The sequence below is a fragment of the Anopheles moucheti genome, chromosome 2 (genome assembly GCF_943734755.1).
Source record: "Anopheles moucheti chromosome 2, idAnoMoucSN_F20_07, whole genome shotgun sequence".
Classification (NCBI taxonomy): Eukaryota; Metazoa; Arthropoda; class Insecta; order Diptera; family Culicidae; genus Anopheles; species Anopheles moucheti.
Window position 1 is genome coordinate 97,710,643 of NC_069140.1, and position 144,179 is coordinate 97,854,821.

The 144,179-nt window shown below is 45.3% G+C and overlaps 4 protein-coding genes across 5 annotated transcripts; 2 read left to right on the plus strand and 2 right to left on the minus strand.

The window, feature by feature from the left end:
* The first annotated feature begins 18,214 nt into the window (after positions 1-18,214).
* On the plus strand, positions 18,215-22,126 carry LOC128310432 (structural maintenance of chromosomes protein 5). The gene is made up of 5 exons (XM_053047073.1): positions 18,215-18,364; positions 18,432-18,573; positions 18,647-19,203; positions 19,290-21,264; positions 21,344-22,126. The coding sequence occupies exons 1-5, from the start codon at positions 18,312-18,314 to the stop codon at positions 21,734-21,736; spliced, it is 3,120 nt and encodes a 1,039-aa protein (XP_052903033.1). The 5' UTR covers positions 18,215-18,311; the 3' UTR covers positions 21,737-22,126.
* A 4,667-nt stretch (positions 22,127-26,793) lies between these two features.
* Positions 26,794-62,493, plus strand: LOC128297683 (protein cortex-like). Of its 2 annotated transcripts, none has more exons than XM_053033369.1 (6): positions 26,794-26,924; positions 59,214-59,345; positions 59,426-60,275; positions 60,332-60,499; positions 61,504-61,623; positions 61,696-62,493. In XM_053033369.1, the coding sequence occupies exons 1-6, from the start codon at positions 26,871-26,873 to the stop codon at positions 61,923-61,925; spliced, it is 1,554 nt and encodes a 517-aa protein (XP_052889329.1). In that variant the 5' UTR covers positions 26,794-26,870; the 3' UTR covers positions 61,926-62,493. The 2 variants fall into 2 exon arrangements, with proteins under 2 accessions (XP_052889329.1, XP_052889330.1); XM_053033370.1 differs by having other exon boundaries at positions 60,350-60,499.
* A 45,796-nt stretch (positions 62,494-108,289) lies between these two features.
* On the minus strand, positions 108,290-110,091 carry LOC128298649 (protein cortex-like). The gene is given in 4 exon segments (XM_053034418.1): positions 108,290-108,519; positions 108,592-108,711; positions 109,727-109,946; positions 109,948-110,091. Coding segments are annotated over 4 exon segments (714 nt in total).
* Positions 110,092-121,512: 11,421 nt separating this feature from the next.
* Positions 121,513-126,884, minus strand: LOC128297513 (collagen alpha-1(I) chain-like). The gene is made up of 6 exons (XM_053033168.1): positions 126,576-126,884; positions 125,521-126,404; positions 125,353-125,451; positions 124,164-125,288; positions 123,560-124,099; positions 121,513-123,495 (listed from the first exon to the last, which is right to left on the minus strand). The coding sequence occupies exons 1-6, from the start codon at positions 126,865-126,867 to the stop codon at positions 121,768-121,770; spliced, it is 4,668 nt and encodes a 1,555-aa protein (XP_052889128.1). The 5' UTR covers positions 126,868-126,884; the 3' UTR covers positions 121,513-121,767.
* Positions 126,885-144,179: the final 17,295 nt, after the last annotated feature.

The window sequence follows — 144,179 nt, forward strand, 5'->3', positions numbered from 1 at the left end:
ATAGGGCCTAGCCCGCATATGCGCATGATTTAGAGAAGCTCGCGCTCGCAGATCGCGCTCGTGCGCACCCCGCCCTTTTGCCGGGGTTGTTGCAGGAACTCGGGAGTATCATTACACAAAATTACACCGGCTCGCCGGGTATGCAGCGAATCGTTGGCACGACGATTCGTCTTCTTGTGGCGTCTTACCCTTGGATTCGCACCGCGGCCAGGACGTGGCAAGAAAAAAAAAGAAAATTAAGCGAACGAAATCACGGGCCCTACCCGGGCGGGGGCTAGAAGCTAGTGGTCGACACACGGTTCTGGGCATGTGCCGCGGCTGAAACGTTAGCATTCCTTCGCGATCTTTTTTTCGGCGTGCTGCATCTGGAGGTAGTTCTCACTCCCTCTTTTGCGTAGCGAGTGCATCCCGAGCAGCATGAGCACGGTAACATTATTTATTACAATTCCCATCTTCTCTCCGTGTATCGTCCAGCGGAGAAGGTAGTCCGATGGGACGTGCCACGGGTGAAGCGTCCCGTATGCAACGCCGTCCGTACATTTGCACATTATGCGCGTGCTCAAATCGTGAGGTTACAGGGTCAAGTATTCGCGACCTGCCCACCCATCGGGCGCTTGACTCGCGTACGGATTGAATCCATGTCGATCAGGTCGCCGTCGCTTTCGATTTGTTATGTTTTGGTGTGTTTTACTCTTTTTTTGTTTCTGGGACCAATTTGTCGGTCGGTTGAGACGGACACCTCGGCGGTATCTTATCGCCTGAGGACATTCTGCAAAAATTCTCCAGCGGGTAGAATCTCTTGCTAGGTTGCGCTGGCGTATTGGAGTTGGTGAGGAAGATGATGGTGATGATGACGATGTGGATAGCGATGATGATGAATAAGATGCTAAACTATGCTCGCGCTTTTGTTGTGTTGTTAAAAACTCGTAAATGAAATCATGCGATATGTTAGTGAATTGCAAATTTGAACTCCAAAGTGGAGTAAATTCGTTTATCTCGGTGTATAAGAAGAGTTTTCTTTTTTGTAAAACGTTATTTAACATATAAATACTGAAATGATCACAATCAATATAAAAAATAGGATTATCATCGTTATTACACGATGTTAACACGTTACACTACGTACGTTAACACTTATTACTAAACTACTAAAACACATCAAATTCATAACGCCTAAATGAATGCAATGCGCATGACTTTTAGCTATTGGGCAACAATTTTTAACCTTTTCAAGCGTTTGTTTTTGTGGTCAGAACGAACTTTGAAGATTTTCGTTTTTTATTTTAAGTTGACACTTATTCAGTCGAAAGTTAAAATAAAGTATTCCTTGTCGTACTTTTGAACACTGTAACAGGATATCAAATTGCTAAAAAAAATTCTGCTTAATACAGGACGTGGTCTGATTTTCATCCTTGCCATAGTTGATTATTACCATGAAACATTCATAAACAGCTTAAACAAAATTTATGTTTTTTGGGGTCTTTAATCCATCCTACACCTTCTAAAATACAAAATAGCTACCGTCACCAAGATCTTTACGGGTCGGTTTTTAAAACGACAATTATTTTCCAAGGTGTTAAGCCTTCCGGCGGGCGTCTGCCAGCTTCCTGCCTTGAAGAGGTCAGGGTAAAAGGCTGCCATCGCTTCAAGCAAGATGCAACACAAACCCTCCCCGTCGCCCCCCCCCCCCCCCCACAACGGTTTCCTCTCATCCCAACCACCCAATAGAATGCTAGGCGCCTCGATAAGCTGTCACTCAAACAGCTCAAACAACCAGGCCAGCCAGCCCAAGCCAAGAGGAGACCATTTAAACCGTTTCACCTTGGGCCGGTAAGCGAGTCAACACGGCGTTGGTAGTGCTAGCGGAACTTCCTTCATTCTCCATCTCGTTTCCTGCCAATCCGCTCCGGAGTGATTGGCTCGTGCCACGTGAAGTGATCCGGTCCGTGCGGATTGTCATTCCTACTGCAGAGGACACCTCGTGGAGGACGTTTAAATTACCACTAATTTAGTATCGTATTATCGGTTCCAGCATCGTTCTTGGATCGCACTTTGCCGGTAGAACTGGGAGGTTCGTTCTAGCCTATCGATCGATTTCTCGGACTTCGAATTCCAGCCGCGTGAAGCCAGTAATAGAGCGGAGCGGAGCGGGAAAATACATCAATATTCTACGAAGGATTGAACGGCGCTATTGGCATTCAGACCACGGCAGGCATTATTAACTGTAAGTGTGCTGTTCTATTTTTCCTCCACTGGAAGGAAATATTTTCCTTTCCTTTGTTCTGAACTTACTAGGAACGTGAACACGCTGTAAGTGCTCGGGATTTTTCTCTCTCTAGCGCGTCGCCGAAATGCCGAAGCTTGCTTCTTCCAGGGGGGAAAAAATTGAACCACCGTTGCCCGGAGCAACGCACCCTATAGGATTTCTGCACTGAATATTTAATTTGATTTCTGTGTACAGACGATGAAAACATTTCCCTTGCGCATATTTCCTTGCACATTGGCCCCCCGTACGTTGGTGTGCCCGACTCCACCGGGTCCGGGTGCCATGTTGCTGCAGTATCTTCTGCCTCACCCGCACGCGCGCGCACCGTCTTTTATTGGTGGCGTACATAAGCGGCCATTTTTGCCTTACGGGCTTGCTTGCGAGCATCGGCAGCGGGAGCAACATCGGCAGCATATTTCGCCCACCATATCGCATTGTCCAACATCATCATTCCGTTTCGGGGTACCCACAGCCTTGGAGAGATTGGTTGCGCTGTGTGGACGGGCCCGGGTTCTGTTTACGGCCCAGGATTCGGTACACTTTCCCTTCGTGCAGGCGGTTTTTTTTTTCTCCTCCACACACCGTACGTTATTTGTTTTCGTCTCCATGTCCTTCCGCGGTTTTCATCTCCAGTTACTCACTTTCGGCGGAAAGGTACGCATACCAGTGTACTATCTCAGGGGGAAAGAGGGAAATGGAGAACAGGGAAGTGTAGCACACCAACACATGGTCACACATACACCAACGCGTATATGCATGCCTACGGGCAAAGTTACACGCATACGAGCGTCACACCGAAACGGAAAAACTGAGGATGCGTTCCGGATTCAGAATTCCCGGCATCGATAAATCCAGGCAGAAGCAAAAAAGAAACGTTACGAACGCATCCAACAGAACCGAGATGGATCGTAAACTCGGAGACCTTTGCAGGACCAGCAAAAATGTCGGTATACTCCACTGTTTGCATTATCGTCGATCGCACATAAAAACGCCACGACGAACAAAACGAAATCAAAAAACCGTCCACTCCAATGATGTTTACGATAGATTGAGGTGGAAATGGCTAGATTTTTTTTTCGTTGTTTGGAATTTATGGAATAGCTGGAAAAAATGGAATTGCTTTACGCATAACGTTGTGATGTTGTGTCGCACAGTGGTCACAGGCAAAAAGCAATATTGGAATAAGCTATTTAAAACAGGTAGAATGTAATATTTGCTGTTCTATATGAACACAGTTTTACATTAAATATAGTTCACTTATTTAAGGTAGTATTTAGTATTATGGCAACTTTACTCACTTTTCATTTGGGCTTTTGTTATTTGTTTTTGTATGTTGCATCAACTTATTTGTTTTCGTTTTTGTTACCTAAAGTTTTTGTTTCTATGAGTCTAGCTTTTATGTTTATGTTTTATACTTAGACTATCTTCACATATCCTCTTTTTATTTATTACTTATTTTAATTCTATGTACTATTTTAAATGATTTATATGTGTTAAATAACAATTATGCATTTTATTTAAATAACTTTAAGTTTAGTATTCTTTCATTTTGTATCAATTAAAAATCAATTCCTCTGAGTTAATATTTGAAGTTTTATATTCTTTTCTTTTATTGTTATTTGTTTTATTTTTAAATAGATTTTCTACTATTGTGCTTTTGATCCTCTTTTAATTTTTTACTTATATGTTTTATATGTTTAACAATATGCAAAGCATTTAATATTCTAATATAACCCTAGAATTATATCTCGCCTCCTGTACAATGACTTACTAGACTTATGGTGGCCACTTTTCCAGATCCAGATAAGATTTGATCAACAACCTTCGATGTACCAGAGCGGATATTGCCACACAAGACTGTATAGTTTAATAATGTTACGTATCTCATCCATACAGTGAACAGGGCATTGTTCTGACCCGGTTGGTCAAAAACGGAAATCTGTTATTCAGATACATCCAACTCTCTCGCCAGTTTCCAAGTTCCAAAATTTCGTTCAAATGGTACCCATGTGGCTATGGCTATGGCTATGTGTATGGTGCATCCTCCATACACCGCGTCGGTTTCGATTTACCGTGGAATCGCTTTGGGGCATCGACTGGTACAATTTCATCAGGCTGCCCGGTTGCCATCCATATCCACGGTGACGAATTTTTGTGCTCCCGAAAGTTGCATCCATCCGTGATTTGTGCGAAATATCCGCGACTGCATGAAGCGACCGTTTTACGTCGCCGACAGGAGGGTCTGTTTTGGGTGATGTCAACTTTTTTGTTGCCGCTGTGAAGCGAATTTTGTCTGGAAGAGATTGTGTGTACGCGTTGCGAGCGGGTTTTGACTGTTGGAATAGTATTTTGGTTCAATCAGTTTCGGGCGCTTTTGTGTTGTTTGGAGACGGATATCGATGGAATGATGATCGGGTTGAGTTCGTTTTTGTTTGGTGAAGAGATTTTTACAATATTGGCTCTCCGTTTTATCACACATTTGATACGTTTTTATCATACAACGGAATGTGGAAGTTTTCACGCTTGAACGTTTAATTTCATTACTAAAATTTAACATTTTCTCGACTGTGTTATATTGTATAAATGGTGAATTAGAAATTAGATAACTGATCTTTATATTCGTATTTTTCATTTCAAAAACTTCAATCGATAACTTTCCATTTTTATTTCATGTTTCAATCACACTTGACAAACACTGAAATGTTTCACTTGAGTGAACTCGTTTGGTGCGAGAATACATGCCCGATTGGCAATTTTCACCATTTCCGCGTCCACTTAACGATCCTTGAAACACACACCACAGACAAAAGCTTCTTAGAATTCACACAAAGTTAGCCAACGACGGTAACCTAGTTCTCCGCACGGCGTAGCCCGTTGACGATGAACCGATCGGATTCATCGGTTTTCCGGACATTTCCCAAAGCCTCCAACGGGCACAGCGATGGCCCGAATACACGGCGATGGGTAGAAAGGTAAAGTAGAGATATATGTTAGAAAACAGCCTGGAGGCGGGTACTTTGTATTTTATGTTGCCCTTCACTCCGGGCTCCGGCGCTCGGCCGTCTTACACACATGTAGCAGCAGCAGCATCCGTCACCAATGTCCGCATATGTTTCCTTCTCTGTTCTGCTTTCGGTATTGCACAAAACCGTTGCGCATTATTTTGCGACCGCCTCTCTGTGGAACCCGTTTTTCCCATTTCCCCGTGCTTGCTAAGCCATCGGAGCACTTGGGTAATTCTGATCCACTTCCACTTTCCACTGCTTCCACGCGCCACTCCAGCCTTGCTTCTTCATGTACCTTATACTTTTTTTTATTTATTTATCAGATCCTTTGTTAGCAGGGCTTCAGGATCACTACGACGAGATTCGCACACGTCGCTGTTGTGTCGTCGTCATCTGGTGGACTCCATCTTGGTGGCAAAGTGTGTCTTTTTTTTCATTCGCATCTTCTTACCAGCAACCAACTGTTTTGCCGTTTTATGTTGGTTGCAAGGATGTAAGCCTGTGCCATATAGAGCACACGTACACGTTCCTTGTTTGGACCCATCTTGTGTGGGTTTCTCCTTTTTTCTGTGTGCCCGTTCGGTGTCCTTTGTTTCCGAATCGGTTTTTGCCGAACGCAACATTTTGTGCCGTAACGACCATGACACCTAGAAATATCGAATTTTGTCGTCAAGCGTAGCCGTTTTTCGTCCATTTCGCCGGTTTCGCGTCCAGGATGCGACGGGAGGAAACCATTGGAAGTGGGCAGGAAGGAAAACAGGCAAACAAGCATACGCTTTCATGTCGTTCTAACGAACATTTTCATAAATAGGTATCCGTTTTCGATGTAGTTGCTACTACGCGAAACACGGATACTCCAATAAGTTGTGTAGCTTTCATGGGATAAATGGAGTCTTGTAATGGAGAAAAGTAATGAATGAATTTTTTAAAATAATTATGATACAAGTTTAACCCATTCGAATGCATGGAAAATGGATAAATTTCCCAAGACTATTTTTGGTATTTTTAAATAATGAGGCAACAAAATTCACTAACATTTTTCATATTTTATTAATATTCCTGAAACAATAATTTTTATTTAAATTCCATTATGACGGCAATGCCGTATTTTCAAAACAATAATGTTTCGAGAAAAAAAATATTATTTTTAGCTTGTGATGGGAAAATCTTATGCTACTAAACTAATTACTGGGAGAGAAAGGATTGTGAATCTTTAAATAATTCAAAGGATGAAAGATCGATCTCTGAGAATTCATTATATTTGAGATTTATGAGAATTCTTGAGATTTCAGGAATCCTTTTTATGAGATTTTGTTTGAATTCTTGAGGTTTTGAAGATTCATGAGTCTAATTTTTAATTACTTTATTCTTCTATGGTACTGCAAACTCTAATGGATTTGAGCTTTGGCTTGGTTTTATTTGTGGCTTTTTTTATTTTTATTTAAATACTAAACCTTTTTGCGCTGAAGGAATTCCTCAAGGTACTCGGTATAAGTGGAAGGACAATGAAGAAGCTGCTATTATAATTATCTCAAAGTTCTACGATTATTACACTACTTCTACAGGGTTTGAGTCAAGATTGCATTTCGTAGAAGTATCACATAAAAACGTCTTCTGAGTAGACTTCTTAATTTTAACGAGCAACGGAAAGGTTCAGATCTTTCTTCGGAACTATAGGAAAAGAAAGTAAGTTCATGGCTTACTGGGGGAAGTTTTTGTAACTAGCTATTCGAATGCATTCGATCCAGGCAAATCATTTTCCACAAGCGAAAAAAGAGCAGCAGGACAGAAGGAAAATATGTTTTTTTATTTTCAAAAAAACACACACACTACCGTCAGTCATAAACTGAATTTCTTCCGGTACGTGTTTTTTTCAAGTTGTAATTTTTATGACAGCTGTCATTTTTTTGTAGCTGTTAGTTACATGTTCCTTCTATCACTATGTGCCAGGGTACTGCGTAATCACTATGGTAACAGGAGGATCGAGATTTTCTTCAGGCTTTCCCATTCGAGGGGGCGTATGGGAACATAAATATGATGAATAATGCGTTATGACGATGCTGGCCAGTTTTGCTGCGTGTGCGGTCGGCTCGGTTCTGCTATCCCCAAGCAGTTTTCTATGTTTCCGTATGTGTGTATGTATCACAACACAATGGAGTGTGCGTACGCCGGTCCAAAAATGGGCAACCAAGCCGGGAAAGTAGCGTTGTGATTTACGCGTTCTCTAATTTGCAGCATTTGGTTTTTTAGTACCCATACGGCACTGCTGCCGCCCTATCGTAGTCCCGGGGGAGGTGTTCGATTCGGTCATCGATTTACCGGCTGTCGGAGAGCACGGAAACCGTACCAACGCGGCACTGTGTTTGTGCCGTGTAAAAAGGGAGCCCGGAGGCCATTGCCAGCCTTCCATTTTGCTGCCGTTCTATGCAGGCAGGGCAGGGTGTAAATATTCTGCCCAAAATCAAACCCGGTTGGCGTTGGAGTTGGCGCAAGAGGGAGCTTTGGTTGTACACTTTAATGCTTCACAATAACAATGATAATGTGGTTGATGATGGTACTGTAAATCTGCACCGAAGCTCTCTGCGCCCCGCCCCGGGCACAGACAATATGGATGCGTTTTGTGCGAGTTGGTGAACGATCTGGGGGGTTTTGTGATGGAACCGGTCCAACAAAATGTGCTGTAATCCTCGAACAATGCAGTCACCCGGGTGAATAATTTTCGGGGGGACTTTTATCCGAGTGTGGTGGCGCCAACTCAGTTGCAACTCGTGCCATATAACCTAAATTCGTTTTCCCGCTTAGATACAGGCGTACACATCACCAACATTTGCTGTCCTCTTTCCCAGGATGTCGGGTTGGACCGATGCACCGCACACGTAACCGATGACCCACCACGCTGCAGATGCTCGATTACATTGTGCAGCAGCAACTGGGAAGCAACGATTTATGCTTACGCTTCCGCTGCTGCCGTGGGTTTTTGGTTGTTTGGGTCACTTTTCCCCCCATGTTCCTAGTAGTGGGGAATTGCTATATGCATATTGCAAGCCTTATTGTGCCGTGAGTGTACAAGTGAACACACCAGTGTCACAAATCATGGAGCCTCACTTTGAATAGTTTTTTTTTTTCGATGGGCCAATAAGCATCGAATGCAACATGGCAACATCGTGAGCTAGAGGCTCGAATTGCCTTGGGGAAATATTTTGATGTATGAGAAGTTTTTCCAGCAGTACGAGGCATTTTCCGGGCATGACGATACGGTAAATTGTACCAATATTTATGATGATTTTTTATTTATACACTCCAATATTTTCCCACCTCAAATATCCTAGAACTTAATGCCAATTTAACATTATGATTATATATGTTTCGTTATTGGGTGCACTGTTCCACGTTCTCAGATCTTTGTTGGACAAGATACGAGTGAGAAGATTCTGAAAGACCATCACTAAATAACCCGGAAGATCTACAGATCTACAGTCTGCTCTCAGAGTAATGCTAGGTCGAACAGCTCATATAATTTTAGGGGATGATCAGGTTTATTGAAGTTCAAGTAATAGTGTTAGACACTAGACTATGTTAGACAAATAATATTAGAAGACTGGTGTCTAAGTAAGTAGTTATAATAAAGCCAGCTATCTTTTATATAGTAGACATCACAAAATAAAGATAATTTAGTCGAAAAGACAAATTATTTGGAAAAAATAACTATCCAGTAAGAGAATGATTGTTCACCAACAGATCTCCAAGCATTACACCCATTGGATAACTCGAATGTAGAGCATCAAGAATGGTCATTTAGTCCAAAAAAGTGCTCCCAACTAATGACCAGTATTAAGTCTGAGTCCTTTCAGGTCCTTGTTTTATCTTTCAGTTGAAAATTGTGTGTTATTCAAAATATTTTAGGGACTAAAGCCGTTTATGTTACAAGGCACTCTATGCAACTTGCTCTCAAAAACAGAAGAAAAACCCAGTTCTGGACTTTTCCCAACGTATAACGAACGTCTTATTACATTATGTCATTCAATTAGCAAATTATATCCATTTGGCGATTGAATCGCTTGAAGTGTGCGCGCATCCACCGGATGATGCAGGCAGCGGTGGCCCCCCAAAAGCCGCTGGCTTGGCAACGCGAAAGACACATGATTTTAATTTGATTGAATATCTCCAACCCAGTTCTGCAGTCCCGTCTAATGCACCAACAGAAACTCAGGCACAGTATGGGAGGATTAATGTAAGAAGGCAAAAAAAAAGGTAAATCTATTGCGCTCGGGGACATTACCCCGCTGCCACGGATGAGCTGCAGTGTTTGTGCAGTAGCTCTACGTTCGGGGTCGCATTCGAGCGGTCTAAACCGAGCGAAAAAGGATAGTTCGGAATGGGGGCACACGAAGCACGAAAACGCACACAAACTGAAGCCCTCAACGATGATGCACTGATGCGGATTTGATTCAGTATTAATTCCTCGCTGGACGGGGTAGCAGGCAGAACGGCACCGGGAGTGTAATGCTGCCGTGGAAGACAAACAAAGGGTTCTAATCTTTTCGGGACCTCTCAGACCCCTTGTTTTTTGTTTGCCGGCCCAGCTGTGGTAGGCAAAAAAAAAAAATGGAAACATACCCATATGGGCTAATATAATGGTGAAGTGGTGTTCAAAGGATTAGTGCCACTTTGTGGAAGGGATGTACTCTTCACTTGCCCGGTCGGTCGGTCGGTGGTGCGACATTAATCGCTGGCTATTAATTAGAATATGTTGCCCAACATTGCACCAGACGCTATCGTCCCACAAGACGGGCCGAAGAGTGTTGAACCACATTTATTTTCAACAAGGACTTTTGTTTTCCTTTCTTCTTGCACACCATCTGTGATCTGTCCTCCGCTTGGGTGGTAAGGCGTACCGTGTCTATCCCCCTATATTGCTGCGGTTCGTCGCTTTTCGATTGTCGCTTTAAAGAATTTTTACAATCAGAACAAAACGAGAAAGAACGAAAGTAAATAAACAATCAATTCCGATAGGAAACAAGAGCGATAGGGACTGGATTGCTTATGCTGATTTTTGATCAATTTAAAACAGATAAATGTATTGATTTTTGAGTGGCAATAGATGTCTATTTCCAACCACCCCCACCCCCCAAAACGTAAGGGAGGAAAAAGAAAATCACCCGATCAAAGATTCAATTTACATTTCAAATGTGAATTTTTCTTTCATTTTCTCACCAGCCCCTTCGGTGGGCTGGACGTTCGCAGCCTGCTTTTCCGTTTGGATGTGTTTCCTTTTTTTTTTTTTTGACGAACGCACGCGCCCTTTGGAAGGTGGTTTGAAATTGCGTGATTTTTGGGTTTGTTTTTTCCCTTTTTCGTTGCGAAATTTCCTGTACGATCGTGATTTATGATAATGATAAGAGCCTGCGGAAATGTTGTGCGGGTTTGCTGCTGCTGCTACATTCTAAGACAATCTGCAAATTTCTCATATTAAAAAGTCATAAAGTGCAACTCGCCAGTCGATCTGCCCCACCGGCGTACAGTGTGTGCCATAAAAATAACACAGCGTTAGAATAGACTGCACATTTGGTCAACTTTTTTCGAATATTCCCTTTTGTATTGGAATGGAATTTTTGCTTTACATTTCCCGTTACATCTTTTACTTGTCTTTAATCTTCTCGCTTATCTCGCTTTCACTCACTGTCTTTTTTTTTTTTTAGATGATTCTTTCAGATATGTATTTTTTGTTTTTATTACCTCTTTAAAGTTTCACTTGATTTACCTTTCCGGCAGGAGTTAGTGCTTGGGTGTTAGAGTGGAAGTTTGTCTTTTCGCCATTCCCTTGAGAACTTTGTCTTGCGTCTGGTAATGTGATTTTAATGATGATTAAAGCACATTAGAATGTCGTTCAAAGTTAGGATCGTGTGCGGGTGGCTGCTCGTCGGTCAAACAGTCTTACATTGCTGACAGAGGCCCCGCAAGGAATTCTCGTGCGTTCGACCACTCCACAAAGATCTCTCGCCTTAAAATCAAAAAACGAAAACCTCATCCTCTGGGCACCAACAATTGTCACCGGCACAAGGTACACCCGAACGAGCAAAATCGGTACGGCAAACAAATGAGCACATCCGCCTGCAGAGCGCGTGTAGCGTGAATAGGTGCAGAATAGGAAAAACAAATCTCTCCCAAAACGTTTTCCCCCAATTCGCTTCTCGGGAACGCTAACAAGGGTCAGTCGGTGCGAGGTGGTATGTGACATCTGCAAATAGCATGAGCCTTTGAGGATCGATTAGCGTACGCCACAAGGCTCGTTCGTGGGTTCAGAGATTTTCAAACAAGTTGTCAAATTCACCCCTACAGGTTATCACCGGGACATTTAATCCTTCATCAAAGGGCACACACGCCAAGGAAGGGGAAAAGAGCCAAAACCAAACGAAAAAACGACCTGTACGGTCGGCAAGCGTTTCCGATGACTCTGGACCAACTGTATCGCTGAATGTCTGCTCTTGATTTGTGTGGATGCTGTTGCGCCGTGTGTCATTTGATTTTCCGGTATGACATTTCGGATTCTGGACTTCCATGAAATGGTAAGTAGCGAAGATCTTACATTTCATGATTATAATGTAGAAAATTGAATACTACTTACAATTAAATGGCATTGTTTGAAACAGTTAAAGAGATATTTAAACAAAATCCTATGAAGTTTCTTGTTTTTTAATGGTTCTTTAGATGTTTGCTTCTAATTTTTTATGTAGTTATTTGATGCATTTGTTTTTATATTTTACAAATATTGTGTGGAAGACAAGTTTTATTACTATCCATTATTGTACTTACATTTTCATATTCTAAGTAGTGTTTTCATTGTATTTGTTACGTTTCAGCTATTTATCGTTAGTGTTTTACATTTTTAAGTTTGTTATTGCTTTTCTCGTTAATATTTTATCTTTGTTATGCAAGTTTTATGATCTTTGTTTATATTTAAATACATTAAACAACAGCATCAGTAAGGTTACTGATTTTAACTACTTCCGGTACAAAGGGTGGATTAGATCGCTCCATCGTGTACCTACTTAAAAAACGAATCACCGAGAGCATCATTACAACTGAATGCGTCGTGGAAATTAATTGAATCCCAAATTGAGGGTGTAATAGCGTATTAAATAGTTTGGTTTTACAGTTTAAAGTGTGTCACCCTCTTGTGATTCTGGCAATAGAGAAAAAGTCCCTTTTTAGTTTCACAGCAACAGAGGGTGGTGAGTTGGAGTAGGGAAACAGGGAAATCATTTTCGACGCAATCGGGCCGTGTTTTTTTTATTTGTCCTGCAGAAACCTCTCCACGAGAGTGACACAGAGGGGTGAGCCTGTTTCCCTGTTGTTTATTTACCGTGGTGGGCTGTTATTTTCACCAGCCTGGCACGTTCGTTTCACGGTGTGACGCATTTTGTAGTGCGTCTTGTCGTTAAGTACTTGTCCGCTTGTTCGGGAGAAAATAACAAAACCACCTATGCGGCACGGAACGCCCGGTGCATCGGTTGCTGTGGAAGTAAATGTGGAAAAGTAATTTTTCACTAATTTAAGGCAAGGAATTGAAATCGCTCGAGTACAAACACGCTGCTGTGGAAGCAAGGAGGAGAGTACCTCGTCCTGCACGAGGACGACTTTTACGCGAACAAAGATATCAACGCTCCTAATTTCAATTACAGCAATTGAGTTATAATAACAATAATGAGGCAATCGTTCCTCATGAGCTAACAATTTATCTTTCTTGCTTGGGTCGCTAACCAAATCGCTCCACGATCCAGAAATGACAGCAAAATAGTGGCTTTCGCTTGCAACTGCTCAAATTAGATCACCAATGATCCTCACCATTAGGTCCGGAGTTCTTGGCGCGGATTAAGACTGCTTCCCATCTACCCGGTGCTGACGCATTTCGTCTCCTAATGACAATGGTATTAAATCCAAATTATCACCGAAGGAAAATAATCATTTTCTCCCTTCGGGTTGTGAACCTCGCGCGCATCGTTGTTGGTTTATATGTTCGGGGGTTTTATTTTGGCTCCAGTTTGGTTTGGTTTTGCTTAAAGAAATGGAAACATCCACCAAATGGTTCCAATCCACTCCGTACGGGCGAGTGGCGAAGTCGGTAATTTTAATCGTATCCTGTAGATGCTGGAAGAGGCGCGGATTGGTTAAAGTAGCTCTAAAGGATTTGTGTCGACGGACGGAACGAGGCTACCTTGTACCTTTCGGGAGATAATCTTCTCAAGAGCCATCGGGTGCGAGTGTTTCGAACGAAGATTTGTACGAAAAACTACATTTAATTATATGGACGCTAAGATAGTTGGGCTGTTGTTGTTACGGGAACGACATAATTGAGGTGCCAGTTACCTGCAGAGGTGGCCAGAGTATGGCCAAACGATTGTTTAGACGTGATGGACTTGAGAGAGAGTTAAATGTGACAAAAAATAATACATTTATCATTAATCTGGCCAAGAAAGCAACACATTTCTGAGTTGAATTCATTAAATTTGTGACTTAATAAGTCTTTATTCTACGTAGATGAATATTCGAGGACCTACCTTTGCACATATGAGGGAGGATACACGTTCGATCTAGATGAGATTTGAACTCAGCGTGAGCGTGTTGCCGTTGACCGGTACATTAACGACTACACTATTTCATCGACCAAGGGGTTCAATGTCTAAGCTCAATATAAACTGCAAAGCGAGATCTCATTACTCATGAAAAAACTTAAGACTGCATTAGTGCTTCTTACTTTACAATTATAATTACACATTTATACACGCAAATGGTAATTGGCAACTCGAACTCTCGCGCTTCAAATTAACAATCGCAGCAGGTTCTTGCTGCGTAAGCCAAAGACAAAATTGTTTGCATTTAATCGGGTGTGTATAACCGAACCTCGCCATCGCCGGATTCATCACCACCAAATTAGAGTGCGCCGCGTGTACAGGCGTGAGTAGAATAACGGAAACGACGGTGGCAAAGCAAACCGTTTCGTCACCGCAGCAGCAGGATACGGTAGGCACCCGGGGAGGCGTACGTGACCGACTCCGTTCCGTGCGCTAACCAGCAGGAGTGCCATGCGAGAATGGAACCGAACCGCACCAAAAACCCACCACCAACTGGCCACTTTTTTGGTTGCCTTAGGCACACCGACGCTGGTCCCCACTGTGTCTCCCAGGACGCCCCTTTTGCTTGACAACTCAGTTCATCATCATCATCGGCGTCGTGATTGGGTGTCACTTTCAACGTGACGGCTTGGTCAATGCCGCCCGATTACGCCTTCACGTTCTTCTAGTGAGGTTTTTCAGTATGGAGAAAGAAGAATGGCACAGGCACAGAAATAAAAAAAACCCACAACATTATTTATTAGGCCATGTGTGATAGGTAGTGATTATCGATGGAAGTAAATCATAGTGCTCACAAATGTGGCCAGCGGTTGGGTCGAAATCAGCATACTCCTACATTTACCCGGGTAGCCACGTACCGTGTAATTTGTGGACAGTTTTTTACTATTATTATTATGTTTCGGTGTAAGTTACCACGTGGGAGGTAGCATTTATTCCCTTCCACACTACACGCTTGTTACGGACCCAGATAGCATTCTTTTTCCTGGGAAAAATCACCACGGAACGGTCATTACAATATTAAAATAACACTTCTCGCTACCGAGTGCGCTTTTATTTGGTAAGCATTTTACACGCAACTGAACGCAACACATGTCGCAGGAAAAAACACCACATCACGTCAGCACCGCTTCTCTGTGTGTGCCGCTTTTCCTTTCGCCAAACGACAAAGTTGACCCCACCCGGAGGCAGAAGAAGTTTGTTATTCGGATCTGAGGCTGAGTTACGAAAGGGAGAACAAAATACGACTCCCCCACCGCTTGCAGTCTGGGTTGCATTTTTTATTTCGTGCTTGAATTTTCTTCTGCGGAAAACTATTTTCCACACAGACGCATGCACACAGATGAATATATTATTCCTTGCCTCTCTTTGTGGTTTGATATTACACTGCATATGATCGGCCTCCGTAAGTGTTTGGGTAATCTACACACACACACACACACACACACACACACACACACACACACACACACACACACACACACACACACACACAGTTTTTCACGGGCGGCCACTTGGCATTGGTGTGCCTTCGGGGCATCGGGGTGTAATAGAGACTCAATTAGGAATGGTAATCAGGGAATGTGGAAATTATTGTGAATTGGTGTCCATGTGTGTGTGTTTTTTTTTTGTTAAAAGCCGGATCTTTCGCAGAGTGGTTAACTTTAGCTACATTTTCAAATGGCACGGAAATTGTTCGTGGTAATATGTTTACTAGGAAAAATGAGATAGAAAATTACATGGGATAAACAAAAAAAAATCTAAAATGTGCAGAGAATAGCAAAAAAGCACGTAAAAGATATTAGAAATAGAAAAATTAAAAGGAAAATTAGATTGTAGTAAGAAAAGTAATAAGGCAATCGTCAAACAGTAAAATTGAGTTGAAAAAAAATGATCCTATCTACCTATCTTATTTTTAATCCATAGTTGGGATTTGTATGACTTTTTTACTTTACTTTTCTACTCTGTTTAATGTCCTTTATGTTTTACTCGTGTTTCATATTTGATTTTTCATTTCCTTGTATGCTTTTGGCAATTTAATGAACTTAACTTTTATTTATCTGTTTCCTTCTTACCCTTGTATTTTGTAATTATTTTTTTTGTATTAGTTTAAAACATTGTTGTCTTAGACGTTTCCTGTTCTCTTAAATAGTTTAGTTTTGATTTGTTAGTATTTATTATTGGTCGATACATGAAAAAATTAAACATTTGTTTGCTCTGTTAGTATTAAATTTGGAAGTAAATTAGCTGAAGATAGGCAATTGATTTGGCAAAATTTGTTCATTGTCATCATTGTGTCCTCTCTCTACTTATCACCTCTTGATTGATTAAATGTCACCTTATTATGAGTAATGGAAATCGGTACCAACCATCTGCTTCACTGGCTGGCCAATGCAGGAAAGCGCGAGGTGGAGAAAAATTATAATACTTACGCCAACTTAAACGGCCACATCGGCAAAGCGCGTGCGGCTTCTCATTAGTAGTAATTTATTCAAGCGTATCACATTGCCACCACTACATACGGCTGTACTGCGGATTGCCCAGATCAACCGCGCTAGCTGGAACAAGTGTCGGTCGTTTTGCGGCCATGTAAAGGGATGGTAAACACCGTTTTCTTAGCCGACACTTTCCCATGGGAATGTGGGAATGGTGAACGTTGGCCGCATCCGATGCCGTTGCTAAACTTGCATACATAATCCCATCAGCGGTTCTCGCGCTTATCTCGGCGTGCCTCTGTTTGCTTGCCTTCTGCGCAGCGGTCTATTTGCATGTGTCCCTGCTCAAGATGTAATGATATCATAATCAAATTATGGGGATTATCATTAGTTGCGCTCGGTTGCATTGCTTTATCGGGTGCTCGCGCTTGGTGGTTTTGGGCCCATAGCATCATGGGCTTATGCATGCAAATTATTGCCCGCACACACGTATCATATCTCTTACCAGCCGGTGGCCCCGGAATAACTACCGGAGGATAACTAATTGGATCATCGGCTTCCACACTTGGCACTGGCAAGCGAACACTATCGAACCCCGCCGTTTGTGCTTCCAAAATTATTTCGCCTCACTGACCAGCAACAATCGGGCTGCGCTTCGAAGAAAGTGAGCAAGTACTTAGTGAAGAATGGGAGAAAAAAGCAGTAATGAAGGAAATTTCACGCTCCTTATGGAAGGATCTTTTCGAAGGCAATCGTCTCGGGAGCGAGCGCAAGGATGGGATTAAGCCAGCCTGAGATCCGTTCTAATCCTTTCCACAAACAGCTTTAATCGGAACGTTTTCAGCGCTCGAAATTTATCCTTCGAATGGTCTGCGTTCTCCCACTGGATGCTGGGGGGTTGGTACAGAGCACGAGACGGTGGGTGTGAGTAGCGAAAGTGAAGGATAATCCAATTTCGATCGTACACAAACATATCCTTTTTTCCATCTCCCATGCACAAGGAACGCTATGCTGGCTCAGACTTTTCGGGCGATACTAACCGACGTCGGCTGCATAAGCCGTACCTAATCTAATAACGTCTCCAACAAACGATGAGAATGACGATTCCAATTGCTCGGATGAGTGGCATATATGGCACACGGAAAAAAATCCCCCATGCCAGGATAGGAGTTTTCCATGTTTTGAAAGACATTTAAATTTTGATGTTTAACTTCACATGTTTTTCAACAAACAAATTACTACAGAATGGGTGCATAAAAGGTTTTATGTATATTTTACAACTTTAATTGGAATCCCTATATTCATTAGGAGCTATTTAAAAGTTAAAACATTATTTAAAAAAAAAATCTCAACTCAAACTCAAAGTCAGGAGTTTTCCTCATGTTTGTTATATATTATCTTTTTATAGTTCATTTTATTTCTTAAGATACATTTTCAATGTTTGTTCCGGAAAATCTTATTTCAAACGATGTATATTTGTAAACGAATTGGATTCGTGCTTTATCGAAAATAACCGTCGATTTGAAAATCATGTTCGAAAAACCAAAACACCCCGAATATTCGGGCGCACGGATCATCGAACGTCGTTTCTGCGACCCAACCAGCAGAGGTAGAGTTGGGAAAAGATTATTTATTTTATTTCCGTTCAGTTTTATTTACGTACAATAAAGGTACAATTTTTAAGATTTAGTGTTTCACGTTCTGCAACAAATTATACGTGTTGGATGCAGTATAATTCGACTTGATTTTGCAGTGAGAAAACAGCTCACTCGCTCTTTCTCACTTGACAAGTTTAGCCAATAGCATGTTTTGTTCGTTGGGGAAAAATAGCGCGGGCAAGAATTGTCAGTGTTGTTTTGTTTAGCGTTTGGCGTTCATACCGGTATGGAAATCCCGCGTAATCGCTTGTCCAGCTACGAAATACGTGAATTTGGCTGCATTTGTTCATAGTGTCCATTCAAACAAACTATACAACATGGCCCAATCGATCGTAGGAAAGATAGCGTCCGTGTCGTTGAAGGATTTTGTGTGAGTACCATCGTACAGTTGAAACCGGACTGTGATTAATTATCTCCCTTCTTATTTCTGTTTTTAGCACATATGACTCGGTTGTACTGTATCCGGACGAATATTTGAACATAATTCTTGGACCAAACGGAACAGGCAAATCGGCAATAGTGGCCGGTATCGTGCTCGGCATGGGTGGCAACTGTAAGCTGCTCTCCAGATGCGACAATGTAACCTCAATAGACCATCAATACAATCCAGCTTACATCGACTATTAATGTATGTTTTACCATCCTCTTGCAGATCGATAGCTACATTAAGAATGGGAAAGAAAGTGCCACGATTCGCATCGCGATTTACCGCGATAAACATCGTGCCATACGGTGGTTCAGCCGTTCGTTCGATCATGAGCGCGTTAATAAGTACGAGATCGACGGTGAAACGGTTTCGCACCAGGCGTACCTGCAGCAGATCCGGCTGTACAACATCCAGGTGGACAATTTGTGTCAGTTTTTGCCTCAGGACCGCGTGCAGGATTTTACGAAGATGAATCCTCGCGAACTGCTGCTAAACACGCAGTCTTCGGTTTGTGCGCCAGAGGTACAGACATGGTTCGATGAGCTGAAAGCTATGCGTGAATCGCAGCAAGAATGCAACAGCAAGGGTGCGGAAGGATTGGCCCGGGTGCGAGAGCTGGAAGCACGACTGGTGGATTTGGAGCAACAGTTGGAAACGCTACGCGCACGTGAAGAGTTTCAACAACAAATACACGTGTGCCAGGCTAGGAAGGCTTGGCTGGAGTATGAAGAGCTGTTTTTAATCTACACGTCCATGCTAAATGATCTGAAGATAGCCAAAAAGTAAGTTTATGAGGGCGTCTTCCAAGCGAATGACCACATCCCAGATATTAAAATAATTCTATTTCATCCCACATTGCACTTTACAGAATGAGCGATGACAAGGAGAGAGAATACAACAAGTGCAAATCGGACATGCAAGCGATCATGTCCCGGAAGCAGGAGTTGGAAAAATCCAAAAACAAACAGGTGACGATCGCTCAACGATGCACTGAGGAGATTAACGGTTTGGAAGAGAAAACGGAACGTCTGGAAGATAATATAGCAAAGCAGAAGCGCGATCTGCTTGACGCACTGGCCAAGGCAGAAGAAAGAAAGACCGAACTGGAGCAGGCGAAAGTAATGCTGGCTGCGTTCGTGCAGGACTGTGCCGATACGGCGACCGCACTCGGCTCGGAAGAGCAAATTCGTCAACAGATTTCCAGCGTGGAGGGGATGGAGCGCAAGATACGCGGCGAAAACGATCTACTGATGGGGCGCCGGCACGAGCTGAACCAAAAGATCGAAACAGAGCTGAAACCGGAAATGATGAGCATAGAGCGTAACATCGCAACGATCGAAAACGTAGCAAACACCAAGCTGAAGATACTGCAGACACGGTTCGAGGGCACGTACCAGGCGGTTCTGTGGTTGCGCGAACATCAGCATCTTTTTCAGGGCAACATCTACGAACCGATGATACTGGAGCTGAACGTACCGGTGCTGGAGAATGTGCCGTTCCTGGAGAACACGATCGGTGTGCGGGATTTGGTGGCGTTCACGTGCGAAAATACGGAAGATATGAATCTGTTCCTGCGCAAAACGCGCGAGGAAATGCGATTTGAGGGAGTGAACGCGATCCAGAGCGATCCGGCCGAGGAGCTGCACTACCAGCCCCGGTATCCAATCGGCAATCTAAAGCGGTTTGGGTTTCACACCTATCTGATCGACATGTTGGAAGCACCGTTTCCGATTTTGAACGGGCTGTGTAAGCTGTACGGGCTACACAACATCCCTGTGGGCGGTGCGGACTCGGCCAAATACGTGTCCTCGCTGCCGGATGAGATTGCGGTATTTTACACACCGTCCCACCGGTTTCAGGTGTCGAAATCACGCTACACTGGTGAAAAGTCGACTCGTAGCGATATGCTCCAGACGAAGAATTTGCTCAACCGATCGACGGACCATGCGCTGCTGGCACAGAAGCAGGAACAGCTGAAACGCTTGGTCCGGGAGTGTGACAAAATCCGCAACCATCGAGGTCAGATCGAGAACAACATTAAGGAGTTGCAGGAACGCTGCACGAAGCTGCAACAGGGAAAGAATGAGCTGCAGGATAAGCTGAACAAGTACCAGCAATCGAAGATAAAAGTAAAACGGCAGGAGCAGAAATGCAACGAACTGAAGGATCGTCTCGTGAACGTTGACGAGGAGCGTACCAAGTTCGAAAAAACGTGCCATACCATCATACAACAACTGTTGGAAGAACAGCGCCGCAAGGTCGAAGCGCTGGAACGGTACGCATCCGTTAGCCGTGAACATGACCTTCTAGAGCAGCGGATACGCATCTTCGAGGAGCGGAACAACGAGCGGGAAGCAAACTTCCGCGTGCTGGAGGACGCGTATCATTCGGCTAAAAAAACGCTCACCAACGTGGAGAAGAAATTGGCCGACGTGAAGGAGAAGTCGTCGAAGAAAAACAGTACGGCACGAGCATTAACCGCTAACAAGACACCGGATAAGCCGGATTTCCCGTACAAGCACGAGTTTACCACGCTGCCCGACACGGTTGAGCTGCTGGAAGCGCATCTGGAGGAATTGAACGTCCGATTTGAGTGTCTGCCCCAAGGGAACCAAGCAGCGGAAAACGAGTACGAACAGATGAAAAGGCAGTTGGAGCAGCTGCGTAATGCTGTTGATAGTTCCGACCTGCAGATCGCTTCCCTGGAACATGACATGGCCGAACTGCATGAGCGCTGGTATCCGGAAATGCTACGCGTGGTACAGAACATAAACGGCAAGTTTTCGCATTTTATGAGCTCGATGGGATTCGCCGGAGAGATCGAGCTGATTCGACAGGAAGAGGTAAGAACAATAGAGTGCTACTCTATATATTTTTTTATTGGCTCATGTTTTATTTTATTCGTTATTCTTCCTCCCCTAGCGCGATTACGATGCATATGGCATTCGCATCTACGTGAAGTATCGCAACGAGGAGAAGCTGAGCGCACTGGACCGGAAGCTTCAATCAGGCGGTGAACGGGCAGTAGCAATTGCCATCTACACACTGTCGCTGCAACACATGACGCAGGTTCCGTTCCGTTGCGTGGACGAGATCAACCAGGGTATGGATCCGACGAACGAGCGGAAGGTGTTCAACATGCTGGTGGATGAAACGTGCCGCGAAGGGCAGTCGCAGTATTTCTTCGTCACGCCAAAACTGTTGCCGCGGTTAAAGTACAGCGATAAGATGAACGTGCTGATCGTTCACAACGGCAAGTATATCGAGAGTCCGGACGTTTTTATATCGGACGCAAACGCGAGACACGCACAATAGACGTCGGGTTTGCAAAAGAAAAAGAGCAAGAAGGTTGAAGTACAAAATCGAAGTAGGGCACAATTGTGCCATCATTTGGATTATGATATCGTAACATAACTAGTAAGCCACTGGGGATCATATCGATGCTGGGGATCATATCTTGAGCCTGGACGAACAAAGGCATTTATTATTTTATTGTTCGCAATGCTTCGGATTGGCGAACCAGTATCATTTCTTGGAATGTTAACTACTACACTATTTTGTTACACTGAAATGAATAATTTATCCATTACTTACACTATGTTTGACATTTAGTTCCAGCGGAATAAAGAAGATTTCATAAATACACCAAATATGATCAGTAGTCATAAGGACGACAAGGAACGTTCGCTTAGTGACATTGCTATTTCGAGGGTGTGCAAATTCAGTATTCTTTGGACTTGCCGTAACCTGGATCCGTAGCAGGATAGACAGGCCAGTAAACTGTAAGAGGTATGAAAATGGAGAATGGTGGCTAAGTATTAGAAACACTATCAGCATAAGCGCCATATCTAAAAGCTATTGTCTTACTTACGCTTTGTTCGACTATCGATTACTCTTGTCCGTTTAAGAGTAGTGTGATATTAATGACGGAAGAGGCGTGAAAAGCGAGAATAAGATGTAATTTTCTAGACAAAGACGCCGTGACAATCCAAGTCAGGTTATTTGCGGTGAGATATCTTAGATGATGCTCAACTTTAACTTTAATTTATCAATTCTCATTTAATTTCAATGAAGCTTGCGTTACGTGCAAAACGACCAAGTATTCAGCGCTTCATGCCATAATTTTAATTTATTTCTCACAGTCGCATGTTAATGCACCTGCCTTTCCGTGTGCCACGGATGTACCGGAACTGAACTTTCTCATCAGGTAACCTCACTTGCGCATTGATCCCAACCCGGCAGTAGCGGGTCGTCACCGCTGATCGCCACTATCAGTGCGTGTAGGAATTTGTCGTTCATCAGCGGATAGCGCAAAAGCGTTACAAGGGTGCCGCAACAGGTTCGGGCCCGGCGAAGTGGATCAGGTTTTCTTAAGTAAACGCGACAACCGACCATTTTGCGTATACACACGCGACTACGGTACGGAATGGGGAGGGATGCCCAGCCGGGCGGTCAATACACTCGCTGGGTCCGTGGAAACGAAGATGGAACATCTCCCGCAATCGATCGATCGATAGGTTCGGTCGGTTCCCTGCACTCGCGCAAAGTGTTAAAAGCAGCTCATGCTCAAGGCGGGATCGGGGCAAACTATTTATGTCAACCGTGGACAGAAGCTGGCACGATTTATAAGAACACGACACGAAAAGTCAATTAAAAACCGAACGGGTGTCGAAAAGTGTGCCCGCCGTGGCTTGTCCTTTTTATCGCGGAAACGGGAGTTCCCAACCATCGCCGGCAGGGACGTTCAGGCCCGATGTCTCGATGTCACTCGCCGTATCAGATGATGTTGATGATAATGATGACTTAAAGGTAGGATAGCTACACTATCCCGCCAGGGTTGCACATAGACCCTCCGCGCTCTGTCCGCCGTTTTGTGGTTCCTGGTTGTGGACGGGAGCCATAAAATTAATCTTATTAGAGCAGCATGCCGCGAATGTGCCAATTATGAGCAGATTGATTTAATTGCCAAATGATGATGATGCGTCCCCGCTAATGTCTGCGCGAGCGCATCCTGGCTGGCCCCCCTACCGCCCGGGGTAATTGCATTCGCGTCCTAATTATCCCCCCGGTACGCTTGGTGGACAAATTACTCGTCAACGCTGCCATTATCAAACTGCGAGGGAACCACCTTCCGTGCCGTTGAGCACTTAGCGCGTTGGGCAGAGGGTATAAAATCTGGGTCGGAAAAGAAATTTCGCCCTCCGGGTGATCGGGAATCGATCTCGCCGGTCCCATCGCCCGGATCAATCACAACGGACCCATCACGGGCCGGCAGGTTGTCTGGGTCCAGGGGGTGATTATGCAGGTGGCCCACTGCATCGCTAATGGTCCGGACGCCCGGAATCGTCACTTAGGTGCAATTAAGTGGCCCCGGCTCGTTTTGCTTCCGGTGTTACACCCGAGACACCCGTGTCACATCATGTCGTCCGCGCAGGGGATGGAACAGGACGAGCTTCAGGTATCGTTGCTGAAATGTAATCGATACGCGTGGATGAGTGGATGAGTGGATGGATGGAAGTCGGAACACGTTGATATCTTACGATCTGACGCTTCCTCTACCAGAGTTAAATGATCGTGCGTAACGTTTAGAGTTTGCTGAGAAAGATGTGTATTATTACACGCATTACTATGATACTTTCAGTGACTATTTCTATAGAAGCTATTTATTACATGCAATGAGGTAATCTTCATGATAAAAACAATGCCAGGACACTTGTCTGACCGAACCCTTTGGGAAATCGTGATTAGTGTATCTTCTAATGACTGGAAATTTTAGAGACATCTTCAAGTAGCTCTAAAAAAATTAGGGTTTTTCCATCCACGAAATCATTACTTTGTTCCGGAGTCCAAATATCTTAGTAACTAAGGTTTATTTTTTAAGAAGTTCGCTAGTGTTTGTACACGTTCAAAATTTAATAGTTATCTTCTATCATGTCGATTTCCTTGTGGAATCAATGGTTAAATCTAGCATATGGCATCGTCCATATTAGCAAAGATATTTTCATGACGCAAAATACGTTATAGTTTCTCAACAAGAGGACATCTTCCTTTCAAACGATATTCGAGAATTCTTTACAAGCTCAAATGTGTGTTGAGTTTTAATGCTCAACCATGACAGTATATTTCGTCGTTAAGCTTCTTGATACAGTTGTGACGTTTTACGGGTCCAAATAGTTAAATCAGTGCAGACCAAAGACTGCATCCTCATCTTCTGGAATCCCCAATGCATTGTCTGGAGCATAGCTGTGGATGGAGCTCCCCTTTTTAAAAACCTAGAACACTAAGATAGGTAGAACACTAAGAAACGATAAAAGGTCACTCAGTTAGCAGAACTCTCCAGTGTGGGTAAAAGAGGGAAGATACCTATTAAAAAGGAGAAGCTAAATTGACAAGTATAGATAGCAATATATATGCAAATTAGATCGATCGATTGACCCAGCCCAAAGTCCAGTCCTCACTGTCCCTCCTATGATGGTGATTATGTTCTTGATCGATGTGCAATCGGCGACACGAACCACGATCGAGACGATAAGATGTACGATCGTTCTGCACTGCAGCAAAGGTTGTCCCATTTGGGTGTCAATGGAATTATTAAAATTTTAATTGATTCTTAGCTCCTTTTCAGGGGGACCCGCGCACAGGGCCCTTTCATATCTTCTGCCAGAACAAGCCCATCCATCGCTCCAGTGATTGTATGCGGGCTCGGTCGTGCTCAGTCACGAGGGTGTCACGCGGGTGAGGATAAACGTAAATGACTTCATTTATTATGTCGATAATTATACGCTTCATCATTTCGGCTTCCCAATGGTATGACAGCGAGCGGTTGGCTCAATCTTCCTTAAGGGTGGTCCCGCTCCCTTGTGGAGCAAGTGGCGATTGCAAACCGCCATCACGACGACCGTCGGCAACGGTCCTGCGGAGTTTCCCTTCGATTGAAAATAATTATTCACAAATTATCTTCGGCGGCAAACGACGGCACACAGGATGGGCGACGGGTTCCCACTACTGCACCCCGGTCCACCGCGGTGTCTCGGGCTGTCCGCCTGTGAGGGGTTATTTCGCTGCACAAACGCAAATGACCGCTACCAATCACTGTCAACGCGATGCAAACGCGGGGCGTCCTGGGGTTTGTCCATTTCGACTACGCAACTGACCGGCACGTAATGGTGTGTCCCGGGTTCTCCTATCTTTATCGAAAGATCTGTGACCACCCCGGGGACGGGGATGCGGTACCATTGCTTTCATATCGTTTATTATGACTTGCACAGTCGGCCGTCGTGCTGGGTGTGTTACAAATTAAACGCCAATCGGGAACCATTTGTAAGAAGGCACCTGCGAAATAGGAGATGGTGTGCTTTTTTTTTCGGGGTAAGAACCTACGGGCGGGACCACATCGAGGCATGACATGTGGGGAGTATTCCTTGTCTCATACGAATTGCTAGGAGCAGCGTGATTAAAGCAGTGCAAATGACTGTCGGATTGAGTGTCTATCGTTCGGTCATTAGAAGTTCGGTTTCGATTGGGTTTGAGGTTAATTAGAAGCTGCTTCAGCAGGTATTTAATGATAATTGCTAGGTAATTCTTCAACTGACTAGTTAATATTGGTAAGGTGCGTTAGAATACTGGAGCGAAGGTGGATGGAAAACTCCCAATGCTCTGATTTCTTGGCTTCACGAATGACATAAACATTATTCGGCATGAATCTAAAACTAGATTTTAAACATAACTTGACGACTGAAGCACGAGATAGTATAAAGATTGAAGTGGAGATCAATGAGTCGTAGACGAAGAAGACTGTAAGTGAGGAAAAATATGAAAGGATGTTGACCTTTAAGAATTCTGATATTGATAAGTTATAACGATCTTAAATTTAAATCACATACCGAAATAGCAAAATACAGAAGCCACAAACTCCCACGTTCGAGAGGGCCTAGACCAGTAATGTCTAATTAATCCAGTCACTCTTGGGCAGATTTGCTTCTCGTAGCTTTTCTTCATATTTAGTCATATATCGATTGAATTTTGTTTCATTCAAAATTTAGACGAAGTTCTCGAAAGTTTTGCTAAATTTTGATATTGTTATCAATTTTCCTAAGGCTTTAAAGAAGCAATCACACTTCTTTTAATTTTAATAGAAAGATTTACAAAAAATAATCCTCCAACCAACGTGATCCTCATTTTTTCCGAACCTCACTGCAAGTGTTGGATTAATCTGCGCGTTTCACTAATCAATCTGCTCACACACAAGATCTGTCAAACGCTTCTTATCGCTAACACTAACACACTCACCCGCATCACGGGATGCTGCACGCATAAATGTTATCTGTCCAAAGCGTCAGTCTTACCTGTGAACTCGCTGAATTGGCAGCAAGCAAGCAGTTTGATCGTTCCTAATCCTAATCGCGTGTGTGTGTCCCGTTCTGTGTGCCCTTCCAGTGAACAGTAAGTGATGGCATTTTCGGTAAAGAAGCGCACCAACAACCGGCTAAATGAGATTGAAAAGGTAAGTCCGTCCACCGACAAGTGTGGTTCCTTGTTCGATTTGCTGTGACATGCAACGTTTTGGGATTTCCAAGGGCATTACGAGTGAGAAACCGTGTGGCGTAACAGGCGAAACGTAACAAAACTGGGCACGTTAACGTTAATGTCTCTCGAAAATCCCAACGCAGTGCAGGCAGAGGAAGGCGCGGGGTTGGGCGATAGCGCCAAGTGGAACGGGGAATAAGAACCAAGCGGTGTGGTAGTACCGTAGTCACCGAACTGTAGAGGGACAAATTTCCAAACAAGTTGGGACTTAGTAGGCCAGTAGCTTTTATCGTACGCAGGAAATCTTCTGGTCCACAAAATCCCAGTTCGATTGAAAATTCTTGCTTGCGCAATGGAACGGGTGGAACGGAGGGGCGCCGGGTGGGCACCGGTCGGTTGGACGTGCGGTAATAAGCGTCCGTAGCAGTTCTTTGCAGGTCTGTGTAGAGGATGCTCTCACAGATGGGCGTGTTGTTGTAGCGAAAGCGATCGTGAGCGGTCGATCGATTGCATGCCCGAAGGGATTCGATTCGCGTAGTCCGTTTTCGTTGCTGCCGCGTATACTTACCGGTGTCGGGAGAGTCTGGGGAGAGAGGGGGTGCGGCAAAGGTGAGGCTGCAGGGTTCGCGTTGCTCAATCCCAATCAACCTGCAGCAAGAGGGTGATCGTTTTGTTGGTGAAGCTATAAAATCGTTTGGATGCGATCGCGGTAATCGACAAATTGGCGTTTTGTGTGCCGTTGCTGTCGGTCCCGGAAAGGAATCGGGACGGTGTCTCACCACCTCTAGTCCGGTAGTGTGCAGGCAATTACTCAGCGTGTCTTGAGATCTACCGAATCCAGCGTGCCTCAGCGTTCGGCGAAACGTTCCCGGGGGGCGCTATTCGATAAATAATAGAAAATCTGTTTTATTTTGCCTCTCGCACGTACCCGAATCTTGCCATCTCCGAATGGTGCTTTAACCGAAAAGTGAGCCGTTTTTCAGCTGCGGATCGTATCGTTGCGATCGGTACCCCGGGAATGGTTTAGCTGCAATGGTGTCTGCAAAACAAAAAAAACAGGGGAAGGAACATAGCGTTAGGAAAACGGTACAAAATGATTGCTATAAATCTGGACAAAATTTATTGTCCATTGCTGTGGAGGATTTGGGCCTCGGCTGGAGAGGGACAGGGGTTGTGCCGTGTATACATCGCAAAACAATCACCCATGTGTATGTTTTTCGCTTAAGCATCGTTTTAGTTAGCCGCAAGCGCGGCAAGAACCGACTTAAAATGTTGTGTACCATATGACTCCTGGAATGTAGGTTGGCTGGCGGCCTTCCTCCTAAATACACTCGTGCGGAAGCAGTTAGAAGGAATGGCACATACAGCGTCGGTCCCGTGGGCGATTGAATAAATCATCATCTCCCGCAATAGCGCGGCTGAAGTAAAGAAGCGAGAAGAAGTACCTTAGTCGCGCCGAGTTGTGCACCGAGAAGGTTTACTTTAATCAGAAATCAATCCTACCCTTGAGGGGTTCGGGTGCCATGTTAATGTTAATTATGTACAAATTTGAACAATTCGTTTTTCCCATATGGAACTGAGCTCTGCTTAGGTCTGACCGGAGCTGTGACACGAATGGAACCGTTGTTTGCGGCTGGGTTTTGCTTTATTGCCTTGGTGTGACTGTGTGGAACCCAACCAAATGAACTTGTATCATTTTTCTTCCATACGTGAACCACAAGTAAAGGGTGATTACTGGAAGGCACACAGAACGTACGATCACACGGTTGTTTGTTTGTTTAACCCAAACGTCAGTTTAACGCGAGACACGTTTGACACTTAAAGGCGGATGATCGTGTGTTAAAACGGTGGAAGGATTACGGCTCCCCTTGTACTGCTGCATGATCATTCCCGCCGTGAGCCGTTAGTGACGGCTTGATCTTGAGCGCTTTCCACTTTTCTCCCATTTTATGAGTTGCTACCATTTCGCTACTTCATTCACGTCCAAGTGTCATACACAAACACACACACCCGGGTATCCCGGGTGGGACAAAATTAAATCATCAGCAAATGAAGTCCGTATCATTCGCTCGAATCAATTCAATTCATTCCGCTCCATTAGCGTCGTACATTGTCCGGGTGTCGGCGAGTGTCTCATTTGATGTGCCGCGTTTGATCATTTGCGACGACACTGCTTCGTGATCACGCTTGCCGTAGAACGCGCGAGAGATGTATTTCGTTTCTACCCTGGTTTTTTTTTCGATTAACCTTTATTATAATGATACATAATTTAAATACCTTCAGGTTTCACGGATCATAAGCAACGAATGTCACGAATGAGCTCGTTTTCTAGGTCAAATTAGCTACAAAGAAAGCTGTACATTCCCTTGCGAGGTAGAAGATGAGCTAGTTCTTATTGCTTATTTGATACAGCGTTTGAAATGAATGCTCTGAATAGATAATGAACTGCCAACCATCCATTTTTGTTCATACATCATTATATCGAGCTAAAAACCATCCCAATTGATGACTCTTTTCCACCCTCGCTAGTAGAAAGATTACACATTTTGCTGGAGGTACAGAATTACATTAGACCGTGACCCATCCACGTGCAATTCCTATCAATCGTTTAATATACGCTTACTGTGTAATTCCATGACCATAAATTATGTAATTCTTGCTGAAGGATTGCCCAGCCCTGGGTTCTTAGTACGCAAATGCCCAACTGTCCAGTACTGGCGGCGATGGTCCAGAAACTAAGCTATAATACGATGGATTGATGCTCTGCTTAAGCATAAATTTCTTGGGATCAGGAAGAAACATTTCGCTTTGAATGATACTTCCAAACGGAACATGTTTATTTGAAGTCGCTGGCAGTCGGCGTAATGAATGGTTTGTCGTTTGGATACGCGTTCGATCTTATTGACCGCTGGAACATTGTTGTGAAATGATAGCGTGAAGAAGACGTGAAATCATACCAATCTGAAGCGAAGGAGGAATAATGTTGCATATCATTTGCTGGGGGAAAAGGTTCTTTTTAGAGATACATTAATCAGACATTGTAGCGGTGATTCGTAATTGTGTAGTAGCGCTGACTACAGTAAGAGTTAGAGATAACAACGACACTACAGGGTGATATGCCATAAAAGGTGTTTTAAATATTGTAACGTGGCTGAAAGACGTAACAGGCATTCTTTTTTGCGAATAAAATAAGATTTAGATGAATTTTTCGCGCTCTGCTAGCGCCATCTATTGGCAAATAATGTGAACTAAGATATGTATCTAGTAGGCCATTTATAGTTATTGCTTACTAAACCTAATATCACCCTATCAAATGGGGTTATGTTTTGGGTGTTTCGAGGACCTCTCAGTAACTCGATGAAGTTATCATAATTGTCTGAATAGAATGCGATATTAAATTAGTATATTTGGTTTGGAATTTTGGAGTGATGTATAACCACTTTTTGATAAACAAAGAATAACTATTAAAGGCTTCACTCTATTACTCTTGTAGACATCCTGTATACGAATATAATACTATGATCAAAAACTGAAGGAACACTCTTATGTACTTTGCATAAATTTACCCACAACTTAGATAGAAATATCTCGTTAAAATCGCTTTACATAGTAGGCCGCTTAGAGATGTTCCATTCTGAGGTTCAGAGCGTTCAGGAAGAAAAGCTCTTAAACACCTAAAGTGGTTACACCGTGTAACCGTATCATCTGCATCTTCCCAAACCCAACCGGACCGATGATTAGCTCGGAACATTGTATTGCCCGTTCGTTTAGGGTCGATACCTACCAACGGCAACCCATAAATAATCCATTTAGGAAGGAATGGCGTTGCCTTTAAAACTATGAGTGTCGTTACACATAGTTACGCTCCGGTGCCGCTCCGGTTCACGCATATCGAGCCATTGAAGGCAGCAGCGGTGAATTTATTGCTCCCTTCAAACCATTTACAGCGTATTCACTAAAAAAAACACGAAGCTTTCTGCCCATGGGTTCTCCCGGGCGCGTTCCTCCCCGGGTTGCCGGAGTGTCAAAGGGGGTTGAAAGCTTTGACATCTCATCGGTGTACCGCGATGGTGTGTGGTACATTCGGTACCGGCCACTTGTTGTTGACACATCCTTTTACCGAGGTCGTCGTCTAATTATATATTCGTGTAATGAGTCGCGCAAAACACATCGTGCCCGGGCGGCATTCAAATTGCGATCGATGCACCTTAGAGCGGCCCGTTTCCCGCGGGACTGAGACGGTGTGAAACAAAAAAAGCTCACCCGATGCGTTCGGTAGGGTTGCAAATTATTTATGACGGCCCTCTTCGCGCTTTCGACGCCTTATTTTTTCCCCTCTTGTGGACGCGGGACGTGCGGCTTTCGGACTTCGCGAGTCACGAGTTCTGTAAGGGAAAACCAGATGGGGCGCGCGCGCGCACGTGTGTGTGTGTACGCACTAAATAAATTGTGTGTTCGCTAATAAGTGCAAGATTTTGCTTTTTAGTACGATGGCCATTAATTTCACACCTCTTCTCCTTCTGGAGATCGTTCGTGGTATGTGGTTTTGCTGTGCGGTGTTGCCGGTCGTCCGGTTTTTCCACTTGGAGGTCCATCCAGCGGCGGCACGGTTCCATCCTCCAAACCCCTTTTGCGGACGGTGCCGGTGGTAGTATGTGGGCGTTTGTCCGCGTTTGTCGCGCTGGCCAGATGCAACACGCCGGTGCACGCCGGTGTATCATTAGGAAATGACATTTCAATAGGTGATTATTATCACGCGTTTGCTGCGTTTGCACGCTTTTTTCCCGCAAGTGTAGCTCCATTATTTCTATCAGCTTCGTACACAAATACACTGGCCCAGGCCCGTTTGCTTGGTTTTTGCTCCAGATGCTGCAGGTAAGGCCTACGCGTCTAGCGCGCGGTGTTGTTGAACTCCGGACGCCCTGCACTAATCCTCGCTGGGAGCTTCAAGCGTAGGGCAGGGAAATATTACAATGTAATCAATAAATTCTGCTCTACGCTTTGCAGAATTTATGGCAATTCGTTCCGCTACGCTTTTCCCAATGCAAGGGCTTGCCGTGTCCGCTACGCAACTACGGTCGGGCGAGGAAAAGAGGGTCCCATAAATTGTAGATTATGCATGAGTTTGTTTCATGCGTTCCAAGTTCTGTGGGTCTGCGGTGTACGTTTGGAAGCGTTTCGGTAGTGGCTTCCGAAGTTTATCAGGAAGGTGACACCGGGATGGCAGATTGTTGCAAGGGAATGTGCTGATTGCAACGATTCCATTTCTAAATTGATAGTGACTACGGCGAATTAATTGTGGTCCTTCCGTTGACTGATCGTATAACAGTGACTGTATAACAGTTACCAGAGCACTGAGCGCAGCTTATTTACTGACGCGGCAAAAAAACGCTATTTTCCCCAGCTCTTCTAGAACGTTGCGAGAAGAGAGAAATATCTCCAGAAGAAGTTCTAATTACCACCGGACCAGATGGTACTTCGTGTAGCAGAAATAATTCAATTTCCTTCCACGAGCTGGCTCCGATGCCGATAAGATTAGAGTCTCGCATAATATGGTGCGCCAATAAAACATGTACCAACCATTTTTAATGCTCCAAATGGAGGTAATGTAATGGAGGTTCCGATGTTAGGAGGATATCAGCTACCCCGTTGACTCCAACTACAGCATCCCACATCTACACGCGCCCGGTCCCCAGCATATTTCGTCGCGACGGAAAGGTTGCGTTTGCGTGTGCAATTTGCGTTCGGGGTGTTGTTTGCGTAGGCGTCCGGACGCAACAGTTTGGAATACCCGCGATGGCCACCCGGTGGAACGCGTTGCATGTGGGGCATGTGTACCCACCACCTTGTGTATGGCGAATATCGCACGGAATCGGATGTCTGTCCCGGTTTTTTTGTTTTGTTTTGGGGTTGAATGAAGAGGAAAAAGCAAGCACACATACGCAACCGACGCCGATGCAACTCCGGCCCATGGGCTGGAACTTGTGGTAGCATGTAGCGAGAAAGAAATTTAAATACAATATCAAGATTGTACCTTGGTGTACATAGGCGTTATGGGGTTACTTCTACCGTTGGACACTGCAAGTGGGCACTTGAGTATGAAAAGAAAAACTAGCGGCGTCCTACTAGGGGGTTTCTACTAGAAACCAATTAAAATTCCTACCCTTAAAGGCGACATCTTGGCGCTTTCGGAAACACACGCAATGTGTTTTATTTTCGGGCGCCGCTTGGTTCGGTTTGGATTCTGCGTGAAGGTAATTAACAAATTAGCTTGGTTGGGAATTGTTGGCATTTCTTTGGGAATTGTGCCTCAGATTACTGAGATGTGGATATTCCTTACACTGGAATTCTAAGCACCTTAACTATTCCAAACCGAGAGCACTGATTGTGGGCTTGGAATCCTTCTTTTTCTCTCCTACAAGGATTGATTACCCTCGTGTGCTGTTGAGTTGAGACGTCAGCTCCCCATCATTGCGTGACAAGTTTGACCTAGACCTCGCGCTACTCTCCACAGTACTCTGCAGTACCGTCCTGGTGCGAAGCGAAAAACTATGCTAATCCATCACCTTTATGTCGGCGTGCACTATTTCCCATGCGGGACCTGATGGAGCCTGTCCACAGTGATGGACACAAACAGCTCATTCAATTTCAAAACAGCACACCACGTCGCGCCGAGTGATCGACACTATCAGTCAAGCGCATCGTTTCCTTCCATGACGTGGATTTGTGGACAACGCGCTCAATATTTATGAAGCCTTCAAAAGGGCGTCAGCAGCGAGAGCCCGTTGTTCGATCGGCCGATCCGATGGCCCGGGTGAGGTTATGAAATTTTTCAATCAACACCCCGACCCATGGGAAAAGCGGGAAAAGTGCGCTTCGGGTAGGTGTCCCGATCCGACACCTCATCGACGAATCGAATGCTGAGCGGAAACGTTTAATTAATGGCCCTTTTGCCATTCTTCGCCGGTGTGTGCAACCCATCTGGAGCACGCATTCCAATCATAAAGCCCATTAATCACGACAATGTATGAAAAATCACACTCCTTCCATTTTTGGGGGGTGCTCATCTCTCTATCGCACCGTCTGTCTATACTGCCAGTGTGGTGACAAAAACTAAAATCATTCCACGCGAGGAAAACCCGTTTCGCCTTACATGGGCAGGAAGCGGATGGGTGAGAATGCGGTCTCACACATAAATCATAAACCATCAAACCACGATAAAAGTGCGATCCCCGAGTCCACGCTTTGCTTGTTGCCAACTTTGGACGTACGGGAGCACATAAATTGATTCACCGATTCACAAACCTCAGCCCCAGCGCGCGCATGGGCGAACGGCGCATAACGATGTGCGAGTTTTTCGCCCGAAGAGGAGAAGAGTTTTTCTTTATTGTTCCGTTTAGACCCCGTTTCCATCGATGAATTCAATTTCAAGAGACGCAAACCGACAGGACCGTCAGAATCGATGCATAAATGCATCATCAATGCAATCCACATCTCACGCGCGCTGGAAGATGCGTCGATGGGCAATCGATGCGATCGCGTTTACGTTTGGGTGCCGTTCTTGGATTGGGGAGCAAAAAAGCATGATCTCGCGTGCTGAAATTATGGAGCGATCGCAAACGCTCTCGCTGTTTGATTATGATTATTTTTCCCCATCCACGCGTGTCGCTGGGTGGAAAAACTCAATCATAAATGGTGCGAACGGGCAGCATAGCATGGTAATGTGGGAAGCTTGGGTGCGCATCTTGATCGCGCTTCTATCGGTGATCGATTGGGTTTTGCGGTTACCGAGCCGTGCGCACATTCCTCGTTAGTTACTAGGAGGCGAGATCGAGCGTTCTCACCGCGAGTGAACTCAGGGAAGGAAAATGAATAAGGAAATCGCCATCGACACCGTGAGATACTGTGCCCGATGTGGGACCAGTTGGCAGAAGCTGTATCATCGCATCAAAACCCATCAAAGGCAATCCGAGGCGCGGAGTTTGTTTTTCTTAGCGAATTTTAACGTTGTCACCCAGTAAAGGGTCAGTTGATGTTGATGGCTGGACTTCAATGTGGCTCTTAATGATCGGCGGACTGATTTATCATGCAAAGCCACGGACCAGGGCAGCTCACGCTCAAGAGGAAACCTGTTGACATTTGCCGAGACCATTGTGACCAAGCGCGTCATATACTTTTTACCTCTCTCCGTGTCGCCTGAGCGCCCTCTAGCGGGAACGTCAGTTTTATTGACAGCTCTCAGTACAGGGGCGAAGGGTCCACCACTCTCTATGGACACCACGCATTCCTTTCGAGCCATTCTTCACTCAAACTCCACTCGGGGTAAAAGAGTGTCCGTGTGTTCGGACATCGGACACTACTAAACGTCCACACACTGTCCACAATACGGTGGAGGTAACGGAGTTTTCCTTCGCGCTGTCCTCCTCACGGCAAACGTGTGTTCACCCCGTGAGCTGAATCAATTTTAATGAACTCTATTATTCTTTCCCGCACACAATAATGGTCACATGCGGTGAAATATCCCATTTATACTGCTTCTCTATTTCTGTTAGCCGGAGCTTATCCGCACATTTTATGACTTGTTTATGATATTAAGACGTTTCAATAGTGTGTATACTCACCGGGATTTTGCTCGCCGGCTTCCTCCACCGGTGTCGTTTGTCGGTTTGACTGGACTAACCGCAGGGAAGTATGATCCCAGCTAGACATAGGCAACACACACACACACACACACACGGGGAACAACAGGAATTCCCTCCGGGTCTCCGCGCGGCCATCACCGCCATATTATGTCTCATTGTCCGCCTTCGCAACGCGGGGTTTCGGGTTCGCTGGGTTCGATGGGGGCAAAATATGGTTCCGCGTCCAGATCGTTTTGCTCGATCGTTTGCTCGATCTGCGCTCGCGCCGTTCCGATGATGGGCTGCAGATGGGGTTGTTTTGCGCACCGCGTGAAGACGATAATGACATTTCACGACACCGTCGACACCGTCACCCCGCATCGAACTGATGGTTCGAGACTACCTCCGTAATGGGGAGAAGGGCTGAAAATAAGGGCGATAGAGAGCTGCGGCTGTATAATAATCAATAAATTATGGAACATTTCAATTTATTGGAATATACGATCAAATTAATATGACATCTATTTTCTGGACCGGGTGCCACCACCACCCGATTGTGTGTCGGATGCGGGAGACTTGAATGCTGGCTGTCTGTGAGCGCGCGCCCCCGCGCCCAAACGCGTAACGGCGTAGGTGTGTTTTGCGATCGTTCCCCGGGTCCCGGAAAACAATAGACCATCAATTATCGTTCGACATTGTAAGGAGAATCTCTAACCTAACCGGCTGGTGTTGGCAAGGCTCAACACTGCAACTCGCAGTCTCGCGACAGCGTCCGCAGGAATGTGCCAAAAGCCATGAAAACTCGAGTAATGTACTATGGCGCATGTTTCTCTCGTCGTTTTATGGCGGGGGGTTTCTTCTTTCGTGCCCTCGAGACTCGGGAACAGCCACCAACCCGATTGAAGGAGAAAAATCTCACCCCATAAGTCTTCTCGTCGCCCTCGATCTCGTGCCCGGTTGATTATCCTGGCGGCGATATGGCGAATTGTGTGTATGGTTTTTTTTTCTTTTTTGCGTGTATGATGCGTGTGCCAATTTAAAGCCGGCACACTTGCACACATCGGAGGGCCCCGCGGCCGGGGCCTTGCAAAACGGTGCGGATGGGAGCGATCTATAAATCACGGACCGGTAAAGTGGGAAAATGTGTTTATGCAGTTTATGGTTGGTGAGTGTGTGCGTGGGGGACACACGGAGAGTGCTATGGAGATCGATCGTTTAGACATGGGAAATATTTTTAAAGAAATGAGTAGCGGTTTATGGAGGTGTTTCTTAAAAAAAGAACACCTCGTTAGATGGCACGGGGTAAGATTTAATTGGTGTGGAAAGCACCACGAAAAAGACACGAATTATTATTGCGAAATTGATAAAGTGATGTGAAAGTTTTCTAAAATTTTAATGAAATACTTCATCCTCAACTCTCTCAAGGTTATTTTAGACGCGTCTGGCAAACCGGGCAACCGCACCGGTCAGGGATGTGAGGCAATGCGTCCAACCGCACCAGGGTCGTGCTTGAGCCATTAATTATAAGCCCAACCGTTTCAAAGTTCGACCGAAGAAATATGCGCGGGTCGTGTACGCAGTGTATAAACCTTCCTCCTCCTCTCAGTGCCCTTTTAATGCCGGGCTCCATTGGCATGCGATGTCGATTACGGTGGTGCGCGATCCACGAGGAAAAAAAAAACCTGTCCGGAAGAAAGAAAACACGAAACATTGACGTGCAACACCGGAATTCTGTTTCCGTGTGATTACAGCGAGATCACGAACGAGCTCGGCCGATGGTTTTGCTATCTCCCCGCGCCGAACCGACGGCAGGGTGGGCCAGCAGATCGGCTAGATCCGATCTCACTCTCTTTCGAACCAGTTTTCCAACCGCACCGGTGCTTACTCGATTTGCAACGGACGATTTGACCCGCCTGCCTCATGATGATGACGGTGGTCACTGCAGTCACTGCCACACGGTATGGTGCTGCGCGTGATAATTTCTCCACATTTTTCCCTTGCGCGTTAAAGAATGAATGGCACCACCGAATGGCGTTTGCTGCAGGAAAATTTATGGCCGAATTGAAAAATCAATTTTAAATTTACTACCGTTTTTGTTGGGCCGCAGCATTCGTGCACCGATTCAGGTGAACTTAGAACGGCACGCGTGGTGGTAGATTTTTCATTTGTCTGCTTTGCGGCTGCCCCGAGACGCATTGCTCAAACGGTGCGCACAAAATGGGTTGCGTTAAATTTTCGCGTAATGTGCGCGCACGTTTTCACGCGCCTTCCACTCGCCGTGGATGGGACAGTAAGGGATCGCACAGGGTAGAAGCAGCATTTGAATGCAGCGATAAATTATTGCACCAGCCCAGTGTCACTGGCAAACGATCACAGTGGCACAGAATTGAGCGGCGAGTTTTGCGATGGAAAAATGCTTAACAAGGTGCTTAGAACAATTTTGTAAAGGAATGGACGAATATTGCTGGTTGATGTGAGTAGTAGCATTGGGGAGACACGACCCAATAACGAGCTGGTTGGCGATTAAATCTCGACAGTACAGTGCGTCCCATAGAGAAAGCTAACTGTTCAGTTGTAGGCGATGTATCTCCACCATACTCTGGAATGCATGTAGTAGGATCATATGTTAGGATGTCTTCTCGAATCTCAATATCGTTAGAATTTATTATTACTGCAATTACAACTGTGATTCATCAGGTTTTGTTTCGTAGTTGATGTCTTTCCGGAATGGCTAGGATTCCCAATTTATGAAGCCTTGAATTCAAATTCTAAAAGTACTCTCCATGATTGATAGATCTCTGAAGCTCAGATATCAGATATGTTGGCCATTTGTCAGCTTTAAAAGGAGTTCATTCTTCGTAAATCTCTGGATCTCGAAAGATCACTTCGTTGTCCACTTCTGTTGTTCTTCTTCGTCTAAATCCTTGCACATTACATCAACTCCAACTCTTTTAATATAATCTTAGCTGTTTCTACCAAATAAAAATCTAACGATAAATAGTGAATGAATCGAAAAAAAGATCATTTACAAAAAACAAAAGTTACCACATCCTACGTTCGTTCCTTCGTTCGTTCGTTAGGAAATCTTCCCCGAATCGCACAGGAAAACGTGATCTTCGTATCCCAATTGAGTGGAGTGATTTTCCATTTTTTTCCCCAACTTCTCGCGAACATGTCACGGACGAGTTGTAAGTACAACATGCTCCAATACAGGGCCCCGTTCCCTGGGCGGAACGAAATCAAAAGGCCGCCAACACGCGCAAGGAGCCGCTAAGGCGTGCCATTACAACGACGGTGCCCCAGAACACCGCCACCCTACCCGAAAAAAAAAACAACCAACCAAGCGCGTAATCGTGGTGGTGGAATCACAAAAATTAAAATATTTACATGGCCAGCATCGTCGGCGTGTGTGTGGTGTTGTTGTTGTTGTTTGGTTTTTGCTTCTTTCGATGTACGAAATATTTCCTTACCAACCTCGCGTTGGATGTTGGTCGCAAAGCAGTGCAGAGAAATTCTTGACCCCGTTGGCATTACCATCGCGAAATGTTGTGTTTACGACTGTGAATCGAAGGTTCGGGTGACGTTACGTTTGAAGTGTCTGCAGCGAGAAGGAAGAAATCGATCATGGTGGGCAAAGCGGAGGCGACGCGGTTCGATTGCCGCTTTTCCCGACGTGCGGAGCCTCTGACCGTGCAGGGCGCAGAGCAAGCGGCAACTGCAGGAAGGATAGGAAAAAAAGTTGTTGACATAGGAAAATGGTCCTCCGATATGGACCAATTTACATACATCGATACATCTCGATCGAGCGCACTAAATCTAGTGAGGTGTCTTTTCCCCCGACATGGGGGACCCCTTTCGGGTGTTTTTTGTCTACCGGGCCGCCATCCATTTTCTCCTCCCCGCCCCCGAGAGCCCTGTGTTGTGTGCCTGATGTTGCAGGCGGTGAATGAATGAGCGTCTCGTGTTCGCGCTACAGGCACCACACATCGTCGCCATTCGGCGGCTTCCTTTCGCGGGCGCGAGGAGTTCGCAAAAGCGCACACCATATGATAAAATGCAAGCGAAATTAGAATCGACTCAATGGAAGCGACCGAATGTGTTCATTCCGTGCGCATGTAACACAAATTAATTAAACTGATTTATGTGCTGCAGTAGCTGGCAGCAGCAGCAGCAGCAGCAGCGGGTTTGTGGTGACGATCGTGTTAACAATGCCGTCGCTCCCGTAGCCCGAGTTGGTCGAAGAGGTCGCGGGTGATCGCAACGTTACCGTTAACATGTGTGGTGATCGTGTATCTGGCGGTGGTGCCTTTTTTGCACAACAAAATTCGAACTAGCAAATGAATCATCCTATGGAGTTTCGAGCTTTTTTAATTTAATGGTAGTTTAATCTATTTCAAAACGATTGTCTTTTACCTAGAACATGACTATTTACTTCGTGCATCTTGAAGAAGATGTTTAATAGCTTCAAAGTAATGTATAGGTAATTATGTAGTATTTCTGATGAAGGAAAGCATTCATGAGTCTCCTCAAATAGTATATAAGTTTTCCAACAGATGGCGCTATTATTACACTACTTATCTGTTAGAAGTGTGTCGCATTTGTCAAGGATCTTGTTGCAATCAAAGTAGCAGTAGATTATTATTTTAGATCATTTGGTTGTTGTAAAAGTTAAGCGAGCGATGTATGAAGATCAGCCCAAAGATATCAAATTATCATCCGTGAACACTTCCGGCAAATAACACAACATTTCCTTGAAGTTCTTAAAAATATCAACACAGCCAAGATAATTGGAATGGATGAACTTTAACTCTATTAATGACCTTTGTCATGTAGTCGGATATTCGGATTTTGCTGTGGATTACGAATCCAAATTAGATTTCAAACATGATTTTTTTGACACCGAAGTCTGAGATCATCAGATCGGAAGATAAGAATCGAGAGCTGCTTTAGACATCAGTCAAAAGACTAAAGGAATTTCCTTCACCGTAATATGCGTCACCTGGGCCAGAGTACGCACCTGTTGCGTCGTACGGCGTAAGCACACATGCTTCTCTAATGGGCCGTAAAGTGTGCTCCTTAATGGCATCTCTCATAACGACTGCATACGGGATAGGGAAATAAAACTATCCTCTCAACAGCAATGATCTTGTAATGTCCGGACTCGCATGAATGCGCTGCTCATTGCAAAAAGGTAACCGATAGTGGCACTTCCGTACGCACCCTCCAGGCTAAGCATTAATGAGGACCCCGTTGTTTAATCGAACGATCCATCAGGCCATCTCGTCTCCACACGCGTGCCACAGTGTGCCTTTGGGGTATAGCTCTCGGTACACGACGACCCCGGCACTTGGTACCATCCTTCCTTCCTAATGGAGGCGTGGAGAGATGCTTGTTTCACTGGACCGATTCGTAAGTATCGATATTATTACCCTTTTATTGGGTTCATTAACATAATCTCATTGCGATTCTGATATATTTTACATGTACGGACGCCTGCGCACACTTTCCTGGGTCCAACTGCCCTGGAGGGTAAATAGAATGTAGAGCTTTTCTTTTCTCCCGGTCCAATGCATGCATGAGTGTGCCACCATACGTGGTTGCAGTTCCTGTGGGAGCCGTTGCGCACTTTTAAATCGATCGGCCAGCTATCCGAGGGGAAGGTAGCGTCGCTTTTCATGGATCCTCGGAATGTGGTACGTTTTGCTGCGCTGATGGAATTTATTCGCCCTTCACCCAGTGTCAAGTGAACTCTCGTTGCTGTGTAAACTTCATTCTTCCCAGACAGTGCCAGTGCTCGTGAGGAGATGGTCGCCCCCGGGCACGAGTTCGGTAGATGCCTGCTGACCAGCTAGGGGTTTTTTTTGCGGACGATCCCCCTGCCAGTTGGTCGGCCCTCGGTGAACGATGAAACTTCATTCCTCGTGCCCCAGGGTGGAAAAAGTCGAGGAAAAATTGCCCATCGCACACGTTTGTTGTACCACTAAATGAACGATTTCAATCACGTTGTTTTCACGCTCCTCTGATGCTTGCTTGCAGCAAAGAAGCGTGGCGCTGTACGGTGGTGGTGGTGGTGCTGTAGATAAAAAAATCGCACCTCTAACACTGGCGATCGGCACTAATTGTGCCGTCATCATCGGTGGAACCGGGACGGGCGTACAAATTGGGTCAAACGGGTCGGTGCACGCCCGGTGCAAAATGTCAGCGGTCGTGGAGTTGGGTTCGTACCGTCCAAATGATGGTGATTAAAATGACCACAACGGGCGCGCGCCGGGTTTGTGCGAGCGAGTGTGGAAAGGGAGCGAAAATTTTATATTTTTCCATCCTCGTGCCTCCTTCCAGTACTTTAAGGGTGGCTAATCATTTTTTTTTCAATCCCGAACTGGATCGTTGGCTTCAGAGTGCGGTGAGCATAAGCCAGTCAGCACGTTGCATCTCGTAGGATGGTGGAGAGATTTTCGTGCGCTTGCAGCATAATAAGCCGCTATCAACATTCCGCTAAATTACAACCCACAGTTGTGGCCACAGCACAGGTATTTTCATTCTGCTGCTAGTTGGTTAGCAAATTTTTGGTTGGTTAGCTGTACCAGTTAAGTTCATCTAGGAGTGTCTAGATTCCACGAACAAGACGTAAGAATCTCATTAAGGTTGTAAGAAATGGTGATGCCTTTGTAACATTGTCCGATCAATCCGATCCGATTGTAAGATCAGTGATGTTAGAAATAAATTAACGAAACAATGCATATTTTAAGACTGTATCATCCAGATTTACGTTAAAAAAGAAGCAATTTGAACAAAACGCGCAACTTGAAAATGAAATGTTCTCTTTGGAAGGACTTGTGTTCTAACAGATCATTTTTTTAAGTGAGTTGTTGGTAGCTCGTTGATAAAAATGTGCTGAAATCTGCACATTGGCGTTGAAACCCATCCCGACTGTGACTGGAATTTCTTTATGGAGCTAAACGGACCCAAACACGATCTTTAACGACTACCGGACTCACACGCGCCTGCTAAAGGTACGAAGTCATGATTTATTGTTTGTTACCTTAAGCCACGGGAATCACCATGCTGCCGTTTAAACGCAACTACCACGAGCGGTTCATTGCGTTCCAGCGTTATCTTTGATCAAATGAGCTTAAAGCTTGCGCAAAGAAATTGTGGAAAATCTCAGTACATAGCAGCAGTGAGAGCGGACACGATAACCGACGGGATATCCCCTGGGAGATGACTTAAGATGACTTGCAAATTGTGATGATTGCGCTGTAATTAAAGCAGAAGTGTGCCCATGCTATTAATCAATTGCTGCTTCATTTCGATCGACGGCACGATACGGCTCCGGGGCGACAGGGATCTGCGTACACATCTGCGGTCGATCTAGTTCTGAAGCTGGCGATCGTGCGCAACAAACTGCGCAACATTGTCCATCGAATGGAAAGGAAGATGTACGAACGGAGGCATGAACGTGTAATGGAATTATAATTTATCATTACACACACGAAATGGACAGTTATGTTACGATTCTGGGACGACCGTCGTGCGCTACCCTCGAGGCTGATTGGGGAACGAAGATCTCGGCATGATGTCTCCCGATGTGCAGCGGGTACATCATGAGAAAACATTTCCGACGCCAGAAAGGGCCATAGCGGGAAAAGTGTTACTGTGTTGTTGTAGCAAGGGTGAGCCCCCGTGTCGGAGAGACGCAGCTTCTGGATGTGACGGCGATTAATCTCGGATCAAACACGGATGCAGATGAGCAAGAGCTGGCCAGCTACGACCTCACGCAACGTTGCCATCGGGGTGTCTCTGCTGGCCGAGATGTGCTGGTTGTCTAATTATTATCTCCCACGGGTTTGCCGTTGCCTTATTATCATTCCGATGATCGTTGGAGGCTGGAGAACTGGCCTGACAACTGGCTAGTGACATGGGGTGCTGTCCAACGGAGACCTCCGCAAGCGCGTGTTGGTTGGTCACACGGTGCATTCAGTAGCACGACGACGACGAACACGGTCACGATGAGCATCGAGGTGCGATCCGTGCAAAGTGCATACAAATTGAGCAGAAAACGCGTGTTCACTTCTTTTCGTCCTCCAAGTCAGTGGAGTTGACTCACACGAAGAACGTTTAAGAAGAGGCGCCTGAGATGATCAAAATCAGTGATCTTATCTCAATTGGAACAATGGGCGAATGTTACAGATGTGATATGAATTTGCATATCAGATTGTGTTGAGGGATCTTTGGAACGATCGAACGGATTGGTAGAAAGTAAAACACAATGTGGAGAAACAATGTCAATGGGCAGATGGACAATTACAAGTCTCATTGCCTTGAGCGAGGAGATGAAAAGGTGTCGAACGAGAAAACATCCTGAATTCGTAGCTGTAGATGTTTGTGGACATAGTTCTTGGGAATATGACTACTTTTGCCATTATTGCATAGAAAACCACCCCTTCTGCTCTAACCAACTCGTTACAACACGACGACAGCTGTGCAAACAGTCGTGAACTTCCATTTAATGGCACCTGTTTCGATCTCTCCCAGTCTTGCGCGAGATCGAACGACCACGGAACTACGGGGCAAACCCCTCGCTAGCTAGTCCCACCATTACCAAACATATCACCATCATGAATCATACACATCCACCACAACGGACAGTCCTACAACGACGGGTACGACGGCGCATTGGACTGCTCTCGGCATCCACCACGGAATCCAACGGTCGCACAGTAAGGTGCAAATGGGCATGTTTTTGTGTGGGCCGAAACATATCATCAAGATAGGCGGTGTGACTAGGTCTCTAACTGTGGAAAGATTACCAAACACATTCCACCAGTATTTGCATTGATCGGATTTATGCGCACCGTGGCTGGCACCATAGCGGACTCCCGAGTAACTTCCATGCGCTTTCACGAGAGAGAGAAGTTATAGTTTTTGGGATAACAAAGCTACAGTTTCTGGAATGGAATGTGTTGTTGTGGATGTTGTTTTGTGGCAAACACACAGTTGTAAATCTGGTGGAGTCAACAACAAAATCGACTGCAGGCAAAATGAATATAGAGTGTAAGGAAGAGTACACTCCCAACATTTCACAGCCCAACTCCTCGAAGAAAGCGACTTTCTTGCCAGATGTGTTATGATATTACCCTCCCATTCATTACGAGCCTTCTTAAGCCATAAAAAAGACATTCGCCATGTCTCAGCAATGGAGACTGCACGTCAAAGCATCGATTATTTTGCAATTATGGGCCATTTTAGCTGAAACATCGGTTCAATTAACGCTACTCTCGTTATCAAATGGGCATTCCTATCGAAGCTCATGGATTATGCAGATTCAAAGACGTCCATCTGTTTGATTCACAATATCAGCTTCGTGTGTGACTAAACACCGCTCCCGGAAGCCGACGATGATAAGCTAATTTTTATTATTAGACTCAATTACTATTTTTCAGCTACGAATCGTTGGCTCCGTTTGAACTTCTGGTCCGCGAAAGGCCGGTGACAAGATTATGGAGCAGTTTAATGTAAAACGAGTCGGAGCTTTGAGCATTGCATTACTCACTGAGCAGAAGCTCGATACGATGGACCAATCTGTTAGTGGTTTGTTTGGATCCGAGCCTCGATTCCTTCAATTCGAGCCAATTCCTTCTCAGCTGGCAGACGGACCACTCCGTTTCAGCCTTGACAGTTTGGGATCGTGTGTTCGACTCGGGCAGTGCAATAAACGACCACCAGAAGCACTCAACTGGCGCAAAGTTTATGCATCCGAGTGACATAATAATTAGCGCCGCTACCAACCAACCGTCGGCGACGGATTCGAAACGGACGACGATTGCGCTCACGATTTGCGCGAGATATCACCCAGAAATGGGATCGTTAATTATTGTAATTGTGTACTGTTTATATTCTGCACAGTTTCCCGAGCCACAATTAGCCAGGGCTTGGGCGCTGGGAAATAATTTGCTGGTACCGATTGAGTCGCGGGCAAAAATGACTCCTTTTTCATGTGTAACATACTTTATTAACCTAAATACTTACACTAAAAATATGGCTGCATGTGGCACACAAACGGACGATAAAAAAGACATCGCGTGCCTTTCGCGAGCGACCCGATCGCGATTTCATTTCAATAATGGACTGTTTGTTTTATGAAACATCGAGCTGTGGCGGAATCAAGCTGATCGGATCGCGACTTGAGCGCTTCGGATGCAGACGACGAGCATCCAGCTCAGCTCACTTTGGGGGGTCTTCCTCTGGACTGCTACTGGAAGACGTCCCACCGATTCGAAACAACTCCGGACTTTTCATTCGTGCCATTTTACAACATTTGTATTTAAATTAGCTTGTATCTGTTTCAATTCCCGGCAGCACCGAAAGCGATCTAAATATATAGAAAATAAAGAATAAACAGCCCCGCAACCAAACGGACGTCCACGGAATCGTCCAGGGAACTCCCTCTGTGTTGGGTCATGCTGTGGACTGTGGGTTTGAGACTTGTGTGGAATCGATTCTTCGAAGGCGTAGTGGGCAGAAGCCGTTGTGAGCAATATCTCCATCACGATTTAAAACATAAACGCAAATAAAAGAGGCGAATCTGGACAAATACGGCGTCAATACGGAAGACTCGGGTTCATGCTTTACTCGATCTGTAGAAGTCTCCGTTCACTAATGAACCGTTAACGTTAACTGATAAGGCAAGAATTCCTTATGGTATGCGGGGTATAGTGTTTGTTTCTTTTCCTATTTAGGTGTGGTTTGCAGCAATGCCATTGATTCCATTACCATTATAATGCTTCTTGTAAATTGAACTTGCAATTGAAAGCTCTTGGCAACAGCTGGCGAGCAATAATGCATTAAGTCTTATCAATTGATGCATTTTATACGCTATGGAACGCAGTAAGGAACGATTGCAAATCCAATACACCATAGTTTACACCACAATTAGGCATTATCAATACTTAATGTTCATCCCCTGAGGCTGGTCTATTTTCCGGGAGTAAAAGCTCCGCATAGAAATGCTCGTTTTCCGCTTCGCTCGCCATCGTTTTCGAGTCTTCGAGCAAAGGAATGCATTTGAGGATCAAGATTCGATCGAAAGCAAAGTGTGAAGAGTCAGCAGGGGTTCGAACCAGGGCATGTTTCGTTCCAGTGACAGTTCCGAACAGTTAGTGAGACGGCTTCAATGATCGTTGTGGGGATCAGGTGGAGACTAGGTCAGGTGGGATGCCCCGGGAAAGAATTGTGGCTGTTGATAAGATTGTCATTGCCTATAAAAGATCTTGTTTAAAAATATTGCTCAGTATTTGCTATAGAAGATTAACATATTCCAGAGTTTTAGAATAAGATTTTCTCTATAATTGTAAAGCCTTTTGAAACAATTGTGCGGTCGACTTGCAAAGTAAAACATGTCACTTGTCGATTATAAACTACATCGACTGGTTTTCATCAATAATTCTACTATGTGATTTTTTTGTTCTACAACATTCCTAGCGGATGTTTAATTACAACAAGTAATTAAAACCCAACCACCTCGGTATATTAAACAAAGCACCAGCAATAATGTAAAGCCCTGGCATAATTGCAAACACGAAACGATTACCGGGACAGACCAACTCCACTTCGGGTGTGGACGAAAGGTTCAGCGACAAGAAAATGCACACAGAACCACGCTGAACGTATGATAATTCGATCAGCGTTTCGCTTTGATCATTTAACGGGCGACATTTATAACATCTCTTTTTTATGATCTACCCTCGCTTATCGGCGCATGGAAGGAGAAATCAATTACCTGAAAATGATTTCTTATCTCATAAATTAGTGCTGGCGCGCAACGAAAGCAGCAACTTTACAAGGGTGCGCACCTGTTTTATGATCTCTGCAAACAATGAATTTGAAGGAAATCTTCCGGTGACTCGGAGAAAACAACGTAAAATTCAATTATGAGGTGAATATACTGCATGTTGCGATTTATAAAAGGCTGAAAGTGCATGAAAATAGTTAATGTTCCAGTGTTTTAGTTCGAGACTTACACACTGTGTGTGAGATGCTAAGGCATGTAAATCGACCACGCGTCCAATGAATATTCATTGCAAGAGTACATATTTCAATTGGTTATGCATTTCCTCTGTGATGTACAACAACTTGTAATGAAGTTACATGAAAAGACTCTCGCGCAACGTATCTCCAACCGCACGCAACAAGGATAAGCACTCTGGCAGGATATCCTTTTCGATCGGTTGTGTGTGCTGTCCCGGGAGATGTCTTTTGCATATCTTTCAACCGTTGCGTTGCGTGATTTATCTCCGGACGTGCACTGGCCATCGCCAAGAAGACAAGTGAATTCGTTTCGAACGAACTCGTTTCAGGCTTGCAGGTCGTCTGGTGCGAAAGGAAAGAGAAATCAGCTGATACGTCATGGAGGAAGGAATTGTACTGTAAAACCTGTCCCAAAATTATTGGATTGGTGTGTTTTCTGCAGTGGCTTTACTTCCAACCCCGTACAGGTTTCTGATCTGTCGTTGTTTACAGATTTGAAGCGAACAGCGATGAAGTCATTGGAATACACTCTTCACTAAGATTGATCGATTGATTCCGTTTTCGTTCGAAAGAGTTTTGTACAACAAAACGGTTTTGTAAGTCACACGTCCGGTAGACATCAAGATACAGATTGATCCGTCCAGATAAATTCAGGATGGTGATTGAGAGTGAAATGATCGTTGCGTGACAATATCTGCCCGATGAAGACCACACACACAGCAGGCGTACTCATGCGTGTGTAATGATGATTATAAGACCGAAGTAAGCCTCTTTCATGCAAGGAACTGGACTTTATCACCCATATTTGGTACGATCGTTGAGCGATAATTAAAACATGATTCAAAGCTTGCGAATGATCGGCTGTCAATCGGAAATACCATTTAGGGAATAGCAAACGTACCAAGTACCTTAACCTTAACTTCTGCCACGTGTCTGTAACATTCTTCTGCCTCTGCTGGAAAATTCTCAATTAAAACGATTCGCTGCGGAAAATTTCTGCAGATACGAGCTAGGGAATGCTTGCGCACGTGCCTTTCGCCATCGTTGCAATATCGCTCCGATATCTTGCGTCTCCAAATAAGGAATGGTATTTAATTAACATAGTTCGTCTTCCATTTGCGTCCCCGTGCGCTTCCATCGCACACGTGATCCTCTTCACCAAACATCGCACGGCTGTTGTGATTTCAATTAAATTTTAATGGTGCGATCGGTTGAGATAGTTTCGTACGATTTACCGGTACAGCCGGGCCTGAATGTTTGACTTCATTCCGGCTGCCATTGGATCAACTGCAGGTGGTGAATTATTTCCAACGACCTCCCTCTTTTTCTCGCTCCGGTGGGTTCAGTGCAGAGTGCAGTGGAGCAGTGACGCATCGCGGCCCGGAATGCACTTGGAAGGGATGAACAAACGCGACTACCGTTGTGCGCTGGGGTACGCTTTTGGCCATGGGGTTTTGGTAGCATAGAGCGAGCGTGGACGTATGGTCAATGGCTTTTCCCCTCCAGCTGAATAATTAGGCTGACGATCGTCACAGTTGAAGTGTTTTCCACGCATATGAGTACACCTCAGCGCAGGGAAACGGTTCGAAAGGCGTGGTTTACAGGTCATCCATTTTTCTCGAACAAATTGGATTGTTTAAAATGGATAAACAGTGTACGATACGGATCAAGACATTAAACATGACGTGTGTGTGTGTGTCTGTGTCCATTCCCTAACAATGATCGGCATGACGAGCAGCGGTAGAAGTGTTTAACCAGATTTATTAAGCTTCAATTAATCATTCTTCATGCTGGGCCGATGTGAGACTGCAGATATTTTCAAATCAGCTGCAACAACGATACCACGCTGGGAGGCATAAAGAACGTCTAATATCGCGGGATATGATTGAGTGTTGCAGATCATGGGCAGTCTTCATGAGATCTCCATTCCGTCCAGCCCGATCACCTCGGAAATGACCACACGGTAGGGATGATTCTTCAAGAGCTCTTGGCTTGAGGCTTGTAAAATATTGCCATGTCATAGGAATTAATAGAAACATTGTCTTACTTAGCAGCGTGATTGACTTTTATCGGCATTACGAAATCATCGATCAGGAGAATGTTTAACATGGTTAACATTGGTTTTGATGTTCATGTTGTAGGTCAACTGTACACTTCAGCGAAAGGAATTCTGGAATGTGTGTTTGTGTAGAATCGTTGAAACGGGCAAAGGAATCTCGATTTTCGCCATCTATTCCATCTATCTTACTTTTGCGAATTTTGAATGCTCTAGTTTGCTAATACTAATAGCAAGATAATCCTTATTATTGAAGAAATTGATGAAAAGAGTTTTTCAATTAATAAATGCAGCAGTGATACAAAAACTCTGAGAAAATAATTAGATAATATAATTTGCCAACTATGCATGCATATTTAATCAAACAAATTGTCCTCCTGCCACTGAAACCCCTTTTTGTCAGAAAATATCCACCCTAGACGATCGCGCACCTTTCATTTTGGTAGCCGTTTGATGTTTATCACTTGATTGATGAACGTCATTTGAAAAGGCAAAAATGGAAGCAATCGAACGAGAAAACTATTCACAGCAGTTTATTACCCCCACAGAGTGGCCCAAACGGTTTTGATTGATGAGCTTCGTTTCCTCGAGCGATCATCGAACGTAATACCGCAACAAAAAATCAATTAAGCTCCTTTTTTGGCTCATGATCAGCAATACGCACTACGTTTGTTTCGACGTATCACTTACTTGTCTATGATTGTAAAGAATATCTTTCGCCGAAAACACGCACCAGAAGTGTCATATAAAATGGCGCAGTCGCAGTCGATTTGATTGATTGAGTAGGGGTGATTTCGCGCGAACGGGAGAGCATGCCAAGGTGAAATTATACACCCGATCCTTATCGTCCGGGCTGCTGTATCATGAGCTACTGGGCAAAAAATGAATAAAAACGAAAAATTGCATCCGGTTCTGTGCCCGTGCGTTCGTGCGCTCATTATCGTAGCCATAAAAGCTGCAGATCGAATGACGTTCGACGGGTGTGCCCGCACAAAGGAAACAACTTAATGTGTGTAACCAGCACCCCAGTGCCGGCCATTGGATCTGGCTTTTTTTTCGGGAATCTGATTTATATATGTGTATAGGGAGCAGCAGTATTTGGGGGGCTGATTTTGGGAATGCTGATTACGAAAATCATGTTACCGCCTGGTCAATAATAATAATTAACCGAATGCAGATAAATTAACACATCGCGCTTTATAGCGCGGTTTGGAGGAAGTTCCTTTCTCTTGGATTTGATTGAATTGGCAAACTGGCCCGAGGCAAAATTGCTTCATCCATGCTCGATTTTGTGTTTCCATTATCTTTATTTTACGTGAAATGGGTCAAAATTTCACGAATCGGTACCGAGAAATCAAGTTATTTGTGATAAATATTCCACATGAAGGATATTCCTGGAATCATGTGAGACATCCCTATATCAATAACTGATTATGGTTCATTCAGTTAATCACACTCATGCTGTTTAGATTGCCCTCTCGAATGCAACCTTCACCACGGTTATGACCCAGTAATCATACTCTCGTGGCTGTTTGCTGGCTTTAATTAAACATCATACACCAATCGTCATAAACAGTCTCATCTTGATGCGAAGCACGACCTCAGCTTGCAAGTGGGAATGCTTTAATGATGGGGCAAATGAAGCGCAAATACCCACACAGACAGACAGACAGTCAGTCGGGCGAAGGACCCAGAGATGGTCCGTTGCGTCGTGATTGTGCAGTGTAATAACTTAATTACAGATGAATGAATTCATACCATTTAATGCGTCAGTCACCGGAGAGATGCCATCTCATTGCTGGAACGTCATCTTGTTTTAGTTTCTCAAGCGAATCGCCCATAATCTTCCTCCTTCTCACGAACAAAACCATACGTTTTTGATGAGACAATACTGACCACAGACAACTACTTCCCGCTCGGAAATGGAACAGGTTTTGCGGCGATGTTGGGAACGAGTACGACGATTGGTGTCGGAAATGCAACTACAACCTCAAGCGTGCACCGTAATCGATTCGCATACATTTAGATGACTGGTGATCGTTCGCGGTAAGCTGATGATTGTTTGCGGTAAATCGAACATTTAACAAAACCATTAACGCCTTCCAGCTGTATACTACCGTAGGAAACGTCTCAACACACGCTCTAATGACGGTTGTTGGATCAAGACAATACTGGTTTAGGAAGGGTATCAGTTTTATTTCTATTGATGAGTCCGGTAATTACTCACCAAGAGGAAAATAAATCGCCCCTGTTAATTGGTTCAACCACACAAGCGAAGGAATCCTCCAGGGTGACAGCCTTCTTTCTTCAGCTTGAATTAATTCAACAATGCGCCTCGGGGAGTATGATCACGGAATTCCAGCTTCGATCCTTATGATATCGATATTCGTTTTCATCACCGAGTCATTGGCAAGAAATGGCATCTCGTTCTCTATTTCTGCAGATGATGGATCTTCCGCGTGGAGTTTTTTTTTTTTCGCCCCGACTGATCATGCTTTTAATTAAAGGTTGTGAAGTTATGCTCGAGTGAAATAATTAGTCGCTTTTAACTACGCTCACTCAGCACACAGGCCGCCCTTTCGTGTTCCAACGAGGTCCGCGATCGAAGCATAACATTCCTGCTCTAGAAGCTCGATCGAAACCGTTTTCCCTCATCATCCTCGTCAGACGGTCTTTTTATCAGCTCACGTTTATCATTCGAAAGTGATCGTCGGGTCGGGTTAGACTCAGCTCCGACACTGACAACACTCCTGGAGGCTATCTGTGGGGCTGGTCGTGCTTTCTCGGGGTGCTCTTCTGTAAGCCGGGCAGCCGGAGAGGACAAAAAATAGCCCACCACATCGGTGGGTTGGCTGATAGAAGGGGTTGTTATTAAAATTCAATTTAAAAGCAGTTCCGCAAGGCACTTTAGCAATGGCATTTGCACGCCGAGGTCGCCCCAAGTCGAAGGCAGTGGTCAACGATATTGGCCCCACATTCTTTCTGCTCGCGGTTAGGGCGTATGATCTGGCACGGGGGGTAAAGCACGTTGTAGATGTTTGCGATTGTCGTTACTATCATTCGCAAAATGTTAATCAATGCCTTGAGGAGTTTTCGCAAAAAAAAAAACGATTGTGGCTTTAAGTTTTTAGTATAAAAGGAATTACTCGAAGAATGTTTTAAGAGTCATGCGAGACACAATAACCCACAAAATCATGTCATCACGCTGATCCAATTGTAAGATGAAAAAGTGTATCCGATATGCATGGAAAGGTTCCCCACGGGCACGTCCAATTTTATGCCCGAGCAGAGCAACACTTTGCGGGTCGCTTAGCTGTTCGAAATCCGATGGTCAAACCTGCCTTTCGATATTTCATTCAACATGATCCTATCCAACACACCTTCCCTTCCGTGTGGTGCAGCTCGCCGTAAACGAGTTTTTTTTTGTGTGTGAGCATACAGACATCATTTCTCTCGTCTGATCTCGTTTTCGACAGGAGGCCGCCCGAGCAAAACTGGGAATCTATCATCTCGTTTGGTACCGTGTTTGAATAGGCAGTTCATCATAACACTAAGGTCGGGTGCGAAGGAACACGGCGGAGGAAGAGGTTACGGTAGGAATTCGGTAGATTGATGGACCCTGTCGGTCGGAGTTAATATTCGGTTCATTTCATCCAAGCTGGACAAAAGCCTTGCTTTATTGTGGATCTCCCGGATTGTGTTCGAACGGTGGCAGTCCGCGCTGAAGTGTATGCAAAACGTATTAGACAGTGTTCGTTTTATGAGTCGGCTTCTGGACAAGCGGAACTGACAGGGCGTCAATTTCAACCGCTGCGAACGACTATTCGTAGCCAGTTGGTTCGTTACCCTTGGAGATTGAGCCGGAGCTTTTTTTTCGCTCTCCAAAGAGTTTAATTTTTATTAAAATGCACGATGAAATCAACTTTCTTTGTTTTTCTGATTTAACTTCTACATCTACTCACCTGTAGGACAAAAAAAAAACCCAATCGCAGGTTGACTGTTTTCTAAGTGAGGTGGCCTACATGCGAGTGAGTGAAATGCCTTCGCAAGGAGTGTCCGACGAATGGGAAGCAAAAAGAAAGACCAGTTTCCATAGTCCCAGAAACAGGTTTATTAATAATTTTTGAACCCATTCATCGAAACGTTGTGATTAATTTCTGATTTCTGAAAATGCGTTGTACAAAACACACACTCCGCACTGAATTGTTTTCCCTTCCGGCCAAAAAGGCCCGAGAATAGTTCACTTAAACGGTGTTTTAACGTTTGTGCGAGCAGCTTTTTCCTGTAGAATCACAAACACGCTGGGCATGGCACGCTTTGATGCATTTTGTCTCACTGTCACATTTATTGTAGTATCATAAACAAGTAGTAGCTATAGAAACAACTAAATTTCCCTTCTGTTGTTCAACAACGCTCGTCATTAACACACAGCCTACTAGATTCCAACGCTTACAGTCACTTATTTCCTGTCAACGCCTATGACAACTTCCTTTGCGGATCGGAAGATTGATCTTTCATCACACACTTGATCACCACTCACTGAGCCGCCTAGTCGCTTCAAGTGCGATCGAAATGGAATTGATCGTTATGGCTACGGCTGCATGAAGTCAGCCAGAGGTATGAAAGGCGCGCGTCCGGTGGCACGTTGGGCCCATCCCAAGGAAAACAGTTCGACCAACCGCCATACAAAATTTGAGAGTACTCGCTCTAACAGCTATTCCCCTCTTGCTCGTACTCGCGCATGTTCGAAAATGTACTGCCCCTTCGTCTCATTCCACAGGCCTCCCCACCGCTCTTCTTCCACACATTTTGAGCACGACTGCATTTGGTGTGTATGTATAGGTTGTTGTGATTGAAAATTATCAGAGAGCTTTCTATGTATGGGAGAGTTTGTTGAGTTTGGCTTCCCCCCTCGTCCCTTCTTCCTCCGTCTCACCACCGCACCGATCAGCTGAGCGTTTGGCGACACCGAATGCGCTCGGCGTTCAACCAAATCTGATAGGGATTCGATGTACAATTTATGTATATTTCCACTTTATAATTATTTTGTGTATTACGCATGTTACTATGACGCGCTGAAATTGTCAAATGCTATCGATAATACACACGGACATGTTTTATTTTTTCGCTACTTTTTGACTTTGACTGCTATCCGATTTTATCACCGATAGACTAAGTTCCACAAGGTGTACATTGATCAGCAAGTTGGCCCTAGCCGAATTGTTAAGTTCGAGTGCTGTGTTTGTCGGTTTGAAACACAGTTCCTTGTTTTAGTTCCTTAAATCCAAGGCGGTACTTGAATCGTCTGGATCGGTGGATCCGTTACAATGAAGGACTGGAAGATGTTAATAGACTATCATATTGTCATATCTGGACTCTTACGATAGCTTTTCAGCGCGACAGCGACATCGAAGGGGACCGGTCTTTTGGCAATATGTCTATTGGCGATGGCATTCGCTACTGGGCGATCCATCAACATGATTTTGCAGTTGCCCGACACTGAAAACGCTTTGCTGCAAACCAAACATAGGAGGGAAACTACTGCGCTTGACCATGAGCACTACTGGCACAACGGATTGAAAACGACGTTGTTCAGTTACTTTCCCGTTTCTTTACTGAGCGAGACCATCGAAACAGTGATCCACCAGGACACCGCAGCAATGATACGCCGCGAAGGTGTTCCTGTCGGTAATCGGCTGCACAGCCAGGATCTGGGCACCGTAGCACAAATCCCATGCTGATGGGATAACGCGATGGCAAACTGGGCATCATGACAAGGTGAACAAAGCCCCAGTGCGACCAGGTTTCATCGGGTCTGAGACAGACTGCCTAGTTCAGTGAAGTGTAGAAGGATTCGGAATTAGCCTTCTCCAGTTCCTTGTGCCATGGCATTCTTGTCACCAACGCGCACTTAGCAAAGTGGCCACTTGCGGCTGAAATGTTGGACGAATTGGTGAATACGGCCAGCAACGTTCACAAGTCAGGTCTTTCTCTGCAATAGCAACACAGCGGCGGATTTAACAACGCACATCAGCGTGCTGTGTATCTATCGTCCAATCGTCCTTTAGTGTTACGATAGACACCTGCGTTTACTGCTCAAATATGTATCGAGCGACAGCGTATGCGTACAACAATGTCATATTTGCATGTCAGTAAAAGCAAGGATTCACCCATCTCTAACTAGAATGTGAGATGAATAGTGATATCAGATTATCGCCCAGATTGTGATATGTTGCACAAGATAATCAAGTACAAGACATTTGGTTTTGTTGTTCGTGTAGCCGTATATGGTTTTTTGTTTGTATTACAAGACAACAGAACAGCTGATGGTGACACATCCTACTGTTGGTGGAACATCAATAAAAGCTGATGGAGCTGGTGGTGATGGGGGTGGTGGAGTAGGAGCTGAGAGAGTAGAAGAAATCTTATTAGATTGGTGAACGGGTCAACGGGTGAATTGGTGTTTTGCGTTAGCAAGCATCAAATTTCTTGCCTCGTTCGATGCTCGGCTCTCAAAAAAGGGATAAGGATACTCTTCCCTCTAGCAGAAAAAGGGTATTACACAAATGTGTCCGATCATACATCGGCATCACCAGAACTGTTCAGCGGCAACTCGGTCAGCGATATGTCCTGTCCATCCTGACCATAATACGGTTGCCGCTGTACACTGGCTTTTATGATGCGCAATCCTCCGGTACGATAGAGAGTCCAGGTACTGTGGAGGAGAACCGCAGTTATGTAGTACATTGTGTCCTTAATCGACGCACTTTACTTTGCTTACTTACCGACATGATTTGATTATGGCTATTTTGTACGCCTAAACATACACGCTCTCGCCACCACGTCACACACACACGGTACTTTATCACCGACCGGTGTCTCGATCGACGCGCTGCGCGTACAACAAAATCTAGCTGTTTGCACACTTTCCCCTAGTGGATCGAACAGCGGACACCGTAAACTCCCTGGTAAGCTAGTATTAAAACTCTCCGGTTCGAAACCGTCGTTCTTCTCTCTACTTTACTTACAGAAAAAGAAAATACACACCCGGCCTTGAGCAGTTTCACACCAGCTCCACCCCCCTTGCGAAATACTCAAGCAATCCTATACACTTCGACAGCGACAGAAAATCCAACTAGAAACGGACGAGACGAACACACGCGGCTACTTCGCCCCACAGACAGGACTACAACAGTACACGTACACCCGGGAGAATGAGAATAGGGAAGCGAAGCGAGAGGACGGCGGTCGCCTTTTTACCCACACCCACGCGATCGCGGCCATTATTTTTTTCGAACTGCACTTCGGTCGGATTCGACCACTGCATTCGGCAACTGCATTCGGCAAATTTTGGGTCGAACTGTTCTGAGGTTCGACCCAAAGTTCGACCGCGGTTCGGTAGTCGAACTGGAGTCGAACTTTTGGTCGAACTTGGTGCATTTCGTACCCCTGGGCATGCTGGGCTCGACCGCTTTCATCAAACACAACACATCCACTAAACTGCAGCGCGACAGTCCGATGCACCGTATGCTCTCGTTTTTTTCAACGTCTTCCAGCGGAGTTTGAACACGGTGCTCGGGATGCAGCGACAAACTGCAGCATTCACTTCCACTTGCACGAATGGTTCAATTGTTCACTTGCAGTTTAAACTAGGACTCCAACAGACTTCGGGTCTGATCTCGTTTGTCTAGCGTACTGGCGTGGTAGGAAAAACCTCCCAGTGGTCGGTTTTCTCTTGCCTGTTTTGCTCTAGTTCTCTCGTGGTGGGCTGGGTGAATAGGCATTTTCTCACCCTACCTTTTTTTGCGCCTCTCTTGGAGCCTCTCTTTCGTAGATCTGAAAGGCTTTATGCGGACCCCAAGCGCGCATAGATCTTATGTTTCTAGCTCTAGAGCATTAGACTGGTAGGAGATCAAATCGTAGCAAAAACCCCTCCTCGACCGCTTAGCCCAGCTAGGAGCCTCTGAGACAGTTTACTCATTGCTCTCCATCTGCGCTATTAGATAAAATAATAGGAGAACATGGATATTTCTCTCTCAAGCCGTATTCTAGCCCTGTCTGCTCCTCTCCAGCATCACAAAATCCTGCAAGTTGCTCCATTTCCAACCTCTCCAGCATGTATTTCGCACGTGCCTGCCTGCTGCGGGGACCGTTAGTTTGTCTTGTTCGCGGTGTACTGTGCCCCCCGTACCCGGGCAGCGTCAATGAACGCGGACGGCTCGAACGACCTCCAGGATTGCTCATCAGCTGACTGTATCGCGTTTCAGGCGCGGTCTGCGAAAGCACGCTTGGCGCGTGTGCGCACGGCACGAACTCCGCGCATTCGGTACACGCGCCATTCTGCCTTTGACACGATCAACGGCAGCCCCTACAGGGGAAAAGTTTCCGCTCGTTCCACTGAGAGTCGTCGAGAAAGAGCGTGCAATTCATGGCACTTGCTCCCGGGGGTCTTCGGCCCACGAAGGCACGTAGCAGTGGGGTTCGTCGCTTAGTTTTTAACGAAAGACTTCAATCGCTGAAACGATTTGCTGAGCGAATGACGCGCAAAGGGAGAATGTTGTTTCTTTGTTTTAGAGTTATGGTCAGAGTTATGTAGAAATAATCTTCTTATTCTAACTCCGAACATGTACTGAAAACAATTTATTAACAAAACTAATATGGATTTAAAGTAATCTGAAATCATGGAGACATCATTAAATATTGTTCAATATTTTTTTTATAAAACAATATTTTAAAGTTTATTATCTTATTCGTATACATAAGCTTACTTTATGAATTTCCCATTAATTCACCATGCCGTTGTTACCCTATCAGCTGTTTTAGCTCATCTTTTGAAACGTTCTGATTTAATTCATTATCTCACTATAAGACAAATATTAACTCTGATTTGGAAGAATTGATTGTTTTCTAAGTCATGCTGCAGATTTTGTGTATTAATTTTTTGGAAAATACATTTAACAGTTAGGATTTTTATTGCAATTCGTTACTAAGCTTGTTAGCGTGAGAATTTAAAAGCAACGCAAATCATTTCGTACATGTACATAATTTCGCAACCTGTTAATCGAGAATCTGTGTACCTGTGTGTTATCAAGGCCTCTCGGTACGGTTCCAACGGTTCGCCATAAATTACCTCAAAACCACGACCAAACATTAGCCGTGGCACGCGCTCATAGCCCGTTTGCCTCATAGTGCTTCAAAGGAAACTGCCGATGGGGCAGTTCAGGAAGAGAAAAATCTGCGCGCTACACTTGTGTCGCCCTGTTGGGAGCATAATTTATGAGGGCACGGTTGTACTTTAGACACGAAGCCATCGGTCGCCAATTCCATCACGCATGCAGCCAAGTGCCAGCCTTATGGTGAATTAAAAGGGTAATGGTACTAGACGTTTTACGGTTCTGTTGGATGTTTTGGACATGGCACGCACAGATTGAAGCATTACCTAAGGAATTAGTGCAGAGCTGAGCGATATGGAACAAATGCAGGGGTTTCTTACCACACGGGAACGACTTGATAGCTGGATAGTAAATGTTAATAGAAATGTATATGTCTTACTTTCCAACAGCTTCCAGGACCGGTAGAATTTTTGCCCAATAGCTATGGAGATCGTTTTATTCCACGTCGTTACGCTCTGTCCCGATCGAGCCGCTTCAAGGCGGAAAGCAAACCTGAACAAAAAGTTGATCCAATGGTGATGGTACGTCATTTGATTATTTTGCTCCACATTTAAATAAAAACAATCAAAGTAACCATAACTCTGTTCGTCATTCGTTTCAGAAGGATATGCCAGGTTACTGGCGAACACACCACTACTCATCCGTGCTGAGGAATGTATTCGAGCTGGTATCGACAAACGATAACATTTTGTCATTTAACGATAGTACCACCCGTCAGGTGTGTAGTCTCCTCTCCATGAAGCGGAAGGTGAAATGTGTCGTTCGTCCGACGTACAGTAACATCCAGCGGCTGGACTGGAGCTGTCACCCGCGCTCTAAACCTATTGGATTCATAGAGGCAGTGCATGATATGCCTAATATCAAGGCGCACTACCACAAGATCATTGACTGGTCGGTCGCTGGACAGATAGCAGCACTCTTTAGTAAGAAGCTTGTGATCTGGAAACCCAAAACAGATGTGATCATAGGGCTGCGGGCACAGTTCACGACATCTATAGCATTCAACCCGGCCGGCGATCGGTTAGCGATTGCTATGTTTATGATGAGCCGTCCGTGGCTCGACATTCTGAACGTCGAGGCCAATGCTATCGGGAGCCATGGCGCGCTGAAAATGCTCGATCCTGTGGAACACCCGGTCAGTTGCCTTATCTGGGACGGCAGTGGTCACAATGTGGTGTGCGGGTTTGGCAACGGTCAGATCTCAATCGTACCGATACACACCAAGAGCCTGTGCAAGGACGCGCCGAACAACAACTATTGCGTCCACAAGGCTTTGATCATCGCGATCAAGTTTTCCTGCGGGTTCAAGTACATGGCCACTGCGGATGATCTTGGCAAGCTGTACATCTGGTACTGGAACGGTGGTCACCTTACCCCGATTACTTGCTGGGCCAGCTCGATGTGTGCCTTCATCGACTGGCATCCATGGCGTGAGGATGAGATTGTTATCGGTGAGTGAGCCTGTGGGACACAGACGCATACCCACAAATTGACAACTCTAAAACAGGATGTTTAATTTTATTAGCCGACAGCGAACCGATCATGATCGCACTGTACCACGTACCGAGCCGCGAGGTGGTGTCGTACTATCGACGGCAGGACTGCGATTGTATCGTGACGATGCTTTCGTTCAATAAGATTTCCGGCGAGCTGGTCGTGTGCTATTCCTTCACGGGTAGGTAGTAATTAAACGTCATTACGCGATTAATCGTCGGCTCGTGTTGTAGATGGCAAAAGGGAACGTTTTAGATTTGGAGCGTACCGAAAGTGGGATGGGCTTCGATGAGGTGCTAGCGACGACGCGTGTTCCCAATGGCAGAGTGTTTGATTAATTATCGCAGGTGTTTTCATCGCTTCATGTTTAGGGTGTCATAATCTGAACGTAGATCCCTACATGCACGATCAAGTGTAGTTGTTTCGGTTGATATTTTCCATATTCCGACCCAGTTAAAGAAAGGTGTACTTGACGTTTCAGAGGATCATTTTCAAGCATTGAGAATAAACCGTTTACAGAAGCCCAATGTAAATGATGTTGCTGACATTCATTGAAATGCTACAAAGTAACACGAACTGAATGATCTTTTTATAGTGATCGATTATCACTTCGTCGAAAATATTGATACTCATTTGATGTAACTGTTCCGAACAAGGTTCCTTTCTCCAAGCAAAGTCCATATTTCATTTGTTTCAAGAGTGGATTTGTTTATCAAACCCTCGGCCTACCGATACTCCAACGAACCTTTTGCTACAAAATCTCAATGCACAATGTAATAAAACTAATAATCATGATCAAGTGCCCCACAAAGCTATCGAACCAAACTGGAACCACCCGTGCCCTCGCGTAATTATTGATATTGGTACAGAAACTCTTAACAACCGTCCCATAACATCGTCCCGGTCCCTGTGGCCATTGGCGATTGGTGGCGATATGCACCGCTGGGAAGGGAAGCCTTTCTGCACTGGCCGTGGTTGCCCCTTTGCTCATTTCATTCGCAATCGAGATGAGTGCACAGGTAAGCCACTGCAGATTGAAATGGAAGCAATTTCCTCCGGCCAACATAGCATTTAATGATACAAATTTAATAAAGCAGCAAAATGGTGGAGCAAAGGGCATCGATGCAATGTGCGCTCGGGTGCTGGATTGAATCTAATTTCTTGTTTTCTCTTCCCCGACGCTAGATACGAACAAGCAGCCCGAAATACTTGTGCTCGCCTCGATGGACCGTGTGGTGGATGTGATGCGCAATCACGATGACGCCATCGTACAACTCCTGTGGAGCCCGGATGGAAAACAGCTCGGTACTCGCATGATATTTCGAGTCGGTTTCGGAAGTATCCATTAATTCGGTGTGTTTCTCCCAACTCTTCCAGCCAGCGTAGGATATGATGAAACGCTCACGATTTGGAACTTCTTCGGCATCCCACCGTCGAACGAGTGCAAGAGGACCAAACTGCAATGTGAAGCGATGGCCAGTAGCAGTAGCTCACGGGGTGGATCCGTTGTCGGTGGGCTAGCAGGTTCGCGCGTCCACTCGAACCGTAACAAAGAAGCCAGCTATCGCGATCTGGCCTCGAGTTTTCTTTTCAAGGCAATGCGCTGATGCGCTCCCCGTAGGTCTCGTAGGCCTTACTGCAGGTTCGATAAGAGCGAGAACGAGTCCGTCTGAGGAAGCATGCAGTCATCGAATGCGAATAGGTAATTAAATTAGAGACATAAATAATTGCAGAACGCAGAGGGAAATGAAGACAAGCCTTTTCCACCCACACATTACAGGCACAGTTGTTACTGAACGTTTGTGCAATCCGCTGAGTCGTCGGTAGTCACAGGCGAGTTATTTTCCTTTTGTCATATAATTCCATATCATTTTTAATGTAATATTTATTTGAGCTAGTCGAAACATTATGTGTGGGATGTAATTTAATAGATCCTCAAGCGATAGCTTTAAAACATTGTTAGCAACTTGTGACCTTTATGTGCAGAAAAATTCATAGTCATGTAATATTTCCTACCATCGATCGTGTTGTTCCTTGCTTAGGGCTGCCCTGTGTGGCAGTAACTTTGCTAGCCCACACCACACTTGACACATTCGAAAAAAGGTGCAGCATGTAAAACTCCGCTATATTTTGTACACCTGACAGCCCCATGCCAAGCGGATCTGCCACCGTGCTGCTCCGCTCTGTATAATCAATTAGTAAAACTTCTACTCCAAGCCTGTCAACCTTAATCCAAACTCCACTCATATCGCAATCCGTGTCCGGTGGTTAGTTTGTACGGGACAGCCGGTACGCCGGTGGAACCGATGCGATTAGGCAAAGTGAAAGCTTGGTTTATGGGCAGCCTAGTGTAGCTTCACGGGTAGGGCGGGCCGGGAGCTTAGTTTGATTTTCTCGTGATAGCAGTGGGATGGGCATGGACAGTGCACTGTGGCTGTCTCATTACCATGGTGTGGTGCACCATATAAATGGCATCGTGATTGTAACGTTTCGGAAGCAAATGTTGTTTGCATGAAGCTTACAAACACAAGGACACAGATATTTTCCCCAACAGAAAGACATTCCTGTGATAGAATCAACAGTTTGTTTCGACCTCGGTTTTGATGTTCAAGCGGCTGATCTAAAAAAGATGTCTATTTAGACAAATTTAATTATCTAACGACCCGTTTCCGTAATGACTATGACGTGATATTTCGGAATCGTTTTCCCAATCGTCTGTTTTATCTTTTGCAATCTCCTTCTTACGATCGAATCCTTCTCACTTTTTCGTGCGTGCTACCGCACCATAACGATGCTCGGAATGTTTCGTTCGGATTCACGGTAATGATCTTCGACTGGCGACGTCTTTTTCATCATCGCACTGTTTACCGGTGGTGCTGAAATGCAATCAAAACAGGTTCTCGTAGGTCGGCACAGAATCCGTACCTCTTAACACAATCGCTCCCTGAAGAATTTCCGATGGATCCCTCTTTATCGTCGTTCTTTGATCTTGGTTGGGCTTCGGGGGCCGGTCCCGGCATCATTTTGGGTTGCGTTCGATTCTGTAATTGCCGGTAACCCGGTTGTGACGATCTTTTATGACGCTGTCGGGCGAAGATCAACCCGTTAGGCGTTCGATATGCCGTCAAGATTGGAGATGTTGTTCCGATCGGACGAGCTCGATGCGAGCGGGTTTCCTCTCGTGACTGAAATTTCATCTTGATTGATTTAGATTGAGCCATCACGAGCTGATGAAAGTGAGGCCGTAAATCTTGCCAATCCGCTCACCCAAAACCGGACTCTCTGCGTTGATGATGAGGTGGCTTGGGTGAGGTTTATGCTGCGAGATGTCACGTCACTGCGGTGCACCAATTAATTTCAAACGTTTTGTACGTGAATCGAGAGTCTGACCACAGACGCAGCAAGAAAGATGTCTTGAACGGTAGCATCGGTCGGATACTGTCCACCTGTCGGTGGTCAGCGTGTTGTAGGTCACGACATTGACCCTCTCGAGAAATATTCATTTATACGAGTCGCCAATCATCTCCGCGGAACTATACGTTTTAAAAGAGATGAAATAAAATATTCACTTTCTTCTTTCCGTTATTCGCTGCATTGGACGTAATGGTTGCTAACCTGAGCGCAATTCATTTAACCCTGCTCGGCACGATTACTTTTGGCAGGCAATTCAATTATGGACAAGTGTAGTACACTTCCTTTTTATGTGATTACACTTAATGTACCTTGTACAATGGAACATAGTTACCACACTTGTGGGCCGTTTAGTTCACCGAAGCGGTGAAAATCGTGCCTTTATTCGTGTCTCGATCCTGTTCGACCGATATTTCCAATCGAGAGCAAAACTCTAACTACCGGCAGCAGCAGCATCAGGCAGCAGAGAAGTGAAAGAAAAGTGAATATCTTTCATTACCTTTTGCTGACCTAAAACATTTGCTGTGCCGACGAAAGACAACATTAACCATTCACCGGTAATGAAATGATGCCCATCCATCCTCGCTTTTGCAGTGCAAACTAATGCATCAGCACAAATTGAAATCAAACCCTCGGCCAGAAGCCCTTCATGCACGATGGCGAACGTGTGGGCTGTGAGGAGATCCCGAACCAAACCCAGCTCAGGCCGGTCAGCGATTCGATTGAGTGCACACTTGAAGGGAGATCACGATGTAGTTTTCAAATTATCAACACCTTTTCGTTGGGGTGTCGTGACTGGACATCCTGGCCTGGACGACGCAGATGCAGTTGCTATGCATATCGAAGTTGCACCGTAAATATTGTGTTAATACCGGTAGCATTAGGAAGGCATGGTCGGCTCATGCCACCGCATGAAAGCTTGTATCGTCAGTCTAGATGGGCCTGGAAAAGGTGGCATGGTAGCCCTATTAAGATAGTGGAAAACGGATCCTTCACGCTTGTGATCGACATCGCTCTGGATCCCTCAGTTCCTCCGCTCTGAAAAAGAATTCCGCTCATTCATCCAAACCACGCACAGAAGCAAACAAGTGCTTACGGACAGTACAAGTACACGCATCAATGGAGCTAAATTTAGAGTCCACGACCATGGTATTCACCACCCTCTTCCTCGTTTCGCTTGATATGGAGGTGTGTCGGTGCGAAATAGGAACCAGCTGACTCATTCGAAACGATCAATTCCCAGCACATTGATTGATGCGAGAAGTACTTGCTTGGGACTCGGTGATGTCGGTTCATTATGGGTTTATTGCTATCCTGTGGCCCTTCTTTGGAGTGGCGTAATTAATTTAGCGCAAATCACTTGTCATGTCATGACCGAGTGAAGCACGCAATCCACCATGTCATCGGACGACCTGTCACAGTGGGATTCCATTGATGGTATCGTTTTCATGTTTTCCTGTCCAGGTCCGGGACGGAATTGCACGTTCGGCGTTCGGATGGTCAAACTGAAATCTACGACTAGTTATAATTTGTTGTCCTGCAAAAGGTTATCATTTGATGCTGCAATTAAGCGTTAAAATATGGATCAGTTGCTGGTTAATTGCCAACCAAGAATTGCCAACGTAGATGGAACGATGATCAAGCGGTAGCATAACGGAATGATGAGATTTAATTGGCTTGTGGGACTTGTTTTTGGAGTACTGAAAACAATACAAAACACTAACAGACTAGTGCAAAATACAGAGAAAGTCGTACATTCCTTAAATATATCAAGCGGAACAGGATGTAGGTCGTGTTTAAAGAATAAAACCTTCATCGTGCAGTGTGTGTAAGGCATGCCATGAAGGCGGTTTTTGCGTGCTCTAACGTTAGCCTACTAAAACAAAATGTCTTGCACAGCTAGCATGCACAAAAACGTTTTTCATCGATTAGTTCCTACAGTCGCACAACGACACATCGGATGATATAAATCTTTGCCTTTCAACAGTTGGATTCCACTGTCGTCGGTATGCTCGAAACATTCCGTGTACCGCTCGGATCATGTGGCGTGTGGGAATTTGTACGTAGATTTGATACGAATGCTTTCCCATCTGTACGTGGAGTAGATTAAGGGAAGTTGGAGATATGAGGAGAGAAGAGCCCTATGAAGAAGACAATTAAGACATCAAAATAATGGTAGGGAACGGCAAAGGGAGCAGGGCTGGCACAGGTAAACCCCACAACATAGCCGATGGCGTATGGCAAATGGTTGTTCCAAATGGGATTGTATAGGACGTGCTGTTGGAATGCGATAGGTACAGTGAGATCCTTCAGCAAGATAGCTCACCTTGAGTACAAGTCTTGCACGCACGAATCGTAGAAGTCGATCTTTAGGATTAGAAGATGCCGATGGGATTAAAGTTAATCGATAGTTTGGCATCTGAAACAGTTGCAATAGTGTTGAGATCTTCATTTAACTTCCGTGTATCGTTGTCACTGACAGCTTGCATTGCACTAGATTCAAGTTCCAATTCAATGGAGGCCTCCATACCGAACGATCACATTGTTCCGACCTTCAAGTGCTATTTATCAAGGCTGTGCCTCTGGAGGGTACTCTGGACCTTAGATCTAGAGAGCTTGAAGAAAATGTTGCAATATTCCCCTTGGGCCACTAGTGTGGGCGTTAATGGTGCGGTTGAGTTGGTATCCGTATCAAAAGTCTAGTGCAACAATGTTGCATCGTACGTTCCGGTTGTAGTTTGCCAAGTCCTGTAGCGTTATGTCTAGTCGTGCGTCAACCCGTTCGTTCCTTCGGGGATCACACACCATAACAAGAGATTATCATGCTGTCATATCATAGTCATAAGTAGCGCGATAATTGCGGAGTATTGCGGTTATGAAAATAAAACTTCACACTCTGCGGTTATGTTTGGTTGTCACAAAAGCATCTCTGGTACAACATCACACCTCCACATACTGGTGTCTGCGGTCAGCGAGGAGAGTGCCCAAGGGCCTGCTGTGTTTGGTCCGTTCGTACACTTTGTACACGTTAGTCTGACGTTACGGCCGTATGGAACGTCACACGAACTTGTAGGGCAACATTAGTGGATGTCACCTACGGAACGATCGTCTCAAATCGCTTAACAAGAGGAAGATTTATTGTAACATTACATCGGTGTAACATCTCTACTCAATTACGAGAGCGGGATGGGGGAGACCAACATAAAAACTGTTACTTAGTTATGAAATGGGACAGTAATGACAGTGACAGTCTGGAATTCTACTCACGTATAAAGTGTGGTATGATGAAGGGCATTGAATTACGTAGATCCGATCGGAATGGTTGATCCATTGGACACACTGATGACTGATGATTGATTAAGTTGTTTGATCTAGCTTCTGATTTTCTTCCTGCGAAAGCATTTGATGTGATCTTCAAGCAGATGATTAACGTGTTCGATGTTTTGTCGCCACCTTTGTATTTCTTTTCCATTCGTCTCCCGATGAAATGTGCTCTACACAGTCACGAATTGTGGCAGTACTTCTAGCAAAGGACCGTATGACATGATGTTGTCTCAAGTGATCACCTCCTTCATACGCTTACTCACCTCTTCAAGCAACCTTGATCATCCGTCGTAAGGGGCCTTGATGTCTCTGTTCACGTACACTTAATATTACTGTACGCTCCAGTTGGATATCGTCTCTTAATGGAGCTCGCTTATACCCGATACCCCACTACCACTTCCTGGGGATATTCATTCACCTTCCTGCTCCACGAACTGGTTAGCAAATATTTTATCAGCGGAACGATTTTTATTGCTTGATCCTCGGCTGTTTTTGTTAGCTCAATCGTCTTCACGGTGCCGGCGGATGGTTGAGGTGGATTTTCGTCTTTTCCAGCGGACGTCCATAAATCTTGCGGGCCGTGCGCCAACCGTTCTCTACCACATGTACAGAACGCGATAGGGATCGCACATGGGGGAAGGAATTTCCATTTCCCAACCTGTGCGTTTTGGGCTTAAGGTCTCTAGGAATACATTCCTCGGCACTCCATCTCTCTTGCACTGGCTCCACTGAAAAGAGGAAAAATATTACAAAAGTAGTCGAATTGGACCATAAATAACACTTAACTTTAATACGGTGCAACTGATGCGGTGCAGGGGTTTGCAATAAATCAAGCATTATATGAATGTGCATTTTCTTTTTCACTTAATTGTGGATATTATCGGAATATTGCCTCCTTGCGTTGGGGTTTCCTCGAATCCACGACCATGTTGCTTTTCTGCATAGGTAGGTCCCGACTGCAAGTCCTTTGATGTTGAAGGTGCGTCCACCTGGTGGAACCGGAACCACGGGCGTACGTGCGCTCGGGCTAGTCGGTAGATCCGCAATAATCACGTATCAGCGATTTGGGGACATATTATTATTAATGTCCGTGTGATGTTGGTGCATGGAGAAGCGAGGGAAACTAACAAAATGATCGCAAGAGGAACACATTGTGACTGGAATTGTCTCGATGGAGGGTGCCCCAGCACAACAGGTTGTTCACGTGCAAGGTACATAACGGGCTTCCTGTTCAGACGCGCGATACTCTTGCAAGGCGCCACAGCTCGAGGATCACGAGGGTAATTATCACTTCTTGTACAGGATCGTGGTACGCAATGGAGAGCTGGAATGGTGGTGGAATGTTTAGGCAATGTGTCATTAAATAATTAACACGTTATTACCTAATATGGACCGCCGAGGAGCGCAGATCACGGGTACAATTCCCACGACGATCATTTACTTGCAGAAAGGAGAGTAATTCGTGATGGAATGCGTCAGACATAGCAAGGGTTTCATTGCGTGCAACAAACTATGCTGGGCTCCATCCTTCATCACATATTAGCAGCACGTAGTGTCGATCAGCAGAATAAAAGTCACCCCGGACATCATGCTGATAGCAAAAGGTTACTGAAAGACGTCCCTGATTGTGACATTCCTTTTCCTATAAAATGGCAAATCAAATATGACACACTGTGAGAAAAACATACTGTTCGCTACATTGTACCCAGTTTTGTTTCTGCAACCCGACGGCAAAATCGCTTGCTCGGATTAAATTCATCAATAACTGCCAGAAGCGCGATCCCGTTCCGGGAGAGGTTTACTGTTCCAGTCTGTTGCACCGCATTTCATGTTTAACCTCTCGTGCGTATGAGCGCAAATTAAACCGAAACGCATGTTAGACTGTGTTGCCTACTGATCAAAAGCGTCACCACGCTTCTTGTCATCCGTTTAATTAAAACTCGTTCGCTACACTGTTGCACACGGGCAGGCGTTCGTACGTGCTGTTCGTGTGTGTGTTTATGTAGCCGGTTGATTGCGTTAATCATCATCGTTTCGACGATCGAGCTTGGAAGTTTCATCGACAGCAGCTTTCAGCCAACAAAACCTGCCCCCGGGGAGAACAGAGACTCCGTCACTGTTTTCTCCTCGCCTCTGGACGGCATCTAGATGTACCTTGAGAAAATCGGAAAAGCGAAACGAAGAAGAAGAAACAAAATTGTTTTATCGTTCGCTTTATGGTCGAATATTTGAGTACCCGCTGGTGATCGGCATCGAATAATCAGCGCTATTGATTAATAATGACAATTAAACACCAACCCCTCAGGGCTGGAATTGCCATCGCTTCCTGTAGCAAAATCGAACCGCGCTGTGTAATCGTTTGTGTACTGTTCTTCGGTCACTAATGCCCGCCAGGGATTGGGAAGCGGGCGACCGCACTGCCCGATGACTTAAACGTTTTGCCGCTTGCCGTACCATTTCGATGTTGCCATTTTTTTTAGCTATATCGACAGTTTGCGCACCTTCTTTTGCAGAAACATCACAAACAGCCCCCGGTGGGGGAGAGGGAGTCCAAGCGATATTCCTTCGCAGTGGAACAAAAAAAGTTTAGGGAAAAGCGGGAGCGTTGCTGATGCCGTGGTAGCTGTCGTTGCAATTAGTAAGGATTAAACTAAAAGGGCCAGATCAGCGAGGATCGTGGAGGATAGTAACGAACGTTCAAAAAGCAATCTGTAACGAACAATAAAACAACCTCCCAAAGGCTCACACACAACCGTTTGGCCGATCGAAGATATTGGAAGACTCGCCAAGAGGAGCTGTCTTAAGCGCCGTTACGGCAACTTCTCTCGGTGCGGTTGAATGTGTTGCTTCTGGGGGTTCAATCGCGCATTGATTTTATCGGTGCCGGCATGCTTGTCTCTAAACAACCTGATCGTGTCACGGGTGTGCGGGTTGCGGAGTGCACGCTGGCGGTTATGAAAACGCCTTTTAGACCCGGGCCGCATCATCATCATCGGCTGAGAATGTGTGTTAGCATGAGCACAGAAAACAAAAAAAAACGGGGGAAATCAATATGCCAGAAGCGCAAGCACAAAACACCCGCCAATAACAATGCGAATCAAGCCGCGCTAATTGAAGTGCAATGGGAAAGCTTTAATTTGTGCAACATGCAATTATATGTAGCGCGTGACAATTGTATGACTGTGTGTCGATGGTTCTGTCACGACAATGGTGAAAGAGGTTGCAAGAGAAACAACAAGAAGGGCGGATTTTTTTTTGTGTGCAGCCATTAAAGCGTGTTAAACAATCGTTGTCAACTTACAGCAGCGATGTGTAATTGATTTTGCAAAATGACAGTCAAATTAAGGGAGTTTGTTTTTGCTTTGAGAAGTTTTTCTCTCTGTTTTCAGTGGAGTTCCGTTGAAAATATTGGATTTTTCTTGCTTCTTTGAGAAACACGAATGGATCTTGAAATTATCATTAAATATTAGTTTTGTTTTATAATGTTTTATGAATGTTTTAAGAGGATTTAATTTAATAATATTATGATCATGATGTTTTTTATTCTCTGGCCATATTATCACCGGGAGTCAGTGGTACTCAATCAACAGTTCCGAAGCGTCGACAGAAGTGATTCGATTTTAGCGGTATTTAAAACAAAATTAATCCTGTGAAAGTAAACGGTGATAAACGCAGCGCCTCACGCGACATCATAACTGATCGTACACGGTTTAAGCTCATTATGCTAGCCCCGGCTCTGCTAGCCCGCGGGTCCTCCTGCTAAGCGCTAAGTGTCTCTAGTACACACGCTAACCCATAAAAAAAACACGATTCAATCAATCTCGTGCCGGTTTGATTAGCCGCTTGAATCCAGTTTCCACGGCGTTGGCCCCAAAAAGCGGCGACGCTCCTTTAAACGCACCCGCGTATTAACAAGCTTCCAAATCCCTCGAAGGAATGCAATGCAGCCAGTCGATACCAGCACCCCGATAGCGGCCCGTGCTGTGTGGCGTGTGAAGTACAATTATTATTTTCCCATTTTCAACAGATAGCGCCGATCCTGGTACGCGAAAAACGGTGTCCACCCTCGGGGGGAAAGCATACATCCAGCGCGCTACGGTTTTTCGAAGCGGCGAACATTTTGCGCCGAGGTAGAAGTCCTTCCCTTGCGGGGCTGGGAAGGTATTGGTGTAAAATACAGTCGGCCGCATGATATCCATGGCGTTTTGTACGTATAGATCGCTAATCAAGTGCGAAATGGACTGACGGTTTGACAAATTACAATCAAGCGCTAAAAGGGACACGGGACCTTTGATTGCGTCGAGGCAGGGAGTTCGTGGAACAAATAGGTGGAATGATCGTGGTCTTGTTGTATTAACAAGTGCGATTTGTTTTTGTGTTTCTTTGCCCGCAGTAATGCTTTATGATCACTCATAATTTCTCTTCTTTCGGGTTCACAGAACTTGGGCCAAGGTTTTTATTACGCTTTGTTAAAGACTTGTTTTTGGTATTGAAGACCTGTAGCAATCACGAATTTTATAACGATATATTCGCATTTCATGAGGTGATCTTGCTCCAGGACTTCCCGAAGGAAAAAAGAGTCGTTGTAGACCTATCCAGTGATGAATCAGTATTATATTATTATATTATATTATATTATATTATATTATAAAGAATAAGTAATTAAATTCCACATTGAATGTTGAAATTTGAAAAACTAGTCATCGGAAATCGAAACAAAGAGTGATCTTGTTTGTTTAATGACGGCTGATCTCCCGTGTTCACATCCCACTTGTGGGGGAAAACGATCATGTAGTAGAGCGGGGTCGATTTATGAATGAATATGCTTCTTTAACGGTTTCACAATGCTAAATGGCGTGACACAGCTCATTTTGACATGATCCTTCTGAAGTTCCAACCCATGCTACCCATACCCCACAAAACACACACCGATCGGAACCGTTGGCTGGGCTGGGCATTACGGCGAACAAGTTTTATGAACCACCGAACAGCTGTTTTATCGAGCCTATCAATAATATTTCTCCATCCGCCTTCATATTTTCCTGTGCGTCGCCCCGTGGTAGTGAGAACTTAATTTCGAGCCTTCCGTTGCGCGGGGAGTACCTTGCCTCGCCGATACAATGTTGCGATGTTTGGAGCAGCACCGCGTACCGAGATGCACGATCGAATTTGTTTCTACACTCGTGTTCCGGCAGCTCTAATGCCTGGCATCCCAGGCTGGGTTGCCTTCGAATTGGATATTTATTGCCTTTTTATCTCGATGACGATCCACTACGCGTCTGCTACTCGTAAGGAAAAACCCGAGCGGAGTCAGTTTACCCGCACCTCACTCGCGGGCTGGTTTGGGCTTTTAATCTTGTCTGGCAAGGATAAAAGGAACGTCCAACTACTCCAACCGTATCTGAGTGTGGCGCGCTGGTCTAGACGCGAGCGACGGCCTGGTCCGTTACGTTTAATGGCTCATCAACCCATTGACACCAAACAAAAATCTCCCGAGCAAATGGTCCCGTGGGTTGTGCGAGGTGGACGTTTGTTTACGACGGAGTTTTATGGTGTGCTAAGGTGTGAAGTAGTTCGCTACGTGGAGGCTGAAGGCTGGAACCGGCAGAAGCGTCGCCACCGTAAAACTACCACTCTATAAATTTCCATCTCATTTTGGATTGCGGCGCAAGCAGAAATGGCAAGCAGATTGGTCGTACCATCGGTCGTAAAACATAGAACTAGAAAACACATTTACTGCACTCCGGACCGGGTGTACCGGGAACGTATTAGTTAGTGATTTAAGATGGCCGATGGGGATGTTTGGAAGGGAAAGACTTTTCCAAGGGATGCATTTTCGTATGTTCGAATTTCGAGATTTGGATGCATCTTACGAGAGGTTGAGGAGGGTGGGCGCGCGCGCGATTTGTTGATCGATGACGTGACAACACTCTCGACAACGGTGAGTTCGAGCGAGAACAATTACACTATCATAAATATTCATTGCTGTCGTTTAATTGAATTCGGGACATAAAAATCGCTTTGCATAATTTATTGCACACCCGTCCACCGGCACATGCACCACCCGGAGCCACCCGGAGAGGGGGGTAAAGGCGAAAGGGCTTGTGGTTTTTTGTCTTTCTGTCTTCCAATTCTGGGGTGATCATTTTCTTTTTTTCCCCTGCACAGTGTCTAGTGCACAACCCTTGTCCTTTTCGCGTCGGTTCGCTCTCAACAGGTACCAACTGGCGATCGCCGAACCAGAGCCAGAGGGGCCGAAGCGGGGTCTGCATCTCATGATCCATAAAGTGCACGATGTGGTTGTGTTGGGAGCGATTGTGTTCGACCAGGGGTGTGTCGCACCGGTCGCACAGTGATCGCGCAATGATGCTGCGCAACCACGGTGCAACGCGGGCCAGCGCTTCGAAACAAAAGCGTTAAATTATGCTGACCGTGTAATTTATGTGCCCACCGAAACCGTTTTAGGATTAATGTCAAAAGTCTCATAATTTGGTGTTTTGAAGGTGTACCAGCGCATTAGTGCATGTTACTTAAATTGGAGTGTATTAAAGCAAAAAAAAAAATACTCACAGCCCCGCTTCAAAACGGGGATTAAAACTGTAACACTGCACAGCGCGGCCGTGGGGTAATGTTTTGTTGACACTGGTTATGCTCGTTCGGTTCTGCCAATCTCTGCCCAGCGCCGTGTACCGTGGCGGTTCGTTTAAGTAGCCGATATCGCACACAATAGATCACAGAAAACACGTTGCGCAAAACGCTTGGTGCGGGTTTCGTGGACGGTGGAGTCTCCGTGTCGTAGGGATGCAGGGATGTTTTCGACCCGGCATCGGTTCAGTTGTACCTTACATGCTTTGCTACACGTGCCTGCCTCACGTTCGCGCATGAAAGAGGCAAGAAGCCGTCGCTAACCGGGCTACCGGTGGTACTCGCCGGGCAAAAAACGGGAATCTCCGGGTGTACCGAATTGGGTGACCGAATCGCGTGTAAGGCGAGGTCAGCAAATGTCGTGTCATCGTGCCGATCGACTACCGAGTGAAAACGTGTCGGGCGGAGGAAAAGATGCGGCCCGTTTGTTGGACAGTAAACAGTCGAGCTTCGAGAGATGGTACGACTGATTACAAGCTATTTAAGATGTTTTATTCTTTTATAAACAAACCGCACAACGGGCGTGGAATTTGGAAAAGAAATTCATTCGTTTTTCGGTGAGGATGTGAGCAATTCCAATAATTTCGTTGTGGTGTTGATTCTGTTGGATTGAAAGAGTAGCTCGATGTTTGGGCGCCACATCGAATTTACACATGATGGATAGAGTTTTTAGCAAAGTTTGAGTGAAACGAATCGAAATGGACCAATTTCTTAAACGAATGGCGTTTGAAGATGATGGATAGGTCAAATATGACACATGTGTACGAATAAAATGCCGCTTAAGCAGCTTAATCGGATACCAAAGCAGGACTAACGATCAAAAAGGTACTATTAGAAGGAAGGTGTATTTTGGTGGGATTGGAAAGGAATCAATTATTATAAGTTAGTTTCATGTAGTGAAAAATCAAGTCAGTGAAAAGTTGACCAGAAACTATTTTTACATTACCACTCTTCCTTAGTGATAAGACTTTGAGATCAAGAGTAGATTGTGAAAAAGGAATTTTATGTTGTTTTCGTTAGTAAATTCCAAAGGTTTCTGTAGTAGAGATATTTTGAAAAAAAAATGATGAAATAATGGAAAGAAAATAGTTAAATATAAGTGAAAACACATTTAATTTAACTTGCAGTAAGGCTTGAGTCCCTAAGGTGAGATAAATTAATCCTTAAAATGGAGCTTACCTTTACCTCTTTAAGATTGACATTCCACATGCTTCAGGACGATAAGCATAAGTAGCATATTAAAATTTTGTGCGCTTATTTACACCTTGGCTATTTAATTATTGGCCACTTGTCAAAGTCAAACGCTATCGCCCGCGCGCAATCGCCTTCAATCGAAAGGTCAAACACTGGCAATCGCGCCCACTGCCTCGGAACAGTAGCTGCATTGCTGTTTGTAAATTTATCATCCGATAAGCGAGCGATAAAATCCTTCCACCATCGCTCGTGCGATAGGAGTTTACACAGCGCTGCAGCGATAAGCTGCCCGAATGCACATCTCCGCCACACTTCATTTGCAGTTCGCGATCTCTCGCGTGTACTTTCCGCGACCGAAACATCGCAAACCCTATCGCACCCCTCGCGCTTTGCTGGGGGGTTGTTTTCTTGAACCCGCTGGGTGAGATAATACTGCAGCAGCACGTTACCACGCTTGGATCTTCGCTTCCCGACATGCCAGATAAAGGGGTAATTATTCACCACCGTGCACCGATGCTGTGGCAGCACCGGGAGTGTTAAATTACAATTTGTTTTCGCTCGCACTACTTAACCGGCTGTACCGAAATAATTCATTAGCTTTCACCAGTTGGGGATCGACGCTAGTGCGCGGTTGTTGTCACTTGTGTTGCACTTTACGCGCCGGGGCCGGATTCGGATTCGGTTGCGAGAGCCACGTGTGACTCATGTGCCGGACCGGTTTGCGCTGGAATGCGCGCAAAGGGATAAACTGATATCAGTCATGCTATGCCACAGCGAGATGATGGCCGTCCTAGATAGCGCTATCCGTGCCAGCAGGTGGTACCTGGAAAGAGGGCGGTCATGGTCTGCGACACCGCGAATAATATTGTGCGCTTAACGCCCGATCCGAGCCGCGTGTGCTGGTGATGAGCAAAATGTTGGGCAAACCGTTCGTTGGGTAATATGATTCCCATTTCTCCCATCGCGGGCAACGGTTGTGACGAAGAATTAAGCGCAAACAAAAAAACACGTGAACTCTGTACTGGGAAAGGTGTCATTTTGCAGGTCTATAGCGGAATAGTGGACGTCCGCGTGTTGCTGGACGTTGCTTTTGCTAACCCAAAGTGTGATACCTTCTCGATGGTATGGAAGGAAGAAAAAAAACACTCACAACCCCGCAATAGTGAGGCGAAACCATAAACTCTGTCCTTCACGCTGGATCTTCACCGCGTGATCGGCTGCACACGCAGAAAAGGAAGCAAAAAACTCGGTGTGCGAGTGTGTCAGCATCACACGGTTACAGCTACACGAAGAGCCTCACTTAGATCAAGTGCGTGGACAGCATCCATAAATATTTGCCAACGCGCTCACTCCGGATCTGGTTTTGCCGTGCGACAACTGCTGCAGAAAACAAAGATTCTTTCCCCTTCGCCTGAGAGATGCCGTGAGTGACAGTCGTTGCATATTCCCGCAGGGGCACCAACAGACAACATCCCCCCCTCGGGACAAATTGCATTCCAACGGGTGAGGCTGACAGAAGGGTAAACGCTTAGTTTTAATTAAGCCTCTTTCATGTCACGTGAAGATTATCAGTGGATGGTTGCGATGGTTTGCGTGCCGTACGAAGCGTTGGACTCCCGTCAAAATGACCCATTATTAGTGCGTACCGTAGCAAACAACACACACACGGGCCTCCAAAAGTTTGCGAGCAGAAATTGGAAAAAAATATTCATTAAAACACTAATGTCTCATTACAAAAGGATAGCCGGTCCGATCGGCTTTAGGTAGGCACGGTGTTGTGGGGTGACTCAAAGACACGAACCGCACACCACAAAGCCACACGCTCACGGTGGTGCACTGTACATAATTCAATTTTCCGATGATTCAAACCCTCCGATACGGTGGCATTACATGATTTGTGCAGCTCGGAATTAAATTAATTGAAACTTTGTTCCCTTGTTGCAAGCTACACACCACAACACGGGCAGGAAAGCTTGTTCGTGGCTCGTGCTAAGACCGCTTTCCTTCCGAGCCTGAGCACGACAACCAGAGCATCTAAATCATGATCGGTTTAAATTAAATTGCGAATGACGAGCGCATAGCGTTCCACCAAAGGCGAGTCGGTAGCACAAAACATCAGTTTGTAAGAGGGGAGCCACATGCCAAGACGTAGAAAGCCAGAAAGACAGTCTTCCAGGAGTGAGAACGCGTGAATAATTAGATATTCATTGATTCTCTCGCTGAAACTTCCTGCACCGCCGGAACCTACCGTACGGCACGATCTGTTTGACACCCCGGCACAACAACGAAAACAAAAAATCCACGATCGTGCAATGTCTTAAGGGGAAGCCTAGGCAAGCCAGAGATTGATCACGGACCTATCCTTCGCTTCGCGACCAAGCGGCCCGTTCGGTTGCCCGCAAGCCAACGGTGAACTTTCAGGGAACAGAGGCGGCACGTTAGCTGATGTGACGAAGAGGTTACAGCCGTCGCCAAAAGCGTTCGATGCTGACGGAGCTGTACGGCAGCTGTAAAACAGCGCGCGAGCGCTCGGCTAAATTTATCTGTCATCCCCGACTGACGATCTTTAATTTATTCGCATTTATAAATCATAACTCTCGTTAGCGTTTGTTTTATTAAGTGACGGCGGGAGGTGTACCGTACCGGGAGGAAACTGGATGGGTTCGGATTGGTACGCCGCTGAGCCGGGGTGGTGAACAAGTCCCCGGGTTAGCTACTACCATTGCCAATTTTTGCAATCTTCCTGCAATTGCCAGGTGTTGCATTAGTTGCGGCACGCCAGGTTAAGAACGATGGTGGAGCGTTGATAATGGCAACGAGTATTTCCAGTTTTCCGGATCGGATTAAGACAAAGACTACCAAAAGGGGTTTTAACAATCGGGAACTGGTGGGGGGTATCGTAGAGTGCAATTAAATGTGCCGATCGTGACAAGATCCGGACGTGATACAGAAGTATTGAGTAATCGATACTATATGCGGTGGATACAATCCTTGTGAATTGTGTGCGGAGATTTGCTAGAGCAATTAAAGTTATCATATTTTTAAGTAGAATTAGACGACATATCGTCTTTATTAAATAATATAGAGTTGTGCTTAAGTAGTCATTAAAAAATAGGTGGATTTGTTTATCCAAGTTTCTTGCTGCAGTATTTGTTATTTGAGCACGAATAAAATGAAACAAACACGTAACAAAACACATAATCGATAACTCCTCGAATTCCCATTCCGGGGGTGGCGAAATGTTTGACTCTAATGGCCGTTGTTGTCCGTCCGGTTCATCTAAAAGGCAATGGCAAACGTTTGCCACAGGGCTCCCTCCTGCGATCTTCCAATGAATGTGTTGGCAAGATAAACTAATGAATTATTTTCGAATCCGTTTCGTACGCTTTGTTTACTTTTCGTTTCGCTCCGGAGCTATCGATAGAAATCAGCTCACGATTGCCAGCTTTGTGCAGTGTTTCTAGCACGGGCGGAGAATTTCTCAAATTTGCATATCATAATTTTATGGTCAGTAAACTCCAACCGAAGCACAACACCCGTCCCCTTACCCACAGTGCCAACAGGAAACGGTCCTCATGGTTCATGGCCGATCTCGGGTCGAGCTTCTGTTGCACGCGAAACCGGAGCATTTTTAAATATGCATCTGAATGCTTGATTAAGGGTTCGGCGCTGTACTAAACTTATTCCACCCGGTGGTCTCGGTCTTCTCGGGCCGCTTACCCAGGGTGGCGTTTAGTGCGCGGTGGTCCGGTGGTCCGGTGCTGGACTTCTTGGCTCCCGGTTGTCGATACTTGCTCGAACAATTTGCTGATAACCCCTGTATGGACGCGAAAGCGCCTCAAATGGCCGGTCAAATGGCTTTGGGAAGATGGCAGTGGCGTTGGCTATGGTCTTGGGCACTCCACCCCAAATCGAGCTCCACAATCGCAATCGATTACTCCGTGCAAAACTGTGACTAAAAGCGCAGCTGGAATAATTTGAATATTTATAATATACGCGCATACAAACCACGTTGCGCGGGAGAGAAACCCTTGAAGGGATCCCAATATGGCCCTACGTCAAATCTGATGCCGTGGAAGTAGTGCTCCGGTTCGCTCCTTGGTCTACCGGACCACAGGCAACGTCGTCCACATGACTAATGAGGGGTGAGGACAAATTTCACGATTTTCCCTCCTGCAGAGCAGATCAGATTGGAGCATTGTGGAGTTCGACTCCCAAGTTGACAGTTTGATATTCGTCCCCAAACCTTCGAGCAGGCTCACAGTGTGATGGATTGCTGAAACAATCGGGGCGTAATTTATAATGCCGACATGATCTGTATCAATAGCCGCGAGGGCCACTGTGGTGAGCAATCTGTCGCTGGCCGGTGGCTTACATGGCATGATATTTATTGGTCGGAATGTGTTTGATCTTTTCGACGATGGTGGAGCAAAACAATAAATAACATCAGCACGATCAATCGTGCGCGATCGACTGTGTGACAGAGCAAACAATGCTTCTGTGCATGTTTCCTGTGCAACATGGTTGATAGGACGAAACCAGGCCCCAATACTTTTGTTATGACCGTTGCCAGAGATGCAGATATGTCACTTCCGATCGCTCGATGCCTTACCATCAGCGATCTCCAGTCAGCATCGAGCTCATCCGCATGCTCTCGTTGGAGTTATTCCAAAGCAACAAGCAGCACATGCATACGCATCCTCCATCAACCGTCCAAACCAGATGCAATATCGATCCGATATGTTGGTACGACGGATCCACATCCGCTGCTGGAAGATATCATACAGGTTACCGGTCACCTATCACTTTATGCAAATGCATCCACATGCTCTTCCTCTTCCAGCGCAAAACGAGTTGTTGAAGTCGGTTTAATGGATGTAACTGTCCCAATAAATCAAATCCGTAATGTACCCGTACGCGTCGCACCGAAAACGGCTATGATACGATCCCATTACAGGCCGTTGTAGGAGCGGTCAGTTCGATTGATTCCAGCCTACCCAATGGCCAGTTGGCGAGTGAAGCGATTATGGGATCGCTCTGGGGAGGACTCATGACTTTATTCAATTGTGGTTCTTTGCTGCGGGCGTTGGGCGAATTCTTCTCGAATGACTCTCCGTGAGGTCTCCAGCGATTCCGTTGGTGGACGTGGCCCGACTTCCATATGGTGTGGACAGAATGAATAAATAAATCAATCCGCTAATAAATCTATTACTTTACTCCCGCGACCTCCTTGGGGTTTGGATCGATTGCATCAACATTCCTCGTCGACGGAGGTACTTGGAGCCTTGGAAGTTACCCGCAGTGTTGGAAATGGACACAAAACCATCGGTTGCCATCGAGAATGGGGAACCGTTTGCACAGCTAAGGACCTAACCGGAGGAACCAACGTTTCTGAGGTATGTATCACATCTATTTACAATAATTGATCATTTAATTATCAAACCGAACGTAAGGTTGCTTCGAGCAATGGAAGTTTCACCGATTTGTAAGCAGCATTTTATTATCACTCGATCACGCCACCAGAGTTTATATTTGTGCCGAATATGACAAAGCTCGATCCGTGAAGTCCTCTACTCGGTGCCATGTTGAGAAATGAGGAAATCAAAGGAACCATTCTCGAAATGAGTGTTTCGTGCTTGAAACGAATTAATAACTCATTACTCCACATCGCCAGCCATTATAACGCTTGTAACAAACAGTATTCAATGAACTTTTGTAAAGTTCTCATCGCTCATTGGAATCAGCAATCCAAGGGGTGTTTGTTAACCAACTTCAATAACCTTCTGAAGTTATCAACGGGATTACGGAAAAAAAGCCTCAACCACCTTTCTTCTGCACGGGACTTCCTTGCCGTCTGGCGAATAATGCAATTAATCCGAATGAATGTTTTAGAAACCGATACAGTTACGGTCCGTCGCACTGATCTCGGTACCAAGTTTGGGTAACGATAAATTACAATCCACTCACGAATTAATCACCCTCACCATAAATCTATCGCTCTCGGCACGCCACGCGTCCCGCGACGGAACAGATCGCGTTTTTCTGCTGGTTAGTGCTGTGCTGCTGCGATTATGCTCGCAAGGAAATGTCGCTGCTTTGAGTCATCCAGGTGAGGTACATTTCAACGCCCTACACGGAGCAGGCGGTCACACAGTCTGGCGCATGCATGGTGAGGGAATTGAAAAATCCAATAAATCACACGTCACCTCGGACGTCCAGTGCCAGAGTCCGTGCCTGGTAGTGTCCGGACGCGTTCACGCGCACTAATTGATTACTTATTTAATTATTATTTATGTTGGTCGGCTTCCTTACACGCGACCTCTTGTCTTGACACGCTGATATGCGCTTGTCGTATTTGTTTTCCAGCTGATCGCTCTGTTCCGATCGCGGCTCGATGTGTTCATTTCTGGTCCGAAACGAGATCATGAGACTTCCCGTTGAAAGGGCGTGCAAAGCGTTAGTTGCGGTGATTTTCCACGGCGGGGTGAATAAATATATTGTCAAGGTATTTGCAAAGGTGAAATCGATTCGAGATAGATCAAGCCCCTTCGATTTGAGCCTCCCAAGATTAGGCATGTAAACCGATGTGGATGAAGTGAGGAAATTCGTTCAATGAATGCTTTGATTGCAATATTCACTCCTTTTTTCTTTGGCGTAGATTACATCTAGAAGAGGTGCATGGAAATCATAATTATTAATCGAGAGACTGTGTACTGCTCATTAACAAACCGTTTCCTGCCAATTGCTTGAGCTAGTAATATGAATCTGATGCGGATATCCGTTCCGTGGGAAAAGCATATTTTTCTCACGATAGGACGGTAGAAGTTTCATTAGAGAAATCAAAAACTTAAATAATAATTGTTGTTATATTGCTACTTGGTTATGAACCAATCTTGAATATTTCTTTTAATTCGATGGAGAATTGTTTAGCCAATTTTAACTTCTTTGGGGCTTTTTGGGGTTTTGCGGAGATGATGGTTGTTCTTTAGTAAAGTAAAGCAAGATCAATTATAAATGCAATGTAAGCTTATCGTGTTAGGCACAAGGCTTGTCTCATGCACATAATTTCATCTAGATGTTCCTTGAAACTCAGCCAGTTACACAACTTAGGCAAAAAGCGATAAATGGTTTGCTCCAAATGCTACATTCTTTAAAAGGCCATAAGCACACATTAAACAGTGTACTTGCATCTCATTACACCGTTTCCAAGTGCGATTTTTTCCCTTTTGTGAATACACCGCGTAACAAAACTGGAACACAGTGGAGCAAAGAGATTTTCATGATATATGGCTGGGCGATACGCACTCGAACAATTCTCTATGCATAAACATGTTGCTATGTTTATGGAAAACAGCCATTCTTAAACGATGCACTCGATGTATCAAGTGCCATTATTCATGGTGCGCGGGGCTATAAATAATATCGAATAATGTTTTCACACCTTCGTGCGGGCTGCCGTTCGGGAGCAAAAGTTGGTCAAAGGCCAAAGCAGAAGAAAGCTGGTAAGTTTTGTTGTATGTGGAAAAAAACCGTGCTGGATTTAAAAGAAGTGAGCTGCAACATTTATACTATTAAAACTAAATATAGAAAAGTATATACTAAAACATTATATCCTACAACGAAGTTTGCTTTTAGTAACAAGTTATCGAAACAAGCTTTTTTAAAACAAGCAACACCTAAAGAAAAGGCAGATTCCTGGCCTCTTTGAACCTGTCCATGCTAACATTTCAAGTTAAACCGGTTGGACTTTAAAGAAGATCGAACCACATGGATGCACAATCCAAAGTATAGCGAATCATATGCAATGATGGCGTTAACATGCCAAGCCAATGTTATGGCCCAGACCAACACCCATTTAAGCAATTTCCAAACCCATGTCGAGCCCAAAACCGGCAGCTCACGAGTTCCTTCCTGGAATGCACCTGGACGCAAACACACATACATCACTTCAGGAAAAGCCTAAAATAGCAAGCATGAACTCCCAAGCCTTGACCGACACGATCGTTTACGCCAGCCCCACCTTTTAACGGAAGAAATGCGGTGAAAGGCCTTTTTAAGAGGCCACATTAACTCGATCCTCAGTCACTGGTCGGACGATGCCGAGATTAACGCTGCCTGCACACTGTTTGTACGATAACAGATCGCTCGATAGTGTCGGCGGCACTGTAAAACAGTGACAATCACACTTGTCATCCGTCGAAGCGGGAAAGAGAAGGAAACAGCGAGGTATTCGCGAGGGGCCGATTTCCCGGGGATAAGCGACCAAAGCAAACAAGCTGCCGGGGTTGACGCGAATGAGATCATATAAGGGATTATCTTAACGCCATCGATTATTCATTAGACGGTCCTAGACGATGGCTATCGATCGGCATTAATGTGGGTCCGATACAGAAGGCGCGACACTCTCCGATCGTAATTTGACAGCATCGACATGTGGCTGTGCGATAATGCGTCCTGCAAGGCTCAGTTGTCCCGTGGCACTCGATCAGCAGAACTATTTTGTCGCTTTTTGGAGGTTTTTAGTACCGTTTTTGTGCACTTCCTTCAAGACATACCAGACAAATTTCGCATTAAGCCCGAACTCTGCTAGCCTCCTCTGCTTTTCTGTTCCTACGACAACTTTATTGCATAACCGGACATCAATAGCATAAATCGTTGCTTGATGATGACTGGTCCACCACTCACAGCACCACCAGACAAAAGCCCACGCGCTCCTCAGCTGAGTCTGTACATATAGATTGAAAATTATGAAAATCAACATCACACAAGACTTCTCGGAGCACGGTGTCCATCGTGCATGGAAGCCGCTTGGCGATGGCGCCTGGATCACATCAGAATAATCGTATTTCTGTCATCGAGCTCTTGCTGGAGTGGAGTGGTTCCTTACGGTTGGAGCAGTAGAAACGTGAGCTTCAGAGGAAACGATACAAACGAATGACTGACGCTGACGATAACGGACGCAGCTCAGTAACACCTTCGAGTCTTGCTGGCTTGAGAATGGAAATGCCGAACTGCCGAAGCATCCAACAGACCACGTGCTCGGTGTTTTGCGTGGGCATTCCCTCGTTGCGTTCTCGCATCGGCCACATGAGCCAATATTCGGGTGCAAGAAGGATAGATTTATCGTCCGCTGTCATCTCGAGATTGAGTTGAGGCACCTTCTGTCAGTTGGAATGTCAAACGGCGCTTAAGTACACACTGGCATGAACAGATAAATACACGCTTGACACACATAATACGGTCATTGTCTCCGAAACAGAGTTGGTTTCTGTTTTGTTTGTTAATACTGATCGAAAAGAGTCCAAGAAAAAATTTAGGTCTCTGAAATGTTCTAGTTTTATAGGACTTGGTGCACAAATACAATGTGGCAACGAAAGATTGGGACCATACTCTTCTTTGAATATAAAGAAAACCCATTCCTTTAACAAAAAAGATAACAGAAAAACGCACAAAGCAACTCCGAAATCTATTGAACTTGCAATTCCAGTTCGATTCTTTCATTCATTTCGTACAAATGGGTTCGCTTGCGGACGGGTGTTGTTTATCGTATCGCCTCACAGCAAGCCAGTAGTGTAATTTAGCAATCCAATCGAGCATGAATGCATCTCGATTCGGTTAGCTTCTATTGTACGGCTCCCGTGGAATGCAGATCTATTGCCAGATATTAGCGAATCGTGCCAACTCGAACGCAAAACCCCGCTCGGACATCGCCGTAACGATGGACTCGAAACATTTTTGCAATGCCGAATTTGGGAGTGTCCGTTTGAGCAGCGATACGGACATCCCACCCATTGTCGGTTGTAATCCTCTCCGAAGAAGGTAACGCCAAACGATGTTGTGAAGTTGGTAGATACTGAAGGTATTCTCATTATCTGGGATTAATGGCGGCACGACTTTCCGATGAGACAACGGCACACAAACGCACACACGGCCAAGAGGGTAAGGTCGGCTCGATCAACCTGATGGCTGAACTGATCGTCTCGTTGCACTTTGTATTTTGGAATTGGCAATAGGGTGGATAGTCTAACGTTTTAACGGAGTGAAGTTGGGATTCCAGGCATTAAAATATGGTTCGTATTCGACTAAAGTATTAGAATTGTCACAGCGCATTTTGGGATGATGTTGGTAAAAATGGAGTTTTTTTAGGTTAAAGTTTGAAAAAAAAAGTATTATTCGCCACCATAACAAGTCAACTTGATTTACAACATGCACTTGTACAACTTGTTTAGGAAAGATACGCTACAACGTGCAAGAGCTCGTTGGGTGATTCCAATTGAGATGGAATGTGCTACGGCACGAGATGACGACGCGATTTTATTCCTTACTCTTGAATGTCCAGATGGAGAGAAGGACGTATTGAATGACGCCGACTCCGAAACATAAGTCAATATGTCAACTTGGTCCGATTTGTTTCGATTTAGCGGCGATCGTTCGCACGTAGGAGTAAGCGTTCGATCGTTTTGTCGAATGCACAGCTTGCGAACATGGTATGCATTTAAACTACTATGTTTTTGTCACAAGCTGCGGAAATCGACACGTGCAATATAAGGCTTGTGACTTCCGTTGCGTGAAGTTATCCGTATCTGGACAGGAAAAAGCTTGAAAAAAGAGTGTAAGAGTTAAAAATAAGAGATAACCGAAATCGTAGAAAAGCTAAGGCATTTTCAATATTCAAAACGTCAGTTGATCTCTCCATGAAGTTAATAGATCGTCCTATTTCTACCGCTCAAACCGTTCCGGCGCTTCTATCGATTACACCGTTTCCAGTCCAAATGCACTTTTCCCCTGGTGAGCGATCGGCAGCAGGCGATAAATGAAAAACGACGTCGATTGCGAAACGACGCCCATCTCAGCCACAAGAATATCTGGTACCGTACTGGTGTTGATCGCCTCCCGGCCATCGCTCGTGCTCGACCGATCCGAGTGGCGATTAGGTTGATCGGTTTGCATCGATATCACGAACTTTGCCCACCGGCGGGAGAAGGTGGCCCCAGTGCAGTTACCTCTTGCAGTTGGCTTGCTGACTGGAACGATCCTGCTGGTAGTTGTCCATCATAGCCAACGCCATCCGAACGGATAATGCATCTCGTTCGATGTGTGTGGGGAGAGGGATTTATGCATAGAACAGGCTTATGCAATTAGCGTTGAATGGACGGTTTGTACGCCTTTTAAACGATACAAGCAAAGCGGATCATGTCCAGCACGTGCTTTGATCCAACGCTTGCCCTGTGAAGTGAGGCACATGGTGTCGGTCAGCGGTCTGCAAAAAAAGATGCGTTCAACTGTTGGGACCGATGGGCCAATGTGGGTCATTGTATTGATTCGGTGCGATTCTCATCTTGAAGTCACGCAGAAACGTCCACCGTATGTCAACTCTCCAAACGGAGCATATTGTTTGGACATATTTTGAGGTATCCTGTTCGATTTTTCTTCTTCGGGCCGTTTTCACAACACGCCTCACGTTAACGCCTCGGGATACTTGTTGAATAATTGCTGCCATGAGCCCTGGCTGCACCGGGACATTGTGATGGACATTAAGACAAAACACCTTACAACTCAATCGCTCGCAATGAAGAATGTGCACGCCTTCGAATTCGAGAGGTGTTGCTTACAGGGCCTTCCTTTTTCCTCTCTGAAGGCTCCAAACACGAAGCGCGAACATGCCCGTCATGAATGTTTCCTGCATTGAATTAAGACATTATGCCGGCTGTCTTGGTCAAAACATGCCAACAAACATGCTACGAGAAGGGCTGCAGAAAGAATGTTTGTGCGCGAACATAACATACAAGACGATTGAACAATTCGCCGGCCAAACAACAGGAAACCCCCATCAACCGCATGAACCGTATGGTGTCCCACAAATTGAAGTACATTGCACCTGAAATGCATCACAGGCATGTCATCGCAATTGTTACTTGCCTAAAGGTGTATTGTCTATGCCGAAGTGTCTAGTTCTTAATTGAGCGTTGATTGCGTTTTAAAGCCAGAACCAGGATAGGCGTAGGCATTTCTTTAAGCCACTTGGCCAGGAGTCTTTTTGCAACTGAAGGAAGATACTAAAATCTATCGAAACAAATGTGTAAATGAACTTTTTTCAAATTCTAAATTTTTAACAATGAAAAATTTAAAGATCATTCTTAACCCTAAAACCCATGGTAATGTAAAATAAAAAACATTTCAATTTCTATTAAGGTAACGCGATCGTTGAATTCGCAATCCAGTTCCATTCATATTACGTTACTTTCGTTTCACAATATGATTTACAAGCAATAGTTGTTCTCTTTGTGCAGGGCCGATAATTATGCACCACCTAGAATTCACAGCTAGTCGCGCTCCCGTTCGGCTGGCTGAAATACCGAACACAACACTGCAGGTGGATATTCCACCAACGACACCTGACCGAGGAACTTGTTCCAAGGAACTGCTCAACCTCAGCTCATTTGGGTTAGCTCAGCCCTCGGGTGCTCAAACACAAATAATTAAAGACCCACCAGCTCCCCATCGCGCATGTTTCCCTCGGGGTTGTCTTCGGTCGTGTTAAATTACCCAGTCACCGAGATAGATCACCGCGCGTGTATGATCAGAAGCCCCAGCTGATGCGTCGACCACGAAACCACCGGAGCCAGGGTATCTGCAAAACGACGTTAACTGATGGCGATGTTTGCTGATCACGACAGCCATACAGTCCGCGCTACCGTAGAGGTAGCTGTCTCTGGGCAAACTGTCCCGGTCGATGATGTGGACGGCATGTTTGACGTTGTCTTTGGGAGTCGGTCTGGGACACGAACTGTCTGCTCGGATAAGATCACTCCCCCGTAACGTATTTATCTAGTTCATCCGGATAGCTAGCGATCTTGACGAGCATATGGGGACGATTTCCTAACCACACGATCACGATCACCTACACTTCCACACGTTTGGAACTCCTCGATCGATTGATCCTGCAGAAAGGTGACACTAGCTGTCGTCTTGCCAGTGGTGCAAATTATCCAACCTTCAGCTCGATGCTTTTATCAATCGTAATGCGTTACAAAACACATCATCTGAATCTTATCAAGCTACTCGAGTAACGCTCCAAAGTTTCCCCGAGATACGCCACAAATCAATGAAACTCGATCCCACCGAAACCGACGCGAGTAATTAGTCATCTGCTCTGTTCTCGACCATGTACCCTGAAAGCCCGGCAATCGAGTCTGATTTATGAATTATGTTTCTACGAGTGCATGTGATATGCATTCCCTTCTGTTCTGCGACCGGTAGATAATCTTCTAGATCGCCCCAGACTCGCCTAGTTTGCAATCTATAAATGATCATTCTAAGTGTCGGCGGTCGGCAACTTCAAACCGGCTGCACGAACAACTGCACGAACACAACTACGGCTGCCTTCTCCGCCCTCCGTTCTTCTGGCTCTCCGAAACGGGGCTGGTGATCATGTTTAAGGTTCTTCTGCATGCGATGGGAAGAACGCCCAATGTGCATTCCGGTCGCCTTCCAATGTTCCAGCGACAAAAGATTCACGTTCATGTATGATCCATTTTTCATAAATTCTATGTTTTCACTCTCCCGAGCTCGGTACCATGGTTCCCTTCGTCCAGTTGTCGATGCCACTGTGTCTTGTGCCGCGACGAATCATGACGCCATCTCTGCGGACCACACATGAAGCAGCATCGCGGGGAATCATAAAATTGTAAAACATTTCTTCCAGATCCTACAATGCAAATCAACCCAGGGCAACCGTGAGTACGGGAGGCGTTGAGTCGATCAACAAATCACGAGCCACCTGGAAGACCATCTTCGTGAGACTGCTCTATCCCGGTCTTCCTCCTCATCGCGTCGTTTGATGATCTTGCCGATTATGGGCCGTGATCAAATCGATGAGCTGTAACTGGAGTCGTTTGATTGAACGGAGGACATGATTCCACGTCCAAGGGGCCAATCGAATTTATTGCCATTGCGAATCGATCCGCGCCGAACGTCGTTCAGGGTGCAGTCGAATTACATGCATACAAATTGATACGATACCTCCGAAGCCATCGAACGCTAGTTTATGGAGCTGCTCGCATGTTGATCTTGTAATTTAGGACCTTCTGTGCGTGAAGACATAACCCGACATCGACACACATGCTGATGTTGCCCCAGATCTGAGGAGGAAGATCGATCGATAAGAGCAACAAGCTCGGAAAGCAAAAGAAGGACATTTTCTCTCGTCATCAAATGTAGAACAAACGCTTCGCTCTTACGCCAAAATGAGTCATCGCATTCGGAGGCAACTTGATTAATGTGCCACCCATCAATTCAACACCATTCTTCTACTGCTCGGCGGCGGACGCTAGGAAACGATGTACATGCTTTATTTGCTTGTTTCAGCCGTTTATCGACGCCTCTGTGTCTGGATGCAGGAGCTCCTACACAACGGTAAGCCCACACCCGTTGTTCGTCGCAGGACCACCAAGCGTCTTACAAGTCGGTAGTAATTAAATTTAAAAGCATTATGTAACTGTCTGCGTCTGGGCGCTAAGTGCGTCAGCCCCAACGGGCTACGTACACACGCGTATGATTTATGGCTCGCTTTTGAAGATCGAGTGCAATTCGCGCATTGGCCACGTGTTTGAGGGAAGCTGGCTCGAATCGCGCACCGCGATCGACAACGATCAGAACACGCAGGCGTCAAAGTTCTCGGCCGATTGACATTCGAGCCGAACGTGCGGACCACCTTGATAAACGCTTGTAATGGCAAATTGCTCACATAATTCATACACAATGTTATAAGTATCAAAAGGTTTCAAATGACACGGATCTCATGTTCAGGTATCATGTTCAACGCGACCTGATAAAATTGTTACACCTATAGAACATGACGGGCCAATCCTTTCACTTACTTTGAGTTCTTTAAAGATCTTCGATATGTTTTGTCAATATTTTGAAATTGTCAAAATTTATCTCAACTACAATTTTCGACAACATTAGCTCCAGAAGTCATAAAGTCAATACAAGTCACGATTTTGCACAGAAATTGTAATTGAACTGCGTTCGGTACTTATCTTTGCTTATGAGCAGTACCCGTTTTGATCACGAACAATCGTTAATTGCAAAGGTTCATTTCCAGTTCGCTGTAAAAGCGTTAAGTTCAACCGCAAAACAACTACCGCTAGGTCGAAGGATCACTTAATCAGGAACGATAAATTGTTACATTGAAAGGCACAAAGAGCGAGAGCTTCTAGTGGTACAGATGATCTTCCAACTGGCCATGTCTACGCTCGTTCTGTAATTACAACTCGATGGTTTGTGGGCTGGGGCTTTGGCCCTGAAACTTCGATCCTTCCTACTTTTGTCGAACGATTGAGTCTGATTTATGTTTGGAGATTTCAAGAGAAGCTACGACCGTCTGTCGATCGATCCATTACAGGCGCCGCTTAATAGCTTTCGCTGTTGAAAGGATTCTTCGTATGGAGAGTCTATTTAGCTTTTCCTTTATCAATTAATTTATTGATCATTTTTGACGCAACGTAGGAGCTTTGGTTAATATATTTAGAGTGAAATAAAAACTAGTTACAAAAGGTTGTATAATGTTACTGTCTGAAAGATGGTTACAATTATGTTCCTCAGTGCAGGAAGGTTTCCTCTCTACCCGAGTTGTTCCATTTATTCGAAATATTTGAAGCTAATATAGAATCTTTGTGTTCGGTTAAAAATGGTTCATAGCATTCAAGAGGAAAAACTGCACCCTGCTTAACCTCGTTTAGTTTGTAAAGCAAGCATCCATCAACCTTCAGGCAGCGTAGTTTGTGTTATTTATATCATTAACCCTGCAGCGACTGATATTAAATCATTTGTTTGCATAAATGGTGCCCCGCCCCGGCCGCAGTGTTCACTAATGACAGCACAATTTGACGTTATGGTAGTTACCAAAGTAGTTCGACGGTGTTTACTTTTCTGATCGCTCTTGAAGCCACCATACGACGCGAGTGGGCAACAATTCAATTACATTGTTGCATTAAAATCGCTGTCTGGCGGTGTGTTTCATTTTCATATTTTTAACATAAACTTATTCACTCCCGACATTCCGGTTGTGGAGTCTCGTGTTGGTCTGTTCTGTTTTTTCGATTAGATTGTGCTGAAATTGAAGCCTAATGTTTTCATAATCCAGCACATTAACACCAACTGCATCGGTGTGCTTCAAGCTTTAAGTGTTTCTAAGATATGCAGAATGTTCCTCTCGGCTCCACTCTTCGAAGAGTTTTTCATTCACCACACGTACACGGCATTGTGTATGAATTATGTGAGCAATTTGCCATTACAAGCGTTTATCAAGGTGGTCCGCACGTTCGGTTCGAATGTCAATCGGCCGAGAACTTTGACGCCTGCGTGTTCTGATCGTTGTCGATCGCGGTGCGCGATTCGAGCCAGCTTCCCTCAAACACGTGGCCAATGCGCGAATTGCACTCGATCTTCAAAAGCGAGCCATAAATCATACGCGTGTGTACGTAGCCCGTTGGGGCTGACGCACTTAGCGCCCAGACGCAGACAGTTACATAATGCTTTTAAATTTAATTACTACCGACTTGTAAGACGCTCGGTGGTCCTGCGACGAACAACGGGTGTGGGCTTACCGTTGTGTAGGAGCTCCTGCATCCAGACACAGAGGCGTCGATAAACGGCTGAAACAAGCAAATAAAGCATGTACATCGTTTCCTAGCGTCCGACGCCGATCAGTGGAAGAATGGTGTTGAGTTGATGGGTGGCACATTAATCAAGTTGCCTCCGAATGCGATGACTCATTTTGGCGTAAGAGCGAAGCGTTTGTTCTACATTTGATGACGAGAGAAAATGTCCTTCTTTTGCTTTCCGAGCTTGTTGCTCTTATCGATCGATCTTCCTCCACAGATCTGGGGCAACATCAGCATGTGTGTCGATGGGGTTATGTCTTCACGCACAGAAGGTCCTAAATTACAAGATCAACATGCGAGCAGCTCCATAAACTAGCGTTCGATGGCTTCGGAGGTATCGTATCAATTTGTATGCATGTAATTCGACTGCACCCTGAACGACGTTCGGCGCGGATCGATTCGCAATGGCAATAAATTCGATTGGCCCCTTGGTCGTGGAATCATGTCCTCCGTTCAATCAAACGACTCCAGTTACAGCTCATCGATTTGATCATGGCCCATAATCGGCAAGATCATCAAACGATGCGATGAGGAGGAAGACCGGGATAGAGCAGTCTCACGAAGATGGTCTTCCAGGTGGCTCGTGATTTGTTGATCGACTCAACGCCTCCCGTACTCACGGTTGCCCTGGGTTGATTTGCATTGTAGGATCTGGAAGAAATGTTTTACAATTTTATGATTCCCCGCGATGCTGCTTCATGTGTGGTCCGCAGAGATGGCGTCATGATTCGTCGCGGCACAAGACACAGTGGCAACGACAACTGGACGAAGGGAACCATGGTACCGAGCTCTGGAGAGTGAAAACATAGAATTCATGAAAAATGGATCATACATGAACGTGAATCTTTTGTCGCTGGAACATTGGAAGGCGACCGGAATGCACATTGGGCGTTCTTCCCATCGCATGCAGAAGAACCTTAAACATGATCAAGAGGCCCCGTTTCGGAGAGCCAGAAGAACGGAGGGTGGAGAAGGCAGTCGTAGTTGTGTTCATGCAGTTGTTCGTGCAGCCGGTTTGAAGTTGCCGACCGCCGACACTTAGAATGATCATTTATAGATTGCAAACTAGGCTAGTCTGGGGCGATCTAGAAGATTATCTACCGGTCGCAAAACAGAAGGGAATGCATATCACATGCACTCGTAGAAACATAATTCATAAATCAGACTCGATTGCCGGGCTTTCAGGGTACATGGTCGAGAACAGAGCAAATGACTAATTACCCGAGTCGGTTTCGGTGGGATCGAGTTTCATTGATTTGTGGCGTATAATGGGGAAACTTTGGAGCGTTACTCGAGTAGCTTGATAAGATTCAGATGATGTGTTTTGTAACGCATTACGATTGATAAAAGCATCGAGCTGAAGGTTGGGTAATTTGCACCACTGGCAAGACGACAGCTAGTGTCACCTTTGTGCAGGATCAATCGATCGAGGAGTTCCAAACGTGTGGAAGTGTAGGTGATCGTGATCGTGTGGTTTGGAAATCGTCCCCATATGCTCGTCAAGATCGCTAGCTATGCGGATGAACTAGATAAATACGTTACGGGGGAGTGATCTTATCCGAGCAGACAGTTCGTGTCCCAGACCGACTCCCAAAGACAACGTCAAACATGCCGTCAACATCATCGACCGGGACAGTTTGCCCAGAGACAGCTACCTCTACGGTAGCGCGGACTGTATGGCTGTCGTGATCAGCAAACATTGCCATCAGTTAACGTCGTTTTGCAGATACCCTGGCTCCGGTGGTTTCGTGGTCGACGCATCAGCTGGGGCTTCTGATCATACACGCGCGGTGATCTATCTCGGTGACTGGGTAATTTAACACGACCGAAGACAACCCCGAGGGAAACATGCGCGATGGGGAGCTGGTGGGTCTTTAATTATTTGTGTTTGAGCACCCGAGGGCTGAGCTAACCCAAATGAGCTGAGGTTGAGCAGTTCCTTGGAACAAGTTCCTCGGTCAGGTGTCGTTGGTGGAGTATCCACCTGCAGTGTTCGGTATTTCAGCCAGCCGCACGGGAGCGCGGCTAGCTGTGAATTCTAGGTGGTGCATAATTATCGGCCCTGCACAAAGAGAACAACTATTGCTTGTAGATCATATTGAGAAACGAAAGTAACGTAATATGAATGGAACTGGATTGCGAATTCAACGATCGCGTTACCTTAATAGAAATTGAAATGTTTTTTATTTTACATTACCATGGGTTTTAGGGTTAAGAATGATCTTTAAATTTTTCATTGTTAAAAATTTAGAATTTGAAAAAAGTTCATTTACACATTTGTTTCGATAGATTTTAGTATCTTCCTCCAGTTTCAAAAAGACTCCTGGCCAAGTGGCTTAAAGAAATGCCTACGCCTATCCTGGTTCTGGCTTTAAAACGCAATCAACGCTCAATTAATAACTAGACACTTCGGCATAGACAATACACCTTGAGCCAAGTAACAATTGCGATGACATGCCTGTGATGCATTTCAGGTGCAATGTACTTCAATTTATGGGACACCATACGGTTCGTGCGGTTGATGGAGGTTTCCTGTTGTTTGGCCCGCGAATTGTTCAATCGTCTTGTATGTTATGTTCGCGCACAAACATTCTTTCTGCAGCCCTTCTCGTAGCATGTTTGTTGGCATGTTTTGGCCAAGACAACCGGCATAATGTCTTAATTCAATGCAGGAAACATTCATGACGGGCATGTTCGCGCTTCGTGTTTGGAGCCTTCAGAGAGCAAAAGGAAGGCCCTGTAAGCAACACCTCTCGAATTCGAAGGCGTGCACATTCTTCATTGCGAGCGATTGAGTTGTAAGGTGTTTTGTCTTAATGTCCATCACAATGTCCCGGTGCAGCCAGGGCTCATGGCAGCAATTATTCAACAAGTATCCCGAGGCGTTAACGTGAGGCGTGTTGTGAAAACGGCCCGAAGAAGAAAAATCGAACAGGATACCTCAAAATATGTCCAAACAATATGCTCCGTTTGGAGAGTTGACATACCGTGGACGTTTTTGCGTGACTTCAAGATGAGAATCGCACCGAATCAATACAATGACCCACATTGGTCCATCGGTACCAACAGTTGAACGCATCTTTTTTTGCAGACCGCTGACCGACACCATGTGCCTCACTCCACAGGGCAAGCGTTGGATCAAAGCACGTGCTGGACATGATCCGCTTTGCTTGTATCGTTTAAAAGGCGTACAAACCGTCCATTCAACGCTAATTGCATAAGCCTGTTCTATGCATAAATCCCTCTCCCCACACACATCGAACGAGATGCATTATCCGTTCGGATGGCGTTGGCTATGATGGACAACTACCAGCAGGATCGTTCCAGTCAGCAACCCAACTGCAAGGAGGTAACTGCGCTGGAGTCACCTTCTCCCGCCGGTGGGCAAAGTTCGTGATATCGATGCAAACCGATCAACCTAATCGCCACTCGGATCGGTCGAGCACGAGCGATGGCCGGGAGGCGATCAACACCAGTACGGTACCAGATATTCTTGTGGCTGAGATGGGCGTCGTTTCGCAATCGACGTCGTTTTTCATTTATCGCCTGCTGCCGATCGCTCACCAGGGGAAAAGTGCATTTGGATTGGAAACGGTATTCGGTTTGAGCGGTAGAAATAGGACGATCTATTAACTTCATGGAAAGTTTACTGTAGAGCAGTGAGGTTTGAAGACAAACTTACTGATATCATGACATGAATGTTTTTATATTTAAAAATCCCACTTCATGTTCGTCTTTCGTTTAGAACAGAAATGTCAAGCTGAAGGGGGTCCCAATGATTGAAACATCCCAGTGTCAAGAATATGTTTCGTTTCTAAACGAATCTACTTCTTTCTCCTTAAAATCTGTTTCTACCCGGTCTTCATCTCGTGTTGTTACAAAGTGCTCTGCAACATCATTGCTCGAATGTCTGTTCCACGAGCGGTTATAATATCAATAAAGCAAGATGCATTAACGTCGACAGTGGTAGCGGAATGGATGTGCAAAAAGTCGTTGAAGACACTTGATCGCGTGCTGAAATTACCCGTAACTAAAGCTAAATCGTTTCCTGCTGCCACCATCGGACGGACCGTGACGGGCTGTTCCGTACCCGAGACCTGTCCAATTGTCTGTAAGCATATTTATTGGCGTTGAAAAGGGAATATTGACCAGGACGTTTGGTGGATTCCGTTTCGAATAGTTGCTGCAACAGATGATCAGTGCTTGGAAACAGTGGGATAGAACGCGCTTTAAAAGTGGCAATAAAATGGAACTGTGAGATGAATTCTGACTAAAAATAATGTAGAGTTTTTCACAATGTTTCATGTGGGAGTCAAATAATTCAATAAATTGTAGGAAATAACTTAAATTGAAAACGTTTATTTTTTCACAAAAGTATCAATAATAGCTTTTGTATATTTGCAATATATTTATGCACAGGTTATTACGTACATCTCGGTCTGTCCATAAAACGAAAGTGCCATTCACGTGTACCACAAAACCGATCTTCACGATGTGCCGCCTATCGAAGACTTGGCACCAGCCCAGCAAAAGAGCATGGTATGCGCGCCTTCAAAATGTGCCCATGACTAAACGCAACGGAAGCCACATGCTGTTGAAGGGTGGTTTGAGGGTGTTCAACGCGATTTCTCCACCGCTTGCTACCCTGGTAAACCCCTTTAGGGCAAACACGGGAACGGTAAAAGTTCAAGCCGTGAACGCAAAGCCGTACTGCATGCGACAAAGCAAAACAAAAAAAAAAACGAAACGAAACGAAACGAACGAATTGCGAACTCCTACGTTGTTTGGGAAGACGGAATTCTGCACGACACACGAGCGGATCGGCACCAAAACGAAACAAATCGGACTAAATTGACATTTTGACTTATGTTTCGGTGCCAAGCACTGCGTCTCCGCTGCGTGCCGCCCAGGGTAAGCGATCCTTTACGACGCTTGGGAGTGAAGTCTACTGGTCATCTCGTGCCGTGGTCACATTCCAGCGCGATTGGAATCACACACAAAAAAGCGATTGAGATTCCGTTTCGTGAATTGTGCGGATTGTGTCGTATCGCGCCCTGATGTCACCCGGGCAGTGAGATCTTGTACACGGTACGATCGCGATCTGGGATCGCGATGCATTGGTCGAATGCGCGATTTATTTCTTAATTAAATTGCGACATTTCTTCGGCGCTCGGGTTTGTCGATTCGTCGAAAGTCCAGTTCGGCGTCCATTGTTGGACAAGTTTATTTCTGCCAGGCAAATAGTCGACATCTCAATGTTCGGGATCTCATGTGTAGCAGCAGCAGCCGGCACCGAACAGATCGTTCGGGCGTGATATATGTTTGTTTCTAATGGATAATTATTTGCCAAGTTGTTTCGGGTGGAGTGGAGTGGAAATTAATTGCCCCAACCACCACGACGGTACATGCTGATTCAATCAATGTCCTTGATTGGGTTCGTTTGAGATTAAGGTTTGATCATCAAGTAATCCCCTTACGTAGAACAGCACCCAGCGCCGCCTAATCGCGTTGCGAGCATTCCGCACGAAATGGATTGCAACAAATCAAGCTTTAAGCAGTACCTACAGGATCAAAGTTCAATGCTTTGGTCTGAAGAATTCTCATTACCGCATGTAATCCATCTCCTATTCACTGGGTATGATCGATAGATTTTCATATAATAAACACTTTAACGAAGGATCCAACTGAATCTGGGTCAAGTGTGCCATTTCCAACGCATACCGTACCGTTCGAAGCGAATTGAGGTAGTCAGCGTCACGATGTAACAGTAGCCTGCCGCACCAGCAGAAACCGATATAATCGATTGAGTATTTTGGAAAAACACTCGCCATCTATTTGCACCGCAGTCATTTATCTTTGCATATTTTTTCACACTTTAGCACCATGCCCCATAACCACCGCACCGGTTCAGTGCGCATTGTGATTGTTCGCTAGTGCCATTACGATGCCAATCTGGGCGGCAACCGAAAAACGATCTATTTATAATCCATCCGCACAGGATACGCCTTCAGCTTGCGGGTGGCTGTGATTTTGTATGCAATGTGAGCCTTCATTAATCTCGGCTCGGCAACTGTAAAACCGCACACCAGTCATGACCGTTCCGGGGCGAAATCATTCCGCATTTTGCACAATTGCAACAATGTAGCAGAGGTCGAGCGGTTTCATTGCTGTTGTACCCTGCCTTTCGGAACACGTGGCCACTGTGACCTGAGGTACTAGAAAGAATGGGCCAAGATTGCTGTCGGTGATGCTCGTTTGAAACTGCGCAAAAACCGAACCGATCAAATCAAAACTACTGTGCTGCCGCGGGTCCTGCGACTTTCATTGCTTGCGATCCAAAACACGGAACGGTTGGACACTGAAAAATGAGCATAATCGGGGAAAATATTGTTTGCTAATTGTAAGACGATAGCCTTGTGCGGATCCCGAGGCTTAAGGACAGTGGGCTCGGAAAAAAAAGGTATTCCTAGACTGCTCCACGTTGCCAACGAGGGATTTAGTTCCAAGTGACAAATCTTCTGATAAACCATCAGCTTCGTATGCGCGCATGAGATCGTTTGCGCGGACTCCGTAAAGTGTGTCAAGCGTGTATTTAGAAGTTTAAATCCTGGTTGCATGTACTAAGGTGTCGCTTGACATTCCAACTGACAGAACGTTCCATGTGCTATCGTTCATAATTGATGCCGAAAACCTCCCAACACATTGGGAACTCCATCTCGAGATGACAGCGGACGATAAATCTATCCTTCTTGCACCCGATTATTGGCTCATGTGGCCGATGCGAGAACGCAACGAGGGAATGCCCACGCAAAACAGCGAGCACGTGGTCTGTTGGATGCTTCGGCAGTTCGGCATTTCCATTCTCAAGCCAGCAAGACTCGAAGGTGTTACTGAGCTGCGTCCGTTATCGTCAGCGTCAGTCATTCGTTTGTATCGTTTCCTCTGAAGCTCACGTTTCTACTGCTCCGACCGCAAGGAACCACTCCACTCCCGCAAGAGCTCGATGACAGAAATACGATTATTCTGATGTGATCCAGGCGCCATCGCCAAGCGGTTTTTATGGCACGATGGACACCGTGCTCCGAGAAGTCTTGTGTGATGTTGATTTTCATAATTTTCAATCTATATGTACAGACTCAGCTGAGGAGCGCGTGGGCTTTTGTCTGGTGGTGCTGTGAGTGGTGGACCAGTCATCATCAAGCGACGATTTATGCTATTGATGTCCGGTTATGCAATAAAGTTGTCGTAGGGACAGAAAAGAAGAGGGAGCTAGCAGTGCTGGGGTTTAATGCGAAATTTGTCTGGTATGTCTTGAAGGAAGTGCACGAGATCGGTACCTCAATACCTCCAAAAAGCGACAAAATAGTTCTGCTGGTCGAGGTCTACGGGACAACTGAGCCTTGCAGGACGCATTATCTTACAGCCACATGTCGATGCTGTCAAATTACGATCGGAGAGTGTCGCGCCTTCTGTATCGGACCCACATTAATGCCGATCGATAGCCATCGTCTAGGACCGTCTAATGAATAATCGATGGCGTTAAGATAATCCCTTATATGATCTCATTCGCGTCAACCCCGGCAGCTTGTTTGCTTTGGTCGCTTATCCCCGGGAAATCGGCCCCTCGCGAATACCTCGCTGTTTCCTTCTCTTTCCCGCTTCGACGGATGACAAGTGTGATTGTCACTGTTTTACAGTGCCGCCGACACTATCGAGCGATCTGTTATCGTACAAACAGTGTGCAGGCAGCGTTAATCTCGGCATCGTCCGACCAGTGTCTGAGGATCGAGTTAATGTGGCCTCTTAAAAAGGCCTTTCACCGCATTTCTTCCGTTAGAAGGTGAGGCTGGCGTAAACGATCGTGTCGGTCAAGGCTTGGGAGTTCAACCAAGAAAAAAAGGTTTACTAATATTACGGATGCTTACTTCTTTTTGAATGTTTTTTGAGATTGAAGAATGAAGATTTGTTTACAATCTTGAGAATAGTGTGATTTTTTTCAATACGAAGTTTTTTGAAAGCTTAATACGTCCTTCAACAGGAACAAAAATAATATGTTGATCTCGTTTCGGACCAGAAATGAACACATCGACCCGCGATCGGAACAGAGCGATCAGCTGGAAAACAAATACGACAAGCGCATATCAGCGTGTCAAGACAAGAGGTCGCGTGTAAGGAAGCCGACCAACATAAATAATAATTAAATAAGTAATCAATTAGTGCGCGTGAACGCGTCCGGACACTACCAGGCACGGACTCTGGCACTGGACGTCCGAGGTGACGTGTGATTTATTGGATTTTTCAACTCCCTCACCATGCATGCGCCAGACTGTGTGACCGCCTGCTCCGTGTATGCCCGAGGGCGTTGAAATGTACCTCACCTGGATGACTCAAAGCAGCGACATTTCCTTGCGAGCATAATCGCAGCAGCACAGCGCTAACCAGGAAAAAAACGCGATCTGTTCCGTCGCGGGACGCGTGGCGTGCCGAGAGCGATAGATTTATAGCGAGGGTGATTAATTCGTGAGTGGATTGTAATTTATCGTTACCCAAACTTGGTACCGAGATCAGTGCGAGAGACCGTAACTGTATCGGTTTCTAAAACATTCATTCGGATTAATTGCATTATTCGTCGGACGGCAAGGAAGTCGATAAAGGTGGCTGAGGCTTTAATTCCGAAATCCCGTTGATAACTTCAGAAGGTTATTGTAGTTGGTTAACAAACACCCCTTGGATTGCAGATTCCAATGAGCGATGGGAACTTTACAAAAGTTCATTGAATGCTGTTTGTTACAAGCGTTATAATGGCTGGCGATGTGGAGTAATGAGTTATTAATTCGTTTCAAGCACGAAACACTCATTTCGAGAATGGTTCCTTTGATTTCCTCATTTCTCAACATGGCACCGAGTAGAGGACTTCACGGATCGAGCTTTGTCATATTCGGCACAAATATAAACTCTGGTGGCGTGATCGAGTGATAATAAAATGCTGCTTACAAATCGGTGAAACTTCCATTGCTCGGAGCAACCGTACGTTCGGTTTGATAATTAAATGATCAATTATTGTAAATAGATGTGATACATACCTCAGAAACGTTGGTTCCTCCGGTTAGGTCCTTAGCTGTGCAAACGGTTCCCGATTCTCGATGGCAACCGATGGTTTTGTGTCCATTTCCAACACTGCGGGTAACTTCCAAGGCTCCAAGTACCTCCGTCGACGAGGAATGTTGATGCAATCGATCCAAACCCCAAGGAGGTCGCGGGAGTAAAGTAATAGATTTATTAGCGTATTGATTTATTTATTCATTCTGTCCACACCATATGGAAGTCGGGCCACGTCCACGAGCGGAATCGCTGGAGACCTCACGGAGAGTCATTCGAGAAGAATTCGCCCAACGCCCGCAGCAAAGGACCACAATTGAATAAAGTCATGAGTCCTCCCCAGAGCGATCCCATAATCGCTTCACTCGCCAACTGGCCATTGGGTACGCTGGAATCAATCGAACTGACCGCTCCTGCAACGGCTTGTAATGGGATCGCATCATAGCCGTTTTCGGTGCGACGTGTAATGGTACATTACGGATTTGATTTATTGGGACAGTTACATCCATTAAACCGACTTCAACAACTCGTTTTGCACTGGAAGAGGAAGAGCATGTGGATGCATTTGCATAAACTGATAGGTGACCGAGAACCTGTATGATATCTTCCAGCAGCGGATGTGGATCCGTCGTACCAACATATCGGATCGATATTGCATCTGGTTTGGACGGTTGATGGTGGATGCGTTTGCCTGTGCTGCTTGTTGCTTTGGAATAACTCCATGTGGATGAGCTCGATGCTGACTGGAGATCGCTGATGGTAAGACATCGAGCGATCGGAAGTGACATATCTGCATCCTTGGCAACGGTCATAACAAAAGTATTGGGGCCTGGTTTCGTCCTATTAACCATGTTGCACAGGAAACATGCACAGAAGCATTGTTTGTTCTGTCACACAGTCGATCGCGCACGATTGATCGTGCTGATGTTATTTATTGTTTTGCTCCACCATCGTCGAAAAGATCAAACACATTCCGACCAATAAATATCATGCCATGTAAGCCACCGGCCAGCGACAGATTGCTCACTACAGTGGCCCTCGCGGCTATTGATACAGATCATGTCGGCATTATAAATTACGCCCCGATTGTTTCAGCAATCCATCACACTGTGAGCCTGCTCGAAGGTTTGGGGACGAATATCAAACTGTCAACTTGGGAGTCGAACTCCACAATGCTCCAATCTGATCTGCTCTGCAGGAGGGAAAATCGTGAAATTTGTCCTCACCCCTCATTAGTCATGTGGACGACGTTGCCTGTGGTCCGGTAGACCAAGGAGCGAGCCGGAGCACTACTTCCACAGCATCAGATTTGACGTAGGGCCATATTGGGATCCCTTCAAGGGTTTCTCTCCCGCGCAACGTGGTTTGTATGCGCGTATATTATAAATATTCAAATTATTCCAGCTGCGCTTTTAGTCACAGTTTTGCACGGAGTAATCGATTGCGATTGTGGAGCTCGATTTGGGGTGGAGTGCCCAAGACCATAGCCAACGCCACTGCCATCTTCCCAAAGCCATTTGACCGGCCATTTGAGGCGCTTTCGCGTCCATACAGGGGTTATCAGCAAATTGTTCGAGCAAGTATCGACAACCGGGAGCCAAGAAGTTGTAACCACCGGACCACCGCGCACTAAACGCCACCCTGGGTAAGCGGCCCGAGAAGACCGAGACCACCGGGTGGAATAAGTTTAGTACAGCGCCGAACCCTTAATCAAGCATTCAGATGCATATTTAAAAATGCTCCGGTTTCGCGTGCACAGAAGCTCGACCCGAGATCGGCCATGAGCCAGAGGACCGTTTCCTGTTGGTGCTGCGGTAAGGGGACGGGTGTTGTGCTTCGGTTGGAGTTTACTGACCATAAAATTATGATATGCAAATTTTACTTGTTGCAATGACCTTAGAGCATATTTGCATTGCTGCAGCATTGCTCATTAGCCTTTAGGATTTTTAATGTTTTCAAACTATTTTATTAGAATTATGCATATTTTAGTAGTGAAGTTTTACATTTATGAGTTAGATTAGTTGATCGATAATTTTAAGTAAGCCTGTGACTATTATGCTATTTTAACGTAAGAAATATCATAATCCTTCTCGTGTTCGACACTTAACATATCTTCGCCGACAGTTGATCGGCACGATGACACGACGTTTTGCTGACCTCTCTTACACGCGATTGTCACCGTTTGCTGCTCCGGTAACCGGTCTAATCTTTCTTGTTTCTTCAAGACCTGCACGCCACATCAACCTGGGGCGGGCACGTGCGGGAAACATGTAATGACAACGGACCGAAACGATCTCCGGACTGACTCCGGTGCACTTCATTGTGCACGCGCCACGAAGACTACGGGCAAACATGTGGCGACATTTAAAATGTTTTTAGTTCCAGGAAAAGCGACGAATGCAACGAGAAGCAAATGTATGAAACTGTTGCTGTTCAATTGGTCGTTCCTTGAGGATGTTTACTTGCACGAAACAAGATGATCGGTAAGAGTTATTTATTTGTTTGTGTTTGTCTCTGCAGCATCATACTGTGCTCCATAGGATTAAATAAGGTCTGGAGAAAGACTCAAATAATTTGTCTTAGATAGTGATATTTAATAGAATATTTCTCACATCTTGGGCGCATATACTACCCATAACATCTACCGAGCCCTTATCCCGTTGTTTTATAATTTATTCCAAAGTTGTTCATCCTGACCGCATTCCAATGTCATCATTTGCTTTCAAACCATTTTCTATACACTGACTCACTACGTCTCTGTATTATGGCGCAAATCATAAATGTTACCTGTAACATACCTTTCTAGCTCAAGCTGTCGCCAGCATCCAGAAACGACATGGCATGCACATGGCGTGCACACAATTTAAAGAAGCAAACATTACGTCCCACGACGATACCGGGGCCACAACTGCGCCACGAGTGGTGCACATAAAATACTAATTTATTTATTATCACTCCGACAATTATCAGTCATTATGGATGCTTTCGGTATCTGGGGCTTAATTACCGTTAAATGTCTTAATTATCGCTTGCTTGGCGGAACGGCCAGGCAATCACCAATGGCATGGTGGTATGGTGTATGCAGTTTACTGCCAAGAAAATGCCCAAGGAATTAAATCTTGTCATAAGAACTTGCCTCCGCTTCTCACAACGACGAGAGGAAAATAAAATTATTGTTTATGCGAAAGTTTGTTGCATGACTTCTCCTTGAAGATGGCGCTTTACGGCATATTTTCACGAATTGTTCGCCTCCAGCAGTGGGATGTCTTCGGAATGAATGATCATCTTGGGAATTGTAGCTGTGATCTGCGCTCCCCGGCGGTCCATATTAGGTAATAACGTGTTAATTATTTAATGACACATTGCCTAAACATTCCACCACCATTCCAGCTCTCCATTGCGTACCACGATCCTGCACAAGAAGTGATAATTACCCTCGTGATCCTCGAGCTGTGGCGCCTTGCAAGAGTATCGCGCGTCTGAACAGGAAGCCCGTTATGTACCTTGCACGTGAACAACCTGTTGTGCTGGGGCACCCTCCATCGAGACAACTCCAGTCACAATGTGTTCCTCTTGCGATCATTTTGTTAGTTTCCCGCGCTGCTCCATGCACCAACATCACACGGACATTAATAATAATATGTCCCCAAATCGCTGATACGTGATTATTGCGGATCTACCGACTAGCCCGAGCGCACGTACACCCGTGGTTCCGGTTCCACCAGGTGGACGCACCTTCAACATCAAAGGACTTGCAGTCGGGACCTACCAATGCAGAAAAGCAACATGGTCGCGGATTCGAGGAAACCACAACGCAAGGAGGCAATATTCCGATAATATCCACAATTAAGTGAAAAAGAAAATGCACATTCATATAATGCTTGATTTATTGCAAACCCCTGCACCGCATCAGTTGCACCGTATTAAAGTTAAGTGTTATTTATGGTCCAATTCGACTACTTTTGTAATATTTTTCCTCTTTTCAGTGGAGCCAGTGCAAGAGAGATGGAGTGCCGAGGAATGTATTCCTAGAGACCTTAAGCCCAAAACGCACAGGTTGGGAAATGGAAATTCCTTCCCCCTATGTGCGATCCCTATCGCGTTCTGTACATGTGGTAGAGAACGGTTGGCGCACGGCCCGCAAGATTTATGGACGTCCGCTGGAAAAGACGAAAATCCACCTCAACCATCCGCCGGCACCGTGAAGACGATTGAGCTAACAAAAACAGCCGAGGATCAAGCAATAAAAATCGTTCCGCTGATAAAATATTTGCTAACCAGTTCGTGGAGCAGGAAGGTGAATAAATATCCCCAGGAAGTGGTAGTGGAGATCGGGTGTAAGCGAGCTCCATTAGGAGACGATATCCAACTGGAGCGTACAGTAATATTAAGTGTACGCGAACAGAGACATCAAGGCCCATTACGACGGATGATCAAGGTTGCTTGAAGAGGTGAGTAAGCGAATGAAGGAAGTGATCACTTGAGACAACATCATGTCATACGGTCCTCGCTAGAAGTACTGCCACAATTCGTGACTGTGTAGAGCACATTTCATCGGTAGACGAATGGAAAAGGAATACAAAGGTGGCGACAAAACATCGAACACGTTAATCATCTGCTTGAAGATCACATCAAATGCTTTCGCATGAAGAAAATCAGAAGCCAGATCAAACAACTTAATCAATCATCGGTAATCAGTGGATCAATAATTGAGATCAAAGCGATGTAACAAACTCTGAGTTTTTTGGCCAAAACACTCATGAAACATAAAATCTATACCGTCGGCACCATTAAATTGAATACAGGGATGAAGATCACCATGGAATTTTCCGTCCCGTTTCCTTGTTGTTTGTGTAAACTTTTCTTAGAAAAACCCAATGACATAACCTCTTACTCGCAGGGGACCATGATTTATCGGTGCCACATTTGTTCCTACATCCGCTTTTTTATCGATTGCCATTTTCCTTCTCTCCATACTGCATGCAGCAACATGAAAATGTCTATCCCGAAGAGGTGACTATGTCTAAGGTGAACGGTTTGATTTAGTGTCAACTGTAGCGAGACTTGACTTTGCTGTCATTAATTGTCGTGGCTTGCTGGCCGGCGACGGTATTATAGCTTATTGAATGTTCTGGATCTGGCCAGGAATAGGGATGAATTATTGCTGGCATAATGTTTTATTAGATCGGAATTGGGAATCGATCGACATTACAATTATGCTTTATTGCGTGCAATAACACATCTCCTTAAGGTTAAGCATATGCGTTTACGATAAGCAATTTAAGTGTCATTATGATCGAAGATGATAATTTCAGCACCATAAAATAAACGCCCAGAATCGGCAATGACATTCAAACAAAACAATTACGAGCAGAAATGTTCCCGATGGTTATGTTTTTCCTCCTCTCCGTAAGAACATAACCCAAACACATAAGACACCGTCGCTTTTTTGCATTTTTATCACTATCAGCTCCCTCGCGGAACCGGTTAAACTTATAAACTTGTACGACCAGCTGCCGGACATCAGTCGCTCAGTGGTTGTAAAACGAGATAAAAATTGGATCGGTGGGTCAATATCGTGACCTGCAGTAGGCTTTGGGCGTGGGCGGAAGTAGCAATGTTTCGTGCCTTCTACCACTCCGCGGTGCAAGATCACATCGATGCCGCTTTGCGTTCCCGGCCACCAGACCCCGTGCGTCTTCCGTTCCGTGTGCAGGCACTTTCCAATTCAGGCAACAGTTGCGCTGTCAGGTGCTCAGTTCCGCAAGTGCCTTCCTAAGTGTGGTCTTGCTGAGATTTGTTTTTTTTTTCTATCTTCGTCCATGTGCCACGGTGTACCGTACCTGTTGGTGATCGTTCATCAGCGATACGATCCGCGCCCAACTCGTGTTCGCTGGCCGTTTCTTACACAGTGCAAAAAATAAACTGCAACTAGAAAGCATCGGTAAAAGGGTAACGGAAACGAATCATTGGTAACAGGCGTTGTGTATGGACGGGCAACTTGACTGGTGGTAAGTTGTCCGATAAGTAGATATTTTCATCATCCACATCGCATGATAAAGAGTGCGTAATTAAATGAAAATTTCTTCAGGGGGTTCCCTTTTAAGGTTGTGTTTAAGGTTGCTTTCGATTGGAATTGAATTATAGTTGAGTTTAATTTAATACATCATTAGTTATTCTTATCCCCCATGACAGTAACTCCTCTGCATGAACAATATGATTAAAAGGAAATTTCTGCACTACGGCCAGATAATCAAGTAGTCCATTTTCTTGGATCTTAACCGAAACTGGTTCAGCGCGCTTCAAAGGCGCACCGATATGTACTGCCCCGGCCGGCTATCGATTCGTGATGGCTCAATCTAAATCAATCAAGACGAACGTCGCTGCGTACAACGGTACGATCGATGGGAAGATCCCAACCGATCGATCACGTATCGCGAACTACCGATGTCCACGAAACACATGAGAAGCGCTATACTGCACCCTTCACCAAAAAGACCGTCATAGACGCCCTTGTCTTGTATGCTGCAAACCTGTTCCGCGCAATCGATTGATTCCATTGCACAGTCCGCGTGGAGCGATAAATCGCCATGAGGAATGCACACAACAGCAAACCAGCGGGGATAATGCTGTTTGCCGGGTATGCTTTATGCGATCTTAACACGCACCCATAATGCGCGGAAGAATATTAAGCAATAATATGATCGGTACCGTGCGTCTGTTGGCTAACTTTTGCCATCGTTTGCATACGAATCACATCAGTTTGGGTGAGTTTTCATGGAATGGCTACAGAACGGATTGCTGTTTTTTGTGATTAATATTAAGTAGGACGTAGGGATCATGTTTCGGCCCAGGATCGCATATGCTGATATCCGTTTGCTTCGCGTTTTAACGTTTCTTGGCATGAAACGGTGGGTTTGGCATCCACTGAAACAGTTGCATTTAGAGAAGCTCTTCAATAAATCATCAGCTATCAGAAGCATAAATAGTGACCGAACACGTACAGTAAGCAGTATGCCCTAATGCGTATGCAATACAGTTAATTCCGTAGGAAACGTAGGGATGAATCGTTCTGTAACGATCTTCAAACATGCTGTAATCAATCCACCCATAAGGGGAACTATTTGTTTGAGAATGTTTTCTTTTTGTAGCTAATGATACATTCATCAGGGTAGAATAAATTCCCAAATAAGATACACAATTAAAGTTTGTAAAAAGCAAAATAAGAACAACTTCTAGCGAACTGTTTAAAATTAAATGATTCTTCACTGTTAGACATTCATCAAGGAAAAACATAAATGTACTGTACAAATGTAAAACAGCACTGTAACGAGTTTAGCAACCATTAACGACACAGTCGATATCAAACGATCGTTTTACTGCATGAGTCGATTTGCGCATGCCAACTCCATAGCAACAACTCCATCCGACTGCACCCATTCCCTTATCTAGTGCCTGTAATGTGTGGGTGGAAAAGGCTTGTCTTCATTTCCCTCTGCGTTCTGCAATTATTTATGTCTCTAATTTAATTACCTATTCGCATTCGACGACTGGTTGCTGCTTCCTCCGACGGACTCGTTCTCGCTCTTATCGAACCTGCAGTAAGGCCTACGAGACCTACGGGGAGTGCATCAGCGCATTGCCTTGAAAAGAAAACTCGAGGCCAGATCGCGATAGCTGGCTTCTTTGTTACGGTTCGAGTGGACGCGCGAACCTGCTAGCCCACGGACAACGGATCCACCCCGTGAGCTACTGCTACTGGCCATCGCTTCACATTGCAGTTTGGTCCTCTTGCACTCGTTCGACGGTGGGATGCCGAAGAAGTTCCAAATCGTGAGCGTTTCATCATATCCTACGCTGGCTGGAAGAGTTGGGAGAAACACACCGAATTAATGGATACTTCCGAAACCGACTCGAAATATCATGCGAGTACCGAGCTGTTTTCCATCCGGGCTCCACAGGAGTTGTACGATGGCGTCATCGTGATTGCGCATCACATCCACCACACGGTCCATCGAGGCGAGCACAAGTATTTCGGGCTGCTTGTTCGTATCTAGCGTCGGGGAAGAGAAAACAAGAAATTAGATTCAATCCAGCACCCGAGCGCACATTGCATCGATGCCCTTTGCTCCACCATTTTGCTGCTTTATTAAATTTGTATCATTAAATGCTATGTTGGCCGAAGGAAATTGCTTCCATTTCGATCTGCAGTGGCTTACCTGTGCACTCATCTCGATCGCGAATGAAATGAGCAAACGGGGCAACCACGGCCAGTGCAGAAAGGCTTCCCTTCCCAGCGGTGCATATCGCCACCAATCGCCAATGGCCACAGGGACCGGGACGATGTTATGGGACGGTTGTTAAGAGTTTCTGTACCAATATCAATAATTACGCGAGGGCACGGGTGGTTCCAGTTTGGGTCGATAGCTTTGTGGGGCACTTGATCATGATTATTAGTTTTATTACATTGTGCATTGCGCAAAATGAGATTTTGTAGCAGAAGGTATGTCCGAGTATCGGTAGGCTGAGGGTTTGATAAACAAATCCACTCTTGAAACAAATGAAATATGGACTTTGCTTGGAGAAAGGAACCTTGTTCGGAACAGTTACATCAAATGAGGATCAATATTTTCGACGAAGTGATAATCGATCACTATAAAAAGATCTTCCAGCTCCTGTTACTTTGTAGCAATTCAATGAATGTCAGCAACATCATTTACATTGGGCTTCTGTAAACGGTTTATTCCTAAAAGCATGAAAATGATACTCTGAAACGTCAAATACACCTTTCTTTAACTTAGTCGGAATATAGAAAATATCAAGCGAAACAACTACACTTGATCGTGCATGTAGGGATCTACGTTCAGATTATGACACGCTAAACTTGAAGCGATGAAAACACCTGCGATAATTAATCAAACACTCTGCCATTGGGAACACGCGTCGTCGCTAGCACCTCATCGAAGTCCATCCCACTTTCGGTACGCTCCAAATCTAAAACGTTCCCCGTTGCCATCTACAACACGAGCCGACGATTAATCGCGTAATGACGTTTAATTACTACCTACCCGTGAAGGAATAGCACACGACCAGCTCGCCGGAAATCTTATTGAACGAAAGCATCGTCACGATACAATCGCTGTCCTGCCGTCGATAGTACGACACCACCTCGCGGCTCGGTACGTGGTACAGTGCGATCATGATCGGTTCGCTGTCGGCTAATAAAATTAAACATCCTGTTTTAGAGTTGTCAATTGGTGGGTATGTGTGTGTGTGTCCTACAGCCTCACTCACCGATAACAATCTCATCCTCACGCCATAGATGCCAGTCGATGAAGGCACACATCGAGCTGGCCCAGCAAGTAATCGGGGTAAGGTGACCACCGTTCCAGTACCATATGTACAGCTTGCCAAGATCATCCGCAGTGGCCATGTACTTGAACCCGCAGGAAAACTTGATCGCGATGATCAAAGCCTTGTAGATCGTCACACAGGTTGTTCCAGTATGAGGGATACTTGTGGACGATCGAAAACCGAACCTTACCGGGCCCTCAAACTTCAATCCGATAGGGTAAAATAGGTTTTCGAGAAGGTTTAATAATTTTAGAACTGCTTGCCCTTAGACGTATTAGACAAGCTAGTCAATGATATTTGACCTGCAGTAATCAGTAATGGTCTAGATGTCTTTCAAATAGTTTAAGATGGTAAAATGTAAGTTTTTAGACATTTTAAAATGTAAGTTAGTAAGAAGGTAAAATGTAAGAAAGACGTGATTAGCTCGGTTCGATACTTAATAGGATCAAACCGAAAGCCGCTTTAGAACCTGTGTCAACAGGTAGCCCACCATACTCTACTACACAATATCGCAAAGGTAATGGATCATTAGCTACCGATCTCTAATGGCTCTCCAGCTCTCTGTTTCGGAACAAAGATACCAAAGTTCCCACAGATCTGCCTCAATTCTGCCTGTTTCCCCTAAGATAACCTTAAAAGCTACCTTCAAATGATAACATTATGTCTCCCGGGCAGATCAGGGACCATTGCCACACAGGTCCCGGTCGGCTTTTGGTCCTCCTGATAACATTCAGCGTCGGGCGATATAGGTCGAGTGGAGCTGGCCTAGCTAATCTTCACTGTTTGCGTTCTGTAATTACAACCGTTGGACAACAAACGGTAGCTTCTACGCGGGTTTGGTTCATTTTTGCATACCGAGCCGGAACCCTTTGAAGAGACGCATCGGTACAGCCATGCCCTTTGTGTGTCCATTTTAGATTCGATTCCCATTTATCTGCGGTGGGCGCGTCGGCGAGCTTTTAATTTAATACGCTCATTATGTGTGCGCGTACGGGAGTGAGTGTGCCGCTGCTGGGCTACGATTGATTATGCATGCTGTGTGCAGCAGAACCGGGTGCGCTATTCAATTACGTTATCCGAACTGGTTGGTCCTGTCCATTCGGGTGACAAGATGCTTTTCGTTGGGAACTTTATTGAATGATTTTCCATGTTTTAGTGGAATAATTGTGAGCAAAGATGTAAATCCAATTGCGATTGAGGTAAAAGATTTTTGGAGAAAGAAAAAAAACTATTCACACCCTTTTTGAAAACAATTTGATAAAATCTGCACAATGTATATTTTTGAGTTAAGGTAGTGAGATTGTTTCGCATTGAGCACCCCTGGCTGGCATCCGCTCACTGGATCGAGCTGTCAAATTACTTACTGCTTTGGCACGTGGTCCTTAACGTAAACAAAACAAAACACTCTCGTGCTGTAGCTCGTTTTAGTTTCGCAACATTTGTTAGTATACTGCTGGTTTTTACTGTGCAAAAGTTTCTATTTCGTCTTATTGGAGATCGTGTACGGTCAGTTTGGTGTAGGCAATCGAAAATTCGATATAAATCGCCGTGAAATACGTTTCGGTTCGGTCGCGGAATGTCATCGCAGTGTGCCACTCAAATGTGGCCAGTGTTATGTTCTGTGCTTATAAAGTTTTTTGTCTGTGCTTTGAAGTTTTGAGTTTTAAAATGCGTAAATACAGCATTTCTGTATTGGGGGGGTACCGGTGGGGTACGAATTAGTAATTTGCGGGTTGATCAAGTTCGAATGTATTCGGTAGTGACTCTTTGTTGGGACTATGGTACATCTGTCAGAAGAGACGTACAAACCGATCTCAGTACCAAGTGTCGGTCGTAATCAACATGATAACAGTGAGTATTAGCGTCTCTTATAAAATGTATATCTTTTAATGCCATTTCTATTGTTCGTCTTTTACAGATAGTGAATGCTCTGGTTCGCAATAACACGTGATGTTTGTTAAGTAAGAAGTGATACTAGTGAGTGCCTGTTATGTGCAAGTGTTCGTATAGAAATTGTGACAATTGTGAGTAGTGGATTTTGCTTGTTGGTTGAATATCAGGTGAGTGATTTTAATATTTTCTACTTTGAAACTACCATTGCAACGGGAACAAAAATTAGAACAAAGCTATTAATTTTTATTTTGTCTCCGCCATGACTTCGCTCAGCCCATAGTGTGATGGCAAAATAGTGTCAAAGGTAGCTTGACACCCTACGGGGGTTGGGGGGGGGGGGGGGGGGGGGGTTCTCCAAAAACTTTTTTACCGAAATTGAGTTAGCCTCATATAAGCGATCTTTCTTCAAAATGCGCCAAAGCTATTTCAGCTTTGCCGTGGGATACGATTTTATTGACGAGTGCATAAAGTATGTCCCTAAATATGAGTCCTAGAGAAATAGTTTTCCTAAGTCATATATTATCCCGGGTCATATGTAGCTATCAAAGCAAGTACAGAATAGCTTCAAACGAGTATTAATACCCCTCGAATAAAGTAACAATTGAATAAAAACCCACATATTAGCTAAGGTGCCGTTTTACATGAAGAAAATGCGATATATAAACGATACCGCTCGTTGAAGTCTATCGTTCGAATTACCAAGTGACGAACACGCCGAAGGTTCCTCTCCGAAGGGAGTTGGTCGATTTCAAAAAATGCTCCTTTTCAGGGGAAATGTATTCTCTTTGCGTGCTCTTTAATTCTCTTCATTCTCTTGCGTGCATGTGAGAGAAAGTTATGCACCGGTGGAAGGGATCGGTTGCATCGGCTCTCGCTTTCGAGCCCGTAACGATCGAGTACTGATCGTGATTGTAACACAAGCTCCATGCGTGAGCTCTGTTTTTAAACATCTTTCCAGTGTATTTTGTTGAAAATAATCCAGATTGCATTCATACTAAACAGGGATGTAAAGGGATTTTATGGTTCCGAGTCCTTCCGAGGTTATCTGCAACATGGTTCATTGACGCTGGTTTGGCGCCTTGCAGTGTCGGCAGTTACCGTTGCATGGGGAGAGAGATATTGAACAGTGCATGAGATTTCGAACAGGTTCTGCATCAAACCGAACGAACGAAATGAGAATGGTTGGTATGGAGCTTCTTGTACAGCCACAGCTAGGGGAAATTGAGAGCAGAAAATATGCCATTAAGAATGCAAGGAGCGGATGCTTGCACAAACAAAACGGATGAGAAGAATGCTCCCCCATGACTTAATGCAACCGTACGTTCTGCTATGGTGAATAGTGCAGTGCTTGCTGTAAACGATCACCGTTCGCTTCGGTGTTGCGGTTTTAGGTTGGGGTAGGTCAGCATCACGTCCGCTTCACCTGCTTTGATAGCGCCGGTAAGCGCGCACGGTAAGAAACGGGAACTTTCCCAAGCGTCCGGTGGCGATGACAAAACGGATGCACAGTGGCAATTAAGTTATTAAGTGAGAGCTGTGAAAATCGAACCAGAACCACCTCTCCTCTCGGTGCATGCGACCTCGCGAATGCACCGGGGCGAGTGTGGCTTCCGTGAAGTTTAAGCCAATCGAGTTTGATCGAGTTGTTCGAGCAGTGCGAGCGTGTGTGGGAAAAAATCGATTTCGATCGTGACTGAGGATGGGATAGTTAATGAGAGTTTGAAGCCGGCTTTGATAACATTGTAGCTGGTCATGGCATGGGAACGGAAATCGCACGTGTGAAGAAGCAGTTTAGGAATGTGTTGAAGTAACGTAAGACTTTGGAAACTAAACAACCATCAGCAAGCGAAAACTAAGAGAACTAAGAGAACTAAGAAGACTAAGGTCAAGTCAGAATAAAGTTTTGAATGGCGATTAAACAAGGCAGAAAGTAAAATGTGATTATAGCGTTAGTTAGGGTCGTTATCGTTAGTCATAAGAGATTTGTTTAAAGAATTCGCATGATGTTTTAGTTCCTGATTTTCTACTAACCTGGTAGAAACGATACATTCATAGATAAATTAAAAATAACATTGATTTTGTTAAAAATAATTACAAGTTTTCCAATTACCGTCGCCTAACTGATGCACATCCATATCACAGCATACACCCTAACCTCGGGCAGAAAGAATGTGGTGCCAATATCGTTGACCACTGCCTTCGACTTGGGGCGACCTCGGCGTGCAAATGCCATTGCTAAAGTGCCTTGCGGAACTGCTTTTAAATTGAATTTTAATAACAACCCCTTCTATCAGCCAACCCACCGATGTGGTGGGCTATTTTTTTGTCCTCCCCGGCTGCCCGGCTTACAGAAGAGCACCCCGAGAAAGCACGAACAGCCCCACAGATAGCCTCCAGGAGTGTTGTCAGTGTCGGAGCAGGGTCTAACTCGACCCGACGATCACTTTCGAATGATAAACGTGAGCTGATAAAAAGACCGTCTGACGAGGATGATGAGGGAAAACGGTTTCGATCGCGCTTCTAGAGCAGGAATGTTATGCTTCGATCGCAGACCTCGTTGGAACACGAAAGGGCGGCCTGTGTGCTGAGTGAGCGTAGTTAAAAGCGACTAATTATTTCACTCGAGCATAACTTCACAACCTTTAATTAAAAGCATGATCAGTCGGGGCGAAAAAAAAAACTCCAAGCGGGAGATCCATCATCTGCAGAAATAGAGAACGAGATGCCATTTCTTGCCAATGACTCGGTGATGAAAACGAATATCGATATCATAAGGATCGAAGCTGGAATTCCGTGATCATGCTCCCCGAGGCACATTGTTGAATTAATTCAAGCTGAAGAAAGAAGCCTGTCACCCTGGAGGATTCCTTCGCTTGTGTAGCTGAACCAATTAACAGGGGCGATTTATTTTTCTCTTGGTGAGTAATTACCGGACTCATCAATAAAAATAAAACTGATACCCTTCCTAAACCAGTATTGTCTTGATCCAACAACCGTCATTAGAGCGTGTGTTGAAACGTTTCCTACGGTAGTATACAGCTGGAAGGCGTTAATGGTTTTGTTAAATGTTCGATTTACCGCAAACAATCATCAGCTTACCGCGAACGATCACCAGTCATCTAAATGTATGCGAATCGATTACGGTGCACGCTTGAGGTTGTAGTTGCATTTCCGACACCAATCGTCGTACTCGTTCCCAACACCGCCGCAAAACCTGTTCCATTTCCGAGCGGGAAGTAGTTGTCCGTGGTCAGTATTGTCTCATCAAAAACGTATGATTTTGCTGGATGATCTTTTCTTCACAGAATGAGCCATTGATTTATCTCATCTTTCGGTTGACTAACACATGGAATGGTTTGGATTGGTTGCATTAATCGTTTCTTCCCAAGCATTACAACTTGCGTTTCTAGTGTCTTGGTTAGAAGGTTCCCATTCATCGTTCAATCATGTTTTTTGTCACAATAGTTCCCGAAACATGTCTTTATCGAGCACATATTGTCACGCAACGATCATTTCACTCTCAATCACCATCCTGAATTTATCTGGACGGATCAATCTGTATCTTGATGTCTACCGGACGTGTGACTTACAAAACCGTTTTGTTGTACAAAACTCTTTCGAACGAAAACGGAATCAATCGATCAATCTTAGTGAAGACTGTATTCCAATGACTTCATCGCAGTTCACTTCAAATCTGTAAACAACGACAGATCAGAAACCTGTACGGGGTTGGAAGTGAAGTCACTCCAAAAAAACACACCAATCCAATAATTTTGGGACAGGTTTTACAGTACAATTCCTTCCTCCATGACATATCAGCTGATTTCTCTTTCCTTTCGCACCAGACGACCTGAAAGCCTGAAACGAGTTCGTTCGAAACGAATTCACTTGTCTGTCTTGATGGCCAGTGCACGTACGGAGATAAATCACGCAACGCAACGGTTGAAAGATATGCAAAAGACATCTCCCGGGACAGCACACACAACCGCTCGAAAAGGATATCCTGCCAGAGTGAGAGAGAGTGGTTTGCGGTCGCGTGTCGCTTATCCTTGTTGCGTGCGGTTGGAGATACGTTGCGCGAGAGTCTTTTCATGTAACTTCATTACAAGTTGTTGTACATCACAGAGGAAATGCATAACCAATTGAAATATGTACTCTCGCAATGAATATTCATTGGACGCGTGGTCGATTTACATGCCTTAACATCTCACACAGTGTAAGTCTCGAACTAAAACACTGCAACATTAACTATTTTCATGCATTTTCAGCCTTTTATAAATCGCAACATGTAGTATATTCACCTCATAATTGAATTTTACGTTGTTTTCTCCGAGCCACCGGAAGATTTCCTTCAAATTCATTGTTTGCGGAGATCATAAAACAGGTGCGCACTCTTGCGAGGTTGCTGTTTTCGTTGCGCGCCAGCACTAATTTATGAGATAAGAAATCATTTTCATGTAATTGATTTCTCCTTCCATGCGCCGATAAGCGAGGGTAGATCATAAAAAAGAGATGTTATAAATGTCGCCCGTTAAATGATCAAAGCGAAACGCTGATCGAATTATCATACGTTCAGCGTGGTTCTGTGTGCATTTTCTTGTCGCTGTCGCCTTTCGTCCACACCCGAGGTGGAGTTGGTCTGTCCCGGTAATCGTTTCGTGTTTGCAATTATGGCAGGGCTTTACTTTATTGCTGGTGCTTTGTTTAATATACCGAGGTGGTTGGGTTTTAATTACTTGTTGTAATTAAACATCCGCTAGGAATGTTGTGGGACAAAATAAAACCACATAGAAGAATTATTGATGAAAACCAGTCGATGTAGTTTATAATCGCCAAGTGACATGTTTCACTTTGCAGGTCGACCGCACAACTACCTCAAAAGGCTTTACAATTATAGAGAAAATCTTATTCTAAAACTATGGAATATGTTAATCTTCTATAGTAAATACTGAGCAATATTATTTAACATGATCTTTTATAGGCAATGACAATCTTATCAACAGCCACAATTCTTTCCCTGAGCATTCCACCTGACCTAGCCTCCATCTGATCCTCACAACTATCATTGAAGCCGTCTCACTAACTGTTCGGAACTGTCACTGGAACGAAACATGCCCTGGTTCGAACCCCTGCTGACTCTTCACACTTTGCTTTCGATCGAATCTTGAACCTCAAATGCATTCCTTTGCCCGAAGACTCGAAAACGATGGCGAGCGAAGCGGAAAACGAGCATTTCTATGCGGAGGTTTATAATGAGCTTTTACTCCCGGAAGATAGACCAGCCTCAGGGGATGAACATTAAGTATTGATAATGCCTAATTGTGGTGTAAACTATGGTGTATTGGATTTACAATCGTACCTTACTGCGTTCCATAGTGTATAAAATGCATCAATTGATAAGACTTAATGCATTATTGCTCGCCAGCTGTTGCCAAGCGCTTTCAATTGCAAGTTCACTTTACAGGAAGCATTATAATGGTAATGGAATCAATAGCATTGCTACAAACCACACCTAACTAGGAAAAGAAACAAACGCTATACCCCGCGTACCATAAGGAATTCTTGGCTTATCAGTTAACGTTAGGTTCATTAGTGAACGGAGACTTCCACAGTTCGAGTAAAGCATGAACCCGAGTCTCCCGTATTGACGCCGAGTTTTGTCCAGATTCGCCTCTTTTATTCGCGTTTATGTTTTAAATCATGATGGAGATATTGCTCACAACGGCTTCTGCCCACTACGTCTTCGAAGAATCGATTCCACACAAGTCTCAAACCCACAGTCCACAGCATGACCCAACTCAGAGGGAGTTCCCTGGACGATTCCCTGGACGATAGACGTTTGGTTGCGGGGCTGTTTATTCTTTATTTTCTATATATTTAGATCGCTTTGGGTGCTGCCGGGAATTGAAACAGATACAAGCTAATTTAAATACAAATGTTGTAAAATGGCACGAATGAAAAGTCCGGAGTTGTGTCGAACCGGTGGGACGTCTTCCAGTAGCAGTCCAGAGGAAGACCCCCCAAAGTGAGCTGAGCTGGATGCTCGTCGTCTGCCTCCGAAGCGCTTAAGTCGCGATCCGATCAGCTTGATACCGCCACAGCTCGATGTTTCATAAAACAAACAGTCCATTATTGAAATGAAATCGCGATCGGGTCGCTCGCGAAAGGCACGCGATGTCTTTTTTATCGTCCGTTTGTGTGCATCATGCAGCCATATTTTCAGTGTAAGTATTTAGGTTAATAAAGTATGTTACACATGAAAAAGGAGTCATTTTTGCCCGCGACTCAATCGGTACCAGCAAATTATTTCCCAACGCCCAAGCCCTGGCTAATTGTGGCTCGGGAAGCTGTGCAGAATATAAACAGTACACAATTACAATAATTAACGATCCCATTGCTGGGTGATATCTCGCGCAAATCGTGAGCGCAATCGTCGTCCGTTTCGAATCCGTCGCCGACGGTTGGTTGGTAGCGGCGCTAATTATTATGTCACTCGGATGCATAAACTTTGCGCCAGTTGAGTGCTTCTGGTGCTTCTGGCTTATTGCACTGCCCGAGTCGAACACACGGCCCCAAACTGTCATGGCTGAAACGGAGTTGCCCGTCTGCCAGCTGAGAAGGAATTGGCTCGAATTGAAGGAATTGAGGCACGGATCCAAACAAACCACTAACAGATTGGTCCATCGTATCGAGCTTCTGCTGCTCAGTGAGTAATGCAATGCTCAAAGCTCCAACTCGTTTTACATTAAACTGCTCCATAATCTTGTCACCGGCCTTTCGCCGACCAGAAGTTCAAACGGAGCCAACGATTCGTAGCTGAAAAATAGTAATTGAGTCTAATAATAAAAATTAGCCTATCATCGTCGGCTTCCGGAAGCGGTGTTTAGTCACACACGAAGCTGATATTGTGAATCAAACAGATGGACGTCTTTGAATCTGCATAATCCATGAGCTTCGATAGGAATTCCCATTTGATAACGAGAGTAGCGTTAATCGAACCGATGCTTCAGCTAAAATGGCCCATAATTGCCCAATTATCCTTGCTTTGACGTGCAGTCTCCATTGCTAAGACATGGCGAATGTCTCCTTTATGGCGAAAGAAGGCTCGTAATGAATGGGAGGGTAATATCATAACACATCTGGCAAGAAAGTCGCTTTCTTCGAGATGTTGGGAGTGTACTCTTCTTTGTACTCTTTATTCATGAAATGTATTGCCTGAAGTCGATTTCGTTGTGGACTCCACCAGATATACAACTGTGTGTTTGCCACAAAACAACATCCATTCTGGGCAGGTGCAATGGTGTACCAACAACACATTCCATTCCAGAAACTGTAGCTTTGTTATCCCAAAAACTATAACTTCTCTCTCTCGTGAAAGCACATGGAAGTTAGTCGGGAGTCAACTATGGTGCGCAAAAATCCGATCAATGCAAATACTGGTGGAATGTGTTTGGTAATCTTTCCACAGTTAGAGACATAGTCACACCGCCTATCTTGATGATATGTTTCGGCCCACACAAAAACATGCCCATTTGCACCTTACTGTGCGACCGTTGGATTCCGTGGTGGATGCCGAGAGCAGTCCAATACGCGGTCGTACCCGCCGTTGTAGGACTGTCCGTTGTGGTGGATGTGTATGATTCATGATGGTGATATGTTTGGTAATGGTAAGACTAGCTAGCGAGGGGTTTGCCTCGTAGTTCCGTGGTCGTTCGATCTCGCCCAAGACTGGGAGGGATCGAAACAGGTGCCATTAAATGGAAGTTCACGACTGTTTGCACAGCTGTCGTCGTGTTGTAACGAGTTGGTTTGAGCAGAAGGGGTGGTTTTCTACGAAATAAGGGCAAAAGTAGTCATATTCCCAAGAACCACAAACATCTAGAGCTACGAATTCAGGATGTTTTCTCGTTCGACACCTTTTCATCTCCTCGCTCATGGCAATGAGACTTGTAATTGTCCAGCTGCTCATTGACTTTGTTTCTCCAGATTGTGTTTTACTTTCTACCAATCCGTTCGATCGTTCCAAAGATCCCTCAACACAATCTGATATGCAAATGTATATCACATCTGTAACATTCGCCCATTGTTCCAATTGAGATAAGATCACTGATTTTGATCATCTCAGGCGCCTCTTCGTAAGCGTTCTTCGTGTGAGTCAACTCCACTGACTTGGAGGACGAAAAGAAGTGAACACGCGTTTGCTGCTCAATTTGTATGCACTTTGCACGGATCGCACCTCGATGCTCATCGTGACCGTGTACATCGTCGTCGTGCTACTGAATTCACCGTATGACCAACCAACACGCGCTTGCGGAGGTCTCCGTTGGACAGCACCCCATGTCACTGGCCAGTTGTCAGGCCAGTTCTCCAGCCTCCAACGATCATCGGAATGATAATAAGGCAACGGCAAACCCGTGGGAGATAATAATTAGACAACCAGCACATCTCGGCCAGCAGAGACACCCCGATGGCAACGTTGCGTGAGGTCGTAGCTGGCTAGCTCTTGCTCATCTGCATCCGTGTTTGATCCGAGATTAATCGCCGTCACATCCAGAAGCTGCGTCTCACCGACACGGGGGCCTCCCTTGGTAAAACAACACAGTAACACTTTTCCCGCAATGGCCCTTTCTGGCGTCGGAAATGGTTTCTCATGATGTACCCACTGCACATCGGGAGACATCATGCCGAGATCTTCGTTCCCCAATCAGCCTCGAGGGTAGCGCACGACGGTCGTCCCAGAATCGTAACATAACTGTCCATTTCGTGTGTGTAATGATAAATTATAATTCCATTACACGTTCATGCCTCCGTACATCTTCCTCCATCCTTCGATGGACAATGTTGCGCAGTTTGTTGCACGATTACCAGCGCAAGAATTCGGTATCTCAGTTTTTCAATAGTTGCTTCTTGCCATGAATAGGTTGTCTGAATTAATTCCTTAACCTATTCGTATCAATTCAAGTATCAACTTATTAGACCTTTTAGTCTCCAGTTCAAGGAAGGTTGATGTTGAATTTGTGAGTGTATAATTTATATCAAAATTGTAATCTCAATATCGATAATATAAGTTTACATATTTGCACCAAATCTTTACTTTTCCATTTACAATAGTATTATTAATAACGCCCACAAGACATCAAGAGAACCCACCCAGTGATAAGTCGAGTTGGGTCGTTGGGAAATCGGTCCTGATTAGTTCCGAATTGCCAGTGGAAAATCCACTTGGGTTGGGAAACTCAACGTGAAACGTTTCATCGAAATCTTTCATTGGGCAGTGATTGTTGTAATGAAAGGTAGATGTCGCTGGTGTTGTGAATGTTACACTGGTTGTTTTTGTACAGCGGCACGTGCTTATTTGTCGCGTTTGAAACTTGAGTTATTGTTAATGCTTAACTTTTGTTAAAAACTGTCAAATAGTATAAGTGTGTCTGTCTACACACCACACATATTATGCAATTAATTATTTAATAAATTGGTTAAATATCGAATGAATGAATGAATTAATAAATTAATTTATCATAAATCGGACGACCTCAATTCAACATAATAGAGTTGCGTAAAATTATGTTACCACTATATTATTTTATTACTCCTTTTTTTTGTACACACACACATACACGCGCACGCGCTTGCTTACTCCTGCAGAAAAGACAAAGATCCCTCCAACCAAGATGATTTTGTTGCAGGATCCGCTTTGCATCTTCTGCGGAGTTTAAAGCACGAAGAGGAATCGACATCCCTGTTCCCTAAGGAAATAGTCATCACAATCGCTTCATAACCAGCATCACCATTCGTCTCTTTGTTGCTATACCCGCTTTCCCATATCCCGGATATACTTTCTCCCCTTTGCTTTCTCTCTTTCTCACTGGAAGCACACGGCTCCAACCTCGATCCAGAACTGTTGATGTGCCTCACCAACGTCACGGATCGCAATGTCGATGATGGGCAATCGCATCGGTTTGTCGGTACTGTAGCTCAACACAGACTGGCTGTAGTGTGCCGTTCGATGCTGACAGTCATCTTGTAAAGCTTCGTACCGCAGTCGCTGTGGACCTCGGGCCGTGAGTTCCGCGTCGTTCCAGGCAAGGAATTTCAGACTCTGTCTGTAGTTGTTCTTGTCCTTGCTGTAGTAAGCCACACTGTTACGGCAGTGATATGTGACGTTCTGGGAGGCACTGGCTGAGAGTAGCTGAAGGAATCCGATCTGATTACTGTCCGACTTGTAGCTTATCTTCATGCCTTCCTTCAGTTCGCCTAGCCATACTTCCTGCTCTTCGCCGTCGTAATAAAGTTCTTTGGTACGGAGGGGCTGCGGGAGTATGCAAGAAGCCTTCTTTTCGGCATCGCAGTACACTAGAATCGAGTCCCGAGCGTCACCTTCATTCGGATCAATCCAGTAATGGCCAGAAGTATACTCGGGGTGGGCAGCGAACAGATCCCGGCAGGTCTTCGCAGGTGAAGTCTGCTTTCCATCCGGTTTCTTAAACGTTGCAAAGGCAGACTTGAGTTTTTCGTACGCATTCTCAACAAGCTTCTGACGTTCCTCATCGGTTAGTTCGAACACACGGCCAAGATTCATCGGTTCATCGCCCATGTTCGGATCTGGACCCTTGGTATTGCTCATCTGACCATGGCCAAGCAGAGCAGCCAGAGCGGCCGCATCATATCCGACTCCATCACCCGGCGGTCCAGGAGGGCCCGGAGGTCCAGGCTGCCCAGGCTGTCCATTTTTACCATCATTTCCAGGTGGACCACGGGGTCCAGCCGAACCGAGCATTCCCTGCAGACCCGGTGATCCATCACGTCCAGGCGGTCCACGAGGTCCGGCCTCTCCGGGTTTTCCGGTAGGTCCTTCATTGCCGGCGTTACCCTTATCTCCTGTAGGACCGGCGGGACCGGGTAAACCTTGTAAACCAATCAATCCTCGATGTCCCTTGGTACCTTTGAGACCAGGTTCTCCGTTCTCGCCCTTGGGTCCTTCCAATCCGGGAGGACCCGGTTTGCCTCGTGGTCCCGGAGGACCATCTACACCTTGAGGCCCATTTTCACCTCGTAGTCCTCGTTCACCGGTTTGTCCTAGTGGACCTTGCGGTCCTGGTGGTCCAGGTAGGCCAGGCGCACCAGATGTGCCCTGCGTTCCCGGATTTCCAATCGGTCCCTTATCACCCGTTCGTCCAGCGATTCCAGGCGGTCCTTGCTTACCGGGCATACCTTCCGGTCCAGTGTCACCTGTCGGTCCTGGAGGTCCCGGTGGTCCGAGTAGTCCCGGAGCACCAGGCGGACCATCGTTGCCCGGTTTACCGGGAGTGCCTGGTTCACCGGCAGCTCCGCGCATTCCTCTTAAACCTTGTGTTCCACTCGGACCAGGCAGTCCAGGCAATCCGCGATCGCCTGGTACACCTTGTGGACCCTGATTGCCAGGCGCACCCGGAGGTCCATCGCTGCCCGCTTCTCCTTTAATTCCTTCTGCGCCTTGCTGTCCAGGTATGCCAGGGGGTCCTGCGTTTCCAGGTCGCCCAGTGTCTCCCGGATTTCCTTTCAGACCTGGCATTCCCGCTGTTCCTGGTGCACCTGGATTTCCCGTTTGACCCTGAAAAAGAGGTGAATCATGAGTGAGCATTTACAACTGCTGCTGAGTGGCAAATAATCCTTACAATTGGCCCTTGGTCTCCTGGACGTCCTGGTGTTCCCATCGGTCCCGTTTCTCCGCGCAATCCCGGTTCCCCACGTGCTCCCTTAGAGCCAGTCAAGCCGATCAATCCTTGTGGTCCAGGTTCACCGGGCACACCTGGCAGACCGGAGTTACCTTGTTCACCCTTGAGACCCATGTTTCCGCGATCGCCCTTTGCTCCTGGCGTTCCAACAGGGCCCTGAGGCCCAGGGAATCCTTGAAGACCTTGCGGACCAACTGCACCTCGTTCGCCAACTGCACCAGGTGCGCCAGGTTCGCCAGGAATTCCTGGTGTGCCGGGTTCTCCCTTCTCAGCTGGTTCTCCCGGAGGTCCAGGAGGTCCCAATGGACCCTGAAGTCCTCGTTCTCCGACACGTCCAGCAGGACCCTCTGGTCCGGGTGGTCCGGAGCTTCCACGTTCTCCTTTATCTCCCGCCGGTCCTGCTGGACCACGCAAGCCTGGAAGTCCCACCATACCAGGAGCACCTTGATGTCCTTTCATACCATTCGGTCCCGGGGAGCCCTGTATCAAGAATGAATAACTTGTTGTATACGTTGTAGAACAGATTTAAATATAATAAACGTACCGGCGGTCCATCGTTTCCTTGTGCTCCTGGTTCTCCTCGCAGACCCGGGGTTCCCGGCGTTCCAACCGGTCCTCGTTCTCCTGGGAATCCTCGCTCGCCACGAATACCCGGCTGGCCAGCGGGACCTGGTGGACCGGGTGGTCCATTCTGTCCATCCTTTCCTTGTGCTCCAGGATTACCCGATGTACCCGGAAGGCCTTGGAATCCTCTGGGACCAGGCGTACCGGGCGGGCCTCTATCACCGTCATTTCCGGGAGGACCTGGAGGTCCTGATATTCCTGGGGGTCCATCCTTACCGGCGTCTCCTCTCGGTCCAACTGGCCCAGGAGGTCCAATGTCTCCGTCCTTTCCAGGTTCACCCGTGAATCCCTTATCACCGGGTAATCCCATCGGGCCGGGCAATCCTTGCAAACCTTGTACTCCCGGTTCACCAACTTTACCGTCTGCACCGGGCAATCCGCGTTCCCCAGGAGTACCAGCCTTACCCTGTGCACCCGCTCGCCCCGGTTGTCCACGTAAACCTTGCATGCCTGGTGATCCTGGTGGTCCCGGATCTCCACTGGATCCCTTCGGGCCCTGGGGTCCCATCGCACCGCGATCTCCGGACTGCCCCTTAACACCCTGAGCGCCGTCGGGCCCGGGTAGTCCAGGCGATCCTGGTAAACCACGTTCTCCCTGTGGTCCCGGAAGACCCGTGGGTCCCTTCATGCCTCGTTTTCCTCGCTTTCCTTCCGGGCCAACTGCTCCCGGTAGACCGCGTGGCCCGGGAATGCCAGCTTCTCCTTTAATGCCTGATTCCCCTTTGTACCCTCGCTCGCCGGGTAGGCCTGGTTCTCCTTTGCTGCCTGCATCTCCCGGACTTCCATTGGCTCCCGGTGCGCCTCGTGGACCAGGGAATCCAGGAGGACCCGCTATACCAGGCGAACCAGGACTTCCTTTTTCGCCAGATACTCCGTCTTTGCCCGGTGGACCATTCAAGCCTGGTTCTCCCGGTTGCCCTGGACGACCGGATTCACCTCGGGGACCTTGAGGTCCCTGGCTACCCTTCGGACCGGCCGCTCCCATATCTCCCTTAGCTCCATTGCTTCCGGGAAAGCCAGGCGGACCTTGTTTACCAACAGGACCCTGTAATCGTGAAGTTACGTAGTAAAACATGGGTGACTGTTTTTAAATCATAATAATTGTTTACCGGAGGTCCCGGTGGTCCAGCAATTCCATCAATGCCCCTCAAACCTGCTGGTCCCGGAGGACCTTCGCGTCCTCTTTCCCCTCGAGGTCCTGCAGGTCCCTGTGAAAGCAAGTACAATATGAGAACATCGCAAAACACTAATCGATGCCAATATGGATTTCTACGCACCACTGCTCCTGGAACTCCTGCTGGTCCAGTAGCTCCAACGGAACCCTTTTCTCCCACAGCTCCAGATTCACCTTTCATACCTTCGGGTCCAGGTAGACCTTGATGCCCTTTCAGTCCCGGGACTCCGGGCATACCCGGCAATCCTCGCGGTCCAGACAATCCAACAGGACCTTGTGGTCCGACTTCGCCATCATCACCAGCGGCACCATCTTTACCGGGAGGTCCGGGCAATCCACGTGGTCCGGGTGGACCACCGACACCGGGGGGTCCCGTTTCACCAGGTTCACCACGCGAACCTTGGAATCCTTGTGGTCCTGTTGTACCAGTAGGACCGGGTGGACCTCGTGGACCAACTGGACCGACCTGAGCTTGCATGAACTGGAAGTTTTCTGGCCCAGGGCCTTTATCTGCTCCGCCCATGGTTTCTTGCATCTGTTGCGTGTAGAACGATAGATCTGGTGCTGGTCCTGGAGGACCTGGTGGTCCAGGAATGCCAGGAGTACCAGGAATGCCCGGTTGACCCGCTTCGCCAGGGACACCCGGCTCGCCAGAAGGAGCTGCTGGGAGACGATTACCAACAGCCGATGCATCGAACTCCGGTTTCTCTGTGGTCGTTGTAGTGGTTGTGGTTGTAGTAGTCGGGATGACTCGTGGGCAGTCTGCCTCGTCACATTGTATCGAACTATTTCTACAGCGACACGTCGCACAACCTTTGTAGCCGGACTGGAACACTTCCCCTTCCCGGTACCACTTGCCTTCGTGATGACAGGTGAAGGGTTGTACAATCGGTTCTGGTTCGGGTGCCCGCGTGGTGGTGCTGGTCGTCGAGACGCGAGGGATCTCGTCATCTGGCTGTCGGAAGCCAGCATCTGGAGTGCGAGTGCCTTTAGCAAGAAAACCGTGAAATCATTACATCATACCGCTAATCTGTGAGAAGATCGCTCGTGCACGCACAGCTGGCAAAGCGATCATCGAGCTTAATTCATCTAGCATACAGCACGTTAAGTGATGGAGCATATGATAGTCATTTAGTGTCCCCTTTCAAGCATACTTACCATTCTCACCATCATAATCGGGATCCGTTCCGTAATCGTAGTTCTCCCCATAATCGTACGCTGAATCGTATTCTGGTGCTTGTGCTTGAGGCCGGTCGGCTTGGGGACGATCCGGGCGCACTTTTTTTAGGTTCTTCGTAGCCAGCTTTTTTGATTTGCTTTTTTTGGTCTTCCTTTTCACCGGTTTGACCGATGCAGCAGCCGGTTCTTCGTCGCATCGTATCTGATCGGCAAGTATCACTATGATAAAGAACACCGCCAGAAGTAGCGGACGTCCGAGACGGAACTTCATGGTGGTGCGTGGGCTTATCCTCCGTTCGGGTTTTGTGGACTCTCCCTTAGCACATGTTCGCTGTCCTGTGTTCGCCTTTCGGATATTCTGAGGAAAAGGTTCAAAATGTAGGTAGAGCACACGAAACGATCAATTAGCAAATGGAACAAACTGAACTAAACGATCACTAGAGCGCCACTGTACTACATTTCATGAAACAAGAGCAACAGCACAGCCACCGGGTTACTCTCAAGCGCTGATAAGAATCCGTTCCTAAAACATTGTGGTGTTGGAGCCCGGAAAAATTGGACGGCTCTTGAGGCCTCAATTTTGTGTCACTATCAAATTGGTACACTGCACCAGTAACGCGTGGTCTAAATTCAATTTCACATCATCCACACGTTGTCGCGTTGCGCGCGCTATCAGCACTTGTTGGCGGGTAGACGATAAAAACACCGAAATAGAACTTAGAAATATGTAAAACACTGACAACTCTCGTTTTGAACGCAGTTGGAGAGAGATTTTTTTGCAAATGATGTTCTCAGGAAGTCCTTGACGTCTAAGTCTAGCACTCACACACATACGCGTACGAACACACAATTAAATAATCCAACTTACTTCAGAGTAAGTCCCACCAAGTACATTCAGTGGGCCAAACACCACTGCATCCGCTCCTCAGATACACAGGATTACTTCACGCACGTTCTTCCGACACTTAGACACTTGGGGTGGGACCAGCTTCCAGTGTGCACATGATAACACCACCCGAACAACTGAACTTTTGGCTGAATTTGGTGATCTTTTTATACTACGAGATCAGTCCCAACATTACGAGCCAGCGATCGCACCACATATGGTAGAGGAGATCTCGTCTGTTTGTTGGCCAGAACAAACTTCTTGCGGTGCTTGTGCGAGACTTGGGGCTAGTGAAGAAGACATGACCGATTCAAGAACGCATTTTAATTACTTTAACAAGAGTATCGTCGCGCGAGCGCGCGCGCACACACATTACTAATGGTGGTACGTCCCTCAGTGCAGATGGTTTTCTAGTTCGCGGCAGAAAATGGGTGAAAGAATTAAATCATAGTTTGTGCACATTCAATACAGATTGCAAAACGGGGCACGCAGTGGAACGAATGGGTGGCATGAAGTGCTGTGAAGGAAGCGATTAATTCTAATTGCACGACGATGCGGAGTCGTATGACATTGTACGGTTTGATGGTCATGCGGGGAAAATATGATGAAGATCGCACAAGATGGCGCTATTGATTATTATTTACATACGATCGTTCAATATTGTGTGTGGGCGTAAGTGTAGAATTGTGTGTTGTGAAGGGAGAGTTTCTTCCGAATCTCAGATTATTTAATAATGAAATTAAATAAATGACAATTTAGAATCCTAAAAACGACAATGTTGTGCGATCGTTCTTTCGTTACTTCAATGGAAGTGGGTTCGATTGATACGAAGAATTGACATATCACCAAACTTTCGCCCTCGATGATATTTATACTCGAAAGACAGTGTTTTCAAGTCTGTGATGTTGCTAGTGAGAATTGTTTCCTAAACTCGAGAACTTGAGACTACCATTATGGTGACTGTAAAAGATACGTATTTCCCTGCGTCTTTAAACTTCCTGCAATAATAGAACGGTGTATGCGAAGGCTGGACTGATAGAAGTGGCAACTGGTCGAAACAAATTGGTGTGATTTTGTATGAAACTTAAAGAAAAAGAGTGGCTTGCTTTTACCCACCAATGCATCTGTTGAGCCACTGTGAGATTGCTTTAGAGACCTGCTTTGGAGTCCAGTAGGACTATGGAACCTGTTACAACTCTTAGTACTATTACGAGCCACTACTAAAAGAACTACAACTAGGCAATTGATATAGGATCGCGACGACCCATTATTGAATGTCGAAAAGCGAATTGCTGTGGTTAATAGCTGTGTCACAAATCTGGAGAGCTCAGGAGGTACTACAACGATCGTACCTGCAGTGACGGTTCCATGCGGTAAAAAACGGTTTTCTTCCTAGTAATTAACTTTGATAAATTTACGTTACGTCCATACGACTTCTCAAGTATGAGATGATCTTCATGACAACTGTGCAAGAAAAGTGTAATCTTCCAGGTTCTAAGTTCTGAACACGTAAATGTAATTTTAAGGATTACCTCACAGATACTTCTGTGGAGCAGTGTGCCGACTTGGACAGGTGGTTCATTGGGCAACTGGAATCAAGTGGGATTGTAATGTTATAGAAGTAAATATATCTTGAAGTTCAAAAACTAAGATAGTCATCGGGGAATGGACATCTTGGAGAATTCTATAAATTACATGTATTTAACATTAAAACTTAACATCGCTGGTGTTTTTCGAGTTTGTAAGCCTTAACTAAACAAACAGTCGATCTTGTTATGCTTCCAAACCAAAAGAGCCAATCCCTGTCATGGATACAAACATCCTTTTATGTACGCTGTACGAATATGGAAATTGTTTAGTCGCTCAATGACATGCTGTAGAAACAATTCGCCAAAATCCATCATGGTTCGGGCCCCAATCCGTACCATTGGATACTGCTGCTGCTGATGATGATGATGATGAACGTAATGGTAGCTTCAGTCGTGCTATGTTTTGCTTCGTTTGCAACACAGTAAGAGTGATGCTGAGTGTAATAAACGACAAACTATCAGGAAACGGGTCCGCACTGCTTGCACTGCTTCCGTTTTTGTTTGTTCTCACCATCGGCACGCACACATACGCGCATCATCGTGGTCGGCGAGTACATATCTATTTCCATTCACGCAACATCTGAATCCCGAAAGTACGTTTCCCCTCCATAAGCGCCCCATAAGTACCGGGCCAAAAACCGAGCACCCGGCCCAGTATTACGGTGGAAATTAATACGCACATTATAGTTGAAACAACATCAAACGCTTTAATAAACGGCTTCATTTTCGTTGTCGTCCGGGTCGTCCCCCCGTTCCTCCCCGGGTTGTCGTACGTCACCGAATCGATGGGTTTGGTTTGTGCTCGAACAGAACAACAGAGCCCCAGAGGTCTCGGTTGGTGCTTCAAAGGGCTACCAAAACCGAGATACCGATGGATACCGCCATCCGTGAGCCGTCATCCGTTGCGCTATCAGAGGCACCGATCGGACCAGGGCTGGTTCCGTGTGACGCGGGTCAGCCGGATTGACGGTGCGCGCAATTGAACGCTGCTGCTGGCTGCGGAAACTGCGATTGCACCGGATGCGCGTTGCGTACGACGGCTGTGATAACGATACGGCACTGTCATGTAACGAAGTTAACCCGATACCCGATTAGGGTTGATAACGGGCAGGGGTGGTGGAATCGATTTCGAAAAATGGACGACAAACTTGCGGATTTATTTTCAGGATAAAAGCACCTACAATGTGCCAAATCGGAAGCAGTTTGTGGTGGGACCAATAAAATATGAGCAGATGGAATTTTTCACGGCACAAAAGTTTGGGCAGACACAGCACTGCACTGTAGATTGGGTCTGTGAGCAAATACGTCTAAAATAGTCCATCTCCAGCATTGTGTTTCATTATGAACAAAATTTGCATACCACCGCTTGTAACTTTCACCGAAATGAAAAGTGAACTGTTTTCCACTCGATTTCCTCCCCCTGCGCGCTCCCTGGTGGCATTGGCAGCGAACCGCAAAGCGACATGGTGTCGAAAACGGTATGCACAAACACTAGCCATTTGCAAAGAGCGCGAAGGACTCGCTCGCTTAGAAAGTGGCGCATATCGCGTGCCGATAAATTATTCATCGGCACTATAAATATTTATTCGATAGCTAATTTATCAAATTACGCTAAATTATTTATATCGAAGTTCAATCGCTCGCAGTGAGTTCAATCGTTTGCCGGCATGGTTGAACTGTTCTGTGGGGGTGGGAAATGGTATCTGCCGGGCCGGCCGGCCCGGTATATGTCTGCATCGGGTGTGGATATTTTAAAGCGACAAAATATGTTTTCCGCCATGCCACAATGCGCGGCGTATCCTGTAACACCGGTGGAAACGCGGTCGCGGTTAATTGGAAAGCAAAACAAATGCGGATGGTTGGTGGTGGTACCGGGCGCGCTACGTTCCGTAAGCCGTTTAAGTATAGCGACTAAATTCGCGGCTCCAATCATCGAACCGCTCAAAGGGAATTAGTGCTCGAACCTCGTTTTTGTGCGCTTTGCTTGGAAAGTGGTTAAATGGGCACCACCACCACCGTGGTGGATCCGACCACCGGGACCACCCTCATTGTGTACCGCGAATAGTTAATCGAAAATGGACAAAATGGCCCCAATGAGCTAAACGTTATTATTCAAATTACATCAAATATTGCAGCTTCATAAATTTTCAGCACCTATTCGCTAACCAACCACTCTGGGACACTTTTGGCAATAGGTGATTGGGAACGGCAAACGGAATCTGCCGGTTCTGCTGGGCGTTGTACGCTTTTCTGGGATGGGGGGGAATAAATTTAAATTTATGAAAACCCGCTGCGCTGCAATCTACACCGGGCTTAACTTAGTTGAGCGCACACAATCCTTTTCGATGAACGGACAAGCTTTCTAATGCCTAATTACCTTGCGAAAAGCAAAAAAAAACGGCAAAACACGATCGCTTCATTGGCCGCCGGGTGCTATGGGCAACAGAAACAGCGATGGTTTCTCGCAGAAACACGCAGATAAATATTTTAAATGGACGAAATTGCAAACGATTACAAATCATTACCGGGACTGCCGCGAGCAGCCCTAGCGCGCGCGAACTCCGGGCACCAGATGTGCGAAAGTAAAATCGTAAAATTAGCATAATGGCACCGGGGATTGCCGCGCACAGTCCCCCCGCACGCGTGAAGAAAGTCATCTTTTCCGCACGTTGGGTGGGCTTTGCAAAGGGTGCACACGATGGGTTACGGGGTGCCGTGTGTGGCAGAATCGCTTTGTGGGATGTTCAGTGATACTGGATGGTGGTGGCGCGAACGAAATTGCATTCGGTGTTTATGATTTCTTTTCGGTGAGAAATATGATGTGTTGGAACGTGTTAGCCTTTACGGTAAGAATGATACCATGTGCAAATGCTGTTTTACGAGTCAGGGTAGGAGGAGCGAAATATTTTAAGATTTTAAATTAAGAAAAAGAAGACTTCTTGCTACTGAAAAAATCGTTTTGCTGCGTAGGTAGAGTAAGAATTAAAATAATCTTATAGGAGATGTTGCTTGTATGAAACTGAAGGTGGATAACTAGGAGTCATGTTTCATAGACTAGAATTTTGGGAATTATCTTAATTACTCACTTTGTTTTAAATTACATCTTATTTAACAACAATTAATTGACCTTGTTTCGTAACGTGGTCGTGCTCATATCCAACTCAAAAAACTCTTCTTCTTCTTTTTTACTCTCCTTTTTCTCCAATCTGACATCTTCTACTCACCAGGTTGGACATTTGACATTTGACATTTCGGTGTCAAACAGACCTTATTCACTAGTAGTACTCAGTAAAAAAATCAGATACTCTTCTAGCATATAACAGAATTTTAAATAAATGGAAACGAAGATATCATCGATAGTCTTTGCATACCCGAAAATTATCCTCGCATAACATTAACACTAACGTCAGAAACTTTAGCTACTATGGAAGTAATGACCTTGTTCAAAAGTAAAACTCAGTAAAGGCAACATGTATCATCACGCATCTAGACATATTATCCAGATTGGAAGTACAGGCAGTCCCCGAGATACGCGGTTCCTCTTATACGCGGATTCGGAGATTTGACAGCTGACAGCTGTCAAAGCACAATATAGCACAAAGCGAAATAGTGATAAATTGGTCAAAAATACCTTTTTAAATGTTTTAAAAAACATTTGTTTTTTACTTATTTTAATGCTATCTTTCTAAAAATCGCCTGATTCGCTGCATAAATTAAATGCGTAGAGAAGGAAGTCGACTGTGTGACTTGGAGGTATAAACAAAATTGTACCAGGATTCGACTGACGCGGAAATTCGAGTAATTTTATTAAATGTGAAATACACTTAGGTAATGTTGTGTCTTGACTGAACGAAGGCATCCTCATAAATCCTCTCAGAAATTGTGGTCCTTTAAATTGTTCTGCTTGGGATAACAGGTCCTTAAGCTTTGTACATGCAAAAACCGAAGATGACGCAGACAGGTCAACGCGAAAAGCATTCATTTGCGCTAAATATGAAAAGTTATTGTATATTAACCACAAGAAACATTTTACAGGGAGCTTAACTTGGTAAACTCTTCTTAGAAAACTCTCTAGTTCTTCTCGGGCCAACCGGTTAGGAGGTAATAAAAGTGAAAACTATTCCACTACTTGTCATTTTTTAACTCACGGATAATCCGCCAGTTAATTCTAGTAAGATCCCAGATAATCGACATTGTATCAAGTATTTTTTTTGTTATACCAGTTCCGTAAAACGTCGTCTAAACATGCAGACCTAACAATTTGTTTAGCACGTGTGTAAACTCATGAAGCTTGCCAAAACTTAATAAGCATGCTCGAGGAAGCAAGCAAGCGAGAGAGGAAATAATTTACACTTGAACACAACCCCGTTGCCTCCAGTTCAAACAGGCCTAGCGCTTTTTTCCTTAGCACCGGATGGACAGTTTTTGCTTCGTCTGTGGGTTGGAGTGATTTTTTTTTCATTTGGCCTGTCACACAATCGAGTCAAAATCTCATCAGCTCACTCAATGTCAACACCTCGCGGGATGGCGCTGGATGGTGGAAATGGTGCGTCCTGTGCGTCCGCCACTCGGTTCCATTAATGTGGTGCTCGTATTGCGAGAACGATCTGCTTTTAATTACATTGAAAAGTTTCGCATGTACAGAACGGTTGCCGGTTTGGGTAAACATACACACGTTTTTCATATGTTGTATCGTGCGTGCCCCGCGGGAGAAAGGCGTGTGAACACAATAGACATCATCGCACAGTACACACGGTGTCACAGTCACCCATTAGCATGCGTCAACCTTCTCGCGTGAACTGCATGCCACGCAAGCCCCGGTGCTGATCTTTCTGCCAAAAGTTCTCCGTTTCGCTGACATTATGGCGCACAGCACTGGTGACACGAAGGTGGGGTTTGCGGATAAAATTTAGACAACGTTTGTCAACGGGGTGTTGGTTGGTTGGTTGGTGCGTTTGTGTCAGCTATTAGTAGAAATCGCTCCGAGCGCAAATTGCGCGTTTTGTTTTTACGTTGGTTGGTTCCTTCCCAAAAACCGAAACCGAAACGCACGGGTGTAAGGAGTTCCCACTGTTTGATTCTTGGTGAATGTTTGACTGGAAGAATTTTGCTTACTCGGGGGGAGGTGTTGAGGTTGACACATAGTTGGATGCTGCTGCGGTTAGCGAAGCTGTGCATCATTTTACTGGTGCTTTTCAAAATGGTAGAATATCACCGCCAACATGATGCAGCGCTGCACAGAACGGAATGTGTTGCGGACAGATTGAAGTTCTTCGTTCGTTCCGCGCTCTTCAGATGGGTGTTTGGGAGAGCATCTTTCACAGTAAATACAGATACCGGCAGACAATGGCGTGAAAATGGGGGGCTGAATCAGTTGCTGCTTTTCGGTCAATGGTACCGTGCCTTAGACGTTGACGTTGCAGGTGCAGGTGCATCATTCATCTCGCTCCAGACGGTGCCGTTTGTTTGTTGGTCGATTGCATCGCATTACTAATGTTGGAAAACTTTCTTCGGTTGAAGTTAAGAGCGTCTAGTACATGCGACATCTTGTCTTTGTTTCTCAACTGGAGTTGAGATTAACTGTGTACAAGACGTGCAGTTTATTCGTAGAATTGTCTGAAAGATTTCATGTCATTTTTATTTTCATGCGTTGGTGATCGGCACAACAAAGCTACATTGTTCTTCTCTAAACTCTGAAGAATCTTCTCTTTTTGTGAAGAGGTACCTTTCGTGAAAGTTACAATTTTGTCTAAAATCTATCATCTCAATACTCAAATTCATCATTGAGAGTTGGAACTGTAAGAATAACTGTGCAACACTACTTAATGAGCAATAAGTTAAACGTGCCAGACTCCGGTTCTCTGAACATGTCTTTAGCATAACACCGAACGACTGTGCCCGTAAAGTGTTTTTTGACACACTGGACCTTGTCGAAGAAGGCGTGATAGACCCAAATTGTGATTGATATAGCGTTGATGCATCCACCAGAAAGATCCACCGGATGAGCAGTACAAAACACTCCGGTAGCAGATCGCATCCACGAGACAGTAACAGCGTCGGATAAGTCATTAAATCATACTAATGGCCTTGGTTTTGTCGTACCAAACTTGTGATTTCTAGGGTATGGGGGATCTTTCGAGATAATTTGCACCCGAAAATATTTCCTTGTGTCGTGGCGTTTCATCACCGTAAGGAGAAAATAATTATTAAAACTTAATAACTATCGTCGCACAAATTTCTTAAAGAACTAAAGTGCACTCTCCTTCGTTATTCATCATCTTGACTCTTATGTACTTTCATGCCACCGTTCTAAGAACCGAGATCAAACAAGGTACGTGAAGCTGCACTAAGTAAGTTATGCTCCATTATTGCAACGTAAGCAATTCACAAGCAATCTAACCGTTTGTCGTGCTCCTTCAACCGCATGCATTCAACGCTACCACTCGTTGCAGGCATTAATTGATAGTAAGTGTTGGCAGCACGAAGCGCTTTCTTTGACGGTTCGATAATTGATTTACGAGCAGAATCGGAGCCATCGGAGCAAAGCGGAGCTGAACAAAGATTCACTTTACGCAAATCGCATTACCAACGTGATGAGATCATCTGTCGTGGAGTACGATGATGATGAACGTCATCGAAGAATCGAGAATGTGCAGTACGGACAATACTGGAAGACTGGTAATGGAATGGAACAAATTTGGGGGTGAAGTCTTATCAATGGTGTGATCAAAAGAAAGGCGAAAGAAGGTAATAAGCGTCCGTGACTTTGGGTAATGGCGGAACTGAGGATGAAATGTTACAATTTAATTTCGTGTAACTTTCATCGTAGATAATAATTTGGAGGAGACAAAAAAAACGCTAGAATTCCGAGTTCAAAGACGTGCACACCAGCTGAACAATGATGGCATGTTGTATCAGGCATTGCCCAAATGATAGGAAATAAGCGATAAAATGTGCACAGTGGAGTTCTGGACGACGGAAAGGACGATGCGCATCGCGGTGAAGGTTGTCTAGGGTTTATTGCTTAAATCCAGTTGCCTCGTAGTATTGCGTGCGGGCGTGTCTATTGATGATAAGATGAGCTACGATCGGTATCTGTAGTTGGGTATTTATAAAACCGCTACAGGAAGCGTCTCAATAAGTCATTTTGGAAGCGAAATTCGTCGAAGAACTAAGGTGCCATGATACTCGTAGCGATCATTGGTTTGCTGTTGGCGGTTGGTGGTTCGTTGGGTGAAATCAAAGTAGACTCGCGTGCTCGGCTGGCGCTACAGCATCGTGTCGCCCGATCGGACGTTACGTGGTGTGAACTGTTTTACGCCGACGACTTCCCGGACAACTCCGAGTGTGAGACGGATGATCGCGATGATCAGTGGCACACGTTTCCCGCATGCTGCAACGGTGCTTATAACTGTTTGGGCGGTGGTGTCTGGGATATGGTGCTATGTCCAGCAAAGTTCGTGTACGACAGCCGTACTGAGCAGTGCGTCGAGTTTACCGGTAGTGAGTGTCCTTCGAGGAATCCAGGCGATGAGCCCTCGACGGAAATGCCACCAGTGTCGTGCGGAACATTGATCAACGGAAGGTTGCCTTATCTGCCCGATTGCACCAAGTACATTACGTGCATGGGGGGTGATCCCGTTCTTCTCGATTGTCCCAGCGGGTACGTGTATTACATTCCGTTCACGATGTGCCTGCCGGGTGAAGTGAAGCAGTGCGCCCTGTACCATGTGTAGACGTCACTTCGCTTCGAGACATTGCCAATTTATGATAAGCCATAGATACTGGAGTGTTTTAAAAACAAATAATTGTCTGAAAGCAGGCGGTAGCATACCCACAAAGGACCCACGAGATGGATTTTATTTTTGTTCCTGCCAACCCGAGCTTATCGCTCGCTTATCGTGCTGTAATAAAAGTCAGCGCTAGGGTGTGGCAAAACCGGATGAATTAGATAGTGCTATAAATTATAAATGTCGATATCGTTCCGATTTCAGGCCAGGCCGATATCGCTGGAATGTTACATATCATCGCGGTGTCGTAAATCAAGCCGGGGTTTGCGATTTCAGCAGACAAAAGGCGTAGGACGGGCGAACATTGTTGAGCGATTTGTGTTGATGAAATAAAAAACAACTACTTACTGAGCAATGGCAAAAGTGAATAAACACCAAAGAATTTCTACGATAATTGTTACGAAATATTCGATTAGGAAAAAAAACGCGCTTAATTTTATAACAAATTCAAACGAATAAAAACCTTTTTTTTGAAACAAAATGTCAAAAGATTCCTCAATATGCGTCAGCGCACCGCACACGCGGTTGTGAGAAAAGGGGGGGGGGCTTTGAATTGTTACTTAACAAAGGGTCCCAGACCCTAATCAATAAAACAACCCCAGAAGCTTTCATTGATCGTTTTAACTCTATTCAACGCAGCACAATGAAAGCGCTGCTGCTACCTTTTAACCAACAGCCGATGAAAACCGATCGATTGTGAAACCCTGCTCCGTAATAATTACCTATACTGCTTCCTGTCAAAGTGCACCTTACAATACAGCATCTCATCCCGGGGCGGAAGCTGTATCCTAAAAGCTTCCATCCCAAAACTAATACTTCCGCTTCCCGTTGCCTTTTCACCGTTTGCCCCCAACCCCCCTTACGGTGGTGGGGAGGTTCAATTTTCATCAAATTTATTTCACCTTCGAGGCTTACCTCGAACGACGAACGACCGGGCTGTACTTCAATCCCGACGCGTCCAGACACATACCGCGATTCAATTATCTTGAGCGCCTGGTGGCACATAGCCCACATGAGTCGCGTTGTGCACTGCTCCCCGGCTACAATTGGTGTGCTGCAAACGCGCACACATTGGACGGAAGTAACGAATTTCTACAACCTCATTTGGTGGGCGCATTGTACAGCACCACACTGCTCAGGTGCACTGGCGGTGGAAAGTGGTTTTCTGAGACTCCTTCGTTCCTGAGCCACTTTCAAATGGGTGCTTCCAATCCCATATCCTTTCATACACACAAAGTTTTGTGCACCTCGACACACACACACATGCAACACGCGGAGTGCCGATGGCGGTGGTTTGCTTCGTTACACCATCGCCATCGGAAGGAAAGTTCGCTTTTTACACACGTCGTCTTCACACCTGGGAGAGCTAAATCATTGCCGGTCTCGGAAGTTGGAGTTGAAAATCCACCGTTAGTGTCCTCGCCTCTAGCCCGGGGAAAGCCTTCGCAATCCGAAATCCCGGTAGGAGTGTGGAGCTCACGATTCAATCAGGTTTACAGTGCGAGATTTTCGTGTATAGTTTTTTTTTTTGCTTTCAAAAGGAACACAGCATCCAGCAAGCGAAAGAAGTTTCTAGATTGCATGAGTCTCGATTCGACAGAATTGCTTCGTGTTTTCATTACTACTCTTCATGTCTTCGTTGTCGTTACGATTGAAGTACAGTTCTGGCTTCAATAGGACCACACTATAGGATGAGAAATCGGAAAGTACGTCATTACTGGTGTAATTAAGGATCAAATGAAAAACTGATCTGTTGACTAACGCATCCTTTAAAGTCAATAGGATCGGTGGAATTTCTAAATCATTTCATAAAGTTGTTGTCTAAAGCATGTTAGCAGGTTGGAGCATGTAACATATAAATTTGTATGCTTTATATTGAGGGTCTCAAATACATCTTTAAAATATTCAAATTATCAAGGAAATTGTAACAAAAAGGAAGAAGCAGCAACATTATTAATATTACCTGTGCTAATAAGACTGCATCATCCCTGTTAGACTAGCCCAGTTGGGCACTCTGGCTGTTTGAAGATTTTTGTTTCGTTAAAACGGCCTGGCCGTATCGACTTATTTTACCACGTAGCCGGATAGTCAGTCCTTGGATTTGGTCCGGTCCGTTCGTGTGAAGACCGGCTCCGCTACCATCATGCCTCCGGACCGCTCCGTTTGAAAATTTTAAATCAAATTAAAAAAATATTGAAAACAAAAAAAATATTATTTAATTTCAAAAAAAAATTTTAAATAATAATAAGTTTATTAAAAAAAATAATAATTAAAAATTTAAATTTTAAGTCAAATTAATGTTCCTTTCTGTCCGCAGATTGCCTCAAGTTTTCTCACAGTGCAGCTAAGATCGACATTTTATGAAGGGCGATCAGTATCTCACCGAATGCACCGGGGATGGGATGATACTCTAATAAGATTAAGTGTAAGTCCAGAATAGTGGTAACACTCTCTCCTGCACTCCTTCAGATCCTTTAGAACCCGCACGTCCCGGGAAGTCTTCTCGGTGGTAGTATTCGCCCCTCGGTAAAATAGTAATAAAATTTGCTCTTATTTGAACAGTGCGCTGTTGCGCTGAAAAAGAAGAGCCACCCGAACGAACAAACACGCCCGGCAGGATGGGTGGATGGCCAATCAGCACGCCGTGAGAAGTCATGCTGTGGATGCGAATCGCCCGCTGTGACGCTTTCCCGGCTTTGATCGACATTCCCACTCGTAGCCAGAGCTGTCGGAGTTTAGCTTCCCAAGCAGACAAATGCGGCTCGATGCGCGCGTGTAAGATTATCTCACGCGTCCCAGTGGGTCTCGTCCTCTGCTCATTTGGAAATATGCACACACGGAGAAAAATTCTCACAGCGACGCGGTGGATATCTGGGAAGGGATGGGACTGGAAGCACAAAAGGGACAAAAGGTATCTTTTGCGAACGTTCATTCGACCGGAGGGGGGTTTTGATTTATTAAATTTAATGAGTGCGATCGTTACCGATTTCCGCGAAACGATGCCAATGATGTTGCGTGCCACGGATGGTTGGTTGAGCCTAGAAACAATATGTTTCCAAGGTGCTTGGCAGCTTGTTGCGAGGACGAGTCTATGGCGTTGGAATATTTTCTGGAGCAAAAAACCAAACACATATCGATGTGCGATGTCTGACATGGCGATGTGCTGCTAATGATGGCGTTAAATGGATGGATTTAGAATGGATGGTGTTGATGAATTGATGTGGAAATGTGGATTATTATAATACAAAAATGTAAAATTATGTAAAATCGCTCTTATTCCACATAGTACGAAGGTGAAAACCGAAGAAAGGACGAAGAACAGATACTGAACTAGGAGCAGAGCTTTCAGAAATTAAAGGAATGCAGATAAGACTGAATGAAGATTACTGAGGCATTTGGTGATGAGAATTGTATAAATTTGAATCTCACTTTTAAAATCCTTTTTACTATACAAGCAATCGTTCTTGAAGAGGTTGATTGTATAAATTTTTTGGAAAATATTCCACCACAAGTCCCAAATGTTCGATTTATGGAAATAGATAATAAATGAAACCATCCATCTCTCTAGAAATGTAATTACATCTAAAGCTAGCTCATTTCTAATAAATATTTTGACCTAACCAGGAGTGAGCATAATGGATGCATGACCAGAACGAAAAAAAACTCTATAATGACGATTCAATTGCTGGGATGAGTCAGCCTACCACCCTTCCTGGCCAGAGGACCAATGCGTCATAATCCCATTGCATAACATATTGTCGAATAGTTTACGGTTGTTTATCCTGCAACCTTTTAGTCGCCGTGCTCAAAGTGCTCTAACTGCGCTCACTGCAGCTCATCAGCGCGCCATGACTGGTAGGGCATGAAAAGAGGGATCATAATTGCTGGTCTGCATACCGCGTACGGTGCGATAGAGGAGGAACAGACAGTGGTGAAGCAAAACGACGCGGGAAGATACGACACTGATCATCCGCCCAGCGGGGAAGGGATCCTGGACATAAATCCGATACGCACGTGAAACCATAATTCTCAATGCCCGACCGTAAGGGGTCCCAAAATCTTCCGACCCAATCACCCATGGTATAGCGCGCGCCCGTTAAGGCAGTAAGAGTTCGTTTCCTTTTTGGAAAACAGTTTTTTTGCTGCTGCTGTTGCTCCCATTTCCTTTTTGTGCAACGCACCCGGGGGATAAGCAATCGTTCGGCGACCAATATGGAATGTCATTGTTGTGGAACGAATCACCCATTTCCCGTAGCGCACGTTCCTGCGTAATTGATTATGAATTTATGGCACGAGTGATTTGTTGGGCGATGGTAGGGATTGACGACTAGCAGACGAAATAAAAATCGTTCGGCAACGGCTCTCGATACCGGCAATTGGGTGAGACAAGATAGGTGTTTTTCGCTTAGCGGTGTTACCCACAAAAACTGGAATGCTATTTAAAGCGGCTGATGAATGTAGCTTACAACATGTTTGGTCTGCAGTACAGAAATGTTTGAGATGGAACTGTTTAAGTTGTACAATACATACTGTCATACTAAGGACCTGTAAATGTAATTTCCCTTGAAAACCTTAAAAAAATGTGTAAAAAAATGTGACAAAGAATTATGATGACTTCCATGTCCTCTTCAAGGTTTTTTCAACCAGGAACATTTGTTGAGTCTATCAAAAAGTTCTCAAGCTAGTGGTTGATTACATTTACAACTTTGGAAAAATCTATTTCATTAAAGAGGTTGCTCCAAGTTTCATGCGTAATGCCCAATCTCCCATTTCATATGCCATCTCACGGTGCTTATTGCGTTTGAACAGGAACTATGCGCAGACCATGATAAATGACGCGCCTTTAAATCATACTTCCATTAATCTCATAAAACAATCTAATCGTATCCTGTACCAGTGCCAAACAGATAGCTACGGCAGCACCTCCGGGATTAGATGACGCCGCAGACTAAACGTGTCAATATTTACCCAAACGAATGTCCGCAATTGGATTGACAATCGCTACCGGGCACACAATCGGGCCAAGAGACTTCGATGTTTAGTTTTGCCCCGTTCAGCTCAAAAGTGCATAAGTCACAGGCAAACACAGTTTTCCTTCGCTCTAAACGTTGCACGGCGGAATTGTTTCGTAACGGGCGGGAAAATTGTCACTGCCGGTTGACAAGACCCGAACGAACCTGGGAACCGCTCAACCAGCCAACGTGACCACGGCCGAATAGAACGATGGAGGGGGTGGGGGGAGGGAGGAGGGTAGGTTAGGTGTGGAGTTTCCCTTTTTTTACGTAAGCCACACGCCTCGGACTCATTTAAGAACCAATTTCCGACACCTTCGTATGGCTTCGACCTCTCGGCAAACCGCAAAACCCCGCGGGCAAGAGGATCGTTTGGCACGGTTTTCTGTTTCAAATTGGTATTTTATTTAAACTCTCGCCCGGTTTCCGTGCGGCTTTTACGGGTATTGGCAGACTGCTTGCTTGAAGGTTTTCCATTTCATTTAATTCATTGGCTCATTGGCTGATGGTGTTGCATTGCCGGTGGAATGGATACAGTGCTGGAAATATGAGTCGCGTAAGATTGCATTCTTGTGCGTTATTACGGGCAAGGCTATTGTTTCGTACCGTGATCGTGCACGCAAAATAAATGGTATGTCTTAAATGTCTTTGGCCCTACGTTGTGTATATTTTTCAGTTTTATCAATTTACAAAATGCTTAGATATTTGGAGCGAACTGACTAAGACACGTGCTCATATCAAACTCAAAACTGTTCTTCTTCTTGTTTTACTCTCCTTCTTTCTCTCCAATCTGACATCTTCTACTCGCCAGGTTGGACATTTGACATTTGACGTTTCGGTGTCAAACAGCTATAATAAGATGAATGAAAAGCACATGAAAAGCGCACTTTTAGATTAATTAAATCGAACATTTCCATACCACCATTTATAGCACTGGAATGTGTATGACAGTGTTGTAAATGTAATATGAAACAAATTGCAGCAACAATCGCAATTATACCAATGGAGTACGAAAAACTGTTACAAAACCCTCTTATCATGTCCCGACTAAGCGAACGTCCAACTTTGGTGAGAAGCAAACATATGCTCACATCATCAATTACAAACTTAATGTAGTTTCGTTCCGTACAAGGTTGGAGTTTTTTCGTACGTTTGTTCTGGGCAGTGGCCACTTACACCCGCAGCGAAGTACATCGTCATTTCGAGTGGGTTTTTACCGCACTTTCAACACACCCGGAAGCCGTCGGAAAAATTGTACGGTGCAAAGGAAATGATTAAACTACAATACAACTGCACTTTCACACGAAACGCGGGACAGCAAGTAGAGCTGCTGGTGATGTCTTGAGAGCGCCCAATGGAACAACTTCTTTTTAGACACCCTTTGCTCCTGCTCGGTGGTTACACTCATTGGTTTTGCTGGTCCGATCGTGTGCTAAGGGAAAAACAATGTAATACTATTGCTACTTCTGTTGCAGAATTTTCTTCCAGCGATGAAAAATAGCCCCAAACAGCAAAGAATTCCTTCCAGGGGTTGTTGTCGTTGCAAGCTTCTCACGCTCTCAAGACCAGGTGAAACACGTACTTTTGACGCAGCGAGAACAGTGCGAAAGCCGCCTACGCCTGAGGAAAATTAATGATCCTCCCGAAATTAACCGCGGGCTACCATGGGGTAGGGGTTCGAAGTTGGCGCCCATCGTTCAGCATTTTCCACCACCCGGTCACCCGGGTACTCATTTTCGGTGGCGGAAGGTCGTATTCTTATCACAAATAGTCGCCGCTGGCGAAAAAGTTTGCTCATTGCGTCGGTCCAGCAGCGGCGGCCAGCTAATGATCTGTTGTCGTCTGCGGGAAAACTTAATAGTTGATTCCGGACCCCCTTGCGGCTTAGTAATTAAATATGATAATGTTGCCCTACGTCCTTTTTGCAGGCGTTTGCAAACTTTTGCCTTGTTCTCGTACTTCCTTCTGAACAAAAAAAAAAAAATGTCCTATAAAAAACGAACTTGGGGATATTTTTAAGTGCACCGTTTGTCATTAAACGTGGTTGATAAAGTAGGTTGTTCTTCACAAGAAGTTTATTGCAATGAAAATCATGTGCTTAGAGTTTATGCTGTATAAAACATCCACAAAAACCAGACATAGAGTTCTTAGAACAAGCTACCCATATGTGGTAAGCCCTGTTTGTCAATTGTACCGAATGAGTATTCATTTGTATTGTGCATTGCATACATTACGGCAACATTGCAAACCGTACGGTGAATGCTGCCCTGAATGTATGCAATTGTTTCGATACATAGGCGTTTGTA

Excerpts from the sequence above, each read along its gene's own strand:
- LOC128310432 (XM_053047073.1), top strand. The coding sequence starts at position 18,312 with ATGGCCCAATCGATCGTAGGAAAGATAGCGTCCGTGTCGTTGAAGGAT. Across the intron at positions 18,574-18,646 it reads TGCTCTCCAGATGCGACAAT|ATCGATAGCTACATTAAGAA; the intron begins GTAACCTCAATA and ends ATCCTCTTGCAG. Across the intron at positions 21,265-21,343 it reads AGCTGATTCGACAGGAAGAG|CGCGATTACGATGCATATGG; the intron begins GTAAGAACAATA and ends TTCCTCCCCTAG.
- LOC128297683 (XM_053033369.1), top strand. The coding sequence starts at position 26,871 with ATGGCATTTTCGGTAAAGAAGCGCACCAACAACCGGCTAAATGAGATT. Across the intron at positions 26,925-59,213 it reads GGCTAAATGAGATTGAAAAG|CTTCCAGGACCGGTAGAATT; the intron begins GTAAGTCCGTCC and ends ACTTTCCAACAG. Across the intron at positions 60,500-61,503 it reads CGTGTGCTATTCCTTCACGG|ATACGAACAAGCAGCCCGAA; the intron begins GTAGGTAGTAAT and ends CCCCGACGCTAG.
- LOC128297513 (XM_053033168.1), bottom strand. The coding sequence starts at position 126,867 with ATGAAGTTCCGTCTCGGACGTCCGCTACTTCTGGCGGTGTTCTTTATC. Across the intron at positions 125,452-125,520 it reads CAGGAGTTCCAGGAGCAGTG|GGACCTGCAGGACCTCGAGG; the intron begins GTGCGTAGAAAT and ends TTGCTTTCACAG. Across the intron at positions 125,289-125,352 it reads CTGGACCACCGGGACCTCCG|GGTCCTGTTGGTAAACAAGG; the intron begins GTAAACAATTAT and ends TCACGATTACAG.